General features: G+C 39.3%; 1 protein-coding gene across 4 annotated transcripts; it reads right to left on the bottom strand.

Moving 5' to 3' along the window:
- Nucleotides 1–46,926: 46,926 nt before the first annotated feature.
- On the bottom strand, nucleotides 46,927–113,494 carry HSD17B4 (hydroxysteroid 17-beta dehydrogenase 4; the record flags this gene model as incomplete). Of its 4 annotated transcripts, none has more annotated exons than XM_084252190.1 (24): nucleotides 46,927–47,016; nucleotides 50,788–50,915; nucleotides 55,721–55,859; nucleotides 57,275–57,361; nucleotides 59,099–59,185; nucleotides 60,177–60,283; nucleotides 60,913–60,982; nucleotides 65,637–65,702; nucleotides 68,430–68,533; nucleotides 71,099–71,170; nucleotides 74,335–74,386; nucleotides 76,068–76,304; nucleotides 77,694–77,797; nucleotides 80,271–80,399; nucleotides 82,257–82,281; nucleotides 84,721–84,812; nucleotides 92,263–92,450; nucleotides 93,503–93,587; nucleotides 95,307–95,353; nucleotides 95,459–95,480; nucleotides 96,977–97,036; nucleotides 99,482–99,592; nucleotides 108,904–108,957; nucleotides 113,422–113,494. In XM_084252190.1, the coding sequence occupies 24 exons, from the start codon at nucleotides 113,477–113,479 to the stop codon at nucleotides 46,927–46,929; spliced, it is 2,214 nt and encodes a 737-aa protein (XP_084108316.1). The 4 variants fall into 4 exon arrangements, with proteins under 4 accessions (XP_084108316.1, XP_084108313.1, XP_084108315.1 ...); XM_084252187.1 differs by having other exon boundaries at nucleotides 93,512–93,587; nucleotides 113,422–113,479; XM_084252189.1 differs by lacking the exon at nucleotides 71,099–71,170 and having other exon boundaries at nucleotides 113,422–113,479.
- Between the last annotated feature and the right edge of the window lie 16,684 nt (nucleotides 113,495–130,178).

The raw sequence follows: 130,178 nt of genomic DNA, 5'->3' as shown, positions 1-130,178 counted from the left end.
TAGGTCAAATTTCCTCCGCACACAGAGCAAGCCCTTGCTTAATTCATTTTATCAAAAGTATCTTCGAATTACAATTTATTTTTAAATGCATCTAACATCTTAGTCTCTGCAAGGACCCTTTCCAGATATCACTACGAGAATTGGTCTCTCATTTTCATAGTCTGTAAGTTGCACCTCTGGGATGGCTCTAGGCATATTCTGCTCTCAGACCAGTCTATTAAAGTGTGTTTACTTCCGAACTACAGCATGGTGGATGAGTGCTTGGAAATTAGAGACCATGATTCCTTATCATATTGCCACAGCTCTTCACAATATGAATCCCTCTATCTGTTTCCCCACCTCCAAAAACAAAAACTCAAATAAATAAACTGTCAGAGTACTGGATCTTCTTGCTCCCTAGCCAAACAATGTTCTGGCCAGTTGCCTTTCTAATTTATCTCTAGACCAGCACAGAAGGGCCATATCTGTGTTCACCCCCGGTCTGTCACCTACCTACTTACACTACAAAAGTCTATTCCTCCCATTCCTGTGTCATTACCCCAGCTCCCTGCATCCTCTAAAACCACTTTACCACTATTTAAAATTTAATCATAGAGATTAGGTACTATTCAACTTTCAAGGGTTTTTGTTAAAATATAAACTATCTCATGAGAAGTGATAACTTGAACCATTATCATCTATTATTTTTGCAAGGAATTGAAGAAAATGGGCTGAGAGTTGAGGCTTTTTTTTTTTTTTAAAGATTTATTAATTCATTTATACAAGCACTGGGTACAGTCAGAAGCTTGGGAGGGTGAGAGGATTCACCAGAGCCAGAGCGGGGAACAGAACAGGCAGACTGACGAAATACACTGCTGAGGGGAGCAGCGGGCATGGCAGGAGAGGTCTGCGTGCCATGTGGGACCCTCGCGGGCTGCCGGGGATCGAACCGGCGCTATAGAGGCTGTGGGCAGCTTCGCAGCCCAGCGCTTAGCTGCTGTGCCACCAGGGGAGGCCCAGTTGAGGCATTTTTAATGAGGCAGGAGATGTTTAGATATAGTAAAGAGAGAACAGTAGCTGGCAATGAGACAGATGTCGGCAGTGGTGGTAAAAAAGTATCAAAAATAAATATTCAACTTTCTCTGATATTGGCAACAGGCCAGATCTTCCTGAGTTGGCACCCCTATATGAAGCAATGTATTAAGAACAGAAGATCTCTCTCTGTACATATATAACATACATGTAATATACACACACTATATATAGTATTATATTTTTATATAATTATATGATATATTAGATAATTTTACACACACACACACATATATATATATAGAGAGAGAGAGAAAGATAAGTAGATCTAGAATAGATGAATGGGTAGAAGGATGGATGGATGGATGGGTAGATAGTTACCCATTGCAAGTTAATAATGTAAAACAGGATTGAGACTCATGGAGTTTAAATGCCACAGGGGGGCCTCCCTGTTGGCGCATTGGTTGAGTGCTGGGCTGCAAAGCTGCCCGCAGCCTCTGCAGTGCTGATTCAATCCCTGGCCGCAGGCAAGGGTCCCACATGGCGCGCAGACCTCTCCTGCCATGCCCGCTGCTCCCCTCAGCAGTGTACTTCATCAGTCTGCCTGTTCTGCTCCCCACGCTGGCTCTGGTGAATCCTCTCATCCTCCCACGCTTCTGACGGTACCCAGTGCTTGTATAAATAAATAAATTATCTTTAAAAAATTAAAATATTAAATGCCACAAGGTAAATGGTTTAATTATAAAAGATGCCCAGGATTGGGGTAAGATCCACAACTGTCAGGAACACTTTCCCATCAGAGACTTAGCTGCCAAGTGTAAACTGTAAGCAAGGGAAGGAAGACTTATAAAGCAGGCTCAGAGTACGAGAACCTAGGAACAGCCAGGACCTAAAGGATTCATCAGAACTAAGCCACATCTTCCTCTAAATCCTTTTGGGAAAGATTTGAAAGTTTTGACTCTAATACCCTTGGCATCAACTCACGCAAGTATATAAGATGAAGAGACTCTAATCAAAGTCTCAGTGACCCTTCCAAAAAAAGATCGGCAGTTACATCTTCACTGAGGTGGTGACTATGAACTGTCCTCAAATCCCATGCTTAAAATGCCTGTTGGTCTATAAATCATGCTTCCCTGCTGTTCACAGTTCTGTAAAAGATTAGAGAGAAACTTGCTCCTAGGTGTGACAACTGGGGTCACAGAAGATTAGATGTTGCCAGGAGCCCCAGTATCTGCCCGAAGGGAAGTAATAAAATGGTCAAACTCCCACTCCTTTTGCTAGAATATTTACTGCTTGTCTCTACAAAGTAGAGTTCAGTTGTTAGCTATGAACAAAAACGTGTCAATCACATTAGTCCTTAACTGGATAACAAAGGGTTAGAGGCTCAAAACAGTCAGAGATTCCTTCCTGACACAGAGCTGGGAGCAGTTAGCATTAGGTAATTTTCAAGGTCACTTGTAAGTGTGTGTGAAATCCTATGACTGATACTCTGTCTCTTGAGTGTCCTTAAATTTCCATTTCATTGAAATTTGGAAATAAATTCAAATTCTCTCTTTCCCCAGAGAAAGGAGGCAGTCACAAAGTTTTACAAACCTAAAATTAGAGTTTATATATGCAGGCAAGTTAGACTTTCTTACTGTTAGAACCTGACAATACTTGATACTCTTAAAATCGTCGTCAAGTAATACTTCTAAGAACCTGTGGCACGACATGGCATGCTAAGTTGAGGATCACGAATCACAGTTACACCTCCAGGTGCTCACAACTGAAGGCAAGGCTATGAGTATATAGAAAAGGCAAAAGAGACATGACAGACCAAATTAGAATGTAGAATGGATACCTAACTATTCTACTATTACTGGGTTTTGGGGTTCTTGGATGTTGTCAAGTTTGGGGGTTCTTTGGTCCTTGACTATGGCACTGAAAGAATTCAAGGTCATATCTAGGCAAGGCAAAACCAAGTTTATTTAGAGGCAGTATACCCACGGCCCGGGAGGACAGAGCCCTTGGAAGAACAACTGCCAGGAAAGGCAAGGGACTCCTGGCGTAAACATCCCTTTCTGGGGGTTCCTGTGTGTGCGCCTAGAGTATAGGTTTATCATTCCTGTGGGAATTTCTAAGTCACCCCTTCTTCTCCTGTGCTCCTGGGGTCCTGGGGTGTAGTTTTATCAGCCCAGGCAGCAGGTTGGGGCAGAAATCTGGTCCCCTTTGCAACTCTCTCCACTCCTAGTCTCTCTCTCCCCTCCCCCACCGCATTTCTGCCCTCCTCAGATTTTGTTACTGGCCTGCTTGTAGGTAGGGGTGGGGGAGATGCTTTCTCTCCTCTGGCCATTTATTGACTCTTTCTGGGCTTTATCAGCTCTGGCAAGTGCTTCCTGGAGTTCTGGCTACCACTGGCCATTATTTTCTTTAGCCGTCATCCTCCCTGCTCTAACTGCCTAGCATTACCACAGGTAGACTATTACTACCCCCTGTCATTACCCCCAAAAGCATATCCCAGTCCTTGTGAGCAATATCGGGCAAAGCTTGGAAGAACATTCCAGCAGCTGCTGAGATGCTCAGGGCTAAGACGCATTTTTATATTTGTGAAATCCAGTCTCCATGCGATCTTGGATTTCCTCTACAACATCTCTACCCAGCAGTTAGTTACTTGGCCCATGTTCTATCATCTTCAGGGACTGAGAATCCACATCTTTCTAAAACAAAACAACAACAAATAGAAAACAAATAGAAACACTACATAATTGAGCAGATGTAACAAAAAATTCTTCCTTGTGAGGACAATCCTGCTTCCCCAGAGCTTGCTGTTCCTACTGGTATCCCTTGAGGCCACAGAGAACAAATCTACTGTTCTCTGCCCTAAGACAATCCTTTTAATATTTGAAGAGTGTTATCTCAGTCCTTCAAGTCTGTTCTTCAACTCGACAGTTGTATTCCCGCAAACATCCAGATTTCATTTCCCCATGCCACTAAAATTTCTCCTGAATGTTTCCTACTTGCGTTGTATTTATCTTAATGCACATTCCACAGGACTGAACTCAGTATTCCAATTAAGTAGAGCACGATTCTTATTCCTTCACCACAGATACTTCACCTAGGATTGGCTATTGTACTTTCTCTATTAAATCCATGGAATAGAACATATTTATAAGCCTTTTTTCATTAACTTGGTGAAGTCAGATTATAGAAATGGTTTTAAAATATATAATCAGTCCGGGCCTCCCCGGTGGCTCAGCGGTTGAGCACTGGGTTGTGAAGCTGCCTGCAGCCTCTGCAGTGCCAATTTGATCCCTGGCTGCCGGGCGAGGGTCCCACATGGCAAGCAAACCTCTCATGCCGCCCGCTGCTCCCCTCAGCAGTGTACTTAGTCAGTCAGCCTGTTCTGTTCCCCACTCTGGCTCTGGTGAATCCTCTCATCCTCCCACACTTCTGACTGTACCCAGTGCTTGTATAAATAAATAAATCTTTAAATATATATATATATTTTTTTCTGCATAACAACCTGATCTGTTATATGAATGCTATTTAAAAGCTCGTTTTGTATTTAATTTTTAAAGTTGTTTTAGTTTTACAGTAACATAAGAACATAATGAGTTCTTACCTAATTGTATATTTATACTCTTTTATTAACATTATAATTTTTAAAAAGTCACCACGCAAGATCTGGGAGATTTCATCTTCTTTGGCAAGGCATCCTTTTATCTTTCAGACCTGAAAAAACCCATAGGTGTAGTCTGATGCTACATTTCTTTCCAGTCTTTTTTTTTTAACACTCTCTCAAAGTTTTCTAACTACATTTGATCCACCTCAGTTCCCTGGGTGTTCCTTGCTCTCTCTTCTCTGGGCTGTTACACATTTTCTCTCTGCTTAAAACCTTCCCTCTCCTTGTTTTCCCACTTTCCTGCTCATTCCTGCTGAGCTGATAGTCATTTTAAAGAAGCCAAGTTAAATTTCAAAGCCATTATCTATGACTATATCACGTAGCCACATGAGATCCAGGCCTCTTCTCTCCTCTACCCAAACATATAAACCTCGCCCTGTTAGGGAGAAAGGATGTCCTGAGCTAATAACTCCATGCAGGTTTTGTGGACTCCACCCCCACTCCAGACCAAAGCCATCAAGACACTGGAAATGACAAATCCCATCATCACCAAAGGGAGGGTTGCTGGGACCTGAGGGTGGAATTAAGCTGCCAGGGTTGGTATAAAACCAGACGTGTGGGCCTTGAGTCTCTCTCTTGGCTTCACGGCTCTTGGCTCTTCACCAGCTCTCAGCGTGCCATTGGGATTCTGGGTTTTGGTTGAACAGGTAGGACGCAGTTAAGACTTTATCTCCCTCTTTTCTCCCTGAGTTGTACATTTCCTCATTTCCCCTTCCCTTGTAAATAAACCTTTTATTAACCTTTTGTGTGCACCTGCAGTTGAGTATTACTAAGTCCCTTTTAAGTGCGCAGGTGAAGACACACAGCCAGGCAACCCGTTTTATATTGGTGTTGCCCTGTAACAACCCCACAAACAAAAAGACGCAAGTAAAAGGTAAAGATTTATGTTGGATATACCTTATAAATACAAAAATGATTTGATTTGCCTATGAGTCTTCAAAATATCCGCAATCAAAAATGATCAGCTCAAATCATTATACAGTTTACAGAGCCAACTTTTTGAACTGTATAAACCAACTACGTGAACCTTTACATCCTTTACATCCCATGAAGGGATACCTAATAAATTAGACCATTAAATGTCAAATGGCATCCTGTCTCATTAATAAAAAATGGAAGGGAACAAGCACTGTCTGTCAATAGAAATCAGTGACTCTCAGGTGTTAATAAACAGCTTGACCCAGGACAACATATTCTGAGCCTTGGTTTCCTTCCCTAGAAATAGGGATAATGCTTCCCTCCTGCCATGTCCTTATATAAAGTACTTGACACAATGCCTGGTGTGTGGAAGACAGACAGTAAACGTTATGTTTCCCTCACACAACAGATTATTTATTACAGCTTACATCTCATTTCCCTTAACAGATTACTAACTAGCTCTTAGAGACTGAGACTTGTGTGTCCTCATATCCCTCATACCTTGACACCGAGCACAAAATAGACACATATATTCTTCTTGAATATAAATGTGAGCATCTGGCCTCAAATTCAGCTGCATATCATACAGAAATAATGACATTTTTATTCAAACCTCTTAGTTTTGATGGAGGACAAGAATAGAAAAGAAAAAAAGCTGAAAAGTTGGTGCTCCACAAGACCAGAAACCTGGCTCACACAAGGAGGTGGGGGTAGAAGTGATTAGCACAGCCATTGACACAGCTAGGGAACCAAGATCCTTAGGCACAGAGGACACAGTTGCAGAAACTAGTATCCTTAGACACAGACTATGATCCTTAGGCTCTGACGCCTAGATTACAAAACATAACATCCAAGCAGGTATCAGACTGCTGTCTAGAGCACAGGCCCAGGGGTAAAGATATGGAGATTGAGCCCAACAGACCCCAAAGGTAAAGTTATGGAGATTGAGCCCTTTGTGGAATCTCTGTCCCTTTCAGATTCTGCATAGTTATCCAAAATTAGCAACCACCTAAGGCTCACAAGGAGTGAGCCCCTCCCAAACAGAAGAAGACTCTATCAGTTCAGGGTCTGCACAGGCTCCTGGAAGCTCTCCTTCTGCCCACCAGTGATATTTAGGTGCTTCTTTTCACCAACTCCCTCTGCAGGGCAGCAGCTTCCTGCCTGCCTGTGACCGGCCAAGGCTGCTAGCCTGCAACCATGCAGGCCTCTCATAGCAAACCTGTCTCTTCTGGGCAGCTCTTCCTGCCCACTTGTGTCTATGCAAGTGTCTTTAACTGTTTTATCCTTTAACTAATAAACCTGCCCTTTAAATATAAGTAATGTCTCTGTCTCATGGAGAAACTCTACTGGGAAACTCACCGCGTGTTGCTGAAACGGGAGCTCTAGTGAAACCCTTCCCAGAGTGAACCCAAGGACCCCGCACTCCAAACCCACAGACTCCAAAAACCACAACAGTTTCACAAAGGATATTTGAAAATTCCCAGAGAGTATGTAAGATTACCCATGACAAAAAACAAACAAAACAGGGCCTCCCTGGTGGCGCAAGGGGTTAAGCACAGCACTATGAAGTTATCTGCAGCCTCTGAAGCTCGAGTTTGATCCCCGGCCCACCAGGGAGCTACCCACATAGCACAGCAGACCTCTCCTGACTCACCCGCTGCTCCCCTCAGCAGTGTATTTCAGTAGATCTGCCTGTTCTGCTCCCCGCTCTGTCTCTGGTGAATCCTCTTATGCCTCTCCCCAACTCTGGTCTGTGCCCCAGTTCTTGTATGCATAAATAAACAAATCTTTAAAAAAAAAATTAGAGTCTGCTCCAGCCTCAGAACATCATGCTGAGATGATGCTGCCATTCTCATCTATTTAGGAAACAAGCTGGCAGTGACATTTCCAATATTTTTAATGTTGACCCAATTTTAAGCTCTGTTTTTCTCCTCGAGTAATGTTCTAAGACATGTCTAAACAGGAGCAGCAAGGGGAGGCGGCTTGGGGAAGTCAATCTCAGGTATGTCCAATTTCTGACCTATGGCTCAACAAACTAAAGGGAAGTTTTGTGGGTCTCCTGTGTCCACCCTGTGCAATAACAGCGAGAGAGTGCACTCCCACGCGGCCGCGAGCAGGCTAAGGTAATTGTTGCTGTTATGGCTTTAGCAATTTGAGTGGGAGAAGATGAAAATTCTGAAAGAGATTTATTTGCTGCAAAGCATCCCAAATATCTCATTAATCTGCTTTTCATCTGGCAAACTTTTCTTTCATTAAAAGTGCCAGTGCTCGGTGGTTTATGGGGTTTATGACAAAGCAAAAATACTCCTGGGAACACAAAGTGGCAAAGTAGAAAGAATTTGGCTCTGGAACAAGTTCAACCTGAGTGTAATTTCCAGATGTGTGACTCCCTTTGCTCTGAGACCGTGGACAGTCTCCTTAGCCTGTTAGGAACCCAATTTCCTCTTCCATAAAGAGAAGATAATTGGCCTGGCGTGGTTTATAAATAGCAGTCACCTCCAAGGACCTCAGGCCCTTAGTTTGTTACCTCTTTTTTTAAACTTCCTATTGGATGATAGAAACATTGGTTATAACATCACACAGGCTTCAGGTGGACTGCGTAATAAGTCAACATCTGTGTATATTACATCATCAGCCGTTTAGTTTCCACTCTTTGATATTGACCCCTCTACATGACTTACCCTCCACCCCTTACCTCTTTAAGGCTCAGACGGTCACCTGCAAAATGAAGGTCCTAATAGTACCATCTTCATAGTGCTTGCGACTAGAAATTGAATGAGTGAACATTCGTAAACTGGTTAAAGCGGTGTCTGCACAGAGAACCTGCTATGCAAGGGCCTGTCATCAGCATCATCACCGTCATCAAGGATTAAATGATACATGGAAAGGGTGACTGTCCCTGGAACACAGGAGCTCAATAAATGTAAGGGAACGACCACATCTCCTCCCAATAGGAAACTCTGCATCAGGATTGAATAACTCCTTGAGTGGGAGGAGTCTTTCCACCATTATATACTCCAATTAAATTCTCGGGACTTTAGAGGCAGGATCATGTAAATCAAATCTGCTTACAAAGTATGAAACCCAAGGAGGTGGGGGTTGGGGGCTGCAGGGATGGGAAGCAGAGAAGGAAATACTCCTGAAAAGATGGAACGCTCAAAAGAAAGGAACAATTTCATGTCTTTTGCCACGCAGGTTATTGTGGGTTTTCCCCCTCATCATGATGGTCTGAGATGTTACCTCGTTGAGAAACAAGAGGTCAAGCTGCCAGGTGCTGTCTGAACTTCCTTGGTAAGAAGAGAGGAAAGAGAAGATGTGGACTCAGGATGCTTTGCTGAGGTGCTGAGAAGCGAGAGGATGGCTCCCGAGAATATTCCTAGGAGTTCCAATTCAGAGCAGGGACTACTCATCTCACTCTGGGGAGTAAATCATGGGCAATGAGACCAGACCCTTAATGCCCACAGATCCAAACCCAGTAAGCTCCACCTCCCTCATTTAACGCCATAGAACTGCTGTATATCCCAGTTTAACTGTGTCTTGCTTTAAACATGCACCATCACTCAAGTCCAGATTCCTTATTTCTTAGCCTTGGGAATAAGAGTCCTTTTCAGTTCATGCTGGAGTCACTTCCCACCAGAGGCAAGCGGGATGTTCCTCTTCTGGATGGAAAGGCAGAATTTGGCTTCAGGGGTTTCCTGCATTTCCTTCCTTTCAGTTAGGGAGATGGATCTGCTTAAGAAGCTCTGCCTTTCCAAGCAGTTTTCACTTCATGAACTAATGTTATAGGACAGGGAGAGGGGCAGCCCAAACCCCGCAATCCTGCCTATTCTAAATGGGTTCTGCCATCCGCCGCATCAACACAAAACATAGGAGACTTTAATGGGAAGGAACTTTAATAAAACCAGGAAACAATACAGGAAAGGCAAAGAGTCTAGTTTCTAAATGAAGCACCCAAAGTTACCCGTCCCCTCGTGGGTAAAAGTCCATCCAAATGGGATTGGCCCAGAGCAATGCCCCAAAGCCTGCCACAAGTCTACAGCATCTTCCAGTGGGGACCCCCAGAAAAGGGTCAGAAACAACCGGACAAGCCCGGAAGGGAAAGAGCAAAATCAACATCAAGATAAAAGCTGCCATTGTCACCTCCCCATGGGTCTCACCCACATCTGTGTCACCCAGTCCACCACCAAAAAGACAAGCGCAGTTTCTTCACGTGTCTCTAGGCTCCATGTGCCTCCTCCAGGTCTCCTGGCTCCATCCTGCTCCTTCCTTCCTCAGTCTCCTCTGCAGCTTCTTCTCTCCCTGCTCAGCTCCACCCTCCCTTGGGTGGGGCAGGGAACCTGGAACTTCCCCCTTTCTTGGGGACCACCCTGTTACACTAAGAATTACAAAAAAAAAAAAAAAATTTGAATTAGCTGAAGAGACAGAAGTCAGGAATACAAGGAGAGAAAGGAAAACATTGAAAGGGGGAAATCATGAACCCTGGGTTGTACAGAAAATATTGATATTTTAAGTGCCCTGAGTCTAGGCTCTATTTCTTGCTGGGATTCTGGGCCCTCTGGCAGTTCCTGAGAATTAGTCTGCCAGAAAACACTAATAAGCAATTTTGTGAGAAACCAAGGAGAGGACAAGGTTATGGTCTTAATACCATTTTTAATCTTCCCCAGCCTTGTCCCTGTCTACCTATACTCACAGTCTCCCATCTCAGAGCTAAAAAGAGAATGTTATACATCTAAAATTAAAAAGAAAAGTCACCAAAACCCCTGCTTGGCTGAGTCATGCATGTCCCCAAACAGAAAATATCTCTTGATCCTACTTTCTTGAACTCCAAGAAAAAAACTCAGAGGAAGTGGCAAAATGGGACCCAGGGAGGAAATAAGAAGCAAATCTAAGTGCCCTCCAGGGCCAGCAGCCTAGCAACATGGGGCTGAAGCAAGGGAGGAAGGCAGCGCCATGAAACCCACAGGCAGCAGATGGAACAGGAGAAACACAGAAGGCAGACCCTGGGGACCTGGGCAGGTTGGGGGGAGGACCTAGGATCAAAAGCTATAAATAGGGTTATTACCATTTAAGTGTCCCCTTTACAAGCTCTAGGCTACTGTGGCTGAGAAAGTGGGCTGACATGGGTAACATCTACCCCCTCTGTTCTTTCTCTACAGTGTAAAGTGTATACAGCGTCATAATGAGGCGGCCTAGTGGGCTGTGGTTATCCACACTAACTCTTCTGATGCAGGTGCACCCAATAAAGGAAATATTATTCTCGAGGTTTAGAATTAAATTATGCGCCTGTACTCTTCATTTATTAAAGTAGGTCCAGTTATTGTACCACTGGGGTACATGATCTGTGTCACTTTTCTAATAAGTGGGGTGGACTGATACTGAAACCTCATTCAGGTTCTCTTGCAACTAATCACACGCATTTGAGAAAAAGCAAGTCAGGGTTAGGGGTACAGTGTGTGTCCATGAGAGAATTTCTCTGCAAAGAAGCAATCGAATGTAAAGAATTGTTCGGTTAACGAAATAAGGAGGCCATTAAACCGAGGTGCTTCTAATACCTTAGCAGCCTGGTAAGCAAAACAAATCTAAGCCTGTAACTCCCAGAGGCTAAGAAATCAAAACTTAAAAACAAACCATCACAAACAGTCAACAAGGCTTTTCCCAATAAGGTAAATGCTTAAGCTACAACCAATGAAATAATTTCCTCGCTTTGCTTCTGGGTCTTCTCTATAAATGTTTTTTCTCCAGCTCCTGTCCATAGAGGTCCTTCCCATTTCTGTTTGGCTCTGTACAGTTCAAATAGATTTTTGTTCTGACGAACTGTTAAAATTTTAATATGTCGTCGTTTCTCTTTTAACAGATTTAAGTGATGGTGCTCCCGACAATAGCAAAAAACATTCATTATTATTAGCTGAAAGGCTTCTGGGCCTCAGTTTCTTCATGAGTTTAAAAAGAAAAAAAAAAGCAGATCATATCTCCTCTGCCTCTCCTGAATATTCTAATAAGAGCACAGAGAAATGATTTGAAACATTTTTTAATCTGTAAAGGATCATAAATCAAGGCACCACCTAGCCCACTGGAGTAATGGGACATAGTTTTTCAGTAAGTTAAAAATCTACTTCTCTATATTATAATTTAATCATTATAAAACACACCACTCCAGCTCATAATTGTCACATGATTTGATGAAGTGATAGGTAAAGAGGAGAAAGACCAAATCCCGTCCATCATAGTTTTGAGGCAATTTGAGTTCATCATAAGAGATGTTTGAATATTAAGGCTTCTTCCAGAGAACAAACAAAATTTGTGCCAACGCCAACGTTGAGTCAATACAGTCACTGCTTGCATAAATACAGTTAAGTCACTTTGCAAATCAATATGCCACCGACCTAGTGAAATGTGGCCACACACACCAAAAGTATGACTAACAGGAAGCATCATTCCCTTGAAGCTTAAGTGAATAAGGCAGACATTAAATTGGAGTCTGTGGGTGGTGACAGCAGAAGTGGGTCACCCCTTTAAACCTTACTCTCAAGATTCATGTTAAAGGAAGTCAAGCTTCCAAAAAGTGAGTTTCCATATTGCCTAGGGGGAAATAATGTCAAAGTAATTTAAATATTTTTCAAATCACTCTTTAATACCCTACGCAACTTCAAAATCCCACAGCCCTGTAAATCTTAGCAAAGCTATTGTTTCCAGTTCTAACCCTGCCTTTGGGTTTGGCTTTCTTTCTTCTTTTATGGATGAATAACATTTTCAATCAAGTTGTTTTTCTTGTTACTCTGGGAACCAGACTCGTTTTGAATAAATATAATCTCCATTCGGGCTCTCTGGCCTTACCTCCTCTTTCTCATCTCAGCTAGAACAGGAGAATCACATTCCAGGCACTGTGTGAGATGCAGATGGAGGCTGTGGAGGGCAAAGTTCACATTTGAGTCTTTAAGGCAAGGTGAACTCAGGGAAGATATTTCAGCCCTGACTCAGGTCCCCAACTGCAAACCACAGGGAATATAAACACGAGTAAGAATCAAGTAAGACTTCACTCAGTGGGGCTTCCCTAGTGGCACAAGGGGTTAAGACATAACTTATGAAGCTATCCCCAGATCCCCAGCTGGCCAGGGAGCAACCACATGGTGCAGCAGACCTCTCCTGTCTCTCCCGCTGCTCCCCTCAGCAGTGTATTTCAGTCAGTCTGCCTGTTTTGCTCCCCACTCTGTCTCTGGTGAATCCTCTCTCCTCCCACACCTCTGACCTGCACCCCAGCTCTTGTATGCATAAATAAATAAATCTTTAAAAAAAAGACTTCACTCAGTGACTGCTCCCCAATAAATGTTCTCTTGTCAACTTAACCCTCCGTTAGAGATTGGTTCACTCCCCCCCCCCTCTGTGGGATATACACAAATTTTAATCTTATATTGAAGTCCACTTACTTGTTTATATTCCTGTCTCTCATGACCAAACTGAAGGCTTTTTGAGGACAGAACCTTTGACTACTGATTTTAGTAATCCCCAAAACTTGCTTACTGGTATTTATTACAGAATTTCTAACGAAGTTTCTGCTGAAGGATTAACTTGTTAATTGACTAGCTGATTAACTGAACAAATTCTACAAATGAAAGCACCTTATAAACCTCCCATCGCTAAAGATAATTCATTCTTACATAAAATTCATGCATTTACTTTGAACTTAAGATAATTAGGCAATTGCTCAAAGTCAAGAGGTAATGGACCTGATAAGTGTTCTTATTTCACAGCATCCTTAGTTTTTGTTTATTTGTTTAATCCAGACAGCTGTCAAGAATTTATACATCCTAAACTAATAACACTGAACAACAGCTCACACAACAGAAATATTGCCAAAACATTCTGTCAATTAAATTAGTGTTGCCTCTTAGAGACACAAGGATGAAATAACATACTTTAAGTCCTTCCTCGGGTACAAACAAATGTCCTGGCGAGACTGTTAATGGTAGCACCTACCCAAAATACTTAGGAGATTGACGCAAATGTCCATTTTGTTTTTACCAATTCTCTGCATATGAAATACTCTGAGGAGTTACGGATTTTTTTTTCACTATTTAATTCAAACACCATAATTACTGGACACCTGCTGAGTGTTGGCTAAGTACAAGAGGTACAAACAATAATTTTGAGGTGGTGTGTGAGTTGTATGAGAGGATGCTAACAAGAACACAATTACCATAACCAGAAACATATATGCCATAGGACAAATGCATGTGCCCCAGAGATAAAGAGAAATAACAGGAAGTTGAAGAAGCTCAGAAAGTACTTTGTGGAGGACATGGTAAGCTGTGGCCAATATTTCAGTCACATGGATGGAGAGGATAAAATGGTAAGGTTGGGAACAGTAGGAGGTGTGAGGCTGTACTGAAAGTCCAGAAGGGATGGCTGCCTCCCATGTCCTCATTTCCAGAAGTTTCCATCCATCTGCCTCTGCTATACTACTGGTAATACTCTGGTAATAACCAATTTGACATTAGCTGCATTTAACATAAAATAACTGATATTGCTACTATAAACATTTCTCCTTTTAGCAGCAAATATTATTTTGAAATAATGGATGAAATACTACATTTATAATAATATCCCTTGAAGGAACTATTGAAAATTTGAAATTCAATTTGAATAAACTATAATTATATTTTCCTTTCTTATTATTAGAATTCAAAACAAATCTCCTCAGCATTTTCTAAGATCTGAGCTTAACATGAAAAGTGTTTTAATTATTAGAGCAACACTTTCTGCCAATTTCCGTATCATTTCATCCTTGCCAAATTCAGATGTCCAGCATTGGAACGAACTTCTTTGGAATCTTTTATGGAACTGGAAGATGGATGCAGCACTATTCCCACTAGCTTAGACATGGAAGCAGCCTAAATACCACTAAAGTGATTGAATCAAGACGATGTTATAACCACACTAGTGAATACTACTCATCCATAAGGAAAGATGAAATGCAGTCATATACAGCAAAATAGAGATTGAGGGAATTCTGTGTATAAAGCAAGTCAGAATGACAAAGACAAACACTGGATATTTACATAGTAGATAATTTGACAAAGTAAAGTACTTAGACAAACTAATGGACATGAATAAATGAAGTGAGGGCTCTGAGCTTAAAGGGCAAGGGAGGGAAAAAAGGGATAAGGGATATAAACAAATTTGTTGACCACTTATTTTCAAAGGAAAATACTTCAAAGGAAAGTGCGAATGTTAAGAAATATATATGAAATAAGAAATACATATGTAAGTGAAAACAAAAGAACTGGTAGATGGAGATGTAGAATATTTGTGAATGCCATCAAATTCTAAAGCAGGGGCCTCACACAAGGGATTAAGACACAACCTATGAAGCTATCCACAGCCACTGCAGCATGAGTTTGATTTCCGGCCAGGGAGCTACCCACATGGCTCAGCAGACCTCTCCTGACCCTCCCACTGCTCCCCTCAGCAGTGTATTTCAGTAGATCTGCCTGATCTGATCCCCACTCTGTCTCTGGTGAATCCTCTCACCCCCAACACCTCTGGCCTATACCCCAGTTCTTTTGTACATACATAAATAAATCTTTAAAAAAAAATTCTAAAGCAGGCTTTTCAAACTGTAATAGAACTGAGGAATTGGTTTAATGGAGTATCTCCCAAACTGATACTCTGCAGAATATAGAAATGTGTCATTAAAAAATGGGAAATGCTAATGGATGGAAGTTAATTAAGTATTTTTGATTTGTTTTGTTTTCTTTTACCTACAAGACTTCTCAGAGACGGTAATAAGTTCTTGTAGGCTATGCATCTCCAAAGGAGGGACGTACATCTCCATCGTTACTTTACAATGAAACATGTTTTTAGCCACATCTATTAATTCCCATAATGTTGTTTCAGGAAATACCATTCTGAGAAATACTTACCTAATGAATTACTCCAGATTAAAGTTAATTCCACAAACTAGCTTTGGAATATCAGCTGACCTCCATGGAAATTTTTCTTTTCATCCAGCAGAGAACATATCAATCCAAAAAATAAAAGCTACATGAATTATGCAACAAATACCACTTAGGTAAATCTTCCAAGGTAACAAAACAAAAGCTTTAATCATTAATCCAAAAAATACTGAGATTTACCTGCAGACTGAAACATATTGATATGCTAAGTTAGCAGTAGCTTACAATACATTAGATACTAGCTAAACAAGTTACTTAATACAGGTTTCCTCATTTGCTGAACATTTCCATCTACTTTAACAACTGAACTGTTCACTCAAAATTCACCACCTACCTCAAAAATGGCTCAGTGAATCTGCATACAAACTCCAGAGTAAACACTGAAACACAAAAGCCTTTATGAAAAATCCCCTCTCATCTGTTCTCCAGACTGGCTTGGGGTTTGTCTGCAGAAAGAGCAAAAAGTAGAAAGGCCAGTGAAGAGAGGAGGGAGACCTAGGCCTGGGAGGGTGGGAACCAAAAGTGACCTAGCAGAAAGGAAAGCGACAAGCCACTTGAAGACATAACCTTGGCCATCACATGTCCCTGTCTGCCAAGTCTGTTATTACTTCTAAAGTATGAAAAACCTTCATTTTTTAAACATTTATTTATTTATACAAGAACCGGGGTACACGCCAGATGCGCAGGAGGGTGAAAGGATTCACCAGAGACAGAGCGGGGAATAGAACAGGCAGACTGACGAAATACACTGCTGAGGGGAGCAGCGGGCGAGACAGGAGAGGTCTGCTCGCCATGTGGGTTGCTCCGAGGCTGGCGGGGATTAAACTGGCACTGCAGAGGCTGCGGACAGCTCCACGGCGCTAAGCTCAACCACCCGCACCACCAGGGGATGCCCCTAAAGTATGAAAAACTTTAAAAATAAATACATTTATGGTTGGTTCTAGGACACTGTTGTGTTTTATGTGATTTGGGGTATATGATACTATGATTTATAGGAAATTGTGGCCAATCAGTTGAGCAAAACATCCCTCTCATACATATGGAGAGAATGAAGACTCTCCCCATTTCTCCATGTCCCACCTGGTTCCCCTTCCCCCCAACCCCCACTCCAAAAGTCTGGTTCACACATGCTGTGACTTGTAGTCAAGGGCAATTGCATGTAAGTCAGGGTGGGGAAATCATCACTCCTTCACTACACTGCCATGTTCCTCCCACTTTTACAGAGATGCATCTGGAACAGCGGATGTTCCACAAATGCTTGCAGTAAGAAGGAGCAATCACTCCAAGCTGAATTTCTTTATCTGTTAAATAAGGATACTAGCTCAGACCAAGCAATTGCCATCATGGGATATGTGTTCTTTTTGTTTTAATTTATTTTTAACTGGGGTATAGGCCAGAGGTGCGGGTGGTGGGAGGATCCCCCAGAGATAGAGTGGGCAAGACAGGAGAGGTCTGCTGCACCATATATGGGTGAGCTCCCTGGCTGAGGATTGAACTAAGAGTTTAGCAGTGATAGTGCATGAGATTTAACCTCTAGGCCATCGGGGAGGCCACAGGGTATGCTTTCTAATACAGTCTCATCATTTTTCTGCTTCCTCTTTCCGCAGGCAGAAACCTCTCTGCGAACTACACCAAAAAGCCAACTTCACCTGTCTCTTCCCCAAGGCTCTGTAGCAACATCTGTATTGTCAAAAGGCACTTTGTTTCCATCACTCAAGATTTTCCAGAAATGAAATTAACTTTTCCAGTGGGGCAGAAACTACTGGTTGCTACAGAACACCAGTTCTTTCCTTCTTTCTCAGTTGCAGAACTCAATTAGCATGGGACTGCAATACGTTCAGTTAAAACAAAAAAATAAGTCCCCGCCTTGTTTATGGTTGCTTGTAGTCAGGAGACACAGCTCGCTCGCCTAAGAAATAAAAACAGGAAATTTTCATAAAATAACAGAATCAGCTGACAGTGTGGAATTCTACTGAGAACGTGGGCACAGAGGGGAGGTGCTGGAGGTCAGACAGCTGCTCTGCAGCCTCCAGGCGACCAGTCAGGAAGGGCCGAGGGAAGCTCTGCCAGGTATGGCTGCGGGGAAGCAGAGGCTGAGTCAGAGTTAGGTGTGCAAGAGGTTTATTGGGAGGGTAAAGAGAAAAATTAAGGTGGTATAGTGGTAGGACAGGGCCAGAAGAGCCTTCAGAGTTTCTGATTTGAAAATCTGTTTTGGGGCCTCCCCTGGTAGCTCAGGGGGTTGAGCATGGCACTGTGAAGCTGTCCACAGCCTCTGCAATGTGGGTTAGATCCCCAGTGGCCAGGAAGATACCCACATGGCGCGGCAGACCTCTCCTGTCTCACCCACTGCTCCCCTCAGCAGTGTGTTTCAGTCAGTCTGCCTGTCCTGTTCCCCGCTCTGTCTCTGGTGAATCCTCTCACCCCCTGCACAGCTGACCTGTGCCCCAGTTCTTGTATGCATGAATAAATAAAATCTTTAAAAAAAGAAGAAAAGAAAATCTGTTTTGACTCTTGTGAAAGGAAAGAGGAGAAATGGCCATATTGGACAAGAGGAGCTTTGAACCATGATGCAAATCTGACAAAATTTCAGCAAACCCAATAGGAATGTCTAGAGCAAAGACTTTCCATTAGCTGAGTTCTCCACTGGACAGAAGTGGACATGCCCCTGTGCAATGCTCAGTCATTGCTCGGAGAGAAGAGAGTGGCTGATAAAATCTGAGGCAAATCTGAAGGCAAAGCATCTGGAGGCTCTCCAGATGGCACATCCTTCCTTGAAGGGGGTCTGACTGGTCTGTCTGCCTGGCTTCCTCCACAACATGGTCTCAGTGCTGAAATCCTTGGGAAGAGTTATTACCAGCAGCCCCACACCTCTTGCTTCTCATTGAGTGAAGAAAATTAAACTTCTAATTTATTGAATCCTCTGTGTGGGGGTTTCATTTTTCTGTGCTTCTATAAATTATCCAGCCAGATTCCTTCCACTGGGTGAGTCCCTAGTTAATAGTAAATGAGGTGTCTAGGGAGATGTATTTATTGGTCCAGAGTATGAGAGCTCTGTTCTGTGAAACTACAGTACGGGAGAAAAGCTGTCACCGGCCAAATTCTCCAGTTTCCCAGGAGAACTTGGGTAGTGATAGCAACTTGAATAATTGCTTGCAAAAACAGAAATAATAGGCTGAATGCGGGCCTGCCTAAAGGGGCTGATGCTTAGGTATTAGCGTAAGGATTTTTTGATAACTACTCAGATAAGAGATACTACTTTTTGTTGCTTCTTGATTCATAACAGCATTGTCAATGATTGAAATGTTAGAAGTCAGACTTCCAAATAGCCTGAGGAAGAACACTTTAGTCTGTGGGTTTAAAATGATTTCTTCACAAAATGAGCAGGTGGGACTGTGTACCACTGAGAATGTTTATAGCAGAGGGGATTTAATGCAGGGAATGAGCCATACAGATAATGGAGAAGCTGAAAGTCAAACACGGAAGGATATGGTAGCTCAGGTGTTGGCAACAACAAAGCCAAAACCACCTCTAGGCTGCAGAATGAAGAGAGGAAGTGGGGTTGCTGCCACTTGAGAGAGTCCATCAGCCATCAAAGGCTGAAACCGTGGGGGGTCTGTACAGTGGGAGTCGGGAGCCATGGGATAAACTCAGCTGCTGGCAGATGATCAGCACAAGGCAGGAAGAAAGCAGAGGACATGTTCTAGTCTTTTCCTTCCCTGTGCTAATGCCTGCCTCCAAGCCCTCCTCAATGTCTCCACTGGCTAAACTCAGCGAGAAGCCAGTGAACACGATTTTGGTGAACAAAAGCCTTCATGGGTGAGCCCCTCTATGACAGAGGGGTCAGCCCTTCTATGACAGAGCCCAGCCTCATCCCCTTCCTGGCAGGATGCAGAAACCTAGAAGCAGCCCTAGATGCAGGTCTTGGTAATCACTCTTTAATGTCTTTCCAACGGTCTAAGTTAATAAGATCCTGGGTTTTTACAAACCATTTTAAAATAGAGACCCCCCCCCCCAAAAAAAAAAGCTTTTAGAAGAAAAGGCAAGGAAAGAACAAAAGGTCAAGTAGGTCCAAGACCACCATAGTCTAGATTCAAGGCATCCATGACCTTCTTGAGTAGAAGGTCACTTGGGAATAAAACTGTAAAAGTGGGAGGAGTTCTTGAATAGCTGATAATGATAGCTAGAAAAGACTGGCACATAAATATGGAACTTCACTCAAATATAGGGCAAATACACAGCAAGGCATTAGTCATATGCACAATCTCTTTTATACATCAAAGAGTTCCAGTGTAATTTTAGCTGAGTTAAAATAGTTCAAAATTATATAATTAATAAAATCCATTGCCATCACATCTGCGAACATAATTCCTGGCAGCTGCCACCTATTTAACAGGACCTAATTTATGTGCGTGCTCTTGTTTGGTCATTTTTGAAGTGCAACTAAGTTTCTAGCAGCCAGAATCCAAAGTTTAGGTAGCTGTGTTGGCCTGAGGGCCTGTCACTGGATGCTGAGCAAGACACAAGATTCCTTCTAGTTGTAATAGACTCTGTCTTGAGGGTAGCTAATGGAGGGGTTCCAAGATGGTTCTAGAGGCTGGTGTATTTGTCACATTGGGCATGCCAACACTGTCCACCTCCACCAGGTGCTGGTCTCTGGTTAGGAAGTTCTTCAAGCCTAGCCCTTGTGGTTATCAAATGATTCATAAGGGAGCCCAGAACCGCCGAGAACTTCCTCAAGCCACATGCACATACCCATCCCTCATCCTTTTGGGGACTAGACTTCTGAAGTGAAATCTTTAAAGTGTCCATTAATCTTAGGCCCCCACTGAAATGCCTCACCTACTGTGCTTTCTCTAGAAAGCTGCTGGGCACTCCTCATTGGCCAACCATGCTAAAGCATATGCAGTTGAAACCTAGCATTTCTGTTTTGAGCATCATTTTTAAGGTCCTTCTAAAAAATATCTGAATTTAATATGATCCACACAAACACAAGCTTGTGTTTTTCTCTATTATCTCATGGAAATTGTCTAATTACATCAACAAGAAGCCCATACTCCCATCCTTCACATTTTTCTCCTCATCATCCAGAATTCCTGTCATTGGAGACACTGGCACTGGCAGGGATGGAGAGATGGGGAGGAGAGGAAGGAGGACTGGGCAATGGTGCATAAAAAGGTTCAAGTTTGGAGGCCTCCCTGGTGGCACAAGGGGTTAAGATGCAACCCCAGCCACTCCAGCATGAGTTCCATCCCCAGCCAGGGAGCTAACCTACATGGCGCAAGCCAGGAGAGATCCTGGTTTGCCCGCTGCTCCCCTCAGCAATGTATTTCAGTCAGTTCTGTTCTGCTCCCCACTCTGTCTCTAGTGAATCCTCTCACCCCCCACACCTCTGGCCTGTACCCCAGCTCTTGTATGCATAAATAAAATAAATCTTTTTTTAAAAAAGGACCAAGTTTAGGTGTAAGCTCCATAAAGTTAGCTCAGCACTCATCAATAAGGCAATACATAAGCAGAATTTTCTTCGTGCCTTAAAAATACACTCCTGTGTACCGCACTACACTCAACACAATAGTTAGGAAGGAGTCAATATAACCAATTGTCATATTAAGGAGAAAAATCTATGAAACCAAGCAGGAAAATTTATCTGAGACAGAACTTTTTTAAAGGAAGACATTTATTTAAGGTAACACCAGGGTCTATCTTGTTTACACTTAACATTTTAATAGTTGGAAGGTTAAGGTTTTAAAGCAAGGATTGTTGCTATTTATCTAGAAGCAACTGATTATATTTTAGTAAACTTTCCCCTCTAGCAGGTATTTAGGGAGACCTGTTATAATGCCAAGCCCTGATCTTTCTCCTGAAAGGAAGCAAGACACCTAAGAATTAACTCTATCAAATGGCACAATGTCAAAGCAGAGGCAGCCTACTCTTCTGCCCTCGGGGGAGCTCAAACAGAGGAAAGAAGAGGGCCTCCCCAGTGGCGCAGCGGTTGAGCGCTGGGGTGCGAAGCTGCCCGTGGCCTCTGCAGCGCCGGTTCGATCCCCGGCTGCTCCCCGGCCACCAGAGGAGGGTCCCACATGGCGCGCAGATCTCTCCTGCCGCCCGCTGCTCCCCTCAGCAGTGTACTTCAGTCCTTCTGCCTGCTCTGCTCCCCGCTCTGGCTCTGGTGAATTCTCTCACCCTCCCGTGCTTCTGACTGTACCCAGTGCATGTATAAAAAACAAACAAATAAATAAATAAATAAACATGCCTCTATTAAATAAAAAAAAAATTCTTCTATAAAAAAAAAAAAAAAACAGAGGAAAGAAGAGACAGGAGGTATGAAAAGGACAGAGGGGAAGGGCATCTGAGTGCTCAGATTTCATGATAAATTTACTTTTCTGAAAGACAGGAAGTAGACTTTTGATGAAGGGATCGCGATAGTTACTTCCATCACAGGCTGAAATGGAAAGGTTCTATAGCCGATTTCTTCCTCCGCCCTTATTCTGCTCTCCTTTCAACCTCCTCCTTTACCCTGCAGGATGCAGATAATTAACGAGCACCCCTCGATGGAGACCCCTGTAATCATTCCTTAATGTCTTTTCCAATTGGCCAAGTTAACTAGAATCTGGGGTTTTCTGAACCAGTTCAACATATGGACCGAAAAAGAAAATTTACACTTAAGACGACAGTCGATGGCCTTTCCACAGTTAAATGTGTTTTTTTTTTTTTTTCCAATCTTATGTGGCTATTTAAAATAGCCAATTCTGCAGAAAATTGTCCCTTTGGAGAAAGCGCTGTGATTTCCAGTGTGAGGGGAAAGAGAGTACTTGAAGGCAATCTATTTCAAAGGGAGCAAAATCCACAGCCCCCTAGAGTGAGAACAGCAGGCACAGCAGTCACCCTTCACACAGACAGCTTGGGTGACAGGGCAGAGCCCAGATAAAGGAAAACTTGGGAGGAAAAGGAGGTCAGCAGCCAAAAGCACCTAAGTATCCCACTGGATACCCAGCAGGAAGTTAAAATAACATCGATTCCAGGATGAAAGACTCAACTTTCCTAAGTGGGTTATAATTATTTTCTACCTTAGATATTCTCAGGTACAGGGCACATGTGAATCACCTGAGGAGCTTTAAGAAAACAATCGGCTACTTGGCCCCATGCTGGACCCATGACAAAAGCATCTCTAAGGTTAAGGGGAAGGGTGAGCACCAGGAAATGCAAAACAACCCCACAGAGGGCTTTTGTGTGATGAGTTGTAGGGAAAGTGAATTAATCAGGCTTTTTTATAAAGATTTTTTATTTATGCACACAAGAACTGGGGTACAGGTCAGAGGTGTGTAGGGGCAGGTGAGAGGATTCACCAGAGGCAGAGTGGGGAGCAGAACAGGCAGACTGACTGAAATACACTGCTGAGGGGAACAGCGGGAGAGACAGGAGAGGTCTGCTGCGCCATGTGTGTATCTCCCTGGCTGGGAATCAAACTCGTGCTGCAGAGGCTGCAGGTAGCTTCATAGTGCTGTGCTTAATCCCTTGTGCCACCAGGGAGGCACTAATCAGGCATTTTATGCCACTAGCGTCTGTGGCTATCACCTGTGGCCTTGATCTTAGAATGCAGAAGGCACTTGGGAGCGTGGAGTCGGGGCACACATGCCTGGTTGTGGACACCTGGCATGTGGGTGTGTGCACATGTGTAAGTGTGCACACCTGAGCCTAGGGGCTGGGCTAAAAGCAGCAACATCAGCAGCAGTGAGAAGATGAGCAACGTGACTGCAGAAGAGGCAAAACTACGAGGTGACGCCAGAGCACCATGACAAGGAGCATAGAGGTTCTTGGGGGCTAAGCGGCCCAGCTGCCTGCTTGCCTGCCTGCCTCCCAGCAACCCCTGCCCTGCCCTGCCTGCCTCCTTGCCTACCAGCCTCCCTGCCAGATGTGCCTGTGTACCTGGTTCCCTGAAAGAGTATTAAAGACTGAAAAATTTACCAAGTGCTCCAAAATCATCTTTTCATCTGCGAGAACTACAATGAACCTCCCTGGCCTGCGATGGTTGCAAAACACAGGGGTACAAGGTCCACTGGACTCCAAAGTCCCAGCCTCCATCAAGCAGCCACATTTGGAGCTCTGCTGATTATGAATTCACTGTCTTCCTTAGAAATCTACTACATGCTGACACTGTTCTAAAGATTTTAAAGATTTTCTTTCTATTAAGGTTCAACCTGCCTTTTTTTAAATTGAGGTACCATTGGGGTGCCCCCATCAGGTACCGCCACCATGGTACACCCACCACCAAATCACCCAGAGTCCACCACCACAGACCACCGTGCTTCCTTCCCTTTGTTCTTACCCCTTCCCCATGCCCTGCACTTTTTGGATGCTTTGATTCTACAGTCAACTTTCATTCACTTGCCTTTTAGTAACATTCACCCATCTGTCCCAGCTCAGCCAACAAAGGCATGGCAGTATATATTATATATATGATCTATCAAATTCCGGAATGACACAAATCTGCAGCCACTCTGACAGCACAACTGACAGGCTGGGAGTGAATCTACAACCAAATCTAACAATGAAATCCAACAGGTGTCCAGTGACGTCCTACCTTTTGCTTAGGACTAAGAAGCAACTTCACAAGTTGGGGAGGGAGACGACGAGACGGGGAGCTTCAACAGCAGGAGCATCTCGCACCCGGTGGAGGTTGGTGCACTTGAGTCACCAAGTGATCACCAAGGTGATGTGGCTGCCCCTGTGCTCTCCTCGCCCAGGCGGCATTCATGGACCTGTGACCTCCAGGGAGGGGGCCTCGGAGTCCTGTCCCTGCAGTAGTGGGGCGCTAGGGTGCCCAGGCTTCCAAAGAGAGAGAGAACAGAGGAGAATGAACCTTGCTGAAGGATTATTAAATGTTTCAAATAAAGATCTGCCAAAAGAATGATGATTAAAAAGCTATATTTTTAACATAAAAAAATAAAACCTGGGAAAAGCAGATGAAAAGTAACAACATTAAAATGGAAAAGAGGAAACTAACACGTGAATATATCCTCTGTGCCAGGCGTCCTGCATATATCACTGCAGGTAATCATCAAGGCAGCCTCCAAGACTACATAATTATCTAAAAGGAAGATGTTTACATGACCTCAAGGGATTAAAAACAGCAGAGGAGGCAGTGGGTTTGAAGCTTTAAAAAAGAAAAAGACAGATAGTTTCAATATTTGCTTTTCTTTCGGGTCTCCTTTGGAAAAGACTAAGATAATCATACTCCTCAGTTGGCGAGACCCGAGTCATTGGTCCGCACAGATTTTTCTTATTTATTCATTAACCATTTTTTATCCACTTGCATGTTTTTAAAACCCCAAGGCACACTAGCATTTCTCTCCCTCTTTATAGGCAACAATGCATATTCTTTTATTTGTAAGTGTTTTTATAAAACTGTGTAAGTATCCTATAAATTCTCTTTTCCTGTACTTTGGTATTTCTCACCAGAATTTGTATCTTTCTCTTGTTAAGTTGCAGCAGTTGTCTGCGAGTTCTACAATGATCCCTCATCGGCCTTAACCACTTTAGCTACATTCTGTTAACATTCTAATCTTTGTAATGACATTGCCAAGATATAATCAACATCAACTGCTTTCTTGTGGATTTTATATTTGGAGTTTTATTTTTTTTAAGATTTATTTTATTTATGCATATAATAACTGGGGTACAGGCCAGAGGTATGTGGGGGGGGGGATGAGAGGATTCACCAGAGACAGTGTGGGGAACAGAACAGGCTGATGGACTGAAATACACTGCTGAGGGGAGCAGCGGGCGAGTTAGCAGAGGTCTGCTGCGCCATGTGGGTCACCTCCCTGGGAAAAGCACCACCAGGGAGGCCCTATATTTGGAGTTTTATTTATTAATCCCTCCCCACAAGGAAATTCTCCTACATTTTCTTCTATTAATGGTTGAGTTTTAACTCCCACCTTTAATTCAGCTGGAATTCACCTTCATTTGTGGTATCATGACAAGATCGACCTTCTTTTTCTTCATCTAATCAGCCTGCTTGTCAAATAGCATTTATTACACCTCCTTTTCTTTCCCCTTCCTGACCACCCATGCTGTTATATTAATTTTCAATCAGATGAGTCTGTTGTTGGACCTTCTGTTCTATTTCATTGCTCTATTTGTCTGTCCTTGCACTAATATTACACAGCTTTTATTACTGTGGCTTTGTAGTATGTCTTAATACCTGCCAGGGAATGTTACTCCATTGACTCTTCTTTCAAGATTTGTTTACTATTAAAAATTTCTGCAGTCCTATTGTATGACATTGTACTTAGAGTTAACAATACTGTTCTGTACATTTAAAAATTTTAAAGAGTACATCAGATGCCATGTTTATTTTTATTTAGCTTGGCTTGCTATTTGAAGACCTTAATTGATCTGTATAAATTTTAGAGTAAAAGTTATCAAGCTCAACAAAAAAAAAATCCAAAGGAATTTTTTTACTGGAGTGAATTAAAATTCAATGAGATGTCTCGTCACTTATTCAGCTTCTCTTCTGAATGTATGTCATATATATATATATATATATATATAAACTTTTTTCCAGAGTGTGTATACTAATCTTGGATAAGTTAATTCCCAGCTACAGTGTCTTGCACAAATTGCTATGTACGGACTGACAGAGAAATGCTATCAGTGTAACAGAGAAGTCCCTGTTACATATCCATGTTCATACCCTGTGCTGTCCACCAATAGCAGCTGGTGCAGAATAGCTAATCTGGCTACTGAAAGGTCCCTGCAGTCCAGACACTTTACTTTTTGGTCCTTGTCCACCTGCTTCAAGTCCCCAGTGTATACATGGTCAGTGCCTTCTTAGAATGGACTCTGTAGTCTGAGCACCATGATCAGAAGCCCCTGCTCCTGCCCAGTCTTCCCAGCTTAGCTGTTCAAGCAGATCGTGTCCTCAGGGCATGGCCCAGGAAAGCAGATTTCAAGTCAGCCAAAGGAAAGATTTCCTGGCCCAACTGTCTTAGAGGCACAGACCACCAGGTAGTTACTGAGTCCCCTCAGAGAAAGACATTCTCTCAGTTCCATCAGAGAAGGATGCCTGTGGTGTCTTGGAAACTCAGGTCCCTGTGGTAACCTCCACTTGTGACACTAGTCGTTCGCAGGCCCCAGGGGCCCTTGTCCTATCCCCATCTCACGTTCAGCAGTGCATTCCCCTTCTCTGTGCTTCAGTTTCCTCTGGTCAGGAGGTCCTGGTATGCCATCAGGTCCATGTCTACTACCCAAGGTCCCCAGTCTGGAGCACACAGAGCTCTCATCTTCTGGGGAGTAGGGGGAGAGGACGTCAGAGGAGTGCTGAGCACCCCATGGCACAACTCTGGGCACAGGGGATGGCCAGCCAGTCTCCAAGTCTGGCAGATACTGAGGGAGCCACACATCCAGGCAGAGGAGTGTGTCCACATCCACATCATAATTTTTTTTTTAAATTTTTTTTTAATAGAGGCATGTTTTTTATTTATTTGTTTGTTTGTTTGTTTGTTTTGTTTATACATGCACTGGGTACAGTCAGAAGCTCGGGAGGGTGAGAGAATTCACCAGAGCCAGAGGGGAGAGCAGAGCAGGCAGAAGGACCAAAGTACACTGCTGAGGGGAGCAGCAGGTGGCAGGAGAGGTCTGCGCGCCATGTGGGACCCTCCTCCCCTCCTCTGGTGGCCCGGGAGCAGCCGGGGATCGAACCGGCGCTGCAGAGGCCGCGTGCAGCTTCGCAACCCAGCACTCAACCGCCGCACCACCAGGGAGGCCCCACATCATAAACTTTTGAGGTCCATAAAATGACCCAGGCAGTTTTGATCTTTTCCACTATCAGGAATATCAAGTATGAGTTTAGGAAACAACTGTTCTTTGAAACTTTGGGGAATTTACCTAGAAAAACAATCTAAGCCTGGGAAAGAAAATTGCTAAGTACCATTTCAATTCATTTAATATTTATGGTTCTATTCACATTTTCTATATTGGTGCGGATTTTGCCAAATGATACAAGGATTATGTCTCCTGCACCAGTTTTAAAGTCATTCATAGTAGAGTACAAGCCATAATTGGATAATCAGAGTACAAACCCAAATATTGATCACATGAAAAAAGATGTCTAATGGTGAGTTGTAGTGAAGAACCACTAAAGCCAAAGGTCAAGGGTTGCAAAGAGCAGCCTTCAAATTCATCCCAGCTAGTTGCAATGTGGTGCCATCTAGTGGGCGTTGTCAGCTCTGGCGTAAATATAGATTGAAATAAATCTGGGACCCATAGGTGGACACTTTCAGGTCACTGCATCAAGTACAGGGATTTCCCATTTAGTCGGTTGTCGGTGTGGCACAACTGGGCTAAAAAGAGTCCTGCTTCCTTTGAGGTCTCTTCAACGATGGCCTGGTGTTACTACCCAGCTGAGTCTGACACTTCCACAACAGCCCTTTCAGAAAGGAGAAAAGTTTGAACCAATTGCCCGTTGAGAACAGGAGTAGGATACGTACATCATCAATTGCAACATATCAAGTTCATGTTTATCCTGGGGTCTTCTGTGGCAATCTTTTATATAATATTTTTACATCTTTCTCTTGTATTTTACTGGCCATTCTTTCTGTATCATATATAATTTTATCTTATCTCTTTTTTGACATTCTTGTTAAAGTTTGTTAATCACATTTATCTAGTCCAAGAAATCACTTTCAGTTTTGTTGATCTTGGCAAGCCTTCCCTGGTGGCTCAGCAGTTGAGCGCTGGGCTGCGAAGCTGCCAGCAGCCTCTGCAGTGCCGGTTAGATCCCTGGTGAGGGTCCCACATGGCACGCAGACCTCTCCTGCCGTGCCCGCTGCTCCCCTCAGCAGTGTACTTCGGTCCTTCTGCCTGTTCTGCTCCCTGCTCTGGCTCTGGTGAATTCTCTCACCCTCCTGCACTTCTGACTGTACCCAGTGCTTGTATAAATAAATAAATATTAAAAAATAAACAATTTTGTTGATCTATTTTTTTATTGAGAATTAAATGGGTTATATTAGTATATAATTCACATACCAACAATTGAAACCAACTCAGTGGTTTCTGGTATATTTTATTTATTACATAATTATATTATGTACATGTCATATATATTATATCCAGGATATATTTATAGGAATGTGCAACTATTATCAGTATATAATCCAGAATATTTTATTACCACCCAGAAGAGTGCCTGTACCCAATAGTCATCATTTTCTAGCCCCTTCTGTTCCCCAACCTTTGCAAACCACTGATATGCTTCTGTCTATGGATTTCCCATTTCGGATAGTTCATATAAATGGAATCATGTGATATATGACCTTTATGTCTGGCTTTCTTTACTCAGCATGTTTTCAAGATTCATCCACGATGTAGCATATGTCACTGCTATTGCCTTGTTATGGTGGAATAACATTCCAATGAGGATAGGCCATATTTTATTTAACCATCATTAGTTGATGGACATTTTCAACAATTAATGCACAAGTATTTGCATGAACATTTGTTTTCAGTTCTTCCGCGTACATACTTAGCAGTTAAGTGGTTGGGTCATATGATAAATCTATGCTTAGCTTTTTGAGAAGCTCCAAACTTTTCCATAGTGACTGTACCACTCTACATTTCCATCAACAAAATAAATGAACATTTCAATGTTTGTACAACCCAGAGAATATGAAGAGACATCTCATTATGCTTTTAATTTGTATTACCCTTGACTAAAGACGCTGAGCAACTTTTCACAATCTTAATGGCATTTGTACACTTTCTTTCGTGAAACAACTATTCAAATTCGTCTTTCGTTTTTTAATTGAGTTGTCTATTGTTAAGTTGCATGAAGTGTTTATATACTCTGGATCATAGATTTTTATAGTATAAGATTTGCAAAGGCAGAAGACTGACATCTCAGCTTATACCAAGAGAGAGAATTATTTCTTACTCAACCTTTAATTCTAGTCAGGACTTCAGTAGATAATATGAGACCCACTTACATTGTTGGGAACAATGTGTTTGACTCAGTCTGTCAATTTAAATATTCATTTCACCCAGACTCACCTTCAAAAATATGACCAGAAATGTTTAACTGGGGATCCAAGGGCATAGTCAGGTTGACTTAGCCAAGCTGACATAAAATGAACTATCAGAAAAGTCTTTGGTAGGTCAAATATCTGGACTTTTCAGGGATAGTTTCTATTATTTTTTTTCTTCTTTGTATAGACTATACTTTTTTTGTTTCTTTGCATAATTTTCTGTTGAAAACTGGGCACTTTTAAATAATACAATGTGGCTAATCTAGAAACAAGATTGTCCTCTCTATTGTAGTGACTTCTGAACTGAATCTGTAATCTCTGCATTCACTGCCAAGCATTACCACTTAAACCCTGTCCAGGTTAGCTTAAAGGTCAGCTAATGATCAGAGACAGATTTCTTCTTCACTGGGAACCAGTAAGAAGAGCTCTTACTGGTTTCTAAGTAAGACTTTGCAGAAGGACTTCATGTGCATGTTGGGGCAATACCTTCAACACTCAGTAGATCAGTTGACAATTCTGCCTGCACCTTCACCTTGTCAGAACCTCAAGGTAAGAGCTCTAGCCATGCCACAGCCCTTATGGCTTTCTAGTTTCTCAGGAGTGTATCAGCACTTTACAAAGTCAATATGGACACTTCTTCAGCTTTTCCTTTTAAGGCTCTGATTAGGCTACTGTTTGTTCCAACTGCCTCAGGTAGCCACAAGGTTTAACAATGGCTTGTCAGAGTCCTCCACACACTTTGCCAGGGTAAAAGCTTTCTGAACTGTGTTCGCTCTAAGTGTTATAGGACAGGGAGAGGGGCAGTCCAAACCCCGCAAACCTGTCTATTCTAAGTGGGTTCTGCCATCCGCCGCATCAACACAAAACATAGGAGACTTTAATGGGAAGGAACTTTAATAAAACTAGGAAACAATACAGGTAAGGCAAAGAGTCTAGTTTCTAAGCGAAGCACCCAAAGTTACCCGTCCCCTCGTGGGTAAAACTCCATCCATATGGGATCGGCCCAGAGCAAGGCCCCAAAGCCTGCCACAAGTCTAAAGCATCTTCCAGTGGGGACCCACAGAAAAGAGTCAGAAACAACCAGACAAGCCCGGAAGGAAAAGAGCAAAATCAACATCAAGATAAAAGCTGCCATTGTCACCTCCCCACGGGTCTCACCCACATCTGTGTCACCCAGTCCACGACCAAAAGACAAGCGCAGTTTCTTCACGTGTCTCTAGGCTCCATGCGCCTCCTCCAGGTCTCCTGGCTCCATCCTGCTTCCATCCTTCCTCAGTCTCTTCTGCATCTTCCCCTCTTCCTGCTCAGCTCCACCCTCCCTTGGGTGGGGCAGGGAACCTCCCCCTTTCCTGGGGACCACCCTGTTGCATAAGTAGAGTCAAATAATGACAATCCTGCACTTCAGTGGGTCTTCAGAGAAACATCAGACAAGGTCAAATATTGTCACTTCTCTAGGAGTGAGGTTTTGAAGGCGCCTCCAACCCCATTTTGCCCCCTCCAGTGGCTGCATGGCTGGGGTTTTTGTTTTCACTGTTACTGTAGGCTGCAGATTTTTAGCTTTCCACAGAGCTGGAGAGAGGGGCATGAAAACAGAACAAGTTACAATGACACAAGGTTTGCTGTTCTCACCGACTCAGGCATTTTTCTTGAGGTAATGTTTCTTGAATTGTTGCAAGCCATTGTGGTTCATGTGGATCCTGAGAAAGTTTTCTAGGGTTCTCCCTGCTTTATTAAGGACAGAATTGTCAGAAGCACCTACTTCGCCATTTTCACGGTCATTTCCTAGAAGCTCTTAACATGTCTACTGGTTTTTGCTCAGCGGTTCATCTCTATTTGACTTCTTTATATTTATCATTTCCTTTCTTGTTTTTGGGTGTTCTCTGTTGCTCTTTTCCAACCTCTTAAGTTGGGTGCTTAGCTTTTTTGTTTATAGCCTTTCTTGTTTCCTGTTAAACATCTCTATAGTGACAAAATTCTTTCAGAATATTATTGATCCATATTTGCTAGATTTCATATATAGGATTCATTAATGCTCATTCTTAACTATTTATTTCTTCTATTATTTTCCTTTTTCACTCAAGGTTATTTAATACTGGTAAGTTTTCATACAGATGGCATTATTTTGGCTATTCTTTGGCTATTAATTTTTATTTTTATTGCACTGTGGGCAGGAAATACTGTCTATATGCTATTATCCTCTAGACTTTATCAAAGCTTTGTTAGCTGGAATAAAAAGTTCAATGATAAGGAGTTTATCAGATAATCAAAGTGAGAATATGAACCCAGGAAGAAGTCCAACATATTTTACTGTGAAAACTTTTCTAAACAATCAATCATATTTTATTTTGTTTACAAAGGTAGGGACAATGAGACATTGACATGAAAAATATAATTATTATTGAGGGAGGGGTTTCTGGTCTAAAATTATTTTTACTAAAAGATATGTTGATGTTATCTATATGCAGAGGAAGGCAATGCTGGGTTTTACTCTCCCTTTCTAAAAAAAAAAAAAAAAGTTCTGTGAATATGCAAAGGCTGCCTACCATTGTTTAAAAGTTCTTTATCTAACTCTTTGGTAATTAGTGGGAGATTGAAAAGGCTGATTTTACCCACAGGTAGTAGATTTTGCATAGCTGTTTCACAGGCTTCAAGTCTATGAGGATGATTCTTCTCTCCTGTCTGCTAGAACATGGAACATTTTACAGAATGTTCACAACTTCCTTTCTAACCTAACACACAGCTATTTTTGTAAATGTGTATGAGATCTTGAAAGTAATTAGTATTCTCTGTCCGTTGGATGTGGATTTCAAAATAGATCTAAATCTTTGCATATACTCGTATTGTTCAGATCATTAGTAGTCCTCCATTTTTCTGTGTCTTTTTCATCTACTGTTTCTGAAAGATCTGTTAAAATCTACGGCCACAAGTCCTAGTTCTTTGTTTCTATCTGTAGTTCTGCCAATTATTCCACATACAGTTATATTAATTGGTGCAGATATGATTATGATATTATATCCTCTGGTGTTAATGCTGCATTTTACTGGAATAACCCTCTTTGACCTTATTTTTTATGTTGTCAGATATGAACAAGTGACTGACTTTAGCTGTACATTCTCTTTCATCCTTTTATTTTCAAACTTTTTAAAAACAAATCTGAACCTTTTCTCTCTTAGGCGATTAAGCTTAAAATGTTTACATTTATTCCAATTACTTTCACATTAGGACTATCCTTAACAAGTAATCTAATAGCTACTATTTTCCATACTTTCCACATTTTCCTTTCTTTCTCACTTTTTCTGCCTTCTCTTTTTCTACTGATATGAACTGAAACTCTTTGTCTTATAGTTAATACATTTAACCTAAGAATCATCATATGTATGTAAACCAATTAATATTTCAAACTTTTATCTTCCTCCTCATAAAACAAACACACCTCCTTGTTTCCAGTGCCCACCATTTATTACATTACTGTTATATAGAATTGTAGTCTGGATTTTTTTTTCCCTCTTCTTTCCATATCTTAAGACATAAATTTTACCACGGTATTTTTTTATTACTTCCTTCCCTATTGCTTACAGCATCTTCTCACTGCACTTCTTATCTGAGTAGCTCCTTCCAAAAATGTTTTCAGTATATGTATCCTTAACAGCAAATAATGAGGCCATATATCTAGAAATTATCTTTATCACACATTCATATCTTAATGACAAGTTGACCCAAATTTCAGTGACTACAAAGAGAGGGAAGATGATATGCTCACAGAAAAGAGGCCCCCAAACCATCAAGGAACAATTCCTTTGGTCAAAGTTGTACCTGTATACTCAGGGAGAAGCAGCACTGAGAGGAGGCAGTTTCCTAAGACTGTAATCCTTCAGCCAGGGCAGTGTAATGGGGCAGAGGTTAGAGGAGGAAATTGGGAAAGACACATGCCACCTCACTCGTGTTTTTATCAACTATTCACCCCACCAGGGTTATGACACTGCCTGGATTTTTTTTTTTTAAATCACCCCTAACACTAAAGACTTGTGCAATATATTTTTTTTTGCAAGAAATCCCTGCTGTTAGTCCTTAATATCAAGAATATTCTTGATGCCTCTGTACTTCACTGTCAAGTGGAAATATTATCCTTGAAACATTGTCTTGAGGATTACACAATATAATGTAGAGAAAGTCTTGGCTTATAGTTGAAAGATTAGATCCTTGTTTTAATATTTTCTTTTTACATTCTGCTTCCCAATGTCTTAATCTCTTATATTCATACTGTTTAAGTATAATGATGGATTTCTTTCTATACTGTAAATCACAGAGTTCAGCTAGCCCACTATAAATAAGAAGAAACACCTTAGCCTTGCTTTCTGATTGCATTTATGATTATGGTTTGTTGCTTATCATTTATTTCCCACAGGTGTTGCCAAATGGACTTTACCTTGAAGTCTCATTTGTTAAAAGGCACATTAACATAAAAGAATCCTTACTAAAGCTCCAAGGACGATATATTATTCTATTTTTCTAGACATCTAGTGGTAGAAAGCACATATTTTATTAAAGATATTCAAAAGATTATTGCTTACAAAAATGATACATGGGATTTTGATTCAAAATTTATTTCTAAAACATATAATGAGAAGAATAAGTCATATAGTGGGCATGTAAGGAATTCTTTCTTAGTCACTGTCTGATATTGTATCTAGCCTTCTAAAAATCAATTTCAGTCTTCACCATTCCAGGATGGTCTGCTAAGGAAGGTATTCAGCCAAAAAGGATGTTCAATAAGGAATAGTTGGCTGAGCATATACTATCTAAGCAAGGGAAAGAGGTAATTTTGGGAAATTAAGACCCCCCACATCCCGAAGGTCAAGCATCCCCATGGTAATATTTTTAGTATTCATGCACACACAAGTTTTCTCTCTCATTTCCAAAAGCCTAGAGTTTAACATGAGGAAAAATTTGTTTCTAATTTTGCTTTCCCTTTCATTCTGAAGCAACTTTGTGGCCAAAAAGCTTATTCCCCCTTCATATAAATGTGCCTGATTCTTCCTCTTTTCTCTTGGAGAAAGGGAGAAACTGTCTTTACTTTGCTCTCTACACCACAGTCACTTATTCTGGTTACACAGATGAAGGAAAACACTCACAAAATTCCACATTCCAATTGGAATTCCTTTCATTATCAAATGAATTAAGGTAAATGTGAAGAACAACTTTACATGTATAATGCTCTGCAAGAGGAGCTTCAATTTAATTTTCCTCTCACTGGTGGTCATCAGCTCGCTGTTACATAGCTGACCCAAGGCTGAGTGACTAAAATTCCCATGACATTTTCCCCTCCTGATGTTACTGGTGAGCTGGCAAAGTTAAAGATGTAATTGTTGCTGATGAAAATGACTTCTGCTAAAAAAGTCAACAATTTCATGGTAATCATCAATACATATTTAATTCTGATAATCTTTCATTTGGATAAAATTTCATTTCATAGCAACAAATAAATTCTCTTTTGGGCACAGCAATTTTCAATATGTCACCTTAATAACTATTAAGTTATTGTTTTCCAGAATCACTCTTCTTCTTTTTCCTTTTTAAATTAGCACTTTCCTTCTTAGGTTCAGAAGTATTTTATATTGAAGAAGCAAGATTTCGCCCAGATTTTTAGAAAAGGAAATTCTCTTATTGGGCTTGTGACCAACTTTCACCACCAAAGCTCAACGTCTTATTCATTCATACACTACCCGAGAGTTTACAAACCAAGTTCTAATCTTCACCACCTCACCACAAGTTCTAGAAATCCCATACCTGTGTTGCTGAAATTCACAGAAGTCATATAGACTAGTGGCTCTCAAACTTGAGCATGTATCAGAATCACCTACAAACATGATTAAAGAATTCTAATCTAGTAGGTCTGATCTGGGTTCAAGAATTTGCATTTCTAATAAGCAGTACCTGGTTAGATATGCTGCTGCTTCTGGCTCAGTGGCCATCATTTGAAAATCACTCAAACTCCTGTGCATTCACCTCTAATCTGGAATGATACTAACTCTTCTCAACATACAGCAAATTCAAAGAATAAAAAATTAGACAACTAAAACTTTCAAGAAGCCAATCAAGGCCTGACGAACTCCAGAGGCTGATATCTCCAATCATTTCCTATTGTTATTCCTGCTGATTCTCCGACTTCTGAATTCTGGACCCCGCTTGCTTGACTAGAATTTCAGAATTTTCCAGTCTTCCTCTGCTTCACCACTAGATTGCAGCTGCCTTGCCTCACTATTATGGCATTATTATTGTATATCTTGTGATTCTGATAAAAGCCAGATTAAAAAAAAATGGCCATTTTCTGAAGGTAAGTAAAAACTTCTCATCGGATCAAGATTTCGCTACAGCTAAGTCTTTTTAAGAGTTCAACGATTATTATCAATTCAGTAAATCCCTGTATATTTGAAAACATCACCAAATTCAGAGAGTGGAGAAGTATCTGATATTAGCCTCCAGTACTGCAAATACCTTAATAGCTTGTGAACAATTCAGACAGGCAAAAACAGTCCTTTATGAGCTACTGACCGCTAATAGACATTTATACAAGGATGGGAGAGGCGATAATGTGGCTGGGACTCACAAGCCCCTTACAGTCATCTTCACTTCTTCCTCCTCATTCCAAGTTATTTACAAATGCACTTAAAATATAGATTAGACAGAGACCCTGCCACAAAGGAGGTGTGCACGGGCACTGTTATTATATGTCTGATAATGTCAGGGAGTAGTCATGGGTAATCTCTATGGAAAACAAAAGGTCCTTTATGAATTATCTTCTCACTGTGATTTCACATAACACCTAAATCTATTTACAACTTCAGTGCATCTATGGCAAAGAGCAAGGATTTAAAAGCATCAATAAAAACAGCCTCTATTGGAAATCACAGCTTACCTATTCCCTTTGGGTGGTTCCAGTCTCTTTATGGCAAAGTCAGAGAGGGAAACTCAACAGTTACAATATCCAGAATGATGCAGGCATCCCATTACGTATACAGTAAGGGAAACACATGTCCGTGTGCTTGCTGTTCTCTAATTTGGCTTCCCTAATTTACACTTGTCTTCTCTGAAGTTCTGAGACCTCTCCCCTGTCACATTTAGAAAAGAGAAAACCTCACTCTGCAGAGCAGCAAAATTGACTCATATCACCCCATTATAACAGGTATCCTTCTTTCAAAAGCATTCCTCAGATGTATGTTACCATACCACATCCACCACCAAGGGACCCGTGGTCCCCCACCATACATCTGATCATATATTTCTGAATCACGCAGTGTTGTAAGCTAATGGTATCTTAATTTAAATATATATATATTTCTATACATATTATGTATCTCATATATATGGTACACTTCAGGGTTACCCTGAGGCACAAGAGGTCACAGAAGCGAAAATGGCCTGCGTAACACCACACACAGTTAAGAGTGAGGCAGGAACAGCCTCTTCTGTTTTCCAGGCACCAGCCCCACCACTTCCTCCCCTCTCATTAGAACAGCTCTCTTGTCACCACTTAACACTTGCTGACTGATTATATTTCAGGGTAAATGAATGCCAATGCTTTATCTCAGCCAGGTGTTTACTTTTATAGACTTTATCACTGATTACAGATTGAAATGCCTTCTCCCTTTATGGGTATTATGGCTTTCAGCAAGTAGGTGAAGGCAAATTTTCTAGGGAGCACTTAAGAATAATTTTTGGAAGTGGAGGGAGGCAGTCTTAGGGACTGGAGTTCTTCCTTCCCAACACAAGTGTTCCAACATCTGGGCAGTCCCAGCCTGAGCTCAGTGCTCCCACTCCTTTCTCACCTCTCAGTCGCACTCCCCCCTGCACCAACTACTTACATGCCACACTCCTGGACCCATGGGAGTGTTGATCATAAGACTGGGGAGCAGACCTAGTCTTTCCCAGGCTTCATGGTCACCTTTCAACCTGGGCAGAGGGTGGCCATCTATGGCCTCCCTTGGGTTATTTAAATGTCCAGTGGTTCCCTGCATGAGGGATTTTTGGTCAACAGAATTGGAAACACAGCTTAGTTCTGAGGCAACAGTAGGACATTTTATTTCGATGCTGTGTCCAGAAAGTTGGGTATTAAAAAATAGGACCTCTCGAAAACTAAGGATATTAAGCCATGGATCAAGCAGGTTCTCAAAAAGGGGGTGTGTGAACCAGCAGTGACTAGAGCCATGACTGTACCCTGATATTTGGGTGGAATGATGTAAAAGCTATACATTAGAGCATGCTTATGTATGAAGAGGGGAGGGTTCATTTAATTATGAAAATGTTCAAATATGTATAAAAGCAGAGAACAGTATCGTCAACTACTGTATTGTGTCAACCCTGAATATAGCTCATTGTGCATTCTATAACACAAGGATATTTTCTTATATTATCAGAACACCATTACTACACTTAACAAAACCCTTGATATCATCTAACATCTAGCCCGTATCCAATCTGGAATCAGAGAGAAATGTTTTTATTTTGTATAGAGAGCAGGATAACTGATATTTTTAAAGTTTTATGGTAATGCTGATTATATTATAGATACTGAACAAGTATCAAAAACTAATGAAACTTACAAACACTGGGCTTGTTTAGTTGTATGAAAATAACACTATTAACTTACTCAACTGCTTGATATTTATAACCAATAGCCACACACTATAACTATCATGCATGTCCTTAAAAGTGCGCTGGATTACAGCTAAAATCAAATAAAATATACATGCATAGTACAGTTATCTGCTTGCAACTTAAAAAAAAAAAAATGGTTCACTTCTAAATAAATTGAACTAACCTAGATGACCTGTGCTCAGACTCAGAGAAGCACGGTTGATGTCAAGAGTACTAAAAAATTTGGATTTCATCAAACTCCTGACAACCTTCTCTCATTACCTTTGCAATGATGTATTATGCTTTAGCTAGGTGAGGAAAATGCTGATATGAAACCTCAGCACAATTACTGAAAATGCAATTGTTCTGGGATCTCTGAGGAGGAACTCTTTTCATATAAAAACTTTCCAGCCGGCAGGTCCAGTTTTGCACGCTGTAGCTGTTTAATAACTCTTCTTTCTCCTCTTCCTACTCCCTAAGCCCACCTCAATTTGTATATGAGGTTCAGCATATTGATTTAAAGCAAATTACATACTATGACTCACTTTGCCTTTTGGGAAACACTAATAGCTACATCAGACGGCTTTGTGCAATGTTACTGCACTACATTCACAAATTTACAGAAACTTTCTAAATATAGAAATATAAAGGATGTACTTGGTTCAAAGGAAAAAGAATTGAACAGAAGGCAGGGGGGATGTCCCATGAACATAAGTCTCCTTCCACCCTGGGAGTTAATGTTTGCCAAGAAGGCAGCCCCAGGGCCTCCCTAGTCGTGCAAGGGGTTAAGCACAGCATTATGAAGCTATCCGCAGCCACTGCAGCCCAAGTTTGAACCCAGGCCTGCCAGGGAGCTACCCACATGGCACAGCAGACCCCTTCTGACTTGCCTGCTGCTTCCTTCAGCAGTGTATTTCAGTGGATCTGCCTATCCTGCTCCCACTCTGTCTCTGGTGAATCCTCTCACCCCCCGCACCTCTGGCCTACACCCCAGTTCTTGTATGCATAAATAAATAAAATCTTAAATCTGACAACCCAGCTTTGCTAAACCATGGCAGCTAAAAAGGGAATATAATAATACTTAACAGAAGTCACCTGCTCTTTGAAGTGGCCCTAAATTTAAAGCTTCTGGGAGACTTAATTAAATTTAATGAAAACCATAGCTACAAAACAGACACACTGTAGTTCCCACTAAGTTATTCCTGAAGACAGCAAGTAGTAATCATAAAGACCTACCTCAGCTTTCACATTGAAACCCCTGGATATTAACACCCACAGGCTATAAATAAGGTAATGCTCTCTTCTCTTCATTAGCTAATAACATTGTCAAGCTATTCGCTTGTTCCTGTAGAAAAAAAAGAAAAACAACTAGAAGGGAGAGCAGAAGAAAGTACAGGAAACCAACCCTGAGTATGAAATAGTACGTTATCCTAGCTGGCTTCCTGTTCTCTCAGCCTTTCCTCCACCCCTGCCAGCCCTGCCACCCCTACCTCAAAGTCATTTCTTTTGCATTAAAAAAAAAAAAAGTGTTATTTGTCTTCACAGTATAGTGTCCAGTTAATTCAGATCTAAATGCATTCAGATCTAAATTCAGATCTAAATCACAGCATCAGAGTATGTGGCTCTTCTGTTCTCCTGATAATCTTACCTAACCTAGATTGTTCACATGTAGAAATGGTGGTGACCCTCTTGATAGACTGTAAAGGGCAGGACTGGCCACTGAGCAGGTTTTCCAGGATCCCATGTAGACCAGGTAAAGGAGGAGTTCTGGAGCCCTCAGGGGTTTTGCAGGTCTTTTATTGGGGTTCACCAGGCATATGGCAGGCAGGGGTGTTGGGGGCCGGGAGGCTGACAGGCCTCCCAGTCCCCAGCAGGTCTTAACTCTGTGGGCTCTCCGGCCTTCTCTTGGCTTCTGCTGCTTCTCTCGGCTTCTCATTCGGCTTCTCTTTTGGCTTCTACTGGCGTCCCCATGACACCGCCCTTAAAAGCCCAGGCTTAGCCCAGGTGAATCCCATCTACCTATGTCCACACCCTACTCCAGGTGCCCGCCATCAGGCATGCATTCAGGACTGCAAGGATCCATCATCTATGCTCATGGCGGAAGGGCAGAAAAGCCTGACATTTTTCCTTACCCTACATAGATTTTAGCAACAGGTGGTAGGGGTATAGTGACAGCTGACACCAGCAGAAACTCTTCTCCAGCTCCATGCAGGAAGAGGAGGGAGGTAATGCTGACTAAGCTGCCTTCACAGAGGGCAATGGTAGTCCAAGACGGGGCTCTCCAGCATTCATGGGCCTCAGAATCCCTGGAGGGGCCGTGAAACACAGACAGCTAGACCCTACCCGCAGCACTTATGATTCAGTAGGCCTGGAGTGGGATTCCAAAACTTAACTCTCCTACCCCTCAGGTAGAGGGGAACACAGGAATCAGGTCTTTACCAGAACCCACTCCCTTCTCCCACAAACTCATATCCACAAGGGCTCCAGGCCTTGACAATTCCTGTATAATTAAGCAAAGTACCTGAATCACTGCATTCATCTGCCTACATTTGGAGCACTGTCTGCAGCAATTCAATGAATCATGAAGCAGAGAACTACAGGGTACTGTTATTATAACACTTTCTTACTCACTGCCATTTAATTCTTAAGCCAACCCTCTGAGGTCCACCAAGGGAACAGCCAAGAGAAGGCATTCTCAGGCACCACACAAGTGGCCCTTCACGATCCACCGCTTTGTGAAGCCGCAGTGGTCTTCTGGCTCACAGTCCCCATTACACCACACTCCCTCTGTCAAAAAGGATTTGAACCAACTCTACAGAGCAGGAGAAATCCAACCTCTCCTGCTTCTTTAAGCAAAGACCAAAATCAAGAGATTGCACCAGGTAACGTGTTTCATCATTGCCCTGTTTTTTTCTAAACTTAGTTCAGCCCATTTCCTAAGGAAGTTTCTCCCCTGACTTAGGGAAAACAGTTCTCCATCACTAAAGGCAGCTCAAAAAGCTGCACAAATACTCGCCAAGTATGTTAAAAATGGGATTTGAGCTTCCAATGAAATGCATATTCACTGCTGCTTTTGATTCTAAATGCTCTTAGTATCTCTGAAGATGACTCATTAAAAACAGACTCAGGGCCTCCCTGGTGGTGCAAAGGTTTAAGACGCAACCTATGAAGCTGTCCGCAGCCTCTGCAGAATGAGTTCGATCCCCAGCCAGGGAGCAACCCACATGGCACAGCAGACCTATCTTGATTCGCCCGCTGCTCCCCTCAGCAGTGTATTTCAGTCAATCTGCCTGTTCCACTCCCCACTCTGTTCTTGGTGAATCCTCTCACCACCCCCACCTCTAGCCTGTACCCCAGCTCTTGTGTGCATAAATAAATCTTTAAAAAAAATACTCAACATCTCTGTGTAATTTTATGTATAAAGTGATTTCCTGATCACTGCAATTTCAAAAGACAATGAAAACTCCATATTTTTATTGTAACATTTAATTCACAATGTGGTTTTTTCATGCTTGTCATTTAGTTTTTGACAAACGGAACTACAGTAAAATGTTTCTTACCAGAATCCATGGGTTGGGAATTCCAAAACTAGAACAATACTAATCCTTCCTAATTTGAAGTCTATTTCCTCATTAAGGATATCTCACCTTCTGGAAGTATTTTATATATTCTCCTTTAAGGAACTCTTTGTCCTTTCTATTGCTTACACTGGAAACTTTTGAAGTAAATGTCCTTAGCTATCAGTCCTGTGATATATATTACAAAACCTTGCAAATTTCTAACAGAACCATAAAATCTGCTTGTCAAACCCAAATTAAAATACATTAATATTTTTAATGGAAACCCATGAAGGGAACATGCAAGCGGACACTATTAGGAGTGGAGAGAGCTGGTTTTGACTCCCTTGCCACTCCATCCTTACTCTGTGACTTTGGGGAACTTTCTTCTCTGGGAAAAAAATAAAAGGTAAAAATTGCACATAAATCACAGACATAGAGCCCAATAATGTATGTGGGACACCAGGATAATGGACAGGGTGTCAGCATTTTCCAATGACTAAGCACAAAGACCATCTGTATCAAAGTTCCAGATCTGACACTTAATAGCAACATAATCTTGAGCAAGTTACTTAACCTCCCAAACCTGTTTCCTCACCTTTATAAAAGAGGGAATGATCTTATCTGCCTCATGGGTTTGCAGAGATGACTGGCAGGCATAATACTTGTAATGCCTGAACACAGATGTTGCAGGAGGCAGTAACTGGACACGGCTCTTTATCCAGGCATCTACTCCCCAAACTGCCATCAGATCTTCCCACTCACTTCTCCCTTACCTGTCATCCTACTTTACCCAGAAGGTGCAAACACTTGAAAGCCAGAGGCAGAATTCCTCTTAGGGAGAGAAAATCCTGGTTTAGATATATACAATGAAACCTTTGTAATTGTACAAAGAACTACTGAGAAACACAACTAAACTATTATGTAAAATGAAGCAGGAGCTTCTGGACTTGGGAAGAAAAGAGAACAGATGTAAGCGGGGTCAGCGTGTTAGAAACATTAAAGGGTGGAGTATCTGGCATATTCCACAAGTAGCTGTGATATACATCCTGTTTATTAATCCTAGCACTTCAGTAATGGCCTAGTACACATAATTTCCTTGAATGCTTGTGGTTTTGAAGAAAATATGAGGGACGATTAATGTTCTTCCACTTTTACATTCAATGCAATGATAAAAGGTAAATAATGAATAATTCAAATGAATTAGAAAATGGTATCAAAGGGTGATTAAAAAGCCAAAAACATCACCTCTGCCCCCTCCACTCCATCAAAAATACCTGGAAAAGTTGGTAAGGAGACTGGACTTCACATTGAAAGCAGGATGTGGACTCTTTTGATTTAAATATTAAATGGGAGGTGACCATCAGAACTAGAAAACTTGGGCCCTGCTGCCTTCACACTGACAGGACAGCTGACATTTGATTATGCCATTTTCATCAGCAGCTTTTTATCAGACATACATATTTACAAGGTATAATTCTTATTTGGTAACAGGAAATACTTGATCAGAGACAAAAAGGGAAAATGAAGAGGATAGGATACCTGAGCTGCTGGGCTGGAAACCTGGCCTGGGGAATCCACAGGATGGGCTGGCAGGAACAGGGCCATGTACATGCAGTTTGAACTGTCCAGGTGGCAGAGTGGGAGAGGGCTTTTCATATTTTCATAATTCATAGAAATTCATACTTTCATAATTTGTCAAAGTAAATAAAAATTACAGTATAAAAATAGTTTTCCTAGTGTCATTGCCTTTTTTTTTTTTTTTTTTTACTTTTCTTACATCGTTGTTCACTTTGAACAATATCTGATTTCTCCCCTCAGGTCTTAACTAGTGTTCTCAACACAGAAACCCAGGTCACACCCTGCAGGCCAAATCCAACCTCCAGTCGGTTAAAAAGAAAACACACACACACACACACACACACTACATGGACTATGTATGACCTTGCAAAGTCTACAATATTTACTATCTGGCCGTTTAGAGAAAAGTTTGCTGATCCCTGATCTAACCCATAGTTTTTCTTTCCTGGAAATTCCTGTAACTTCAGAAGAGGTTAAGGAATAGAGAGCTGCTCAACCTCCCTTCAAACAGCACACACTTTAAGTGACACTTTTCAATCTGTTTTCTGGTTTAATTTGATGTTTTCTGCCATGCTGGCTTCAAAAACTTCCACTACTAGTGTTCCCCCCCAATAACAAAGGATTCTTCCCACTTCTATTTTTGATTCTTGTCAGCTCTGGACTCAAAAGTTATACAGCCAGGTTTCTTAAAAGATGGGTTCTGGATGAGGCTATAAACAGCTCTTACATGAATAAAGCTTGAATTTTAGTGCCTCGACATTTTATCAGCTCAGACATCTTTTTACTTTTTAAGCATTGTTAACCCTGATATCTAGATGTCACTTTCACTTACTAAGCAACTTCAGCCAATATACTGCATACAGATAGAATATAAATCTAAATTCATTTTTAACCATGGCTTGCAGATTTTCTGTTTTTGCCTATTTATGAGTTCTTAAATAGGTTATTTTCTTTTCTTTCCCCTTTTCAATAGCTTAGTCCACACTGACCTAAAATGTTCTGCTCTTCAGAAAATCACCTCCCATAACTTGCAGCTTTTGAGGTTTCTGAATTTCAGAATGTCTCAATGGAAATGGATTATCATTTTGTTTTGCTGCTGTATTTGTTGACCTAAAGGATAAAAGTTAACGTTAGGGTAGTAATATTATTAGATTATTTAAATCTATATCTCCCCAGTGTAAAAATCACCTTTTTCTCAGACTGCAATAAAATGTATATACAAAGATCTGTGGGAAGTCAAGAGACTATTCTATCACTGCCGGATAAGATCAGCTTCACACAGATGACACACTTAGGAAACTTGAGATATACCAATGATGAGATGAAAAAGCAAGTCAGGAGACCAAAAAGCACATTGGGGTGGGCACTCATGATTTGGCTTTCCCAGTGCTCTAAGTTTCCGTACCTGATTGTATTTGGGACATGTGTCTGCAGTAAATATGTAACAACAGCCCGGTAATGATTTGGAACTGTAAGAGAACAGGACTTGAGCCTCTGCAGCGCCGGTTCAATTCCCCACCAGCCAGGGAGAACCCCACATGGCGCAGCAGACCTCTCCTGCCTCACCCGCTGCTCCCCTCAGCAGTGTCTTTGGTCCATCTGCCTGCTCTGCTCCCTGCCCTGGCTCTGGTGAATTCTCTCACCCTCCTGCACTTCTGACCTGTACCCCAGTTCTTGTATAAAATAAATAAATAAATCTTAAAAAAAAAAAAAACCACATTCAGAGTTACCAGCACTCAGCTGATGGCTGAAGATATGACGAAGTCATTGAAGAAGAAAATGTCTACCAAAAAGTAGAAAAGGCTGAAACCTTGATCAAAAATCCTGTAAAGATAGGCAGACAGGAGATTACAAAAGAGCCAAGTAGAAGTCAGGGAGATTAACCCTTAAGTTTAAGAAGTGAATATATTTTTCATTGGTAAAAGGGAAACAAAAAAATTGAGGAGAGTGCATTCAACCATATTAAGTATTACAGAAAGGTTAAAGCAAGAAGACTATTAAGAAGCTACTAAATCTAAATGCCAACAACTCTCTGACCTTTAAGATTAATAGAGATGAGTTCGTAAGATAATTAAATCATTACTTTCTTAATATGTTTTAAGCATTTGGGGTATATACTCAACATTTTCATTAATGTCTGCTGTCACTTGATTAATTTTAATATGCTGTTTCTATCTGGAAGGACACTAAGTTTCTCTAAGCTCAACAGGAACAATAGCTATTGCAAAAGAGTAACATCACAGGACTGCCATTGGTTTGTCTAATTCAATTGGCATCACAATGGATGACTCTAAATTAAATGTTACTATATCACTGAGTTCATGATGCTAAGGTATAATTTGTCAAATGTGAAACTTTTCTTCTATGCTTTCTACATATCCTGTTCATTCATGTTTCATTATTGTGTTAAATATTACAGTTCTAAATTTCTAAGACCTTCTCTTGATCCTTAAACTCTGCTTCCCTCCACCTTGTTCCCTGAAAACAAAGTGCTGTGCTGTGCTCCCAGAAGCCCTATTCAGCACTGAAGACGTTCCCTCAGCTGCTGGGAAGATTATTAACTGACTATAGTCTACTCTAGGACTTTGTCCAAGGTCACCCCCTTTTTGCAGCACAGGTCCTACTCAATGGTTAGTTACCTCAGGATAATTCAGAAGGTCCATCCAAATGTTGTCTTACCAATATTCCTCAGCCCCAACCCACAGTTGTTCTTTCTAAGAGCATTCCCTAACAAATTTCCTGTCTAGGAATATCTGTGTAAAAGCCCCTTTCCTGGAAACCTCAGCCTATATCACCCTTCTACACATAGTTTTTTCCGTTATGCTCCATACTTGCAACTTACTCCATCCCTGACCTGAACAGTCCATTTGCTGGTCACCTCTGCAGTCAACTCATCAGAAGAGCAGCTCTTCAGCACATGTCATCCAAGCTAGATGTTAAGCAAAACAGGGACATGAGAGTACTTGTTAGACCCCGTCTTTATGATTTAAGATTACTGATGAAGCCAGAAAATTATATGTTTTGTACACAGATGGGAACATTATATGAACTTCCAGCAAAAGAAAGAAGAAATCTCTTTGAGAACACAAAGGCCTGTCTCTCATCTTGAAGCAAAATACTACCTTTTATAGCAAAGTATGAAAAGTGAGTACATAGGTGAAAATTCATATTAAGACATGGATATCAATACATTAGAGAACAGAAAATAACAAAATGAAGGGTAAAAGGCATTAAAATTTTACTTACTCTTTTAATTTTACTTTCAACTTACTCTTTTAATTTTACTTTCAACTTACAAAAGCGATCACAAATTCTGAAGACACTGGACTTGGGTGAAAATTTTTTATTACCAAGATATAGCTCTAAGAACAGAAGGATAGTTACATGCTAGCTTAGAGTTCCTTGTAAAAATAATGATAACATGAAAAATTAGTAGAAAATGAAAATCTGAAAAGTTATCTGAAATCTGAAAATGTTAAGCAATTTCTCTTGGTATCTTAGTTTGATCACTTCTGCTGAATCACGTCTGCATATTTGGGTGAACAGAGCATTTTAATTTTTCTATTTTTATTAGTAATGTAGTACATCCTTCAGAGCTTGGCATAGTCTTTAAGGATCATCTGTAGCTTCTGGCTCAGCATGATGTTCCCTCTGGCCTTCAGCCTACCACTGAAGAATGCCTGTAAAAGAGAGAGGCAAAAGAATGCCAGCCTTTACCATGTTATGTTTTATTACATTTTTCAAAAGAGTGTTTTCAGACTGAATACAACTGAGTTAATAATTCTGGACAACAAAGATAACCTTTATCTGGCAATGTTAGTTTAATGATTATAAATAACACCTTTCTTTTCAGATATCAAAGGAAAAAAAAAAGTCCCTGTGATGTATTTTAGAAAATCATAGAATAATTCATCTGAGCTGACAGATCTGGGAGTTCTACTACAACCTAAGCGTCTAGCTTTTGTCTGTTGTCTTAAACATGAATTTGAGGCCATGTGAACAAAGGGCTAATTACTATATTTCTATCAATAAAAATATGCAATCTGAAGTTTTCAAAGGTGATTAAAATTACTTATTACATCTTCACAAAACAGAAAGTCATGCAATGACAAAAATAAGATAGTGCAGTGAAGTGGTGAACAAATCAGGACACACAGAATCAGAATGCTGAGGCTGAATGTCTGGCTCTTACTAACAAGGTGAGCCTGGGCAAACACCTTAAAGTCTCTGAGTGCCAGCATCCTCATCTTTATGGGACTTGATATTACTAGCTAAATAATACAGCTTTGTTTTAGAAATTTAATGAAATAGTGTATAAAATGCATAGTGTCTGCCACATGATAAGAGCACATTAAGCTCATTATCACCAAGTAACAGGCTGGCATGTGAAAACACTAAGCAGCCCTGTACCAACTCTATATGTGACCTGACACAGAAACCTGTGCGAGTTGCTTCATTTCTCCCTCAGTGTCAAATTCCCTAGCAGTAAAATAAAAATAATGAGTCACAGTTTTTATAGTTTATTGAGAAAACAACATATGGAATACGAAGGGAAAAAGATTTTTAGCTAGATTGAAAATAAAGTAATATTCATGCACACTTAATTTACAAAAGAGGCATTCACATATCATCTCTTTTGAGAAGCACAATCATCAACTTGAAGTGGGCATATCAGTTCTTTCTCTCAACTGATAGATGAGAAAACTGAAGTTCAAGTTGCTTAAATAACCTGCTCAAGGTCACAAAGTGAGTGAGAAGCAGGGCCAGGAGTTGAACTCAGGATTTCTCTGCTTAACACTGCATTGTGTTTATAAGCTAGCAGAGGCTCATGTCAGAAGCAAATCCTCTTCAAAGGGAGGAGATGCAAAAGTCACTTAAACTTTTTATCCCAGAAATGAGGGAGGGCTGATTTAAATCAGGACCAAGTGCCAGGTATCCAAACAAGTACTGGGAATGTTAAAATGAGGCCTGCTCCCACTGTGCAGTTATAGACAGCACGGTGTACAAGGCCTGCAGAGGACTCAGTACTCAGCCCTGTCTGCCAGGACTAAAGTCTGACAGGGACTTACAACCTCAAAGAACACCTAATTACTTGAAATATACCAACATTTGATGGCTGTCATTGGAAGAGTGGAAGAGTTTTGAACATAATCTTTGCTCCTACTTGACTGTTTTCTTAGGATGATTCCCAGAATACTGCCAGATCATGACATTTGTTAACTAAGGTTCTTGACCATAGTTCCATGTTGTCACAGTTTCCAAAGCATTCATCATGGTGCACAATGGCACACCATTGGGACATTATGAAATATTTAAATTTTCAAGGAAAATACACTGACATAAGTTGCACAGAGCATGAAAAACTATTCTTGTTTGGACCTAACTACTTAACAAACTGAACCATGAGGGATTTTTTTGTTTATTTGGTTTTTTTTTTTTTTTTTTTGGCCAAGGAATGCTATGCAAAAAGTAATGAGAAGTTGCCATGAAGGAACAAAACCTGTGAATTTCTGCCAAATGCAGATATTGATAGAATAGATCTGCTGATAGGAAGGTGAAAGTATTTATAAGAAAGCCTTTATTTTTCCTTCAATGAAGCATGAAAGAACACAGATCATAAGCTGAAAATGAGTGCAGGAGTTTTAAGAAGACAGGTATGAAGTTGTTATCACAGACCACAGGATGAAGCTTACTAGCAAATAGTACTGAGACTGCTAGACAGTGCTTAGTGAGGCTTGTGATCAAAAATTTAGGGGAAAACCAATTAGGCTGTATTTCCTTTCCCCTGCCATGTTCATCCACTCAAACAAAGATGCAAAGATGGCAGAGTATAGTCAAAACAGGGTGCAGTTTTCTAGGCAAGTAAGATGAGAAAAACAAGGGAGTTGAGGATATTTTCAAGGGAGAAGTGAGGATGGAGCACGGAATCTAAGCCAAACAAGGACAAAGCAGGGAAGAGAGCAGATAATAGAAAGTGGCTGTATCCACAGACTGGAGGCCACAGTGAAGTTCAATTGTAGTAGCAGCAATAACATAATCCGTAATGGACTCTGTAGGTGATGGTGTTGGAAAATAGTGCTGTTTTGAATAGATAGTGAAGTTGTGCATTTAATACTGGTTAATAAGGAATGAAGCTGATGCAGAATGGAATAGGAGATATTAGAAGTCAGATCAATGATCGAATAATCATTTGTTGAAGTCATATTTATGAATCTTGAAAGAAATCACCAAGATTGACAAAGTTCTTGGCAGAGAGGGAAAGACTGCATACTATGAGATAAAGCTTTGATAGCTGAAGAAAGTGATGACAATGCAGAGGTAGGGGAGAAGGTAACAGAGCCAAATGAGTTTAAAAAGATCCCGGTATTAATTAGAATTTCCTTAAGTCATCATTAAGGAATAATAAATATGTAGGTTTTCATGAAGTGTGTGCTTCTGCTTTTGTTTTTTACATTTGAGTCTAGTCTGTGTGGTACTGATGCAGGGCTATGGAATGAGAAGCACTGTCCAATACTACTCATGAATAATCCATTCACCCCACAGAGGTCTGGTATTCCAAACTACATAATGATGTCTTGAAAATAACATTTTTTCCTTCTCCATTCTAACTGCTAATCATTTATTTTAATTGTTTGTGGACTGGTCCAGAGTTTCAGAACAGCATTAACTAATAATGGCAAGAGAGGGTACCCTTGTCTTAATTTTGATTTTCTACTGAAATGCCTCTAAATGGCTCACATGAAGACACTGGCTGGTATGTATCGACCTCTGATTTCTAATTTCAATGTCAACTAAGACAAATTCTTAATTTTATGTATCAAGAAAAAATGTTAAATTTTATAAAATATTTACTAATACATGGTTTTTCACCTTTGAACTAACAACATACTATATTAAAAGGTCTATGAATGTTTTACATCATTTTACTGGATATTGAAGAATTTCATCCCAAAATTCAGTCCCAAAAAGTACGTGTTAAAATTCTATTAATATCGGGCCTCCCTGGTGGCGCAGCGGTTGAGCACTGGGTTGTGAAGCTGCCCGCAGCCTCTGCAGCACCAGTTCGATCCCCGGCCGCCTGGTGAGGGTTCCATATGGTGCGCAGACACCTCTCCTGCCGCCCACTGCTCCCCTCAGCGGTGTACTTTGGTCCTTCTGCCTGTTCTGCTCCCCGCTCTGGCTCTGGTGAATTCTCTCACCCTTCCGCGTTTCTGACTGTACCCACTACTTGTATAAATAAATAAATGAATAAATGAATAAATTTAAAAAAAAAAGATGGTGATTTGTTTAAAAAAAAAATCTATTAATATCAAATCTGCCATGCCAAGTACTGGTATCAACTGTGTCTTCTTCAGAGTTATAAGGACTCTACCTTACAAATCAGACTAAAAACTACAATTGTTACACAGGAAGCAATAATGATAAACACAGGAAGAGTTGAAGAATATTACCTTCTGAGGGTCAAGCTTTCCCAGGACCACCTCCATGAAATCTTCATCTGAAAGTATGAATGTCACATCAGCAGAGCCTTTTGCAGGGCCTTGATATACTTTTCCAGGACCACTTTTTAGGTCAATAGCTGGGGGGAAAGGAAGAAACCAAAGTCTGTCATGTACTATTCATAATATGAGAGTAAAATAAACCAATGAAAATAAAGTGAAGACATTCTTAAGAGTTTCCAAGTTAATGCGGCATTATTCTACACTATAATGCCTTCAAAAAAAAAAATTTAAAATCCTTTTTTTTTTGAGATCTTTTTATTCAAAAGTTCTTCAAAATAATGATTAATAGTTTTTCTCATTGAATAAGTTTATACAAGAGATATTTTAAATGTGAACAAATGTAGAAAAATGTAATAAAAGTTATTGGAGGTTATACAGTTAAGGCATTTAGGTTCAATTAAAGACTACAATCAACAGAGAAGGAAAGCTGAATTTCATTCAAAGGGGGCAGGGACTCCACAGATTATGGTAGAGGGTTACTGGTGTTTTGCTGGTAGATGTGGTTTAATACACATGTGGCCTGGTTTGACTGCTGTAAGATGAGCACTGGCCAGGAGCTAATGAGCTCTAATGATCAAATGGTACCCTCAAGAATAAATGCTGACTTTAAAAGAATACTAGTTACCAAGTCTTTATAATATTCTTTCACATTCTGGCAAATTTCCAAGATTCAAGAGATGGTCTCTAACAGTCAAATAAATTTTCACTCACTCATGTATTATACTGCATAATGGATGACTAGATTTAGTTCAAATATGTAATTTGGCTCTACATAATTAATTGTGACATATATATATTTTTAAACCCAACTCGCTTCATTACTCGAATAATATTCAAGCAAAAATGCACAGTATTTTTATAATTTTGTTATATAAATGTAAATTCCAATATGTAAATTCCATTATGTTCCTATAATGGAAAAGATTACAAGTATGTAAAAAAAAAATCCATATTTCCTTTAGCAGTTAGGAGAAAAACAATGTAACTGCTCAATGGAAACCAGCCTAAACCTATCAATCTAAGGGGAAAAATATTTTTTTACTCAGCGATCCTGAATCATTATTACTTGAAATTAAATCTGGTTTTGTCAAAAGTTTCAGTTGTGTGGCTATCTTATAGCTCTTAGAAACAATGAACAAATAGATTCCTATATGGAAACATGGCACTGTATTTATGCCTGGAGTTACAGCAAACTGAATATTTAAAATTCATAGACCAAATTCTAAACGCTCACTTTATTTAGAGACGAGTGGAAATACTGGAGCCAATACTCTATACACTATGAAGAGCAGATAATCTTGTAGGACCAAAAAAGATATACCTCCAATTTCTTCCTGCCTGCCACACAGCAGACTAGCAAAGCTAAGACTGAATTCCAACTACTACTACCACAAATATGGTTTTGAACTCTGTCTTAGGTGTGAGGTCACCACTAAGTTCCAGGTGCACAGTCCCCACAATCTAAATCACATCTCGTCTGCTCCAGACTCAGCACAGCAACTAATCACCTTCCCTCCTAAACTCGCCCCTTCACTGATGTTTCCCACATCTAATAACGGAGTCAACATCCTCAGTCATGCAAGCTCAAACCTTGCCATCCCTTCTGACATCTGTTTCAGACATCACAGCAGACGCATCAGTCAATTCTGTCTTAGCAATAGATCCAGACAGGTCTCTCCTCTCCATTACTGCCATGCCTTGATTCAGGTTTTTTTTTTTTTCCCCTTTTAGTCTGCACTTCAGCAACTCGTTTCCTCAAAACTCCAGTATTTCAAACGCTCCTGATACACTGCCACTGCCACTGCTTCCGTTATTCGTGTTGACAAGACATCCTGTCTTCTCATACAACCATACCTTCAAGATAATGCAAGTTCAGTTCCACACATGGCAATAAATAAGTCCACTATGTATAAAAAATAATGCGTAGACCTTAACTAAAAAATGAAGTGAGCACATGCTACTGGAAAAATGGCACCAATGATCTTATTCCACCCAGCACCATCCCAAACCTTCAATTTGTGAAAAGCACAATGTCTGCAAAGCACAATAAAATGAAGTGCCATGAAGCAAGGTAAGCCTGCATTTGTAATCTGCAGCCTCGCAGAGAATCTGGCATATGGAAATACTCAAGTATTTGTTAAATGAAGCAATCCTTCCATTCTATAAAGGCCAACAGCATCTTTTCCATGTCTCTTACCATTTCTGTCCTAATGGAATTATCTGTATATCTGAATAGGTCCCAATTCCTTATTTGAACTCCTTCAGGCCAGACATTTTGGAATTCAGAATGTTCCAGCTTTCAGGAAGGAGTATGGGGCAAAATGTGTATTATATATCAAAGAAAGACCCTGCCAACAACACTGGAGAAGCAAATAAATGATTTTAATACTCAACTCACACCATGTGAGATAAAGGCAATCAACCACATCACGTCAAGTTCAGGTAAGGTTTTATTATCAATGATTTATGAGGGGAAAAAAGTTTATTTTCAGAACGTGAAGTTTCTGAAGTTGCAGAAAAAAAGCAGACTTTTCTATAGGTAACATAAAGCCTCTGATTCTTTATCTTCTTTATGCCTTCCTGTAATCTTTCATTTCTATGAAATTTTTACTGTTACTTAGAACAACAATAAGATTCAAAGGTTTTACAAGAAAAATTTTTGGCTGGTTTCAGATATTAATAACAATAAATAGTAGAAAATACATTGTTCACTCATAAAATGTTCCAATGGTGTATTTTTCCTGAACAGTTCGCTCATACTAAATAAAAAGTAAATGTTACTATCTATATAGTAAACGTAATCAAAGGAAGGACACGAATTTCAGCACTTTCTTTTAAAAGTGAGACATCTGATTCCATCTATGTGGTTTTACCATTTATTTATTAGCATGTTAAATCAGTCTACTTCCACCCTAGACATTAGAAATAAATCAACCTGCAGTTCTTTTTTAGAGTTAAGACCAAGATCAAGTGGGAAGAGGCATAATTAAAAGCAATCACAATACAGTAAGATAACTGTGACAAGTAACAGACTGTGTTTGTTCAAAGGGAATTCAGAGATTTCTTTCTCCATCTGATGCACACCTTCACCTTTTTAACCTAATCAAAGTATCCCTTAAGAAAAAAAAAAAGGCAAAGGACAATCTTTATTCAAAAGTTTTAATACCTGAAGGCACAGATACTGAGGAAAGTATTCAAACATACCCAAGTCATCAATTCAATTACATAGAATAGCAAAAAAAGGACACAGACATTGCGTTCTTGATATTTGAACAGATATTAATAGTGAAATAAGATGGGCTTCTACCTTGACTTCAACCTCCAAATCCAACCTAAAGGAGGCAATATCTATGGATCACAATGCTTTTAACCCTTCTAAGGCAAATTTCATAATCAAAACATTCTCTCCAGAAGTGCACATGAGAAGGTACAGGTGAGCATTGCAAGCTATGGCTTTTGAAGCCTTCCCTCTGACTTCTTTTGCAGAACAATGGTCTACTTCTCTCCATGCACACTTTTAGCCTACAGAGAAGAGGAAGGATTCTCTAATCTCTCCCAGATGGTATCAGACCAAAGCGGCTGAGGTCACAGTGCCCCTGGTCAAGGCAGCTCTCCTGTTCCTAGGTGACCATACATGACAGGCCTCAGGGCACTTAACCATAAAAATCATAGCTGTGGAGGGCTCCTCCTCCACAATCAAAACCATCCCTGACCCAGCACTGATACCAAAACTCTCCTAATTGTCTCTAGATTGCCCTCCCTTCCCACAGAATGTATAGAGGTTTGCTGCTGATGTTATCTGGATGACAGGATGTGGGAGGGAACAGAGGAGATGGGCGTGGACCAGGATCTTTGTGGTTGGAATGTGCCTTCCAGGTCAAACACCTTGTTCCCACACTTGATCAAGGTCACTCACTTAAGCCACTCCAGTGCCTTCTGAGCCCAGCCATGTTGATCTGAGAATTTGCCCTATTATCTGTAACCAGGTTTTTGGTCCCCCATGATGTGACTAAAGCTAAACAAGCAACAGCAATTTAAAACACAAACTACTTGAATATTAAGTCTTTAACAAAACATTTGCACTGTTTGTAAAAAAAAAGTTAGCTATTTCCTAAGTCCAGCCATTCAATAATCTACTTTAAGTCATTAAATATCAAAATCAAAATAAAGATGCCAACATACAACAGTCTCCTAAGATAACAGAGACCAGAAGACCTAGACAGTTTCTGCTGCCAGCAACAGTGATTTAACTTAGTGATGCAAAGACTGCAAAAAAAACAAAAACTAAAACTGAGGCTGGTTGCATAGCTAAGAATCAAATCAAACAACAGATCACACAGAATACTGAACAATTAAAATCCCATTGTTAGCTCTGAAAAATAAAGACCAGAAAAGATGATAAAAGAAATAAAAGCTGTAAGACATCAATAAGTAGTTATTAACAGAATTTGAATACTCTCATTCTTTCAGGGGAAACATAAGGAAAAATCCTTTTCTTAAGTTAATGAAGGATAATTTTTAAATGTAAGGAAGTGACTTAAAAATATTTCATTTGACCTGATATATGTGCTTTATGTTTAAGAGACTGTGAAGATTAGTTAATGAAGCATATAGCCAAGAATACTACAGGAAATGTAGTAATTTCAGGTATTACAAAGAAATCTTTAAAACAGTTTATTTTCATTTTCATTGATTTCCTATATTTCTAGGAATCATACATGTTGTTGGCCCTGAAACATATGATTTCACATGAAAAACAAGTTACCTAAGGAGATAGGACTTACCTACCTTTGAAGAGGCACATTTTAATCATGACAGGATACCTTAACTCTATTTACTAAGAGTTACCTTAGGATACTATAAAGTCAGGGAAATGACTTACTCCACTTAGATGCAATGTTGCCATGTTTAGTGATATGCCACTCAAACACAGCGTTTACTTTCTTTGCCACCTCCTGCCCGACATCCTTAAGGCGGCGGCCTATTTCCTCAAATACAAGGGCACTCTGAAGCTGCCCACCCTAGCAAAGAGAGAAAATCTCATGTTAAAAGTTTGGAAAAATTACCACAAAATATATACACAAAAAAGTGAATTTAAAACCTGTACATAAGTAAGGTAAACTAGTCTTTATTTATATCATCCATAACCTCAGTTCTCTTAATTGGACAACCTATGTCCTAACTAACTTTAGAAGAAAATCAGTGCACAAATCAATGGTCTCATTTTCTTTATTTTTTTTTTAAAGATTTATTTTTATTTATTTTTACATAGAAGAACTGGGGTATAGGCCAGAGGTATGGGGGAAGGTGAGAGGATTCACAGGAGACACTGTGTAGAGCAGAACAGGCAGACCTACTGAAATACACTGCTGAGGGGAGTAGCAGGCGAGTCAGGAGAGGTCTGCTGTGCCATGTGGGTAGCTCCCTGGCCAGGGATCGAACTCAGGCTGCAGAGGATAGCAAGAGCTTAACAGCACTAAGACCCCTGCACCACCATGGAGGACCCCTCATTTATTTATTTTTGAAATAAAAGTAAATGGCATGAAGTTTTATTTCTTTTCAGCTCTAAAATGCTAAAGTTTTTGATCTAAGATTCTTAAAGAATTTTAATCTTCACTCAGTGACATGATAGTACAGCCAATGAAAGACAAGATCATGGGTATGAACACCTCAATACTACACAGTTTATTATTTGGAGACAGAAAATTAGCATGTTCATTATAAGCCCCACCCTGTTAATACAGAAAAACAAAAATGTTTTAATAAAAAATACATGCTACTGTTTTTGTATTTGCAAACAAAACTTTATACAAACCTGTAAATCATGAAAAAAGTCCAGAATATAACTTTATTTTTCTTTAAAAAACTTTTTGCTCAGGATTTCTCACTAGATTAACAAGTTACTCTAAAATTAGAAAATGAATTATTTTCCTTGAAAGATAGTCTAGTGTCCTCAAAAAAAAATTTTTTTTAAATTTGTAAGTTTTCAAAATAGTCTTTTTATTTCAAGCAGTTCTCAATGTCCCTCAGTTCAAGAAATAAGAATCTTTCACAGCTCTTACTTTTCTAAAGTAGCCTAAACAGGGCCTCCCCTGGTGGTGCAGGCAGTTGAGTGCAGGGCTGTGAAGCTGTCCAAAGCCTCTGCAGCGCCGGTTTGATCCCAGCCGGCTGGCGAGGGTCCCACATGGCGTGGCAGACCTCTCCTGTCTTGCCCGCTGCTTCCCTCAGCAGTGTATTTCTTCAGTCTGCCTGTTCTGTTCCCCGCTCTGTCTCTGGTGAATCCTTTCACCCGCCCATGCATCTGGTCTGTAGCCCAGTTCTTGTATAAATAAGTAAGTCTTAAAAAAAAAATAAAGTAGCCTAAACATTCTTAGAATGACATTAATTGAAATCCATAAATCAGGAAATGACCTGGGTATCAATTTTTATAACCTACCTGAGAGGGTATTTTAGCTGACATATCAGATGTTGGCACAAGATCCACATAAGCATTGGAAATGACGATGTCTCCAGTTCCTTGGATCTTATAAGAGAGAAATGAAAAATTCACTGTGATTATTTCAATAAAGACACAATCTCACTGCAAAACAGCATAAAGTCATTTAAAAAATTTATAATTTTTTCTTCACATGAAAGACATTAAATTAATAGTTCATAAGTTAGATGTCAAGATGAGTAAACAAAAAGGCTTACTGATGTAATTATTACTAACTCTGACTGTAGAATCAATTGGAGCTTTTTAATAAAATCCCTGTGACCAGTTCCCAACACAAAAAAATTCCAATAATTTAAATGGTCTGGGTGAAGTCAAGCCACTGATAGTTGGGAGATTTTTTTTGCTAATAAAAGTGTGCCTAATGACAATTAAGGGGAACTAGGTTGAGAACTGCTAAATGCTTATAAATAGTAAAGGGTATGGCACAGTATCCACATAAAGGAGTGGTACTCAAAATGCAGCTGTTCTGTTAATGTGGAATAAAATTGGCTAAGAAAAGTCCATTTTAAAACCATAATTCTAGTTCAGCTTCAAACAGGAAATACATATAGCAGAAGCTAAATGCTTAAAAGAGCTTTCATCAGACTATTCAAGATGTTTTATCAAATATTAACTAAAAGACTGATTTTTTTTAATAATCAAGATCATTCTCCCATTACTACTTCCCATCAGACTTTGGGGAAAACAAAAAGATTTTTAAACTACTGTATTTCAAATTATACATTACAAATATGGAAAGAGGCAATTTAGGAATAAAATACACTTTCATAATTACTTCCTTATAACTAAGTCAAGAATATCATTTGGAAACACTGGTTTAAAATGTTTCTTAGAATACAACATAAAGGAAAGGAGACAGGGAGGGAGAGAAAAACTTCTATATGTAACCAATAAAAAAGGAGTAGTTCCAGTATGGGTGATGGGGGGCGATATGAAGAAATGCTTAGAATTTATCAAAATGGCAAGAATGTAAATTTAGATATTAAATTATTTCTCAATACCTTTAAGTTTGGATCTATAGAAATTATTCCTAAACTGTTCATTGCTAGGACTGTGGAAAAATAAAAACCTATAATGAACTCATGGTGTCTAACATTTTTATTTTTTTTAAATTGATGCAATATTGGTTTACAACATTGTATATGATTTAGAGGATCGCATCCTATTGTATGTTACAATATCACAACTACCACCAAGGCCCCCACACCTTTACCATAGTCCACTGTGGTCCCCTCCAGAGTTAATAATCTTATGCAAAAAACCAAAACTTACACGAAACAATTATAAGAGGGCTCCAGAATATATGGGTAGATAGTCAACAGATGGAAGCTGTCATTATTTTTGGTGGTGTAAATTGTTACAACACAAACCAATCACATAGTACAAAATATTCAGGCCAAAAACGTCATCAAGTTGGTCAATGAAGTTAACAAAATTTATCTTTAGAAAATTTACAAATAAAAGGATGATTACATGTCCTTTTAGGATTTTACTGAAGTACTGCTAACAACTTCACCCAGAAATCACTTCACCCTATAGGGAGATACACTTTTAATACACAGACACCCATCAAGTTTAGCATAAAGTAGAAAACATGAAAAACAGAGTATACAGGCATCTTATTTTCAGTGAAAAGTTGCCACTGATTTAATAAGATATTCTAGAGTTTGTCTCATATCCAAAAAAATGTTAAGATGGAACATAATTATAGAGTGAGGTGAAGAAGGTAACAAAAAAGATTACCTCTGATGCTATTTTTCATACCTTGGTTTGAAAATGGATTCTATTTCCTTCCTTCCACATCTCAGTTTGTAGAGTCTGTCCTGGATATACCGGTTTAGCAAAACGAGCCTTTAATAAAAATGATTTAAAAATGTTTTAAAATGGAACTTTCTACATATGGGAGGAATAATTGGAAAGTTAGACAGTATAAAAGGAGAAAATGGAAGTTGAAATACATTTAAATTCATTAAAGAACTAAAAATATTATTATGACAAAACTTGCCAGGAAAGGATGTAGTCATAAGTAAGTTAATTTTTGATGTTTCAAAATATGGAGTCAAATCTATTTAATCTTGACAAATCAAGAAAGAGAAGCATAATTATACTACAAAAGTTATACAATCACCAGAATAACTTAAAAGACGTAGTTAAAGGTGGTACTAATTATGTCTGGGGAATGAGATCTGAAGTGGGTATTTACTAACATAACACCACTTTTTATTTCATAATTTGTTATTCTATTTCAGTTGTTCTGTGTATAGTTACAATAAAATGAAAAGCATGAGAATAAAGTGTTAATCAAGGGTAAAGCATCAGAAAATGCATTTTCACTGCTACATAGAACAGAAATCAGTTTTTGGAGTTGACACTGTCTTAAACTTTACTTAGCAGACATCTTTTGACTTCTACTTCTTCAAAGATACTGTGTGCACAGATACTTTTGTTACTTATAATGGATGGAACCCTAATATGCAGTTATCAAAGTGATGTAGGCTTATGTTTATTAAACTTCAAACAAAGCCACTTAACATTTTCAATTAAATTAGGGCAAACTGCAAAACAGTAAAAAAAAAAAAAAAAAAAAAGTCTTACAATGGAAAATCTCAAGCTTTTTTTAAGGTATATATGCTGATACATATGTGGTCCAATTAATTTATAAGATAATCCAGTTAATCTATTAAAATTGTAATCATAAAAAGAAAACATACTGATTGCAAAGTCAACGACATAATACAAATGCTGCTTCAGTATAGTATCATTTAAATGTAGTCACTGCAACCCCTTTTCTTATCCTAAAATAAAAAAAAGGTGCTGAAATTATGTAACAATATGCATATACCTTAATTGCCTTGAATCTCGACACATCATTATTTGCAAACTGCTGTAACACATGCCTGGCGGAAAATCCAAACGTACACAATCCATGTAATATGGGTTTCTCAAAACCTAACAAAAAAGAGAATGTAGTTAGATATTGGCACTTTTTATATTTAAAACCTGAGAATAGTTAATTCAGGGTTTTAAAAAGACGTCTTTAAACTGCACTGACATGACATATCATCAATTCTAAGAAACAAGGAAAATATTTCATAAATAATCCTTCCTGGGAGAAAATGATAAAAAAGAAAACGGAAAAGAAAAAAAAAAAAAAAAACAAGAAAGGATTGTGAGAAATTTTGCAAACACAAAAAGTTGCTTTGTTTAGCTTTGGTTGTAAAAGTGAAAGAGTCCATTGTGATTGCAGTGCCCACGTATGTAGCTGACCCTTCCTTAGCCTTTCAGGTCCCTGTACTTGCCTTTAATGTCCCAGTCCATCATATCTCAGATACCCACCCCCCCTAAGGTCCCCTCCTAGACCCTGCACTAGCAGGAGCTTCCCTTCACCATAATTGAAAGTTGAAATAAACCATTTTCTGAACACTTCATTCCTACCTTTTCATGTCCTTAGCAAGGGCTGCTTTTTTTTTCAAATGTGATTCAAACTACCAGTCAAAAGAAGCAATGTGTTTAACTACAGCATATTATTTGATAACTGGCCTAATATTTTTCATTAGTCCATATTATTAGCAACTCACCTGCTAAGCCAGCAAAGTTAGGATCAATGTGCAAGGGATTCCAATCTCCACTAAGGCGGTACAAAGCAGCCTACGGAGAGAGGATTATAAAAGTAAGTAGCGCTCATATTTTCTTAGATGACTTTTTTAAAAAACAGGAAATAATACTGGCCATAGCAATAAAAAACATCATTATATATACCAAATTGAGATTCTGATAAAAAAAATTTCTGGACAAAAAAGATTTTATAGCACCTGCCAATGAAATCAGGTGGGTGACAGGAGACTGTCAAATCATAGGAAGGGGACCTAGGAACCACATCTGGGTATATGTGACACGGTTTTCACTGCCTAAGGAGAAAGTCAAAAAAGAAATCCAACAATCTATTTTCACTAAAACACAACGAAGATAAGGTAAATGTTTATAGTCTCTTTTTAACCAAGCAAAATTTATGTGAACTTTCTTGATGGACGCTTTAAATTGACACTTATAACACAATACTAGACATTTAATCATCAGACTTGTCAGAAAATTTCATTCTCCTGGTACACTAAATTCCTGAAAGTCAGCTCATCCTGCAAGGAAACACCGGTAGGTTGCCATTAAGGTGAAGTTTCTGCTTAGTCCAAATTTTCACATCACTTCTTTATTTAGATAAACTGGGATTAGTAGAAGATTTAAACAGCAATAGGGGAAAGTTAACAAAATTTTCAGTATTTAGATTATGCATTGTTCAAACTACAGAGTACTTTTCAGTGTTAAAGGGGAGAAACTTATAAAACAGCTAACAGTATGTATTTACCTGTAAATTAACTTGACTCCTTTGGACATGCCTCAAGACTTTTTCCCTTTCTCATCAACTGCTGTGTTAAGTTTTTCAAGACTATTAAAACATTGAGTGAACTAGCCAAGTCAGCACATTTGGCCTTCTTTAATTACTGATTTTTAAATTATTGATTATTCTTTTTAAACAAATTTCATAAACTGAAAATAACAATTCCCATAATTCTGAGGAAAACATCATTTCCTTTTTAGCATGCTTTCAGTAATTTTAATAAGCTTTCCCTCCTCTGTCACCTCATGATATTTCTGTAATTTACTTTTTCGAAGAGTCAGTGTTTCCTTTTATGAGTCTACTAAATAGAACTAAAATTAGTAATCACTGAATGTGTAAAATTCCATATAAAAAGTTGTGGGATTATATAATTTTTTTAAAAAAGCACTTTACAAGCAATGAAACACTAGGCAAGTACACATCACCATGCTAGAGATGAATGAATGAAAAGGTACGTTACAGAGCTTCAAAGCGAAGCTGTCAAACATAAAGATCATGGGTTCTGTCATCAAATAAGCCTGGGTTCAAAGTCAGCTCTGCCATTAATGTACAAACTCATCACCTTCAGCTTCAATTTTTCTCATGTAAAAAAATTCAGAGGACAATAAGCCAATTTCAAAGCACTATTTTTGATAAATATTAATATCTTCATAAATGATAGTCATTACTATAATTTATAAGATTTTAGCAAAGACTAAGACAATCAAGTTTTTATGATTAATACCAGTATCTTTATTTCACAGATGTCGTTCCTATAAATTAAAAGAAGCTTTCTTCTAACGAAATATTAAAGGAATAAGAAAATTTTCATATTATTTCAGTCATTGCATGCTTCCTATAGACAACAGAATAAATAAAAACAAAAAAATCCATCATGAGAAATGACTAAAGTCAAGTATTGGGTTTTAGATTAAATCAATCATAATGCAAGCTAATCATTCTCCAAATAATAAGGAACATTGTCAAAACCCATTTTCTGACTATTTTTAAGAACTTTTATATTTAAGGAAAACTAAAGGCTTGTTTTATTTTCCTCACATATAAGGCACTAAAACACAGACACACGAAACAGCTGAAAAAAATATATACTCTTACTTGCACATTAAATATGTATGAGAGGATCTTGTACCTATGAGTAAAGTAGTTCTTAATTTTATTTTTAAAAATGGTCACTAAGTTAAATTAAATGCTAACTAAAAATCCTTCTCAAATTCTGCCATCTACTAAAGCACACAGACCAGTGAACACTGGAGCATCGCAGGACTACCAAACAAGATGAACTCTGCAGCCTCCATAGCTTTCTGCCTAATGGCACTTTTCACAGTGCAGTGCGAGAAGGGAAACCCAATCTCAGTAGAAAAGTCTCAGTAAGTTAACAACATAAAGATCAGAGCTCTGCAAAGCTGTGCAGTTGGAATGTATGTGTACCAAAAAGGAGGTAGCTACATAGAAAAGAGCTCCAGAAATCTAAATAGAGCACCCCTGAGGAGTCATTCAGAAAGGCCTGAAGATGAGACACCGTGTGAAGAGGCCATGTGGAGAACAGATGCACCGCAGCCAAGAGGCAGCACTGAGAAACTGAATGTGTGAAGGAAGCTATTTTGGACCTTCTGGCCCTGCTACTGTCTGAGAACAGCTACATGACAAAAAAAATCATTGCTTTAAAACAAAAGAAAAAAGGTCCATATAATTAGTAGGTATTATACATATGGTAATTTAATAAAGAATTGTATCTTAATGGCTAGTATAACCAACTAAAGATTAACTTTATTGAAAAATGATGATAGCAAAAATTTTAACTGTTAGAATAGACAGTATAAGATATATATCTGGAGAAAGTACAAATATCTGTTTTCAATTTCCCCAAATGCAAAGTCTAATTTCTGTTATCTGTTCATTCTTTTGTCTTTCTAGATCACTGTTGATGAATTTCTATTTAAAAAATTACAAAGTACACTTGTAAAGATGTAGCAGTTTCAAGAGGAAGAAACTCTTCTAAAGACATGATAAATCGAATATTCCAGAAGTGATGTCAGAGCTAAAAATATGACTGCCCATTTTCTTACTGATTCAAAAGTTAGTGGTAATTTTTTCCTTATTTCTGCTTTTCCTTAAACACTATGTAATCATCTCCCATGATTCTCCAGTGTGAATGTTCTTATTCCTTGAGCACACATCATGTTCGTGTCTTCTCTTACAGTCTCCTATCATTACTTCTTATCTCCTGAGGCCACAGAGCAAGTCCAACATCGTTGGTAAAAGAGTGTGTCGACAATATCGCTATCATTTAGTTAAGTCCTATCTTTTCTACCAAACTCTTCTGTACATTGCTCCCTAATGCATATCCCTTCTCTGAATGTCTACAACACTTATGCTACAATTCAAAGCCTTGTACTTAATTATTTCTTGCTATGTTATCCTAGTTACTCCAGTCTCTATGTCTTGGGTATCTAAGTATCTTTCAACCTCCTGACAGCAGATCGCATTTCTTCTGACTTTTATCTCCTGTGGCACTGATCTAGTCCACAACACCACAAAAATCACTGAAATTTATGCAAAACTTTATGTGAGTTATTTTTTATTTTATTTTTTAAGAAATAGTATGTACCTTTCATCATATTCTTAAAAGACCACATGACATGAAATTATCAGGAATCTCTGTGGGATCATTTATTACTCTCATTATTTAAATTAAAAAAATTTCTTAAAAATTGTTTTCTCATGCTGCGAAATACTCTGCTAAAAAGCTAACAGAAAGTTCTATTTATCTGAAAAAGTGTGAAAGAAAGGAAGTCTCTCCACTTGCTTTGTGTAGAAATTCAAGCGTTGGAAACTATTCAACTTTTCTTATCTAGCTGATACATTTACTATAGCAGAAACCCAAGTATCAACAGAATAAAGGAGCATTGTTGGGTCTTCTGAACCATGAAACCATGGATTGCTTTCTGTTCTTTAGTGCCCTAATAAAATTAAGTTCTCTGTGAATTTTTAATTAAACATAAATATGGGTGCATTCTTAATAAACTGATAGAAACAGTAGTGGATGGGAATAACACTTGATGGCAAAAACTAACCTGAGAAAGAGTACTGTTCTGTCCATCATCTACTTATGTAGTACAAAACAGAGTATGTGTCAGCCTTAATTCCTTTACCAAACATAAATCTTACAAAAGTTTTATATTAAGCATATCTATATTAGCATCAAAAATAAGTGAACTTTGTAATCTGCTGTCATTACACACTCTGTCACAGCAGCACTTCAGAACTCTGCTTATCCTGTTCTGTATCTGTGTGTTTAGTGCTCTGACATCTGAGAGAAGAACCTTTAGGTCTGACAAAAGCAAAGTTGCTTTTCTCATATACAGTTGTCTTTTGTTTCCCATGTGAATCTTTGCATGCTCACAGAATCTGTTAAAAGATAGGGCATTTTATCTCCTCCATCAGATAACACATTTATGCCAAATATAAAACATGTATCTTTTCTAAGATGTCTTATTTTGCCTAGACAATAAACTTAGCATAAAATACTCTGTTTCCAAAGCAATGCAGCTTTTTTCCCAACAGAAGAAATGATGATTTAAATTTGTCTTTTAGTTCTTTTTATTCTGCTCTCTACAGTGACATTCTTCTAAGTCAGGCTAATACTCCATGGTGAACAAAGCGTGCTCCATTTTTGAACTGACAATAATTAAGTCATTTTTTGTTTTATTTTACTATTTAGCAGAGAAAAGACTTGTTAAGTAAAAAATTAGAAAAAACAAATTACAACCACAGAACTATGTCATTTTCATTATGCTACAGGACATAACCACCACTTCTGGACTCACAAAACCAAAGGGGATCAGAGGCATACATTTAAAAATATCACCTGTCAGATGGATTTATCACTTTTCCAAAATTCACTCTTACCTGATTATGTGAGGTGGTGTCTGTACGGACAGCATCAGGAGCTCTGTTAGGTGTGGCTACAGCTACCTGGAATCAAAAACATCATTTGTTAAATACTGTTATCCTCTTTACCCAAAATGGTGTTTGATAAATAACCATGTTTCAATATAATGAAATCCGCAAGTAGATGGAAAGCTTTTTTTTTAAATTTTAGTACAAGAGATAATATTTAAAATTTTAGAATTGCTAGCTTCATCTACATTATGATTTTCCTGATCTGACCCTTTTAAAATGGAAAGAATTATATAACCAGTATATATTCTCCAGGTCACAAAGAGAAAAAGTAAAAACACTTAACTCTTCCCCCAGTGCAAAAAAATGGTAACAATAAAAATTAGACAATTCATACCTGATATTAACACTATCTTTCAATGTACTTTACTAAGGAAGGGTGCGGATCTCCTTATTTTTATGTATGTCCTATTCAGAGTTCACTGAGCTTCTCAGATTGATGTTTTCATTCAAGACAGTGTTTCTTCAATTTATTCCTACTTCTCTCTCTCTTTTCTCCTTCTGGTACTCCCATTACATCAATGTTCAGACAGCTAATGAGACTCGTTATTTGTTTTTTAATTCATTTTCTTTCTTTCTGTTCTTCAAACAGATACAGGTAGGCAGATCTATCTTCCAGCTTTTTGATTCTTCTGTCTATTGAAATCTAGTGCTGAGGCCCTTAGTAAGTTCTTCATTTCAGCTGTACTTTCAGTTCCAGAATTTCGATTGTTTTATCATTTCTATTTATTGATTTTTCCCTATGTGATGAGTCATTCTCACTATGCTTCTTTAAACATGGTTTCCTTTAGTTCTCTGATCATTATTTATAGTATTTTTTTAATCTTTGTCTATTAAGTCCTATGAAAGGCAATTTCTGTTGCCTGTTAATATTCTGTTTTGTTGTCCATGAGTCATTCTCACCTATTTCTTTCATGTCTTAAAATTTTTTGTTTTGATAGCTGGATATTTTAGACAATATTTATAGTAACTCTTAAGATAGTAATCCCCTTTCCCTTCCAAGACTGCCTGTATTATTAACTTGATCATTAGTTGCTTGGCTAGACTCTTTTAATGAAGTCTATCTCCCAGAGCATGCAGTCCCTGATGTTGTTCCTCAAGGGGCATTCACCTGGGATAACTGGTTTGAGCAAGGCTCTTGGTCCTTGTCTCTCCCTGATCTGTTATACGACCTACCTCTTTTGGTATCATATTCAGTAGTTAGGCCCCACAAATTGGCAGATGACTGCTCTCATTTCCCACAGTGCCCTGAGGCATATACTGCTGCAAATATTCAATTAAAGTCAGGCTTCTTTGCAGAAGTAGTCATCTTAGATGCAAGTCTTGGAGGCTTTTTATGCACCTGGGAGTGCTTTTCTTAGCTATCTTTTCCATGCTTCTATCTAGTAAAATTCTAGCTGGGCTAGTTTAGTTTATTGTTCTCATGGAGATAACAGCCCCACTTAATTTTTTGTTACTAAATTAATCTTGTTTTTGAGAGTACTCTTATTTTGAACTTTCAATAAATATTCAGAAATGAGTCAGTTTCTTTGGGAAGAGCTTCAGCATTCTTTACTATTACATCCTGCCTTGCCCCCTGGGTAAAATCTGTGTACCACACATCAGAGATAGGAGCAAGGATAGTGGCCAACTTCTCTCCAAGTATCATCCTCACTTTACAGAAAGGGGGAAGGGTAGGGGAGTAGCTTCTGATGTTCTCAGCTTAACTCTCCCAGCATGGAACCTCCACCCTATAAGCAAGCTAGGAAAAGGGTGATCAGGGCTCCAGTGTCCTCACCCTAGCATGGATGTGACACAGTCTCCAAGCAACAAATCGGGCTGGGTAGAAGAAGAGAGGCCTATAACTCTTAGTCACTGTTACCAGAAATAGTTTCTATAACACAGAACAAAGCTGGTGGGAGAAAAAGCACGTGACCTGCCCCTTCTTGAGATGATAGTGTGGCCCTAGTTAGGGAGCTGGGGGCAGAGGGATCCTATGTTGTTGGCTATAAATGCCTAGAGTTTCTGTCATGGTGAGCAGGAAAAGAAGAAGGCATGAGAGTTGAGGCTCAAATGCCAAAGATTTTCACTCCTCTCACCAAGATATAATTTTCTTGGATAAATTTTTTTTTTGTTTTACTGTTACCATTTCTAGAGATTTTAAATATGTATTTTTAAATATATTTTACCAGTTATGTTTGTTTCAAAGGGGAGAAGTCTCAAGTCTCATACCAACATTCTAGAACGTGTCTCTCAAGGAAGGTTTAAGTACTATCTTATTTACTCCAGAATATTTATTAAAGTACAATATTATTATCTCCAATAAGTTAAAGCCTAGGTTAAATAAGCATAAAATTCAAGTTACAAAATATTTTTGTGAAAAGTATGCTTTTAGATAGAGTTTGAGAAGTAAAGAGTAACTAGATTTGCCTTATAAAAGAGAAATACTTAAATAATAAAAAGATTTTAATTTATGCAAGGATCACTTGTATGTGTTAGGTTTTTCTAAAGACTTTTGGGTGCTGCAAAGTTTACTAATAATGTAAAAGTATTACCACAACTATCTCAGTTACACTATACTTAAACACATTTCTCTAGATATCGCATAACAACATTTACTAAGCAAGGAATAAATTCTGAATCAAAGAAGAGTGAATTACTGAAGCTCTTCTATATGATTTACACATACTGTAATGGAGTAGTTCAAAATATAGTTAAGTCCTTAACTACACAAATTATTTTTCTTATGCAGTCACAGCCTACCTTAGCTTTGTCTGATGTCCGTTTTCCACCAAAGCTTCCAGAGCCAACAAGGAAGAGAGAGAACTGATTGTAACATATAAGTTCCTTTCCAGAATATGCATAGACTGAAAAGTAAATGAAAGAAAAAAATAAGCTTTATTTTTTAAAGAGACATAACTGGTTAATCAATATATGATCAACCATTCCTTTGAAAGTTTCAAAAACAAAATCCAAATACTAAATGGTTTTGTAATTTAAAGATGCCCAGTGGAAAGTTTAATATTATCTGATACTAGAATACAGACGTTATTATTATTGTTGTTCTAAATACATAGATGGTTATGCTGTTTATCTTTTTTTTTTTTTTTGCTTTAAGATTGGGCTACAAAGCATTCATTTTATTAATTCATTCTTTCCCAAGCGCTGGAAGATAAAGACAGAATAAGATATTCACAATTCCTTTCTTGACTATTAAATAGTGGTTCCTCTCACTTCTTCTGAAACCTCCCCAATCATCTTTTATATCTCAGTTCTTTCTATCTCAACATTTCAAACAATTCCACTATATAGTACAGGTAACTGCACTCACAAACTTTGGGACATTCTGCCAAAGCACTCAAAAAGATTCTGGAATGTGAAAAAGGAAATAATTGGTAATGAAGATATATACTTTCTAAAAGGAGGATCATGGCTGTTTCCTCAACAATATGTACCCAGCAAATAGAATAATGTCTGGTATGGAAAAGTCACCTAACAAACATTTATTAAATTAATGAATGAATCGGGGCCCTCCCTGGTGGTGCAAGGGGTTAAGACGCAACCTATGAAGCTGGCCACAGCTTCTGCAGCACGAGTTCAATCCCCCGGCCGGCCAGGAAGCAACCCACATGGCGCAGCAGACCTTTCCTGACTCACCCGCTGCTCCCCTCAGCAGTGTATTTCAGTCACTCTGCCTGTTCTGTTCCCTACTCTGTCTCTGGTGAATCCTCTTACCCCCCACACCTCTGGCCTGTACCCCAGTTCTTGTATGCATAAATAAATAAATCTTTAAAAAAAATTAATGAATGAATCAATGAATGACACGAGTGAGGAAGTTAGCAAAGAAGCAAGAAATGAATTAAAGACAGCTATCTTTCTTTCTAGCAACGAATTTCCCAGGGAGAATTTGAGTATTATCCGCAGCTCCAGCTTAGGAAAACAGAAAGCAGAAAATATGCTTTCGAATTGCATACTAAAGAAAAAACTAATTATAACCAAAAATAGGGAAAGGCAAGGCAATTTGTATTACAATAAAATTTTTATCTTTATTACGTAGAAAATGTAGCATCTAATTTCAACTATACTTTATCCACACATTCAAATACACTCTGATGCATTATCAAACCACAGTTAAATAAGTAAAAATTAAAGCTAAGGTCACTGCAGAGCTTTTGTTTAGTGGTGTGCTGTATAGGTAGAATGATCAGAAAACGGGAGGAATGGCAGTTAAATGTTGGCGTGTATCTGGAATGACAAGAAAATACAAAAATCTAAAACAAAGGGGTAAGAAACAAAGGAAAGAAGAGAGGAAGGGAAAAAACTAAGAAAGACATGATAAAACACTAGGCACTAACATGATAAAAACAATATAGCAGAAAAAACATTAAGGAGCATCAAAAATGTTCCCAATAGATTAAGGAAAAAAAAAAAAAAGGGAGATCCAGCATAACCATCTATGTATTTAACACAAAACAATAAAGTCTATGTTCCATTATCAGATAATATGAAACTTTCCATTGTTCTTTATTTCCAAACTTTTTGAGAATATCTACTTTTTTTGTTCTTAAACTCTGAAATAAGTTTATTATAAGCAATGTATCTTTAGCTAATGATGTTCTATCACTAGTATCTCCACATTTACTGAACTATAATCTTTTCTTTCCACTGATTAGAAGTTCAATAGGCTTGAATAGGCACAGTCAGAAACCTAACTGCCATTTATAAGAATGGTTCAGTGGTGAAATAAGTTCCAAGTACCAAAGAATTAACACAAAAAAAGAATACTGCAATCTAGTTTATCAGTTGAGGGCCAAGTGTTCCTTCCTGCCAAAAACACTGTGGCCTGCAGAGTTCTCCCCTGTGTGCTCTACATGAGCCATTTTTCTTACTCTGTGCTTTGATTATGTAATCTCAAATACCCTCACAAGCCTCATGCTCCCCACCCCACCTCAGTTTACTCCTTCTCCTCCTCTTCCCTTTCTTCTCTAGAAGAGCCTATATAAAGGGCCTCCCCGGTGGTGCAAGGGATTAAGAGGTAACCGATGAAGCTATCCACAGCCACTGCAGCATGAGTTTGATCCCTGGCCAGAGAACTATCCACATGGCGCAGTGAGTCAGGTTTCTCCTGACTCGCCTGCTGCTCCCCTCAGCAGTGTATTTCACAATCTGCTTGTTCTGCTCACCACTCTGTCTCTGGTAAATTTTCTCACCCCACGTACCTCTGGCCTGTATCCCAGTGCTTGTTTGCATAAATAAATTTTAAAAAAATAAATAAAAAAAAATAAAAGAGCCTATTTGTTTTTAGAATGCTTATCTTGCTTTCTCGCAAGCTGGAAGATAAACATAAACAAACTAAACAATTTTCATGTGAAGTATTATTACATACATAGCCTACTAATCTAACAATATAAGAATGGAAGGAAATGAGTTACCATCCATGAGAATTACTGAACCGGATCCTTTATCTAGGATATCAGCAACAACTGCTTCACATCTTAATTTTCCTAAAATGAAAAGTAAAATAGATAAATAAGAGATTGTCTCAAAAATCATAAATTATTAAGACTAAGACATCAGAGAATTTCACATAATTTCCACTGTACATTTAGGAAAAACTAAAAAATCATGGTTTAAAATAATTTTCCCAATCTCATTAGAAAAAAATTCAGTATAAAGCAATCAAAACACTTTAGTCACTAAATTTAAAACATCAATAATCCTAATTCCAATAATTCTTTTTTTAAAAAAATAATTTTCAATCATTTAGCAAACATTTGTTAAGCATACAATCATACCATCTACTCAATTTCTTCTCAAATCTCAACTGGTTTCAATAACACATTGTTTCTTTCTAGTCACCCTATTCTTTTATGGATTCTTCTTACCACCATTTCACTAGTGATGTCTTATATGGATCATTATTACAGAGGGCTGAATTTATTATCATTTTCTCATATCTGCTTCTCTCTTTAATTCCCTATGTGAATAAATGATACTATCTAACAAGCTGCCCAAGTCAGAAACTTGATTATCACCCAAACTCATAATCTAGACAATACTTATGTGGCAACACTTTGATATGTGTAGACTGAGAGGACCTATACAATACTAGAAGCTTTTTACTTCACTGTGAAGTCTAAATTTTCATAATGCTTAATTGTCCAAAAGCACATTTAAACATACTAATATTTGAAGGCTACATACTCCCTGGGAGAGAATCAAGGTTGGTAACATTATCAATCTCATTTTCCAGAAGAAGAAAAGAATTGTTTTACCCCAAAATACACATTATCTTCAGAAAGAAGTGGGTCCATAAAGAAAGACATCCAGTAGAAACATAGTAATGATCAAACTTGTGAACCAACAAAATCTAGAGACCAGCATATCCTGAACTAGAATAGGGTTTGGTTCATGATGAAAAATAAATGTTGCTAGTAGATTTTCCTTACACTCCATCTAGTGCTTTTATTTTGCCAGAAGGAGGGGTAGGTCAGGGGTAGGTCATGATGGTACCACTATAGCTACCAAGTAAGCCAGCAAGAGAGGCAGACATGCCAACCTCCTGAGGCTTGCAGGCCTATGGCTCATGAATTGGTGTGTTTTATGAAAAGATCATAAATATTAGCACTACCTTGATTTTCTGCAGTCTAAAAGGATTTCAAATCATTAGTATCTCAAATTTTGAACACTCATGCTTAGTATAGAATATACTTTAAAACTACTTAAAGAAAATGCACAGGTGCTACTAAAGGAAAATGATTCATAAAAGCATAACATAAGGCTAAGGAGGTACAAAAAATTAAGAAAAACATTTTTCAGGGCCTCCCCTAGTGGCGCAGACCGTTGAGCACCGTGCTGTGAAGCTGTCCACAGCCTCTGCAGTGCCAGTTCAATCCCGGCCAGCCGACGAGGGACCCACAAGGCGCAGCAGACCTCTCCTGTCTCGCCCACTGCTCCCCTCAGTAGTGTGTTTCGTCAGTCTGCCTGTTCTGTTCCCCGCTCTGTTTCTGGTGAATCCTCTCACCCTCCCATGCATCTGGCCTGTACCCTGGTTCTTATATAAATAAATAAATAAATCTTTTAAAAAACAAACAAACAGGAGAAATCTTAAAAAAAAAAAAAATCTTTCATACTTTCTTATTCATATCACTTTTTAGTGAAATTTATGTTACATATAGGTCTAATCTTTCTCTTCATATTTAAAATCCCTATAGGCAGAAACCCACCTTATACATTTTTACTTCGTTTATTTTTTTAATTTTGATTTTTAAAAAAATTTCCTTATGTTAATTTTCATTTTTGTACAATATCTGACTTCTCCCCTCAGGTGTAGTCCTCCTAATTTTTCCACTGCCACATCACCCAGAACCATTGTTGCAGTCCCTTGAGCTCTTCCCTCCCCTGTTCAGACTCTTCTCCCTCCCTCCCCTGTTGTAGGCCTCAGATCTATGGTCAGCTTGCAAGTTTTGTCTTTTTCTTGACCCTTTGTTTGGTTTCCCTATATTCCACATATGGGTGAAACCATTCGATATTTTTCTTTCTCCTTCTGACTTTTTTTGCTCAGCATCTGCTTCCTTTATAACACTGGTCCCCAAATGAATCCATGCTAGGCTTGCAGTCAGAACACACTAGGAGCTTCCCGGGCCTGCCACTGCCAACAGAGTCACCCCCATACCATGCACACATGCACAGGGAATCTCCAGAGGTACAATACAAAATCCATATTTCATTAAAAACAACAAGTCATATACTGCAATAACAGCAATAACAACACACAGCCAGGTTAGAAAATTATCTGAAACGGAGTACTGCGCCTTGTCCTGGCAGGTATCGCAGACACTGGACAGAAACAGTCACCACTCACCGTGCATAGCCTCAAACAAAAAGTGCTAAGTGAAAACTTACACTGTAACACTACAGTGAAATAAAGTTATTCAGCCTTAAGCAATAAGAATCTCATAAATTTTTTAGTAAAACAAAATGGTTTAGGAAAAAATTAAAGTAGAATCCTAGCTAACCTCTATAATATAAATGAAGTGAAAAACAGACCCTTCTGTTCTACTTTACAACCTATACAGTCAGTTGATAATTAGACAACATTCTGACATCAGAGTAGAGACAGGAAACAAATACCTCAGATTACAGTGAAAGAAAAAAATGCAAGCTTTACTGAACAAATGAAACTATTTTGACAAAAACACAACCATTAAGGCAGACTTGGTTTTATTTTCTCTAAAAGAAAATAGGGAAAAGCTAATCAAGAGAAATTCTGCATCTGTTACTATTGTCTGCTTTGTGAAAACAACATAAATAGAACTGAAAAAAGAACGAAGACCTATATTCATAGGAAATATAATTGATTACGTATAATGACTAAGTTTAGAACACACAATGTCTCTTCTGTTGTTAATAACACATACATTAGTACGGATAAATTGGTCATATTTTCAAGTATTGTATTAAATAAGACCATTACCAAATTGATGCTAGTTACCATCAGTTGAAACTAGTTGGCATCAACCCACTGCAGCAGCTGACATGCAAATAAATACCACATGATAATGGTTTATTTATGTCACTCGAAGCCAGTTTAACATGCTGACAGAGTTTGGATAGTCAGAAAATAAAATTATAGTAGCATTATAGAATGAGTGTATCAAGAACTCACCCTCTCTGGGAAGTGGTTTATATAACTCCAAGTATTGTTCCCCATGAAGAACCTATGTTAGGGCAAACAATATTTTATTAGCAGAATTCTCTTCCACAGGTTTTGCCAGTGGTTATTTTATTCACAAGTTACGTTTTCACATGCTCACATCATTTCTTCCCCCAAATTTTCTACCTCAGTTTAACTTCTACTTCTTAATCATATGATTCAGAGATAATCAGTCCCCCAATGTAAACACTGTCAGATCTTTTAGAGCAGAGAAGATACATTTGTGTCATTTCTTGACATTCATAAATCCTGTTAAATGAGAACTAATGGAGTACTTACCAATGGAGACACTAAACTATGCTGTGTTTCTAGTGCTTATCATTGTGCCTAGAATATACCAGATATCCAATAACTAGCTGCAGAAAAAAGGTACACAAACAACTAAAACACACATACAAACCTTACAAGCATGTTGAAAGTAAAAGCACTATCCATGTCAACATTTTCTTCAAATAATATGCTGTAGATTATCTACAAAGAGTAGCTATTAAGAATGCTGTATAACTTCAAAGATAACCAACTTCAATCGAAGCAAGAAAATACAAGTGTGTATAGGAAAGTAACAGAGGAGGAAAACCAGTATCTGACCCTTATCCAAGTAAACACACTCTACTGCAGAGGGATACTTAATTACAAGTCTTCCTCATAACCCAAAAGGAAAATAGGGAGGGGTGGTGGGGTGTACTGTGATAGAAGAACAAAGGAACACCTCATTCCCAGAAACTCAAGATTAGGAATACTAGGATTCAAATTTGAAGATTGTTATCATTCCCACCACAGAGTTTGACCACATTTATGATCTCCAACTCCTTTCAACTCTGAGGGATAATTCTGAAACATTTGCTTTAATTTTGGACACTCACATTATCCAAAGAACTGTGCACAGCAAATATCAAAGGAGAGTTACAAAAGCAACAAAATGCCCGGTACATTATCACTCCTCTCCTTCCCATCTTCATCAAATCCTCTAATAAAATAAGTTCTCAGATTCACATCAGCAGTGAGCTAATCAATCCTCCAATAAACCGGTTCTGCAATCCTTCCAAGTCACAAAATCAGCTCATGCATGGTTCTATGATTCAACAATTATCCCACACCACCAATTCATACAGTAGCAAGAATGAGCTTGTGAGTGAAAAGAGGCTCAAAGATAGCAAATGAACCCCATGTTGACCAGAGTAAGCTGGGCTTTTCAGTGACCACAAGGCCCCCTTTTCCTACCACTACCATTGCTCCCTGCTCAGTTCTGCAACTATATTGTCCCTTTGCTATTTCAAAAACAAGCCAAGGATGCAACTGTCTCAGGATCTTTACACTTGTCTCAAATGTTTCCCCCTAGGTAATTACCTGGTTTATTCCTTTACCAGTATCATAAGGTAAGGATTATCACATCCATTTTATAGACAAGAAAACTGAAGTTTAGAGAAAGTTATTTGCCCTTGGTCCAACAAGGGTTGTGGACCTGAACGTCATTGTTATTTTCTCCTTTCTGTGGCCCCCTTTGAGTAACTCATTTCTCTGTATTCTTAAAAAGAAAAAAATCATGACATGCTAAATTTTTATTCCTGAATCAACCAATATAAACTATTATCCATACACCCACTCACATACACACACGTGACATTTATTAATCATGTTGAAAGAAAAAAGAAGAAAAGCAAAATAAAGTTTCTTATGATGCATACCTTTGCAAAATTGATCGAAAGCCCAGGAATCTCTGCTAGTCCTCCACCCATTATAGATTTCTGAGCTATGATAACTCCAAAAGTAGGCAAACAAGAGAAGTCAGAACTTCCTTCATAAATAAACTTCAAATCTTTTGGCTCTTGCACCGATGCTCCCACTCCAAGGGCATACATAATAGCTTCCATGTCCGTATAAGTAGAAGAAAATGGAGGAAATTTATAGCCAATAGCGCCAGTCTGTGGAACAGTTGTAAAAAATTATTTTTTCATTGATATTTTTGCAAGTCTTTAAAACTTTAACTTTTCAAAACTATTAATGGCTTACATACCTAGTTTTGCTTTGGTAAAGAGAATGTCATTTTAGTGACTTTGATGGTGCATCATAAGAGTTTCGTTGTATTTGATTTTTTCCAATAAAATTGAAATTCTAGTTTCAACTACATAAGATATGGAAAAGGACTTCATTTACAGATAAGTGCTTTTTTATTGCTTGCCTCTTGCTAACAGATATTATGCCTCATTTTTCAACTTTCCTGTTTCTCATGGCACAAAGGCCTATAATTTGGCAATTAATAGCTTCTCCAAGATATGAAAAACAACAAATACATTTGTTATAAATAGGGATGGTGAATTAAAATATAAGATCTAATATATTAAATTCCCTATAACCAAATGACCAAAACACTGCTTTATGTTTGTAAATTAAACTGCCCCATAATAGCTTTAGTTAACATGAGATTTCACCTGAAGTTCCTTCCAGGACTCTCCTTTATCTAACTGGATATTGTTTTTTTCTACTTAGCGATGATATGCTTAGCTAATATGACAAGTCCATACTAGGTTAAAAAAGAGTGAAGTCCAATTTTCAATCACTTTCATTCTAAAAGCAAAAATCAGCAAATAACAACTGAGACTACTGTTATAACTTCAAACAGCTTTAAAAAAAAGGAAGAATATATGACATAAAAAGTATGTGATCCATAAAGTCAAAAATGTTTACTATCTAGCTCTTTACCAAAAAAAATTGCCAATCCCTATTCTGAACAAATTTGTAAACTGATCATATTCTCAGGTTTAAAATTAGATTGTTAATTTTATCACAACATCTGCTGTGAGTCAGAAAACACCAGAATCAAACATATGAAAAGATTTATTTCTTACTATTGATGCATCACAATTTTTTTTAAAAAAGGGGTAAAGGACAATAAAGCAGCAAACTTTACATGAACTATAACCACAATTCTATCAGAATTTCTGCACTATGGGAGGCTTGTTACTTGCAATAATGTCAAATCACTTTTAAGATACAATTTATTTATGCTTCCTCTTAAAAGAAATGAGGTAAGTCCTTCCTTTTCTAAAAAGTTACAAAAACAGTGACTAAAGTAAACCTGTCAACAAGCTCAAAAAAAGGACACCTGTTCAATTATAGTGAAGAATACAAAGCTACATTTAACATTTTAGCCTTATGCCCATTCAAATTCTATCCATATGTAGTACAAATATTATTCAGAATTTTGTCATTTATTGTTTCTATTTAACATAGAAATAATTTTTGTAGGGGTAAAAAGAGAAAAGAAAAAAATCTCCAGAGACAGCAAAACTTCAGGCTTATTTCTAACTTACATGTCCAGATGTGGCTGTTGATGTTGCATGACCAGTATGATTTGTCGAAACTCCTCCATCTGAATCTATTTTCCTTAGAACTCCAATTACACCACCAGTTGATTCTAAAAATTAAGTAACAGAAATAATGCCTTTGTTAAATATATGATGAAGGAAACCTATAATGGGCAAGAAAATGATTGCTGTAACATTCAGCAAGTCTGCTGCACTTACAACTGGAAGACTGGCATCGGGCTATTATAGGAAAAATTGTGAAAGACTTAGAAACAGATCAAAGATAACTGGTTGTCTTCAATGAAAAAACAAGGCATAGTCGAACTTAACTTTTCCCATGTTATATTTCTCCAGTGGCTCTGATCTTTGCAATGCCTTTGAGAGATTTTTACCGCTCTGTAAACTGGGATGTTTGTCATTGATATGGAATTTCTGTTGACTAGAAGAACAACTAACTTGCCTTCCCCCCCCCAACCATCACCCCATGTATGGAATGGAACAATGCTAAAATATCTCCCAGGTCTCTGTATAAGTATTAATAGTTCTAAGGATAGTACTTCCAGAGAAAAATATCATTATAACTAGTGAAACAGGATACAGAAGCTGTTGTCCTGAAGTTTAAGCCTAAACAAGGAGACTTATGGAGCATCTACCTATGCCATGGTTCGAAAGACCTTACAACAGGACCTCCCCGGTGGCGCAGCGGTTGAACGCTGGGTTGCGAAGCTGCCCGCTGCCTCTGCAGCGCCGGTTCGATCCCCGGCTGCTCCCCGGCTGCTCCCCGGCCACCGGAGGAGGGTCCCACATGGCGCGCAGACCTCTCCTGCTGCCCGCTGCTCCCCTCAGCAGTGTACTTCGGTCCTTCTGCCTGCTCTGCTCCCCGCTCTGGCTCTGGTGAATTCTCTCACCCTCCCGTGCTTCTGACTGTACCCAGTGCTTGTATAAATAAATAAATAAAATAAAATAAATCTTAAAAAAAAAAAAAAAAAGACCTTACAACAGATCTTAGAAATACAGGCCTCCTTCCAAACCCAGACAAAACCCTAACCAAATTACAGAACATGAGATGACCAGAGACACCTGCCATTCCTAGTAACACTAGGGCAGAGGCTTCTTGTTGACTAGTCCTCCCCTTACCACACATTCAGATGTTGCTGAAGGAGACATCAGTTAATTCAAAGTCATCCTGGCACAGACTACGCTCAGACTCAGACAAACAGAGTTAATGCTTGGCTCAAAAATTGACAATAGTAGAATAGATGGTGTGAAAAAGTCTCGGTTCTAGAGAGAATGTAGACTTTTTTAAAATTGTACTTCAAATACTGTGGTATCTTTTATTTATCATATATAATTCAATTAGCTTTTTCTTTATATTAGTAAGCTATTTTCAAGGCAATAAGGTAAAGATTTCAATTAATTTCTTCCTTTTCTCTATCATTGTTGTCACTAATAGGTGACTGTTATTTACAAGACAAAACGTATCTCAAATATCAAAAACTACAATGCAAAAAATGCTACCATTAATGACATAACACCATGCTATCATCTAACAGAAAAAAAACATAATGAAAATTTCAGTGAGTGTACCGGCAGAAAGAAGACTGTCATTAAGGAGGAAAAAGAAACACTTTTCATTTCAGATGTATTCTTCTCCAAAACTTTTCATATAAAACTATTATTAAAGTAAAACATAAGATTTTTCTATAAAATAACCTTTTAAAAAATCACATATACTATATGCTTATGAAAGTTACACCAGAAAAAAATGTGACTTTTATTTTATTATCTATTCCTATAGCCTATCATAGATGATTCAATAATTCAAAGTAACAAGCATATACTAAGTCCTTTCCACGAAATAAGCACTACGCTAGCACCAGGTAGAAAAGAAGTACACCCCAGACACAGTCTCTACCTTCAAAGGGACATACAAGGAGTTAAAACAAAAACACCTACTTAATAAACAAAAACTGTAGAAAGCAGTTATGAACAAATGCTCAAGCAGTAAGAGTTCAGCTAAGAGAAAGATCAATGAAGCCAAGAATATCTGGGGAGGTCTTGCTGAATATCTGGGGCTCGAGTTTTTCTAAAGAAGTTTTTAGATTAGCAGAGAACAGGCGGAAGCGGCTTTTTTGAAAAGCAGAAAACAGCAGCAAAAACAAGTGGTAAAACAAAGAAAAATGTATTCACTAGACAGAAATGAACTAGCCCTAAATAAAATAGGCTTAGCCAACTCTTTGGGTGAAAAAAAGAAATCAGGTCAGGTATATAGCATATGATAAGATACTGGAAAACCATGAAACCAATGGTCAGATGGGGCACAGAGGCATTCAGCACAAATAAGTGAAGACGTCATAGTATTCTGCAACCTCACCTACAACCCCAAGAAAAGGATAACCCCCCCAAAAATATAAAACTGACTATGGCAGTGACATTTACATCTTAAATTTTAAGAGTGCAAATACCTACTGGAGCAGAAAACGTGCTATAAATGACTTAAGTGTCTACAGAAGACAACTGTGCAAGAGAATGCTTGTTGCCTCTGGGTCCCCAGCCACAGCTGTACTGACTTGGATTCTTCACCTTGAATTGTCTGAGGCTTGCTGGCATTGTCAAAGTCACAGATCTTCTTCCAGTTAGCTTTCACCGCCTCAGGAGTCATTGGCTGATTCTTCTGTCTTACGATGGCTCCAAGGGTCCGCTCCCAGCGCACTGATTATAAAAACAAAATGAAAAAACTGAGTATACATTTTAAAAGAGAGACAGAGGGCCTCCCTGGGGGCGCAAGGGGTTGAGCACTGCACTGTGAGGCAGTCTGCAGCCTCTGCAGTACGGGTTCAATCCCCGGCTAGCCAGGGACAAAACCACGTGGCAAGGCAGACCTCTCCTGTCTCGCCCGCTGCTCCCCTCAGTGGTGTGTTTCGGTCAATCTGCCTGTTTTGTTCCCCATGTCTTTTGTGGGTCATCTCATCCCCCCGCCCACCCACCCCCATCACCACTCTGTACCCCAGCCCTTGTATGCATGGATAAAGCTTTAAAAATAAACAAATAAATAAATAGATAGATAAATAAATAAATGAGACAAAGTAAAATTTATAAAAGTCCCTTGAATTTTTTAACTTGAAAAAAAGGGAAATTCTGATGAATTTTACTATGACTGTTTATGTGTATTTTTTCTAAAATAATAAACTCATTAGAATGATGTCTTTTTTTTTCCCCAAATATTTGGAGCTTAAGGGAAAAAACTCCCCCTCTGACTATGCCACAGAGTACGAAAGGTAAAATGAAGTGCTAGATAGGATAAAGTGAAATTGTACGTGGCCATAATCAAGACTGACTTCATACCAGCCTAACTGGGTCACATACTTCAAGAAAACAGAAAAGAGTTTTGTTGGACAGCAAGCCAAGGACTTGTGATAACAGGTTAAAATTTCAGACAACCAAAAATCAGTCATCCACTCTTCCCTTTGCGCTTCCTCCTTTTCCACAGGAAATCATCAGAATGACAAATTCACAAAATTCATTATTGCCCCATTATGTTCTGTGAGGGAAATTTTAACAGCTTTCAAAAAGCCAGAATAAATAACCACTGGTAACTTAGTAAAACATTAACTGTCAGACTCTGATGATTGTTAAAATTGAAGCTTTGTCTTCCGGAGATGAAATGAATGTCTGATTCTAGAGTTTTCCTACTGATAAAGTACACATTCATTGTAATATTTGATCTTCCTTTCTTAAATGGATGTTACAAGACACTCAAAAATGTTTGAGCAATAATATAATAACTGGGACGAACAATTGCTAATGATGAAAATACTGACAGTCTACATTAAGTTTTAATAATACCCTACAGGAATGGCAACCTTTTAAATAATTCTTTTTGAAATCAGCAGCCAACTGAAAATTTGAACTGGGATATTGGAATTATCACGATTTTTTTTTAAATGCTATAAAGTAATTATTCATTTACCTCACAAAAGGATTGAAACCAGAAGAATTTACTTTAGGGCTAAATCAGTTCCATAGATAAGCTGTAATTTCTGTCCCCCACAGTTGTCCAAGGTGATTCCTCACTTTCTCACTCTAAATCTGTCTCAAGCTCCAAGGAAGAAAAGAATTTGGACAACTTGCCTCCTGTGCCATCTAAGATAGATCTAAGATAGATTTCTTCCCACTGTTTCAAAAATAGCCCTCCCTCCTACTTACTTCTCTGCTGATACAGCAAAAAACAAGTACATGGGACAAAGAGACAGAGTACAAACAAACATCAATCTAAAAAGAGTCTGTGTTATATCTCCAGAAATAGCAACTTATAAAAAAGACAGAACAAGGCCTAGATGAGGGCTGTCAACAGGCAGAAAATTGAACTGCTTCTTGAAAGTGCCAGAGGCCTGCAGGGCAAATTCAATGTTTTTGGAATATCTAAAGATACAGTGATGTTTGAACCTGAATATGTGCATACTCAATCCAGTGTTATCATCACAAGGTCTTTACCCAGTTCTATCTGGATATGCAGGTCTAAAAATATGAAAACAATATATGGCAAGTGAAAATCTGAGACAGACTTACATTTTCCAATCCATCCTGCTCCAACCTACCAAAGAGAGAAGGGAAACATTATATCACCTAATGTGAAAACACTAACAGAATTTTTTAATTAAAAAATAGGTAACTACCTTACTAAGAGCATTAGAATGCTAAATGACAATGGCTTAAAATAAAATACAGCACTACAACAGTCCACGGACTCCCCCATCACTCTCTGTGACCCTGCAATATTCCCATTATCAAAGTAGAAATATAAAGTAGAACAACATAGTAGAAATACTTGTAGTAAAACTTGCAGCTTATGTCAGAAACCAAGATTGATACCAGTTATACTACTGACTAGCTCTGTATAACCCTGGTTAATCATTTGACTTCTCCAAATCCAAGTTTCCTACTACGCAAATTAAGGGTAATAATACACATTTCATGAGATAACCAGGAAGGTTAAACAATATAAATAAGTAAAATTGCCCAGCGCATCACAGGCTCAAAATACATGTCCCTCTTTCATACAGAGATAAGGCAAATGACCAAATATATTAACTCTACTCAGAAAGATAAATTATTTTCTAAAGATCATTTAAGGTAAGCCACAGAAGAAAATGCCCAATACAAGTATCTTCCTGCCCTATCTTCAGACACTACACTGTAGCATGACAGCATGACAGAACTTATCAAGAGAATTCCACATGCATGACAAAAGAAAATATACCAAAAGCACACCTCTCAGTGGCTCTAAGCGCACCACTGTCTTTCGTTAACCTGCTCACACATTTCATAATGGGCCAATCAGTTTGGATGCTGACAGAGGAGATAAATTAGTAGCGATTTTGATAACAGGCATATTTTTTCATACTTGGGGAGTGATGCAATAATCTGCAAGCTCCTTGAAGTTGCTAGAAACAGTAGCTCTAGCTGAGCCAAAGAATCTATATCTGCCCCAGATATCTATCAAATCTTCACAAGGTGACAATTTATTTTTGAAGTTTAAGCCAGAATACTACACACATAAGTCATGCATACCAAATGCCCATTAAAAATGTTTACAATATAGCAAAAAACAACACAGAACTTCAACTGCACCTTGATCCTAACTGTGCATGTTTAGATGTGTGTATAAAAGGCATTATCAAAAAAAAAAAAAAAAAAGACTACTTGTGTGAAATGCCTATCTAATAAAAACTAGAAGGGAATACGTTAAAATATTAATGTATCTCTGGTTAGTAGCAAAATGGATGACTTTTATTTCCCTCTGTGTACTTCCCTGTATACTTGAATTTTTTAAACAAAAAGTCTGTGTTATTTTTATTCACAGAATAATAAATGGAATTTTAGAAAATAAAAAGTTTTTTCAATTCCTTAATGAGACAAAAATGTGGCAGGTCAAATTTTGAGGTGCAGGTGGCTTGAATTATTGAATTTCCCTCTTTTGTAAAATTACAGTTAAGTTCTTTTCACCTCTCATTTTCTACTATTCACATTCAATGCCTGTGATAAAGAAAGCAAAGGCACCTATTTCTGCTTGGACATGAGTGGACTGGCTTTTATTTACTCATCCCCTTTTTATTCAAATGAATCAAGCCAGTAAGTCATTTGCTTCGAATTGAGCGAGGTCCTCATGCTACCAAGAAATATTTTTTAACCCCACAGTATTCTTCACATAACAAATTCATTATTACCACAGAGAATCAAAAAAAGGCAGTGAGAAATCTAAAATGTAACACCTGATGTTAGAAAAGAAACAAAAAGAAAGCTCAAATGAGCTATCAAAAATGTATAAATGTGCATAAAGTAACCTAAAAAGAGTGACCCTAGAAAGAAAACTGAATTTCGATGGATGGTGGGAATATATATGGTTGTAATTTTCACGAAAAGCACTTTAAGTTTTACAATAAAGACAAATATAAATGATTACTTTTAATGTTAAGAAAAATAACTTGTGTTTACTGGTCTATCACAACTAGGCTAAATTCCTACTAAACTGATGGCTGGTGTGTAAGTCCTATGGTAAGATTTTGAAAACACGATTTCTTGTCGTCATTACCAAAAAAAAAAAAGAAAAAAACCCAAAAGCTCAGGGAGGTTAATGTGTACAATATTTCAGCAAATCAATTATCAGAACTCAAAATCTGGCCTGGCTGACTCAAAAGTCTAAAGCTCTGTCCTTTTATTTTATCATTCAGCATCTCAAATCAAATGAGATTTTCCATATTTGGCTAAACATATCAAACCACTGACATTGTCAGTTGGACAAACATAAGAAATGAAGAACTAAGAAAAACAAGATTTATGGCGTTACTTTCCTTAAAAAAGGACATTAGTGAACAATTACTCTTTCTCATGTACACATAATAAAAAAAACAGAAATGTCACTGGTACAGATTTTTACAAAGGTAAGCATTATGAAAACACTAATTTTTAAATCATGATTTATATTTAATTATATGAATATTGCTTTAGAAGAAAGCAGGAAAGTGCAGAATACCTCAAACAAACTACCATTCTCCTCGCAACTCTCATGGCAAAGCCAAAGAACCAGGGGCGCCACATAATCTGGCTTCAGAGCTTCTAGAAGATCTGAAATAAAAAGAGAACAGTTTATGAGCAAGAATATACAAGAATATTAAATATTTTATGTTCTGAAAATACCTAACTTATAGGTAATTCAGGTTTTTTTAAATAAATATTAAAAACAAAATTCAATACACTAATTTGTCTAATTTTCAATGCTTTTAGTAGAACTTTTTCATCCAAATGGAGATGTTCCTAAAGGTCTCTCAAGTTTCTAAAATTGAAGGCATCAGATATACTTTTCCGAGACATGTAACATAATATTCAGGAGAAAAAATTAGAGCTGCCTAGGCAAAAAATGGTGAGCAAAGACATAAATAAAAACACAAGAAGCTCAGGTACCATTCACTTCCAAAACTATTTAACCAAAAACTACAAAACAGCCTCAACAACTGTGACGAGAGCAAGATGATGTAAAATGGCCCTGTGTAATGGTACTGCTGGATAGAGTAAAATGCCTAATTTACAGAGGTTAGGTAAAGCAATGGGAAAAAGTAACAATGAAAAGCAATAGCGTGTAAGTTACAGCATGGATGACTACGGTTAAGAGTTCTTACATGCTTATCCTGTTTAAAACAGATTTAAAAGATTATTTCAGGTCACCATAAAAAGAATTGAAATAGAATATGTACATTTTAACAGAAAAGAGTACATAAATGACATTTTGCAACAAACTCCAATAATCAAAATACAAGAAATAACACATGCACAGAAAAAGTAGAAGTAACAGACATCCCAACAAGAATGGTAAATAAAATTCAAATATTCAATAATACAATATATGTAAACAAATGCAAGTAAAACAAACTGATCAATTAAAAGAGAGAAAGGGACCCCTGGTGGCCTAGACGTGAAGTCTCAGCACTATCACCGCGATGGCCCACTGTGGTGACCTGAGTTCATCCCCAGCCAGGGAGCTAAACCACATGGCACAGCAGACCTCTCCTTTCTCTCCCACTGCTCCCCTCAGCAGTGTATTTCAATAGATCCGTCTGTTCTGCTCCCTACTCGGTCTCTGGTCAACCCTCTGATGCCCTGCACCACTGGCCTACACCCCAGTTCTTCTACACAAAAATGAATAAAACTTAAATAAATAGAGAGATTATAAGATTTGGGGGAAACAGGGATATCGGGATGCAAGAAAAACAAAGACAGATTCAAGTTATTGGTAATGCCTCCCAGTTTGGGGGTTGCATGAGAGCCCGTCTGTGAGGTGGCCCCAGAAATCCTCATCAACTCTTATTTACTCCTTCCCATAGTCACCCCCCACAGTACACCAGGCTTAGTCTACCTGACCACTAGGAAGCATTATTATGCCACTTCTGAAATTAGGATATAAAAGGTACTGCAACTTCTCTCTTGACTGTTTCTCTCTTTCAAATCATTAGCTCTGGATGAAGTCCCATACAGGGGCTCACATGGTGAGAAACTAAGCCCTCCAGACAACAGCGCCCACAGAACTTCCCAACTACCATGTGCGAAAATGAGCTTGGCAGTAGAAACTTCAAGCAAGCTAAGGTTTCAAATGACTGGAATCCCAGAGAATACCGTTAATAAAACATCACTAGAGACCCAGACCCAGACTGTCCGGCTAAGTCACCCTAAATACCAGAAACCATGAGATAGTATTTGTTTTTTTTAATTTTTTTTTAATTTGGAATAATTTATTAAGTAACAACAAGTACCTACTACAGCCTGAGAAGTTAGTTTACAGAGCATTCATTTTAGGATTATGTTTTTATTTCATGAAAGAAACAGGAGTAATACATACATCACTTTCCATGTGTCAAACATATTTCAAAGAGGGAAATGAAATCTCAGCTGTCTCCATACATTACTAATAACATCTGGTTCTTAAACAAGTAATTCCTTTCATAGCCTATAAATAGCTATTTGGGTAGAAGAGAAGAAAAGCTGCAAGGTAAAATAAACTTTCAGTGTTTTCCAAACTATAACAAAACTTTAAATATAAAAGATATTTAGAATCTGAAAGATATTTTAAAAATGAGCTACAACTCTCTGACTTTACAGAAGAGAAAGATTAAACCATTCATCGAAAGTAGACCTTATTCTCCAAATTTATTTAACTAGAGTATGGTGGAATAAAGAACACTCTACTAAACATTTACCTAATGTCTCTAGAGGAACAGACCTGTTCAAATAAATGGTGGCTACATTTTCAAAGAAAAACAAATTCAAAGCTTGAAATTTTAAATATTTTCTTGGAAACTTACTACTTCCCAAGAAGTCTACAGCTGACAGCAAAAAGTGACAAAAATAGAAGTCTAGCAAAGGAATGATAAGCTCAAAATTATAAATAATGGCTCTCTCTTTGCATGAAGCAAAGGGGTAGAAAAGAGGGCACAGGGTTAGATGGACGTTTATCGGTAATGTTCCATTTTTTTGAGTAAGAGTGAGTTTATGACTAATCTTTAGATATTGATGCTTTACTTCTTACTAGTAAGTTACACTGCTTTGCACTTACATATATGTATTGAAAAAGAAAACAATAATTTGGGTTTCTATTCTGTCCCTTATATAATCTTATTCTTTAGTAAGAAATCCTTTGATATTAAAATGCAAGTAAAAAAGTTTTTTAAATAAGGTTATTTTTGAAATGGTCCTATTGATAAGGGAAAAAATAGATTTCAAATCCAAATAGCTATACTACAATACAGAAAATTGGACAGGCACAGCTGTTCGCAAAGCCTAACAGTACATATATACTTGTTTTTAGAATTCCCAAGTTGTGAAATGATGGGTAACTCAAATGTGGAAAGTAAATGCTGGTGTGAATTTGTGTTCTGTGAAGTAACTAGCTTTAAAATAATTTCACTCTCAATTATTTTTTATCACTTCACAGCAACTTCTTAAACTATAAAGGCAACTTTGTTTTTAGAGTTGTTTAAGCTAGCAATGTCAAAAAAATGCAGTTTTCTACTAGTTAGGTATTTGTTATATTATGTAAACAATAAATAAGCATAGACTGTCAATCAAACATTTAAATTTTTAAATTTAAAATTACATATTTTCAAAGAACAAAGCTGGAAAACACAAATTCTGACTTCAAGACTTACTATAAAACTATGGTAATTAAAAAAAAAACATGTTGGTAAAAAGACAGGGGCACAGAACAATGGAATAGAGAAGAGAATCATTTTTCACAGAAGTGCTAAGACAACTCAAATCAGGAATTAGGAGCAGTATATAGGCTAATGAACTAGTTTCTTCAACAAATGTTTTTTTTTTTAATTTTAAAAAGGAGAATAAACTATTATAAGCTAAATGAAACTTCAGAAATAGAGTAATGGGCCTCCTCGGTGGCGCAGCAGTTAAGCGCTGGGCTGCGAAGCTGCCCACAGCCTCTGCAGCACCAGTTCAATCCCCGGCTGCTGGCGAGGGTACCACATGGTGTGCAGACCTCTCCTGCCTCCCGTTGCTCCCCTCAGCAGTGTACTTCGTCAGTCTGCCTGTTTTGCTCCCCGCTCTGACTCTGGTGAATTCTCTCACCCTCCCACGCTTCTGACTGTACCCAGTGCTTGTATAAATAAATAAAAAGATCTTAAAAAAAAAAAAAAAAAAGAAATAGAGTAATAAAATGCCTGTTGACTTTGTTTGGATTCTTATGGAATAAATCAACTCTAAAAACATATCTTTTTAGATAATTAGGAAATTTTATTATGATTTTGGTACTAGGTGATGTTATAGATTTACTCTGTTTAGTGTGATGATAGTATTATGCTTGTAAGGTCCATTATCTGTTAGGGTTACATTTCTAACTATTTATTAGGTGAAATACAATGTAGTATATTTGCTCTGAGATGCCATAAATATTCAAAGATTTTCTCTGAAATATTACAGAAAATGAAAGGAAAAGAGAGACCAAACAAAAAAAGTGACTTTGAAATATGACCAGAAGAATCTGTCCTCCTGAACAAAGGACTGTTATCAAGGGAAACTATCAGAGCCTTATCTAATGTAGGGGAGGCCAGTTCAACACATAGAGTCCCTCTAGCCTGCCTGTCGCAATGGAAAGAAAACAACAAGGCTAAGAAACTCTTCTGGGGGAGATAGTTCAGGGATTCTGGTCCCAGTTTAAAAAAAAAAAATGGAGATTTAATCATAAGATTATAGAACACTTTCTTCCCCCATACTTTACAACCATATTAACAGGGCTCCAGAATAACAGTGGATCATAACTGAGAGATGACCAAGACACATAAGCTATTAAAGCGTTTACAGGGAAACCCAAAGACAACAGGGGACAAAAATCAAGGTTACAGAAGAAATGGAAGTCTGGCTACAGCAAACAATAGATATAGCCTAGCTCCTAGACAGATAAACAAAAACTCACACTAACGGTCTATTTACTTCACTTTTATTACCCCAATACATCATGTGCAGCTTTCAACAAAAATGTTAAAGCATGCTAAAAGGCAAAACACATATAGGCTGAATAGACAAAGCCAGCATCAGAAGCAGACTCAACTACAGCAGATTTTGAAAGTATCAGGCTGGGGATTTAAAATAATTGCTATTAACATACTAAGGGTCCTGGGCCTTCCCGGTGGCGCAGCGGTTGAGCGCTGGGTTGCGAAGCTGCCCGCAGCCTCTGCTGCGCCGGTTCGATCCCCAGCTGCTTCCCGGCCACCGGAGGAGGGTCCCGCATGGCGTGCAGACCTCTCCTGCCGCCCGCTGCTCCCCTCAGCAGTGTGCTTCAGCCCTTCTGCCTGCTCTGCTCCCCGCTCTGGCGAATTCTCTCGCCCTCCCGCGCTTCTGACTGTACCCAGTGGGGGGGGGGGGGAGGGAGGGAGAGAGAGAGAGAGAGAGAGAGAGAGAGAGAGAGAAAGAAAGAAAGAAAAAACATACTAAGGGTTCTAATGGAAAAAAGGACAATATGCAACAACAGATGGCTACTCTAAGCAGAGGGATGGAAAGACTGAGAAATGCTGCAAAACAATGTAACACAAATGAAAAAGGAATCACTGAGCTTAAATGCCCAAAACCACATGAAGGTATTATGAAGATGTGGTGTGTATATATATATATACAATGGAATACTACTCACCAATCAAAAAGACCAACTCACGCCATTTGCGGCAACATGGAGTTGGAAGAGATAATGCTAAGTGAAATAAGTCAAAGGAGAAAGATAAATACCAGATGGTGTCACAAGTAAGTATATATAGAGAAACCAAATGGAGAAAGATAACCTTACTAATCTTTGAAAACTAATCTTTGAAAACTTACTATAAAACTGAAGCATCTAAAGAGGGAAGCGAGCAGGGAAGAGAGCAAAACTTGATGGAAAGAATTCTAATGTTACCACAATTAAAAGAATAAGTTATTTTTAAAAATGCCTTGATAAAAATTATTTTTAACAAATCCAAAAAAAAACTACATGTAAGATATTACATTCAAACTGCAGAGTGGAAAAGGTAGAAAATCTTGGGAGAATACAGAGGGAAAGAAAACCTTTACTATAGAGGAATAAGGAGAGAATTTTACATGATAAAATCATGTAACTAAGAGGAAAGTGGAGTAAAATATTTAAAATGCTGGGGGAAAAAAAACTACCAAGCAGAATTTTGTAGCCTTTGAAAATTATTCCTCAAAAATGAGAGAAACTAAGAAAATAAAAATACAAGCTACAAACTGGAAAAATTATTTGCAAAACACAAGGACAAAACACTTGTTCACAATATATGCAAGAAACTCTTAAAAGTCAACAATAAGGGCCTCCCCTGGAGGCACAGACAGTTGAGCAATGGGCTGCAAAGCTGCCTGCAGCCTCTGCAGTGCCGGTTCCATCCCCAGCTGCCAGCAAGGGTCCCACATGGCACGCAGACCTCTCCTGTCGCGCCCGCTGCTCCCCTCAGCAGTGTATTTCATCGGTCTGCCTGTTCTGTTCCCACTTTGGCTCTGGTGAATTCTCTCACCCTCCCGTGCTTCTGACTGTACCCAATGCTTGTATAAATAAATAAATAAATCTTTAATAATAAAAAAAGTCAACAATAAGAAAACAACCTAATTTAAAAATGGGCGAAAGAACTGAATAAACACATCAACAAAGAAGATAAATGGTAAAGAAGCATTGACAAAAAAAAAAATACAACATCACAGGGAATTGCAAATTAGACAGTGAGATACCCCTACATACCTATTATGATTAAAATACAAAAGACTGACAACAATAAATGCTGACAAGGCAACAAACAAGAACTGTCTGTGCTAGGGCGAATGCAAAATAATAAAGTTATCTGAGGAAAGTTGGGAAATTTCTTACAAAGCAAAACATAGTCTTACCACACAATCTAACACTCACACTTGTTAATATTTACCTAAACAGCTGAAAACTTGTGTCCAGACAAAAACCTGTATGTGAATGTTAATAGCAAGTGTTCATAATTGCCAAAAACTGGAAGCAACCAAGATACTCCTCAATAGGTGAATGAATACACAAACTGTGAATATTATAATACCACTGAATATTATTCAATAATAAAATAAAATGAGGTTCAATCCTCCCAAACATTCAAGCAGAGTGGAGGGATGAAGAGATGAAGCAAAGGGGATGTTTAGGGCAGTGAAGCTATTCTGTAGGATCTGCAATGGTAGATAATAACACTATGCATTTGTTAAAACTCATACAACTCTACAAACAGTGACTGTACAAGACAAAAAGCAAGTCTTAATGTTACCTATTAACTCCGGTTAATGATAAACAATCAATCATGGCTTATCAAATATAACAAATGCAGCTCCATAATGCACAATTAGTAAAGGGAAAATTGTAGAAGGGGAAGAATAAGAAAACCTTTTTTTCTATAGACCTAACACTGTTTGAAAAATACATTCTATTAATTTTTAATATAATTATGATAATAAAACAGTAAGAATGTTATTACTGCACTTTGTAAAAAAAAAAAAAAAAAAGTCCACCGATATAGAGAAAAAGAGTTGCAAGTTTATCTCAGAGTACTCAAATTTATGGGTCATTTTTTTATTTTGTCCTTTGTGTCTGTCTAAATTTTCCATAAGAAACACAAAGTATACATGATGTTTTTTTAAATACTAAGGAAAACAATTTCTTTAATAATTCAGAGAATTGAGCTTCCCTGGTGGCACAGTGGGTTAAGCGCAGCACTATGAAGCTGTCTGCAGCCTCTGCAGCATGGGTTCGATTCCCAGCCGGCCAGAGAGATACCCACATGGCACGGCAGACCTCTCCTGTCTCACCAGCTGCTCCCCTCAGCAGTGTTTTCAGTCTGTCTACCTGTTGTGCTCCCCGCTCTGTCTCTGGTGAAGTCTCTCACCCTCCTTTGACTCTGGCCTGTACCCCAGTTCTTGTATAAATAAAATAAATCTTTAAAAAAAAAATTCAGAAAATTAAATTATTTTGTAAAACTCACTCCACAGAAATTTGTACATAACAGCACTGAAAAATCTGACTTACCTTCAGGCAAAACACTCTGGGTCATCCGTGATCCAGCAGTAGGAGCAATAGTATTGCAATGAATGTTGCTTTTACTCCCTTCAATTGCAAGAGTATTTGCAAGGCCTAAAAGACCCAGCTTTGCTGCACTATAATTTGCCTGGCCAAAGTTGCCATATATTCCTGAAGCCGATGAAGTCATAATGATCCTAAAAGAAAATTAATCTCTCATTATCATCTTAAATGTTGCAACTCTTTCATTTTTTTTCAATACTACTACACCTGTCAAAAACAATTCTACTGTCATTAGATTTTCACAATAAAAATTTATGTATCTAAATTCTCATAAAAGTAATTTCTCAACATTCAACTATGAGATTTAACTCTCTTAAAAAGAATGCCTGGCCAGGACCAAATGTATTCAAGCATAAAAATACCTATTCATTATCTATTGAAAACAATGATAAACATTTATAAACAAAAATAAATTGTAATATATAAGTAAAAATTTTACCAAGAAACATCAAGCAATTCAATTTTTTAGTACTCATCATTTTGCCCCTCTTCTTTCTGGATAATACTGAATAAATGCCTCACACTCAAACAATGCCATCTCAAAATCTGGCCAAATCTCATTCACTCTGCTTAATAAACCAAATGAAATGAGTATCATTTACTTCCAGAAAGTGCTAAGATCAGGATAAACTAGAACTGTCCCATAAGAACAGGTACCACAGATGATTTATTTCTAGTAGATGTGTGTGAATCCTAAATTAACAGAAATGCTCCTTACGCTACAATTCATGAAGCTACCTTAGGCACCAGCTCCGCCACTGACACAGAGATAACGATGAGATTTTAGAGTTTCTAAATAGTTGACAAACACTAAGGCATACCTGGCCAGTACCAAGTAGCAGGAAACAGTTATCTCTCCCCCGTTCATTACTGAACACACAAAATGATAATTTTGTTAGAGGATGAAGAACAACTAAATCCTCAATGTGTGTGCAGCTTTTAAAATGCCAGAGGACAGCAAGAAAATTATTAATAATGAAAAGCAGATGGAAAGAAATATAAAGCTATCCTGCTCTGCTAATCTGTGATTAATACCAATTTAATAAATCTATGTGGCAAAACTACATTTTAAAAGTCTGTGTACATGTGAACATGTTTTCCTCAGTGTCAAAATAACAACCCTTCCCTGTACCCAAAAACCCACACAACATCTCCAACCCTGCTTGGCAGCCACATGCAATTCTACCTTCCAAACTTCTGTTTCTTCATGTGTTCCCATGCTGCCCGAGTCACTTGGAATGAGCCACGCAAATGAACTCTATGTATCAGATCTAAAGTAAGAAATCATTATCATTACTACATATTTTATCAAAAATTGGATAGACATATCTCAGTTGCAACATAAGCGATGATTTACTTATACAAAGATGTTCATTTCATAATATTCAAAATTAACTATAGACACACTCTGTTGAATTACCATTATAATTTTTGTTCCAAGTACAACAATCAATAGTTCTTACCTGTTTTCGCCAAAATTTAAGATGAAGTTATTGTAATCATGTATGCATCTAAAATGCAATGTCATCTTTAACTTATGCCTACTTTATATAAAAATTCACTAATACAAATACTAAGAATGTTACATATATAATTGGGACTTAACATAAACATTAAAGCATAACCATAAGACGTTAAAGATGAACCACATGGTTCACCGTCAAGAAATATCTTTAAAATGAGAGAGAAAGGGGCCTCCCCGGTGGCGCAGTGGTTGAGCACTGGGTTGCGAAGCTGCCCGCACCCTCTGCAGCGCCGGTTCGATCCCCGGCTGCTCCCCGGCCACCAGAGGAGGGTCCTACATGGTGCACAGACCTCTCCTGCCGCCTGCTGCTCCCCTCAGCAGTGTACTTCAGTCCTTCTGCCTGCTCTGTTCCCCGCTCTGGCTCTGGTGAATTCTCTCACCCTCCCGCGCTTCTGACTGTACCCAGTGCTTGTATAAATAAATAAATATTTAAAAAAAAAAAAAAAAAAGATTCAGCTTTAAAAAAAAAAAGATAAAATGAGAGAGAAAGAAGGCTGTTTTTAGAGATGTCAACCCAAAGGCTAGACAATTTGGGGTAAATTTTAGGTAGACAATATTAAGTTTAATATTACTTTTAATTATGACATTTTTAAACATTTTTACATGTGTTTCGATTTGTGGCCTCCGCAAATATTTTTGTGTGTATATTAGAAGAAAGCAGTAAGCCCAGAAACCAGAGGGAAATACCTATCCCCGCAAGAGGAAAGTGCCTCTTCTTTCTCAGCCTCGTTCTTAGAGTGGTTATTACAACAAAAGACGAAGCTGAAAGTTCCTCATGGTTTAATTCTAAGAAGTATTGCCATGATAACATTTCCCAGAGGCCCACTCTGAAAACATTGTCTAATTCACCTCAGTTTCCAGGTGCCACTTTCTCAGCCATCACTGATTGTTTTAGTTTTGCTGGCCAATGGAAATAAAGGGAAAGAAGCATAAGGAGCAAAAGCAAAACAAAAAGGAAAAAATTGTGACTGTGATTTATCATCTACATTCAATCTTCCCAACAAGGCATTCATCATGGAAGATAATCCTATTTATGAGATGCTTCAAAATTGCAACAACTTTTTCCCCACTCCATTTTGAGGCCTCTCCCACCTGGAAGGTATAAGATGCCCTTCCATATCCTGCTCTTACTCTTGAAATAAGAATCACACACCAACAGACATCCTAAAGACTGTTAATACTGTTAGAAAATGCTTCAGGGAGAAAGAGAGAGAAAAAAAGAAAAGGCACAAAATTGTTTTGGATAACTTTTGCCAAGAGATTTAAAATTTTATTTATCAAATGTTAGAAAAATATAGCCTACCTCCAAGTATTCATTGTTTTCAGCTGAAAAGCTTATTCATCATATTAGCAGAAGCAAAAATAAGTAGAAACAAGTTTTTTCCTAAAGTGATAAACTTATCCTATATTAAGACACTAAACGGACAGGTATGGTTTACAGAATGATATATTAAAAATGACTTACCCCAGTCTTCATCACTTATTCTACCAAAGGAACGGTCCCTCAGAATTCTAAGAAATTAATATTATATAGATTAGGTGGGGAGGGAGTATATTCTTGGGGCGGGGGGCATGCATGCACATAATTTATCTGAAAATGAAAAAAGAAACACTCACCCGGCATTGTTGATCACAACATCTACAATAGAAAATGATCCAAGTCACAAATATAAAACAAACATGCAAGCATTTTAATCTGCATTTGCTTACAACTCATATTTCTTTCAAATTTAGGGATTTTTCACATAAAAAATTATACATAATAGATTGTTATAACAAACTTTATACCTATACCAAATAAATACACACATACATCTGATTAACAAAAGCACAAGTATCACATTAAGTATCACATTAAGTATCACATTAAGTCGACACTTTGCACTCAAACTTAGAGATCTGAAATTTTTCCACCTCTACCTTCTGCCAGAATTCTATTATCTTATTAATGAAATTAACTATTGCTTATTAATCATAAGTTATCCATCATCTAACCTCAAAATTCACACTAAAGTTAAAAGCTCAAAAGATTTTCCTTGCCACTCAAAAGTAGAAAACCTAATTTAGAGTTAAAAACTGACAGAGCAGGCCTCCCCGGTGGTGCAGGTGGTTGAGTACAGTGCAGTGAAGCTGTCCGCAGCCTCTGCAGTGCCAGTTCAATCCCCGCCAGCCAGTGAGATACCCACATGGCACGGCAGACCTCTCCTGCCTCACCTGCCACTCCCCTCAGCAGAGTATTTCATCTGTCTGCCTGTTCTGTTCCCCACTCTGTCTCTGGTGAATCCTCTCACCCTCCCGCAAACCTGGCCTGTACCCCGGTTCTTGTATAAATAAATAAATCTTAAAAAAAAAAAAACTGAGCATCTTAACATATAATTGTGTTCTCCCTATGAAAAGAAAGGAATTATTTTTTAAGGTACAATCACCATCTTATGGCTATTTTTTATACTATGACTTCACACCTTTGTGGTCCGCATCCCTCAGTGAGATGATTTACAAAAAATGTCTCTTAGGAGCACAACCAAACATAATTAGAAAAATATGCTAGACCCCAAAAAGGGGGCGAAGAAAATGCAAATTAATAGAATTGTTTTTCATGTTGGGCTTATCTTCTGTAATGTTTCCTTCTAGTAATTCAATAATCTTCTATTAAGATATGTGGAACTAAACTAGAAGATTAGCTAAGAAGGAAAAACTAACTATATTTTTATTATATATAATTCATCTTAATGAATTTGCAAAACACTGAATCATCTTAACCTGAATCATTGTAACTATCAGAATTGTTCCACAGGGAAGTTCACCACCAAAATAATTTTAAAAAATTAAGTTTTTATTTTTGTACATATTTACTGTACAATTTAATTATTATAAATAGGGACTTAGAAGAGTGCTTAAAAATTTTTAAAGTTCTTAAAATGAACAAAAGAAATAAGCTCAACACATATATACATAAAAATTGTTACCTCAATCCCTTTGTGGAACAGGAAGGGTATGTAAAACTATTCATTTGTTTAACAAATCTAAAACTTTAATTATCACAAGGGAGTATTTAATAAAAAAAAGTAAAAACAAAATATTTTATTAGGAAGACTGAAGCTAATCTGTTAGTATCATAAATAAAAGAAACATCACCTATTCTTCCATAAGCATCCAGGGCTGTCTTCACAAGCTTTTCTCCTGCTTCCACCGAGTCTAAGGAAATAGGAAAGTAATAAAAAATTTCAGTAATATCATCACAAGCTACTTCTAAATTTTGTGGGTCGGGGCACATGACAGATATTATTCACTCAACAAAACTCATTTCCAGGCCTCCCCAGTGGCACAGAGGGTTGAGTGCAGCTCTGTGAAGCTGTCCACAGCCTCTGCAGTGCGGGTTCAATTCCCAGCCGGCTAGCGAGATAACCACATGGTACGGCAGACCTCTACTGCCTCACCTGGTGCTACCCTCTGCAGTGTCTTCGGTCCACCTGCCTGTCCCGTTCCCTGCTCTGTCTCTGGTGAATCCTCTCACCCTCCCATGCCTCTGGCTTGTACCCCAGTTCTTATATAAAAATAAATCTTTAAAAAAAAAAACTCATTTCCAAGAAAAATAGATTTATACTGCAAGCACATAACACATCAAAATATACAGCAGGGCCTCCCCAGTGGCGCAGCGGTTGAACGCTGGGTTGTGAAGCTCCCTGCAGCCTCTGCAGCGCCAGTTCAATGCCCAGCCGAAGGGTGAGGGTCCCACATGGCAAGCAGACCTCTCCTGCCACCTGCTGCTCCCCTCAGCAGTGTACTTTGTCAGTCTGCCTGTTCTGCTCTCCGCTCTGGCTCTGGTGAATTCTCTCACTCTCCTGCGATTCTGACTGTACCCAGTGCTTGTATAAATAAATAAATCTTTAAAAAATATATATACACATCATCTATTATTACAAAAGAAATACAGCTCTTCAGAAGAAATTTTAATGTACAAAAAAAGGAAAGGTGACAAATTAGAGATAGCTGACAAATACTACGTAAAAGAACACTAATAAAACTTGTTGAAATGAAAATATCCTATTTCAACACTAATCTGGTAGCCTGTAAACAGATGTGGTTATTGAACACTTGAGATGTGGCTAGTACAATAGACAAGCTGAATATTCAATTCATTTAGTTTAAATTTAATTTTAAATAGCTACAAAGACACTTCACCTTAAAGATGCAAATCAGAATTTGGGAGTAAGAGCATGTTCAATACAACACAAGTACCAACATTTCTGCAATACATACATGACTGACAATAATTTAAGAGTGAATCTGAATAAAATATTATGGCTTTATTATTTTCTACTTATTAGTCCAGGGGAAGGGGAAGTGCTCATATCCTCAGAACTGTGGCAGTTGTCAATCAAACCTTAGCACCATATTCTCTACAATCACAGAGGAGAAGCCAGGAAACAAAAATCTCTTCCCTGGGGTACATATAGTCCAGAATTAGATCTTCCAAAAGGAGATACTGACCTAGAGGATAGAAAAACAGAAGCCTGAAGATGGAAGCAATCTTGTAAGCAGATTGCAAATTTAAGACTGGCAGCACATCCAGATGAGCTCTTCAGAATCAAGCTAATAAGGCCATCGACAGTTTGCCCGACATGCATTTGTCCAGACCTTGCAATAGTTATGCACCCTAATGGTTAAGATCATTTTCCCTGCATTAAAACCTCTCATACCTGGGAAAACTACAGGGGCCCCTGTTTTTCCTAAGAGAATTCTTAACTGATACAGGCTGAATATCAAAGCTGTGGCAGAGACAGGAATTCTGGAATTTTTTTATCTCCGTCAAACTTGTTTTAAAAACACCCCAGAGTTTTTTTTCAAAAATGATCCTCAATGTGGAAAGAATAAACCAAAATGTCTGTCTCATTTTTTCCTCAAACACACTAACAAACCATATCCTATTTTCTTCTTCTATATTTTCAAAATGAAGTCACTGAAAATCTAATTTTATACTAGATAGACCCATAAAAAAAATCTAATTTGCAGGAAAATCTGTAAGCACTAGATTTTTGAAGTTTATCTATTCAAGAAATGCCTTAAAAACTATCAGAATCAGTGTATCAAATGTAAAGATTGCATTAGCTATTTATCACATGGCTATACTTTAATGGCTAACTTTGACATGTAAGTTTTTATAAAGATATGAATGTTACATATAGCAATAATTATGTGTGCAGATAGAACATAGAAGTTAGGTACAAAAAGGGAACATTTTCACTTCTTGTAGTATATAAGTTTATGAATTTTTAAAAACAATTTTATAAGAAGAATGTAATGTCATTCTGTAGAAACACCTAAGATCTTGTGGCTAAAATAGGTCTTTTATGAACAAGGACATATTCATATCCACATATACAATTTACTGATTGTATCATTTGCTCATGAATAAAAATATAAAATGAACAGTAGAATAAAAGTTAGGCTCAAGAAATAATCTAGACGAAACTTTAAAAAATTCTGAAACATTATAAAAAATTATAGCCAAGACCTTTGACTGACTAAAATCTAATTTCATAATTACACAGAAGCACTGAGATATTTGCTCAGTGGTTAATGTGAGCAACAATGTTGGCTGAAAGAAGATAAATAGTGTAGTTCTCTCAAATATCATACCGTAGTTGGCCACTGCTTTCCCGCCTCTTCTTCTTATTTCTTCAACAACCTTATCCGCAGCAGCCTGTGAGCTTTTTCCAACTCCCTTGAAGTCCCCTCCTAAATCATTCACTGCAATGCAAAAACAAACAAAAATTCATTTCTAGATCTTCAAAATATGAGTTGGAAATGAAATTCTATTATTAGTGTATTTTTTCAGCCATCTGCCCAATTCCCTCTTATTCTATCCTCATTACCCAAACACACCAGGAGATACACACTTGCAAGACATGCTTCTTTGTTTAAATATATATGAAACTGCAAAAATAAACAGAACTCGTGTCATAAAATCTTTTTTCTTTTTTAATGTAAGTTTTTTTTTAAAGATCTATTTATATATTTATAAAAGAACCGGGTACAGGCCAGATCCGCTGGAGGGTGAGAGGACTCACTAGAGACAAAGCGGGGAACAGAGCAGGCAGACTGACGAAATACACTGTTGAGGGGAGCAGCAGGCAAGACAGGAGAGGTCTGCCGCACATGTGGGACCCTCGCTGGCCGGGATCAAACTGGCGCTGCAGAGGCTGCGGACAGCTTCACAGTGCTGCGCTCAACCGCCTGTAACACCAGGGGAAGCCCAGCTGCAGACAGCTTCACAGTGCTGGGTTCAACCATCTGCGCCACCAGGGGAGGCCCAATGTCATAAAATCTTTAACATTGCAATACTTTACCCTTTTTTTGGGAAAAAAAAGAACATTGCTCAAGTTTTTAGTAAAAAAGACCAAAAAAACCAAACATGAAAATCATTTTTAAGATTAAACACACAAGAAAACAGCATGGAGGTTTCTCAAAAAATTAAAAATACAAGGGCGGTGTGATGTGGCCATCCCCCTGAGATCTTTATTCAAAAGTAATGAACTTAGGATCTCAAAGACATTGTCATCACATGTTCATTGCAAAACTATTCACAACAGCCAAGATGCAAAAACCTAAATGCTCCATTGGTGGATGAATGGATAAAGAAAATGTGATATACACCTACAGTGGCATATTATCCAGCCTTTAAATGGAAGCAATTGTGTAGTATCAATGAACCTTGAAAACATTATGGCAAATGAAATAATCTAGCAAAAGATGAACAATTACTGCAGGACTCCACCTACATGAAAGTTTCTAAAATAGTCAAACTCATGGAATCAGAGAGTAGAATGGCAGTTGCCAGAGGACAGGGGGTTGGGGGAGACACATGGAGACTTGCTAATCAATGTACACCAAGTTTTAATAATATAAAATGAGTAAGTTCTAGAGATGTGCTGTACAACAAAGCCCTAGGGTTGATAATACTGTCGTGTATATTTAACAATTTGTTAAGAGGGCAAATCTCCTATTAAGTACTCTAAGCACAATAATAAAAAAAAAAATAGTTAAACACACATAACATATCTTTTCTAAGTAAAGAATCCTTTTTCTTTTTCTATAAATTTTCAGACAACATTCAATGTTATGATTTATGATGAAAGAAATAAAAACTGCCTATTTAGAGGTCAAAAATTACATATAGAAAGAACATGTGTTTAGCCACTAATTTATACAATTGCTCCATCTTTATCTGTTTAACAAATGACCTCCCAAATAACATCTCCCTGTATCCAATTATGTAGATGCAAACTTTGAGTGTTAACTATTTACAAGGAAATCTAAGATTAGTGCCTGTTTTTAAAGAATTTAGTTTATTTAAAGTTAAGTATGTACTGACACTGGTAATGTAAGATAACAGCATAAAGTATATGAAGACCAACATAACTAATTAACAGGAACAAAACAAAATTATACACAATTTAAAGTAAAATTTACAAAATATCATTCAAAGCAAAAACTAACAAAATACCAAGTAATACAATCCCAAATAACCTAGAAAATAATAATTTAGGAAAAATACTTGGGATTACAAAAATTAATTTGCATTATTAAATGATCATTTTGCAGGGTTACTGCATTGATTTTGTGGAATATTAATGTAAAAAAACAATTACAAATTAACAAGAGGCATAGTGGCATGTAATGAATATTAAAGTCTTTTAAGATTACCAAACTGATGCTATATACCACATTTGAAAAGGAAACAAAGTTTGCTTTCTGCTGAAGAAAAGTCCCCTGTTTTTTGGATTGGGGTGAGAGCAGTAAGAAATGGGGATGGGTGACAAAGGAGATAAATAAATGATACAGATAAAAAGTCAGAGAGCCTCACTATGCTTAAAATCAGCTAAGTCAAAAGCAATTTTATTTAAGTATGTTTTGAAGGAAATGAGTTTTTGACAACATGAACTGGAGACACAGTTTTCTTAGCAATATAGTCTGATCGGCCTTACTGCAAATAAGAACTGTTGCAAAGAAACAAATTACTGGCCGTAGGTTAACGCTAGCCCTAAAGAGATGAAAAAAGTGGTAAGATTCTCCAAGACTGAGTTCCTGTTGTTTATTTCCACATAATTAGTCAAATGGCAATAAGCAACCAGTTTTTTTTTTTTAAATCAAGATTTTTAAGAAACGCGGTCTTTAATTTAGCAAGGAACCGTTTAAAAGCAAATTGGCAAAACCTGTATTTAAGTAACTAAAGAACAATTGTGCACTTCTGCAATGAAACACTACCCTCAAGTGGAAGTTGTTCAAAGTGCAAACAAACAGGTCAACACTGAAGCAGAGATAAGCAGTTTACTGAGATCAGTAACATGCAGTGCAACAGTATCAGAAGAGACTTACTCAAGATAAATCTCTGCATTCCAGAGCACTAAACATTCATCCCACTATCACAGGGTTAAATCACAGGGATTACAACCTTGACTAGGTAAGACTAACAGCTTTGAGAGTAACAGTGTTAAAAGATTCTTTGCAGTTGTACCCAGAAAAATGTATCCACACTAGTGACACTGTTACAGATTAAATGTATGGCTACAATGATATAAAACAGTAAGAAGGAAAAAAAGAAATAAAAATTCTTTTTAAATGCCATCACCACCTTATACTGATATGTGTACACCTTACATTTCCAAAGAACCATTACGTTCCTTGCTGACTGTGACCTCTGCAGCTTTTTAGCAAGTTGGCAAGAACAAATTTTCCTACTTTCACAGATGAAGAAACAGCTTGAGAAAGGTTAGGCAACTTGCCCCCCCGCTCTGAGGCAAGAGAGGGCTCACAAAATGGCAAGACCTAGTCTAGAAGTTGAACCTGCTACAATGCTACTCTGCTCTTCTAATGCTTTGAGCAATTTTCTTTTACTTAAAATGAACATAATGATTCCCACTAAAAAATCTAAAAATCATTTGTTAGAGGAGGGTATAGAGATAACAAGAAAACCGTCATTCCATTGCAAGTTTAGGTAGGGAAAATGGTAAAAATATGACAGTTAAGGAGTCTTCAGCAGAAACCATGAAAATATGCCAAAATGTTTTATATTCGTAAGTCTTCCATACAAATCCATTTTATAACTCTGAAGGGTTTTTTAAATACATAAAATATCTTGCCTATTTCTATCATTTTAACCAAATCAATGACTTAAACATTCTATTATAAAGTACAATTTTTCCCCTAAAAATGGAGTGACAGTTTTATTAAATACATGCTATAGGCCAAACACTGGAGAGGGGATATAAAGATCCAGGGAATTTTAAAATACTTAGAACTGATACATAGGTAAATAATTACCTAAATACATTATCAGGTATAGCCCACCTAAATACAGGACCAGGTATTTGTGAGAATGTCTGTTTCTGATATTGTTATTCTTTTTGATCAGATTTAAACAACTACAAATTATAGGTCACTATTTTAATTTATATTTCTTATTTTATTCATATTTCTTATAAAATAGAATAAGGAAAGTCTCTTCAATAAATGGTGCTGGGAAAACTGGACAGCCACCTGCAAAAGAGTACACTAATTTGCTCTCTTACACCATACACGAAAGTTAACTTAAAATGAACTAAAAACTTGAATGTAAGACCTGAAACCATAAAATACATGGAAGAAAATATACATGACAAGTTGTTCAAAACTGGCCTTTGTGAAGTTTCTGTGGATAGCTCTCCAATGACAAATGAAACAAAGCAAAAATAAACCAATGAGACAGTAATGAATTAAAAAGCATCTGTACAGAAACTATCATTAAAAAGAAAACATAATCTGCAAGTGGGAAAAGATTTTTTTCAAATCATATATCAGAGTAAATATTTATAAATAAATCATATAACAGTAAATATCCAATTTTATAAAGAATTCATAAAACAACACCAACAAAAAAAAAAAAAAAAAACCAATCCTATTAAAAAATGCCAGACCTGAATAGATACTTCTCCAGAAAAAAGGGTACAGATGGCTTTCAGGCATATGAAAAGATGCTCAGCATCTCTGAATGTCAGAGAAATGCAAATCAAAAAAACAATGAGGTATCACCTCACACTTGCGAGAATGGCTATTTTCAAAAAGACAAGAAACAAGTGTTAAGGAGAATGTGGAACAGTAGAGACATAAATCGGTACAAATACTGTTGAAAGTGGTGTGGACATTCCGCAAACCATTAAGAATAGAATTACCACATAATCCAATTATCCCACTTCCAGGTACTAACAGAAGAAATGGCAAACACTAATATGATGAGATTTACACATCCCCTGTTCACCGCAGCTTTGTTCACAATAGCCAGGAGTCGGAAACAACCTAAGTGTCCATCAACAGATGTGGATTAAGGGTGGGATATAGAGCTACACAATGGAAAACAACTCAAAAAAAACAAAAACAGTGAAGAAAAAGACAGGGCCTCCCAGGTTGAGCACTGGGCTGAGAAGTTGCCCACATTCTCTGCAGGGCCGGTTCGCTCGCTGGCCGCTGGCGAGGGTCCCACCCATGGCACGAAGACCTCTCCTGCGGCGCCCGCTGCTCCCCTCAGCAGTGTCCTCTGTCTGTCTGCCTGCTCTGCTCCTGGCTCTGGTGGATTCTCTCACCCTCCCGCTCTTCTGACTGTACCCAGTGCTTGTATAAATAAATAAATAAATCTTAAAAAAAAAAAATTCTTAGACTAAAAGAACAATAGTTGTGACCAGAAGGCAAGCGTTAAGGGAGGCAGGTAAAAGGGTAAAAGGGATCGACAGCATGGTGAGGGATAGAAATTAGACTTTTGCTGAGGAATGTAATGTAATATGCTGTATGGCTTTACTATTATAAGCAATGTCACTATTCAATGGAAAATAATAATTTGTATTTCTTTGAGTACTATTAAAGCAACATTTTTTATTTTATGGGCTTATTAATTTTATTATTGTTTAATCATACTTCATTCGGAACATTTCTCTTTCTTACAGGCTTTTAGGTATCCTTTACTAAATAAAAGGTTTTTTAATTCTTTGTCTTGTTACAGGCCATACATTCCTTTACTGAAATGCTGAGGGAAACAGAGGAAGCATCTGAACCTGAGTATTAAGGACATCATTTCTAGGTATCTTGTTAGGTACATCAGATTGAGAGATCTGGATCAGCCGTTAGCGATTCTATTTGCCGAACAGGTCTTTGCTCTTAGAAGCTTTTCTCTTGTTCTTTCTCTGTCCTTCACCCCAGCCTTCTCTGACTACTGGCTCCGATGACTATTGTAAGAAACATGCTTTGGGTCTCCTGATGCCAGGGCTGCTGCATCAGCTGAGGGAATATATCTCACCTCTAGTTCTCAGAGGGAACGAATGTAACCCAAACCGATTACCATCTTCCTCGAACTATCTCACCTTCCCAGTGTCACATCTATGCTGGCGCTTACCCTTGTCCCATTTCTGAACAGCCAAAGTCACTGAGCCATTAGGTCTTATTGATTTTCCTATGATGCTTCCAAATGTGCACTATGTTCCCACTTCAAAGGTTCACTGTGTGTCCATTGCATACACCACTATGCTGGGCAATTTAGGCCCTTAAGGTAGTAAGATGGCTTTTGCAACGAGCAATTTCCACTTCTAAGAAATGTCTGAGCCTATTCTTTCCGAATTCTGTCACTGCAAGAGAGGTTACCTCGGGTGCCTTGCAGGTGTTTCCCCCAATCATCACTATCAGCAGACGGTTGCTGGGCAGTGGCACTAAGGCAGCCCTTATGCTAAGTCAATCACTTGTTCAAAATCTGTGCCAACCCTATTATTCTCTGCTAACGTTCAACATCCCTTGCAGTCTGGGCTCACGATACAGCTTCAATTTACTGTAAGTAGTTCATCCTGTTTTCCTGCTTGACTATGAAGCAAAGCACTGTGGTTACCCTTGAAAAGAATACACCAGTGAGCCCTTTCCTTGAAGCATCTGTAAGAGAAATGTGTTTTATATTAGGGGGCTGGGATGGCCCCTGAGAGAACAAGACCTCAAGTTCACTTCATACATTAGTCCTTGAGCACAGCATGTGGCATGTGGTTAAGTAGTCGCCAATATTGCATGGGCTCCTTTCTTTTCCCTTAACGAAGGGCTTTAATTTTTGGCCATTTAATCCCCACCTTCATCCTAGAAATTGAGTAGGATGGCCACTAATATTCAGAAAAGTCATGTAATGAGGCGGCTGAGTCAGGATTTGAAGCCTGACCGTCAAGGGCAATTCGTATTCCTCATTACAGTTGACATTTTGGCTGCAGGATCACAAATGGTTACAAACACAGAGCCCAGCATCAGACCACATGAACTGAAGACTAAGTTTTAGCAGTTATTATGTAACTGCAGCACAGAAAAGAAAGCATGTCAATCTTACTTTAAAGGATTATAATTTCATTTACCCAAAGGTATTACTCCCCCAGTTCAAAAACAGAAAACATTCTCCTTTCTTACTGTCAAAGAAAAGGCTAGTCTTACTGGAACAATTCAGTTCCAATTTTAGTTGTGTTCATGCCCTCAAGATAAAACCTAACAATTTTCAGGAAACCTAGATACGGCTCATCTCAAAATTATTGCATTCCCAACATGTACTTTAGATATGTGCAAACATTTCCTGAAAAATGTAATTCATACCAAACCAAAGGTCACTTGTTAAAATTCATCAGCCAGGGCCTCCCTTGGTGGTGCAGGTGCTGTGAAGCTGTCCACAGCCTCTGCAGTGTTAGTTCGATCCCGGCCAGCCAGCGAGGGTCCCACTGGCGGGACAGACCTCCCCTGTCTCGCCCGCTGCTCCCCTCAGCAGTGTATTTCATCAGTATGCCTGTTCTGTTCCCCGCTCTATCTCTGGTGGATCCTCTCACCCTCCCGCGCATCTGGCCTGTATCCCAGTTCTTGTATAAAATAAATAAAACTTTAAAAAAAAATTCATCAGCCAAAGGTGTAGCAGTTCCTATATCTAGATTTAAAATTTTGATAATGAATTATAATTATGAATGTAAAACATAACAATCATTTTAACATGAAATTATAGAATATCCTAAGTGACACCCCTCACTTTGGGCTTGGCCAAATGATTTACCTTGGCCTGTGAAGTGTACATGCCACTTCTGAATAGAAGAAGAGGCTCAAGTGCCCAATTATTATTTTTACCTCTGCCCCACGAACAGCAAAGTCCCAGATCTAAGAGCTACTCCTTCTGCTGGGGTTCTGAAATTGGAAAGATTTGCAGAGTGGACATAGTGAACTAGAAGTTCAAAGGTCACACGAACATGAAATATTCCTTTACGATAAGCCACTGAGATTTGTTTGTAACCTAGCCTAATCTAGGCAAAAGTTGACTTATGTAACATTAAAGTTATTGTATTTCTCAAGGACCTTCCACAGGCCTCTGAGATAGAGAATTATCTGATAAGTCACTTTACCACAAACAAGATACTTTAACGTAACATTGCAGGTTTGCTTATTTATCTTTACTATTTTTTGCTTACTCAGGTAGAAAAACATGCTGAACAGGGCAAAAATAACACAGGACAAATGTTAGTGCATGTGATGCAACCTGGAAGCAAGCAGTGTATCTGTGTTTAAAAAAGCAAAGCAGAAGGTGGTGGTGATTAGAGAAGAACCTGACACACTGCAGCCTGGAATGTTCACAGGCAGGTCACAGACTGCAGAGCAGTAGAAAGCACTGGCTAAAAGTTTTGTCATTTCAAGCAGACTGTCTTCCCTGAACTAAAATAAATCTGGCTTTTCAGCCAGGTCTGACAAATACTCTTCCAAGATACAGACCTTCTGCATGTTCCCCAGCAATTGTTGCAATACCATCCCTATGACCACAAGGCAATGAGAAAATAAATAGACACACTAAGAAAAAACAGGAATAACTGGGTCATTAGGCCCCAACATGAAATATTCTTGGGGAAACCAGGCCAAATTACACACCTTTTGAGGATAAGAGGAATGTGGATTGACCAATGGCAGCTGTGAACTTAATTTATGTTGAGTCCTGCTTGGTTCCTCTTTGTTAGAAAACCTGTTTGCTTACTTGCTTTTCTGCTATACATGTGTCCATAAATAAAATGGTGAAAATTTGTCTCTGTATTCCCTAAAAAGATGCAGACAAACTGGATTGGGTGGAAATTGTGGGTCAATAATTTTTTTTTCCAGGAAAGACACTAATAAGTATTGGACCAAAACATCTGCCCTACTCACCCAGCTTGCCCTGAGTACTTATTCAGTTTTTCCCCACAAAAGGCTTGGTTATAAATCAATGCACTCCCATGTCCACACCAAGTGTCAAGTAAATCAGGCCCATCCAAACATTTTAGATTTGGAGGTTGTTCAACACTACAGCTTCCAACTGATTCCCCCACCCAGAAACCCATGCAACTGCCCCTTCAATTAATTTTGATGAAAAAGGTTGTTTTAAGGTCTCCCTGGTGGTGCAAGGGGTTAAGACGCAACCTATGAAGCTATCCAAAGCCTCTGCAGCACGAGTTCGATCCGCAGCCAGGGAGCTACACACATGGCACAGCAGACCTTTCCTGCCTCGCCTGCTGCTCCCCTCAGCATCGTACGTCAGTCAATCTGCCTGTTCTGTTCCCCACTCTGGTGACTCCTCTCACCCCCCACACCTCTGGCCTGTACCCCTTGTATACATAAATAAATAAATCTTTAAAAAAAAAAAAGTTGTTTTAAAAAACCATTCTTTAGATTCCCAAACTCCAAACTCCAGTTCTCAAAGCACACTTGTTATTCTTACGAGTACATTCGGACCAAAAAGGACTTGTCTTGCACCAGTAGGTGAGCCTTCTAGCTCAAAAATTACAGTCCACAATTTGCAACATTCATCTATGTCAATTCTGTTAAGTTGCAATTTTTGTGAAACTAATAAACTTTTAAAAGAAAGTTCTAAAGTGAGCCTGGGGGGGGGGGGCGGGCGGGAATCTGTTGGGAGAAAAAAAAAAATCAGGGATAAAATTTGACCTTGACAAATTATTTGATATAAAGAGAAAAGCCTGTGAAATCTGTACTTCAGTTATCAAAATATATCAACTTACCAACAACTGATGCACCTCTGTCTGCAAAAGCCAGGGCATAGGCTCGGCCCAGACCTGATGAAAAACAAACAAATCAGAAAGCTTTGCTGGGTAAATTTGGCAGGGGGGAGGGGAGGGTTCACTCAAGTCAATCCCTATTTTAAAGTAACTGGTGAGCAATTAATTACATTACAATGGTAGAATCTTCATTGGTAGAATCAACCTCTATTTCACCACCTTCCACTTGCAAGTTTGGAAAGCTTTTCCACAGATTCTCCACATCAGTTTCCATCATTCCATGCAGCTGCTAGGATGCCGTGTGGGAATTAGGCTCCACCACTGAATGCCTTTGTATGAAATGTGGCAATAGTCACACTGCTGTGGCTGTTTGTTATGAAGGTGTTTTCTTGACGCTTTCTAGATATCAATAAATAATGGATGTAGTGGCAACTTCTTGATCTAGCTCCTAATCTCTGGATAGCAGCTTCCATTCTCTATTTCCCTGGTGTCAAGTGGCTACCTAGGCTAACAGTTCTAACAGCAGCCTCAGGGGAAGTGGCTCCCCTAATAAAGAATTCCAAGTTATTCCACGGGTCAGAGAGGAAACACCCATGTTAAATCCTTTCCTGTTTCAAATATCTAGTGATTTCTATATTCTGCAATGAACCTCTACAATACAATCATTAATCACATAAATACCTTAGTTCCAATTCAAAGGGATGAGGAGCAAATTTATAGATCCCAATAGGTTTATAAAACCAATTTAAGTTTTATAGGTATAGAAAACCTCAGGTATTATAAGATATAGACATATATATGTATGAAGACTATATATGAGACCAGCAATTAGTGATTACCTGTCAGTAAGAGAACTGTGTGACTAGCAACCAGGGATGGTAGGCTTACTTTGGTATTACTTAAGTTGTTTCAACATGCACACATTTTTTTTAATATGTGATAACAGATCAACTTAAATGGCAATTTAAATTAATTGATAAATAAGTATACAAATAAAAAAACTGGGATGTATAAATTATAGGGTATTTCTAAAAAGAACCTAAAATAAAACATAAAATTTTCCAAAAATAAAAGAAAGCATCAAATAATTCATTTTAAAATTTAATCCATTCTAAGTGGACAAAATAAAACTATACCAAAACAATAATAAACTTTACCAAAACTATACCAACACAACAATAATACTTTATCAGAGCAAGGTTGAAGTACTTGTTCTAAATAGGGTGTTTTTAGAGATTTCAAATACTCATCACGACCAGAATGCAATATATATATGGCAACATAGTAGAAAATCATCAGATAAAAAGAAAGGGGTAGGTTTCTATAAATAGTGGCCTAATTAACCAGAATTATCACAACTTAAAACCAAGTTATATAATTCTCTCAAAAGATAGCTAAGCGATCTACCTTTATCATAAAAGCCCACACAAACTGTACCCAAGTATATACATAAAGTAAAATGTGAGAGTCCGCCCTACTGCCCTCCACCACCACCAGTCTTCCCGATTTCATAATGACAGATAAGTAAAGGCCTTCCATGTATTGTATCTGAGCATGTGTTAATATTATTTAAATACTTTGCATGCAACAGTTACTCTCGCCAATTTAACTTGAAGGTTCTTGAAGGCCTTAGAAGGGACAGAATATGTCATTCTTTTTGCACTGCTCACAAAGCCTAGCACAGCTTTACAGTCAAAAAGCACAAAAAGTTAAATTCAAGAGCCATTTTGTCTTATTCTGCTATTAAATGCTGCCTTAAATCCCACAACTATACTCGTTGTCAGTCACCCTCTCATCTCCGTTTCAAATCTCGGTTGAATCTTTTTTCTAGCTTCTTCAATGTTTTCTTCTATGGTTAAGACTCCTATCTGGGGGCCTCCCTGGTGACACAAGGGGTTAAGCACAGCACCGTGAAGCAATATGCAGCCTCTGCAGAATGAGTTCCATCCCCAGCCGACCAGGGAGCTACCCACATGGCGCAACAGACCTCTCCTGACTTGCCCACTGCACCCCTCAGCAGTGTATTTCAGTCAGTCTGCCTGTTCTGTTCCCCACTCTGTCTCTGGTGAAATCTCTCACCCTACCCCCCACACCTCTGGCCTGTACCCCAGCTCTTGTATGTATAAATAAATAAATCTTAAAAAAAAAAAAAGACTCCTATCTACTTCAAGGTAACAAAAAGCTCCTGAAGGACAACTTCTTAGACTATTTCACTTTCTAGTTTACCAAAAGAATTGAAATGACTTCAAAATCTTTCCTGACTTAGGAATCAACTAGTCAGATTTCTTGCTGTCATCAGAGCTACAATGTGTTACTGTATAACCAAAAGTTCAAAATGGCCAGACTTCCTTCCTCCCCACCACTCTCAACCCCACCACTCTCACACAGTATAATCTGCAACAAACTCTCCAGTCAGCTGGTAAATACAAATCCCCCTGTCAAACCATCAATCATGGCAAAAGTGTTCACCTCAAACCTCAACAATTCTAAACCTCTCCTTCCTCTCTTCTATTGAACTACATTCCAAGTTAAACAACAACACTTGAACAGCACAGATATTTCTACTCATCTCTAGAATACAAGTAGGCTGAAGTCAGACTAAGTCCCAGATAGGCCCAACAGGCATTCATGGATACCGTCCTGGGATATTCAGGCCAATCTCAATTCTACAGGCAGGGATGAGAATTCCAAGACTCAATAGTCTCGCTGTCTCTCTTCCTCAATAATAGCCTGTGAAAGTGCCAACTTCACTACAAAATTATATTTCTTCCTCATATCAGTATTCAAGTCCATGGCTAGTGATCATATCATAATCCAGGCAATGAAAATTGGCAGGTCTCTTTAAGACATGAACCAGTTTATGAACAGGAGGTGCCAGGTTATTATAATTATCTACTCACGACTCATTAATGCTTCACGAAATCATTTTATTGAGTTGCAATCTGCATTTACTTAATGAAACAGATTAGAAACTTCAGTATATCCCACACTTACTATGCACCAAATCATGACTGATTCAAATACAGATGGTGTGCATACACTGGGCCCTGGAGCAAAACATATCTCATACTGTGAATCACTCTCTGTCAAATGAGGTTTACAACACTAACGGCCATATATATGATTAAGTCAGTATATATGCAATGACTTAATTATTTCCATCAAAATCAGGGTAAACAAAATGTTTCCCCCAAAACATGATCCATTTAGAAAGTGCCTATTAATACATCATTCAAATTAATTGTGCATTAGGTCTATTCTAGGTAAAAGGCACAATGAGTGGGGAATCACATAAGTGCTCTTGCAATCACAAAACTGCAAGATCCCTGCATCTGGAAGTTATCCCTGCACTGATGGAAAACTGTAAAAAATGCCTCTGCAGGTATAGGTGTGGGTACGACTGGTTTGTTTAATTAAACCTTTTGTCCTTTAAAAAATAAGACTATTTCGGGCTTCCCTGGTGGTGCAGGCAGTTGAGCGCAGCACTGTGAAGCTGTCTGCAGCCTCTGCAGCGTGGGTTCGATTCCAGCTGGCCAGGGAGCTACCCACATGGCTTGGCAGACTTCTCCTGTCTAGCCCGCTGCTCCCCTCAGCAGTGTATTTCAGTCAGTCTGCCTGTTCTGTTCCCCACTCTGTCTCTGGTGAATCCTCTCACCCTCCTGCACATCTGGCCTGTACCCCGGTTCTTGTATGTATAGATAAATAAATATTTTAAAAAATAAGAATATTTCACATAACAAATCTGCATTTGTGCTTCTCCTAAAATATAAGATCTGGCCCACTTCAGAAATATTTCTGCTCTCCAGTCCTCACTGTTTCACCGGATTCCCGTGTATTCCTCTAACACTTGCTGGGCCCTTGCAGACATCTGAGCTCACAACCCTTGCCAAAACCTCAGTGAACTTTGAATGCTTGTCTTGCTAACCACTCAAATGCCACCTGAAAGAAGGCCTCTGAAGAGCTAAAACAACTTCCGACAAATGGAGACAAACACTGACTGACTGACCTGCAAAGGCCAGGGGCTGACAACTCCACAGAAGGGGGTGGGGGGAGGTGGTGACTCTAGCCTGGAAGGTTTTTCTGGAACCTTTACAAGACTTGCCCTCAAAGAGTCGCAATCAATGCGACTGGCCAATGTCAGGAAGAACTTTTACCCAGTTCTGCACCAGGCACGCAGCTCCCGCCTGCCTCTGTCCTCACGCCTGACCTGGGGACCCTGGGCCGCTCCCACTGAGAAATGGGGGGCTGGGCGGGGGCAGTAAAAGGGGAGCAGGCTGCACCTGCCTGGGTGACCAGGAGTTTCTGGGTCCCCACTGGGGGCTCACCAACCCCACCTCCCCCTCTTCAGCAGACTCGGGGCTCGGAAAACAGCAGCTGGCCGCTGCCCCCCCTCACCCCACCGCCTGGCTGCCCCCCACACCTCGGCCCCCAGCCCCGACGCCGGGACCGCTACTGCGCCTGCGCGGAGCCCCGGCCCGAGCCCCAACCCGGACACCCGCCCCCCGGCCTCGGCGTGCTCACCTCCCCCCGCGCCGGTGACCAGTACCACCCGCCCGTCGAACCTCAGCGCCGAGTCCATGAGTCCGGCCCGCTGAGAGACTCCACAGCGACTACGCGGGAGCTCAGACTGCGGGGCACTGGGAGGAGCCTGGAGTGGGGTGGGAGTGACCTCCCAGGTCCTCTGAGGAGACGGACGCCGTAGTTTTCCAAGTGCGCCTGCGCCGGGTGACCCTTAGCACTCTGGGAAATGTAGTCCAGCGTGCCTCCGGGGCTGCGAGAAAGGTCTTGAGGGAGGCTCCGCGGTGCAGGCCCGTTCTTGCTGCTGGCAGCCTTGGGAGCGGCGGCACCTGTGTGGTGAAATGCCTGCTTCGCCACGTTGAGCCCCTTAGTAGTTGAGATTATTAAGAAAATTGATTCAGGGCCTCCCTGGTGGTGCAGGCGGTGAAGACGCAACCTATGAAGCTGTCCGCAGCCACTGCAGCACGAGTTCAAACCCTGGCCAGGGAGATACCCTCATGACTCAGCTGACCTATCCTGTCTCACCTGCTGCTCCCCTCAGTAGTGTATTTCACATTCTGCCTGTTCTGCTCCCCTATTCTGTCTCTGGTGAACCCTCTCACCCCTCCCCCCCACCTCTGGCCTGTACCCCAGTTCTCGTAAGCATAGATAAATAAATCTTTAGGAAAAAAGAAAACTGATTGTAGGGTAAGGAAAAATGTCAGGCTTTTCTGCCCTCCCGCCATGAGGATAGATGATGGATCCTTGCGGTCCTGAATGCATGCCTGATGGCGGGCACCTGGAATAGGGTGTGGGCATAGGTAGATGGGATTCACCTGGGCTAAGACTGGGCTTTTAAGGGCGGCGTCACGGGGACACCAGTAGAAGCCAAAAGAGAAGCCGAGATCACCAGAGAGCCCAGATAGAGTGAGGATTTGCTGGGTTGGGAGGCCTGCCAGCCTCTTGGCTCCCCAGCACCCTTGCCTGCTGTGTACTGGGTAAAATCCCAATAAAAGACCTGCAAAAACCACTGAGGACTCTGACTCCTCCTTTACCCGGTCTGCATGGGAGCCTAGAAAACCTGCTCAATGTCATTCCTGGCCCTACACTGATTCATCTCTAAATCAACAGACTTTCCGGGGACTCATCGTGACTAAATCAGGGTCAAGTCTTGGAAAGAAATAGAAATCTCTTTCCTGGGGAGCTAGTTGTACTTTGCTTGAGTGAACTTCAGACCCATTGCAAAAGCTAGGAATAAAGCACTTCGAACCCGGCTTTTTCTCAAGCTCAGCTTGGGAAGTAGAAATCTACTGGATTTTTTTTTTAAAGATTTATTTCTTTATTTTATAGAAGAACAGGGGTGCAGGCCAGATGTGCAGGAGGGTGAGAGGATTCACCAGAGACAGAGCGGGGAACAGAACAGGCAGACTGACGAAATACACTGCTGAGGGGAGCAGCGGGTGCTGCAGGAGAGGTCTGCGGTGCCATGTGTGGCCCTTGCCATCGGCCGGGATCGAACTGGTGCTGCAGAGGCTGTGGACAGCTTCACAGCACGGCACTCAACTGCCTGCGCCACCAGGGGAGGCCCAGAAATCTACTGGATTTTTTGCTAATTTTTTTTTGTCTTCCTTCTTAGCCTTAGGGCGATCATCCAGTTTGGAGCTGATGCAGTAAGAGAATGTTTGAGGAAATAAATGTTTATGCGTCTTTGTGGAGCGGTAGAATGCATGCCAGTGTGCCCTTAGTGAAGTTTCCTGCTGGTGGTGACTGTACTACAGCATAGCTGGAGAAACCTTAGGTTTCTGCAGAAAATACAATTAACCTCTTTACAGAAGATTTTTCCAAATTGAACTCAGGGTCACAGGCCCTGGCCAACTGGTCCAGTAGGACTGCTGATCTGACAAGGTCAGACTGGAAGCTTTTCCCTTTTCTCCATCCCCCACATAATCCCAAATCAATTGGCTGACCAATGCAAATAGGTCTGGAAGGCGCTGGAATCTGAGAAGGTCATTTTTGCAACATAACTGCTGCTAGTGCTTTCTAAATATCTAGGGAGTGTGGCTGTGTCCACTTCCATTTTGTACATCCTGTACCTGTGGATAAATGAGACACCTGAGCTAAATCCTTCAGGACAAACGAGACACCTGGGCTAAATCCTTCTTTGGAGGTATTTGGGGAGGTGCATCCATTCTAGTCCAACCACACAAGACATGTCCTAGCAGCTAGTGGTGGCCAGGGTATAAAAGTTTAAAAAGCTTTTCATAAATGTGGGACCATGTTTTCTATTTTTAATTTCTCTCATGGGCACAGAGATTCCTATGCAGGAGACGGATTTGAACACTCATTTGTCCAACTTTTACTTTTTAAGGGTGCTGTGAGGCTGGTGCCATCCCTGGTACTGAGAACAAAACAGATGAGGCCCCTGCACTTAGAGATCCTACACTCTAAGGGAGTGACATGATAAACATACAAATAAATTATTCCCTGTAATGGCAAGTGCTAAGGAAAAGATTATCAACTTGATGTTCTAGCCACTTTTTTAGTGTTTTACAAATATTAACGACTTTGATTTCATAACCACCTTGAGAATAGGTGCTTTATGTATCCTCATTTTCAGATGAGAAATCCAAAGCACAAAAAGATCAAGCAGCTTAGGAAGCATGGAGTAAAGATAGGGTTAAGCACCAGAGTGCAACTGTAGTGGCAGGAAGGCCACAGTGCAGGATCTGTACGACCCGAGCATACGGGTAAAGGAGTCCTGGAGCCCTCAGTGGCTTTTTCAGGGTTTTATTGGGATTTTACCAGGTACAAGGCAAGCAGGAGTGCCAGGGGGCCAGGAGGCTGGCAGGCCTCCTAACCCCCAGCGAATCTTCACTCTTTCAGCACTCTCCTGCACTATCTCGTGGCCTCTGCTTCTCTGCTGGTGCTGCCTCATTCTGGTGGTTCCATTTCTCCATGCCACCCTTATAAGCCCCATCTCAGCCCAGGTGTACCCACCTACACATGTCCACACCCTACACCAGGTGCCTGCCATCAGGCATGCACTCAGGACCACAGGAATCCATCATCAATGCCAATGGTGGGAGGGCAGAAAAGCCTGACCATCACTTACCCTACAGCAACTCTTGCCTGAAACAAGAGAATGGGATTGGAATGAGACTAGAAACGGGGACAGTGGCAAGGTATATCATTTTAGAGAAGGCATCTGGAGACTTCTGGAGGCTGAGGAGGAGGTGATATTTCAGCTTACACTTGAATGTCGAGAAGAACTTGTCAAGCAAGGATTGATTGAAGTGGAACTTTCGAAGTAGAATAAAAGCACATAATTGTGGGGAAAATACTTTTGCACTTCTGGTAAGTAAGAAGGTGAAAGAGGTAAGCAAGGACCAGATTGTGTGGAGTCTTGTAGCCCACTGTTGGAAGTGTGGAACATTCTCATTATAATGGAAAGTTCTTGAAAAGCAGAATAAAATGATCTGCTATGCAAAACTACATAGTCCTCATGTACATTATAAGAATATAAATGAAGGGCCTCCCCTGGTGGCGCAGCAGTTGAGCGCTGGGCTGCAAAGCTGCCTGCAGCCTCTGCAGCGCCAGTTCGATCCCCGGCCGCTGGCAAGGGTCACACATGGCGTGACAGACCTCTCCTGCCGCACCCACTGCTCCCCTCAGCAGTGTATTTCGTCAGTCTGCCTGTTCTGTTCCCCGCTCTGGCTCTGGTGAATTCTCTCACCCTCCCATGCTTCTGACTGTACCCAGTGCTTGTATAAATAAATAAATAAATCTAAAAAAAAAAAAAGAATATAAATGCACGGAGAAAATTCTAGAAGGAATACACCACCCATAACTGGTTAGCTCTGCAAGTGGCTTTGGGACCATGACAGTGATCAAGGGAACTTTTGATTTATCTGTGTTTTCCATGAAAATGTGCTTGTGTGAGGCATCCCTAGTGGCACAAGGGGTTAAGCACTGCACTATGAAGCAATCCACGGCCTTTGCAGCACGATTTCGATCCCTGGCCGGCCAGGGAGCAACCCACATGGCGCAGCAGACCTCTCCTGACTCACCCACTGCTCCCCTCAGCAGTGTACTTCAGTCAGTCTGCCTGTTCTGTTCCCCCCTCTGTCTCTGGTGAATCCTCTCACCCCCTGCAGCTCTGGCCTATATATCCCAGCTCTTGTATGCATAAATAAATGAAATAAATCTTAAAAAAAAATAAGGGGACTTCCTTTTATTTTTTGTGCTGGAGAGTGGAGCATACAACAGAAGATAAGATATGCAATAAATAAAACTAAGTAGTAGTTCATGTATTCTATCACTATGTGTACTCTATCAGTGGAATTTTCATATGAATTCAGGTCCTACCTCTTTTTTTTTGGAAAAAAATTTGGAAAAATTATAATTTTAACCTCAGCTGGAATGGACGGGTTAAAACATAGTTGATACTTTCTTCCTCATAAGATCCTCAAACCCCCATTCTATGACCCAGCATTTGATGGAAAAATGTCTCCTCTCTTGGTGATAACTGTGGACCTACATGTTTTTTACTACTTTTCACACGTGAATTCCCTAGATCTTTAAGAAATGCGCCCGAATGCAGCGTAGACCCTTGCTTGGTGGCTTAGTGGTTGTTACATCCAACCTAATTAATGTGTGATTAAGAGATGCCTGCCTGAAGTAGAAACAGGGAAGTCTGTAACAGAAAACAATGGCGCCATGTCACCGCTAGAGGGTGCACAGAGCCAAGGAGAGGCTCAACCGGACTTGCGCCACTTCTAGCTTTCCCCTTCTAGTCATCCTGAGACTTTTTTTCTGGCCAAAAGCAGGGGTCCTATCTGCAGAGATGTCTGTAAAGATAAGAAAACTGCAGCTGGAGGCAGCGCTTTTCTCCTGCTGCTGCCCTAGGTGGAACCCTCCATGTAGGGTCAGGAATGAACACAAGGCAGATTTTCTAGGATCCAGCAGACCAGGTCCTCAGTGGTTTTTTGCAGGTCTTTTATTGGGATTAGCAGGTACACAGCAAGCAGGGGTGCTGGGGGGCCGGGAGGCTGGCAGGCCTCCCAGCCCCCAGCAAGTCTTCACTCTATCTGGGCTCTCCGGCCTTCTCTGCTTCTCTCTCGGCTTCTGTTCCTTCTTGGCTTCTTGGCTTCTTCTTTTGGCTTCTCCTCGGCTTTCTACTGGCGTCCTCAGGACGCCGCCCTTAAAAGCACAGTCTTAGCCCAGGTGAATCCCATCTACCTATGCCCACACCCTACTCCAGGTGCCCTCCATCAGGCCTGCATTCAGGACCGCCAATGATCCACCATCTATCCTGATGGTGGGAGGGCAGAAAAGCCTGACATTTTTCCTTACCCTACACTCCCCAACACTGATTCACATAAAAGTGGGTTCCTGTCTCCAGGCGCCCTCCAGTGACCTTCTGATTTGCCAACAGAGCGAAAGTATGTGATTTATGTGATTACTTGCTATGTGCAGCAAGTCAAGTACTTCTTGGAATAATCATCATGGCACGAAAGCAAGCGGGTAGTACAGAGGCCACTGAGTAACTTTTGAAGATCTGCAGTAAGCACTCAACAAGCAGCGAGAGGACAGAGTTAGAGCGTGGTCAAGCGCACCTTTCATGGAATGACATAAATAGGAATCCCCAATTAAAATCCACAATCAGCCCTGAGTCCTTTGCACCTGCCGGAGTTGGTTTTTTATTTTTTAATTTTGCATTTTTAATTTTTTTTACTTATTTTAATGTGTTTTTATTAATATTTTTATTTTTACATCATTGTTCATTTTAATTTTTAGTTTTTTTAGCAAGACTTCATCTTTTTTTTTTTTTTTTTTGAAGATTTATTTATACAAGCACTGGGCACAGTCAGAAGTGCGGGAGGGTGAGAAAATTCACCAGAGCCAGAGCGGGGAGCAGAACAGGCAGACTGACGAAATACACTGCTGAGGGGAGCAGCAGGCAGCAGGAGAGGTCTGCGCACCATGTGGGACCCTCACCCAGAGGCTGGGGATCGAACCAGTGCTGCAGAGGCTGCGGGCAGGCTCGCAGCTGAACGCTTAACCACTGCGCTGCCACCGGGGAGGCCCAAGACTTCATTTTTTTTAAAATATATTTTATTCTATATAATTCTTACATCACTTTTCGTTTTTACACTATGTACGCATTTTCATTTTGGTTATATTCCCCCTATAATTGCACCCCATTGTTCATTTTCAAACAATATTTGCTTCTCCCCACCCCCTCAGGTGTAGTCCCCATAGAGTTTCCTTCCCCAAGGCACCCGTGCACCATCACCTCAGTCCCCTGTGCTGCTTCCTCCCTCCCTCTGATCCCTCTCCCTCCTCCTCCCCTCACCTGCAGTTTTGAAAGCCCTGAGCCAGGCAAATGATGACACCTAATGACCACACAGGGTGTTTGAGTTGTGGACTTTGTTTTTTTTGTTGTTGTTGTTATCAGTGTCTAGAGCAAACAATGGTGAGTCTAGCTGCATAAGGTAGCTTTCCCTCAGCAGAGTCAGAGCTACCTACAGTAGTATGTCCGGCAAAAAGCACAGAGAGGAGTAAATACAATGGAGGGTAACCAATGGCTGTGGCTATAGGAATAGGGTGGCTTGACTCTTGCCTGAAGCTTACTAACACACATGAGTCAACAGAGATTTCCAAACTTCACTGGAAAAAAATTGAAAATAAATGACCTCGTGTCTGCCCGGGAGTTCATTCTTTGACTAGATTTCTGCGATAAATCTTCAAAGAGTTCAAAGTGTACTGCATGGAAATGCGAACTTCTTTTAAACACTGCCAGAGACAAAGTCTAGTCAAGCCAGGGGAGTGGGGAAAAGATAGGGTGGGGAAAAAAAACCCCAAACCAACTAACTAAGATGTCTTAAAGGAAGAAGGATTAGAGAAGGAGCAATTGCAGGCATCCTGCAGGCCAAGGAGGGTGAATACAGCCAAGGCCCTGAATATAGCGACTTTGAAGGCCTGGGAGAGCTCACTGCAACTTGGGAGATTCATCGCATCTCGAATCTTGGAATCCTCCAGCATATTTCAGATCCAGAACATTTCATGATGCAATTCCCCCAACGCCTCTCCCTAACACACTTCTGCTATTAACGCTGGCCCCTCATACAATGCCCATTTATCATGAAGAAATACTACTTACATTCCAGCCACGCGGCAGTGTTCCTTCCCAGAATTAGAGCTGCTTTGAGTCAATGTGAGTTTACAATCAAGCTTCAAGAGCTCAGAAACTTCTGAGAAGCATACCAGCCTTGACCCAGCAGGCGTCACTAAGTCAAGCTCTATCTCACAAGTCTCAGCAAAGGAACGTGGTGTCCTGTTGGTGGGTCACGCTCCATCTGCAGCCAGGGAAGTATGATGCTTTGGTTGGTCAGGCTGGGCCACAAGCCTCCTTTAGAGTTGGAATGGAATCAGCTCTTTCTGTACAGCGAGTAGAAACGTAGGTTCCCAGTGCATGTTGGAGGCTATTAGAAATAGAGTTCTGGGCAGCCTGAAGCAACAAATTCACCCAACCATGTTCTAGCACTTCCTTGTCCACAGTCACCTGACTTCCAAGGGACCTTGGCTGTTTGAAAACAGGGCATGTGGAGCCCATAGCATTTTTTTTTCTTACATTGTTGTTCATTTTTGTATAGTAATTGGTTTCTCCCCTCAGGTGTAGACCCCTAGTTTTCCCACCACCACAGTACCTGTGACTCATCGCCATAGTCCCTTGTGTTCTTCTCTCCCCTATTTTGAGCCCCTGCTTCCCCTTTCCCTACTGTATGCCTCAGATCTATGGTCAGCTTATTAGTTTTGACTTTTTCTTGACCTTTTGTTTGGTTTCTCTATATTCAGCCTATAAGTGAAACCATCTGGCACTTATCTCTTTCCTTCTGGCTTATTTCACCGAGCATAATTCCTTCCAGCTCCATTCATGTGGGGCAAATGGCATGAGTTTGTCTTTTTTGATCACCTAGTAATATTCCATTGTGTTAATACACCGAGAATTTTTGATCCAGTCATCTGTTTTGGGGCATTTGGCTTGTTTTCATATCTTGGCTATTGTAAATACTGCTGCAATAAACATAGGAGTGCAGGTTTCCTTTTGAACTAGTATTTTTTTTGGGGGGTGGGGGGTTGTAGATTCCTAAGAGTAGAATCACTGGATCATATGGCAGGTCCATTTTTAGTGTTCTGAAGAACCTCCACACAGCTTTCCACAGTGGCTGGACCAGTTTGCATTCCCACCAGTAGTGTAAGAGGGTTCCTTTTTCTCCACAACCTTGCCAGCATTTGTTGTTTCCAGTTTTTTAAATGTGTGCCAGTCTCACAGTGAGGTGGTATCTCACTGTGGTTTGATTTGCATTTCCCCAATAATTAGTAATGCTGAACATTTTTTCATATGCCTGTTGGCCATTTCGGAGCCCGTGATATTGTGTAGTGTGTGGCCTGAGTATCACACAGTAGTCACTGCCATGTGAAGGAGGGCATGAAGAGACAGTTGGCTCAGATTTGTTTCACTCTCTGCTCATATCTTCCCTTAATTTCTATGTGACCAAGTCTCCTCTGTCATGCATGCACGCACACACACACAATAGGGAAACAAGACAAATGAATGAGAACTTCAGCAACAACCAAGACCGCAGGGAATGACCGTCAAGGTGGTGGAAATTTCCAGGTCAGTTGGGGTGGTAGGTGATGTAGATGACCACTGTTTTTTGTTTGTTTGTTTGTTGGTTTTGTGTTTTTAAGATTTATTTATTTATTTATTTATACAAGCACTGGGTACAGTCAGAAGCGCAGGAGGGTGAGAGAATTCACCAGAGCCAGAGCAGGGAGCAGAACAGGCAGACTGATGAAGTACACTGCTGAGGGGAGCAGCGGGCGGCAGGAGAGGTCTGCGCACCATGTGGGACCCTTGCACAGTGGCCGAGGATGGAACAGGCGCTGCAGAGGCTGTGGGCAGCTTCACAACCCAGCGCTCAACCCTCTGCGCCACCGGGGAGGCCCCATGACCACTGTTTTAAACTCGTCTTAGAACCAGGTACATGAGCAATGCAAAGTCCACATAAAGTAAATCATTTGCTTCAAGCAAACATCTCTGTTTTCCCTTTGGGGCACTGTATTTCCTTTTTAGAACAATTTTTTAAAGTAGGTACTTTTTGGAACACCCCAGTGGCGCAGCGGGTTGAGCACAGTGCTGTGAAGCTGTCCGCAGCCTCTACAGCATGGGTTTGATTCCTGGCCGGCCAGGGAGAGACCTACATGGCGCAGCAGACCTCTCCTGTCTTGCCTGCTGCTCCACTCAGCAGTGTATTTTTGTCCTTCTGCCTGTTCTGTTACCTGCTTTGACTCTGGTAAATCCCCTCACCGCCCCGCACCTCTGGCCTGTACCCCAGCTCTTGAATAAAAATAAATAAATCTTTTTTTAAAAAAAAAAGTAGGTACTTTTTACTCACATACATGGTTCCCATATGAACCATAATCAGATCAATTATTGGCTCATTAGAAAGGAAGGATTGTCTTCCGCAATGTGACATCTCCAAATTCACAGAGCAAAAAACAGATATAATAAGGACTATTACATTCTTCTCATTAAAGACATTCTTTTTCCCCAGCATGATTCAGTTCTGCCCCTGCAGTCTAGCTTGCCCTGCAAATCCCACCATCAACCTTGTGGGTGTCGTCAGTCTGGGGGTGATAAGTCAGAAACGAAGTCTCCTTATGTACTCAGTCCTAGAATAAACAAATGTGGGGGCCTCCCTGGTGGCCTAGGGGTTAAGTCTCAGTGCTATCACAGCTATGGCCCACATACCGCGACAGCCTGAGTTCCATCCTAATCCATGGCCAGGGAGCTAACCTACATATGCCATAGCAGACCTCTCCTGCCTCACCCACTGCTCCCCTCAGCAGTGTATTTCCGTAGATCTGCCTGTTCTGCTCCCCACTCTGTCTCTGTTGAATCCTCTCACCCCCATACCTCTGGCCTACACCTCAGTTCTTCTATGCATAATAAATAAATAAATAACATCTTAAAAATCAAATGTGGACATGGGCCCTGGAGGAGAGGCTGAAGTGCTGTTGGAGTTGAGGGTGTACGTGCAAGGAGGCTTGTGTCGTGGGCTAAAGGCTGGAGTCGGGGGGGCTGGGTGCTCATTTGAACTCCACAACTTATCTGCTGTGTGTCCTTCGAGGGTCTTTTCTTGCTGTGCCTCAGTTTTCACACCTATAACATGATGATAAGACATCTTACCTTCTAGAGTATGAGCAGACAAGAGAGTCCCCCATGGGAGCTTAACTATTGATAAATGATGACTTCAGACTGGCCGTTTTGGTTTGTGTTGTTCTTTCTCTTCCTTTTTACTTACTTAAGTGCCCTGGAGGTAAAGTTTGGCCTAAACTCTTATTCCATCAGAAAAAGGACTGTCTTGAACAATTTGTAGTAGCCTTCCAAGGGGAATGTTGCATAACCCAGTCCTTTATGGAAAACAAACAAACAAAAAAACAAAACAAAAAAACCCAGTACTGAGACTTGCCTTTACCTACTGAATTGCAAGAGCAAGCCAACAAATCTTCTTTGTAGAGTTTCTACTTCTAGTTTATTTTGCTTCTTTAATTCTGACTCGGGATGTAATATGATCCATTTACCACACAATCCAAAAAGAAAACATTACTAAAGCCAATAAGTTCTATATATTAAGATGTATACTAGGCATCTTGTTTCTGAGTGCTTTATATAATTGACCTGATTAGTTCAGTAGGCAGTCTGGATTATGTCCATTTTACAGATGAGGAAAAAAAGGCACAAAGAAATGAAATCACTTTCTCTGGTTTGAACTACAAAGCTTGTTTTCTTATCCTGAACACACTTTGCAGCCTTCCAAAAAGACTTCAAATTAAGCATCACACAGGGCCTCCCCTGGTGGCGCAGCGACTGAGCATTGGGTTGTGAAGCCGCCCGCAGCCTCTGCAGCGCCTGTTCGATTCGCAGCCACCGGTGAGGGTCCCACATGGCGCGACAGACCTCTCCTGCCACGCCTGCTGCTCCCCTCAGCAGTGTATTTTGTCAGTCTGTCTGTTCTGCTCCCCGCTTTGGCTCTGGTGAATTCTCTCACCCTCCCATGCTTCTGACTGTATCCAGTGCTTGTATAAATAAATAAATAAATCTTTAAAAAAAATTAAGGATCACACATACTTAAAAATAGTAAATCTTACTTAGAAGCAATATAGTCTCATGATAACTGCAGGACAGACTTTAATGATGAGTTCTAGTCTGCCAGTCTCCACCTAGCACCACACACACCACAGGTGTGCCTGTTAATCTGATTTACAGCAAAAGTCTCCTGGGACTAAAGGTTTCTTAGGCTCCCTCTCCTGTGTCTAAATGGCCAAGAACTTTCCACAGGGAATGCCAAACAAACTCAACAATCTTGTATCAATCAGAATTCTTTCAGTCATAAGGAAGAAAACATAACTCAAATTGACTTCAGCTGAAAAAAAAAAAAATAAAATGTATTTGCTCTTGAAACTGAAAAAGTCCAGGAGAAGTCTGGCTGCAGATTTGGCTAAAAGTATCACCTCAGATGACTCACTCTCTCCTCATCTCTGCTTTCCAAGTTTGTTTCTTTCTCGGGCTGGCTCCCTCTCCATGGAAGCACATCCACTGAGAAAGGCTTCAGAATCCTCATGGCTACAACTCCAGTGAGAAAGGACAATGGATCCTTGCCTGTATCTCTGTCCCAGCGAGAACGATCCCCTGTAGTGTCTGGTCACCTGGCTGTATTACACATTTGTCCCTCCACCTGCCGGGGACTCAAAGGGAATAAAATGCTCTGATTGGCCAAGACCCAGGTCATTTGCCCAACTGTTGTCAGAGGCAAATTAGGTCCTGGGTAGAGCTGTAGATAGATAGCACTCCTGCAGAAAAACCAGGATGTTAACCTCTAAAAATTGTCAGCTTTCTATTTTGGATATGCACTGACAAGATTCACACTGGTAAGGACCGGACTAAGAGGATTTGGTAACTTTTTGAAAGTAACTTTCTTTGTCCCACCACAGACCATTCTGTAGAATGAGAATGGATGTGGAGCAGCCAATATTAATAACCACAAAGCAAATGATTATAGGTATTTAATGCCTATAAGCTGAGAGGCTCGACTGTACCTATTCTTTTTTTTTTTTTTAAGATTTATTTATTTATACAAGAGCTGGGGTACAGGCCAGTGGTGCGGGAGGGTGAGAGGATTCACCAGAGACAGAGTGGGGAACAGAACAGGCACACTGACGAAGTACACTGCTGAGGGGAGCTGCGGGCAAGACAGGAGAGGTCTGCTGCGCCATGTGGGATTCTCGCCTGCTGGCCAGGATCGAACCTGTGCTGCAGAGGCTGCGGACAGCTTCACAGTGCTACTCTCAACCGCCTGCACCACAAGGGGGGCCCCTGTACCTATTCTTAACCAAACTCCAGCACATACAATGACAATAAGACATAATGCTAGAAATAGAATGATCCTAAATCCAGGCAAAATAACCATGACCATCATGTGGGGAGAGGTTTGATGTTCTAGCAACGGAAGGAAATAATCAGTTAAAATAAAGGACCTCTCACTCAGCAATTAAGTTACACCCATCAATAACTGTGACAATTATTCTTCTTCCCCCACATTGTCTATGTCATAATCCTGGAAATTTCAGGGTTTCGTACAAAAGAGCCATAACGAGACTAATGGAGCCAGAGGCAAGCAGACTTAGAAGTTTCCATTGTGTTCTAAACAGCTAATGGGAAGAAAGGCTGTTCTCAGATGGTGCCCATATGGTTTGCATATTGTGTACATGGAATTTATGTCAACTCTAAAGCCAGGGACAAGGGTGATGCCCAACGAATCAACCAATCACCTTTCTTAGAGCTGGAATCCACCGAGAACATGATCTCAGCCAGACACACTGGGAATGAGAGGGGTAATTGTTGGCGGGAGCCAGCAGGCTGGTAAGACGGAATTCAGTTCTGGTTGGATGGAATTGGGAACACAGCCCTAGTACTCTTAGGTGAATATGATCTAACATTCCAAAAGCAAAAAGAAAGGTACAACATAACTGAGTATTTTTGCAATAAGCATGAATATTTAACTATAATTCCTCAAATATAAGCTACTCATTTAAAATGTCCCAAGGATTGAACAATGAACTCTCTACACATCAGATTCCTTCTTCATAAAACAGCCTGATGGGGCTAAAGTGTGTTTCAAATCTAAAATTCAACAACCAACATTTTCTTAAGAAAGGCAGCTGCTAACTAACTACAGAGACATCTCCATCCAAAGACCTTGCCCCAGCCCATACATATCACTGCTCCCAACACCTCTACACCCCTGCCCACATTCTCCAGTGGGTGGTGATGGTTATGGTGTTTTGCAGGAATCGAGCACTTACTATATGCTAGGCATTCTTATAAAGTGCTTTACATGAATTATACCTAAGTACTCAATTATCTCCACTTAACAGAGTAAAATAACAAGAGGTGGAGAAAATAAGTCACCTTCAAAAGGTCAAAGCCAGTAAGTGGCTCCCATATCCACAGGTTAAATGACTGAGCCCAATTACCTGATCTATCTATAGATATGAGAATAAGGAACTTAATTTTCTCACTTTCAGCAACAAACTCATCGTGACCTCTAAAAATTGTCAGCTCTCCACTTTGGATATGCACCGATAAGCCTCACACAGGTTAGGACTGGACTAAGGCGATTTGGATAATTCTTTTTAAAGCAACTTTCTTTGACCTATCATAGAACATTCTGTAATGGGACATCTGGAACCAGAGAAAGTGAATACTAAGGATTCACCTCAGTGGCCTACCCATTCTGGTAGTGGTGTCCATGGGGAAGAGTACCGCTCTTGGTGTCAGTCCTGGGTTCAAGCCCTGACTCTATCATTTACCTGCTGAGTCACTGGGGGAAAATTCCTTATCTTCTCAGTGTCAGTTTCTCTTGTGTAGAGAGTGACACTACATATCTCCTAGTCAGAGAGTAGACTATCAGAGAGCTAACAGCCTCATTTCAGCCCACAGTAAGTGTTCTACTTTGATAGCATCATATTCAAGATGGGGAAATCTGGGGATCCTAAAAGGACCCAAGAAAGTTGTGAGAATTTTCTGCAAAAGGGATATAAAGTGCACAAGACAGGAAAGGACTAAATGAAAAAAAGATACACAGTGCATCTCTATAAGAACTGATCTTTGACTAAAGTAACCCCAAACGGATCACTTCTTCTTTCCTGGAACAACAGCCAGTTTTATCATTTGTGCTAACTTCCATCAAAGTTTCCCTTGATCCACTCTCTCACTATATACAAGAGTTTTCAAATTAGAGCTAGCAGTAGTTACCATATGATTCAGCAATAACATTCCTGGGTGTTTAGCTCAGAGAAATAAAAACTTATTTCACAGAAAAACCTGAACATAAATAAATATAAATATTTGTGGCAGCTTTATTCCCTAGTAGAAAAATATTATAATTAACCCAAGAGTCCTTCAGTGGTTGAAAGTTTGAATAACATATAGTAGATCCATAAAATGGACTACTATTCAGCACTGAAAAGGGATGAACAATTGACACATCCAGCAACCTAGATGGCTCTCAAGAGCATTATGTTTAATGAAAAATGTCAGTCTCAAAAGGTTTCATTCAATATGTTTCCAATTATATAATATTATCGAAGTGACAGAACTACAGAAATGGAGGACCAATTACTGGTTACTAGGGAAGAAAGGGAGAGGGCATAAGTAGAGAGAGGTAGGTGGCTTGAGAGAGTTCTTTTATGCTAATGAAACAGTATCTTTATAATGGTGGTAGTTATATGAGTTTCTACGAGGGATAAAATTATGAAGAACAATACACAGAAAGACAGACATACAAATGAAAGCAGGCTAAAAAAATAAACCCTACTTAGTGAGACCGAAATAAAGTCTATATACTATCACCAATAATCCAATGTAAATTCCTGCTTGTGATATTGTACACCTATATAAAAGAGCCCCACTGGAGAAAGCTGAATGAAGGGTATATAGGACTCTTTGTACTCTTTTTACAACTTCTTAGGAGTCTGTAATTATTTTTAAATGAAAAGTTTCAAAGAAAATGAACAAAGACCTCTTCAATCCATCCAGTTTCGATTCACCTCATACACATTTACAAATTCTACTTTCTTTCCTCAGGCAGGAAACTCCTCTGAGTGTCAAGCACTATCAGATGAAATCAATGATCCCTGTGTGGATATGCAGAGAAAAGTCCCACATGATGAGGAAAAGAGATGATAGTTCTTAGACCCACTGGTTCATCTCACCTGTTCCTGTGGTTGATATAATTTACATACTCTTTCACATTCACTTAGAATTTAAGGTTCTTTACCCAACCAAAAGTGGAATCTTCAGATAAGTGTGGAAAGATTTTCTTAAATATTATGGGAACTGAACAGAAGAATTTAAGGTAAGATTAGAAAACATCTGTATTGAATATTGGAAAAGGATTGAAAAACTTAGGTTGTCTTAAACTTTGAGCTCTGTTCTTGCTGACAGCAATCAAGAAGTCAAATCCTAGCACATTTCCCTTTCTTAAGGAGTGGGACGGGTCTCCCCAGTGGTGCAGCAGTTGAGCGCTGGGTTGCGAAGCTGCCCGCAGCCTTTGCAGCACGGGTTTGATCCCCGGCCACTGGGCGAGGGTCCCACATGGTGCGCAGACCTCTCCTGCCGTGCCCGCTGCTCCCCTCAGCAGTGTACTTCGTAGGTCTGCCTGTTCTGCTCCCTGCTCTGGCTCTGGTGAATACTCTCATCCTCCCATGCTTCTGACTGTACCCAGTGCTTGTATAAATAAATAAATTCTTAAAAAATAAAAAAAGGGAGTGGGACACTAGTGTCCCATCAGGGTGACTGCATCTTTCAACATTTGGAAGAAGAGACAAAGATAAACATTACTCTAATGCAGCTTTGAGAGGGCATCTTCTTTTTTTTTTTTCCCATTTTTTAAATTTTATTTAAAATTTAAATCTAAAATATTTTAAATCTAAAATATTTTTTAGATCATTTTTCATTTTTGCACAATGTATGCATTTTCATCTTGGTTATAGTCCCCATACAATTCCTACCCCCCTTGTTTTGATCCTACTCCCCCCCCCCCATAGTGTGTCTCTGGTTATAATTGCTTGTTGATTTTGATTTTTACTTTATTATAATTAGTCTTTTTCCTGGGCATCTTCTTTCCTGGCCTGCTAAAAGAAGTCAAACTGATTCAGAACATAGGATAGAGTTTTAAGTCACCAGCCATATTTGTATTAACATTATTCATTGAAATCAAATGATTAGGCAACAGATAGATAAAACCAACAAACTAAAACCAAAGCTTCAAAAGCCCATCTTCTGGTCATCGGGAGAAATAAACAATCCTATCAGGAATTACCAAATATCAGAAAGTATTATAATTCGTCTGAAAAAGTCTTTGGATACCAACTCTCTGAGCTTCACCCATTTAAAAGGGAAAGCCTCCCACTCCAATCCCCCAGTTTGTCTAGTCCACAGGGAAAGCCATGGGGATTAAACAGACTCTTAATCCTGCCTTTGGCTTTGTCTTCAGGCCAAATTCCTGTGCCTAATCTCTAATATTTGGCTAACAAAAGGACATGCTCTTAATATTTCTTTCCTCTCTGACACTCAGGGAGCTCATTCAGTGATTAGCAACTAGTGAGTGGACAGAATCAAATGGTGGCTCAGTGGCTGGCTGTCAAGAAAT

The sequence above is a fragment of the Talpa europaea genome, assembly GCF_964194135.1.
Source record: "Talpa europaea genome assembly, chromosome: 13".
NCBI classification, from domain to species: Eukaryota; Metazoa; Chordata; class Mammalia; order Eulipotyphla; family Talpidae; genus Talpa; species Talpa europaea.
This window is presented reverse-complemented; position numbering and strand designations above follow the sequence as displayed.